At 46.6% G+C, this 142,335-nt stretch overlaps 6 protein-coding genes across 6 annotated transcripts in view; 3 read left to right on the forward strand and 3 right to left on the reverse strand.

The window, feature by feature from the left end:
* LOC106556407 (OXA1L mitochondrial inner membrane insertase) overlaps nt 1-1,828 on the forward strand; it is a 12,984-nt gene extending 11,156 nt beyond the window's left edge. Inside the window, exon 10 of the mRNA XM_087714211.1 lies at nt 487-1,828. Within this exon, the coding sequence (XP_087570337.1) occupies nt 487-566 (80 nt within the window). The 3' untranslated portion in view covers nt 567-1,828. The remainder of the gene's footprint in view (nt 1-486) is intronic.
* Nucleotides 1,829-2,426: 598 nt separating this feature from the next.
* Nucleotides 2,427-4,241, reverse strand: LOC148046872 (general transcription factor II-I repeat domain-containing protein 2B-like). The gene has a single exon (XM_087715019.1). The coding sequence runs from the start codon at nt 4,239-4,241 to the stop codon at nt 2,427-2,429; it is 1,815 nt and encodes a 604-aa protein (XP_087571145.1).
* Nucleotides 4,242-7,178: 2,937 nt separating this feature from the next.
* On the forward strand, nt 7,179-32,942 carry OXA1L (OXA1L mitochondrial inner membrane insertase). Its single transcript, XM_087714213.1, has 10 exons — nt 7,179-7,301; nt 13,829-13,969; nt 16,546-16,735; nt 18,409-18,552; nt 20,534-20,619; nt 20,724-20,888; nt 23,240-23,344; nt 28,065-28,227; nt 29,999-30,079; nt 32,752-32,942. Exons 1-10 carry the CDS (start codon nt 7,242-7,244, stop codon nt 32,853-32,855), a joined length of 1,239 nt encoding a protein of 412 aa, XP_087570339.1. The 5' UTR covers nt 7,179-7,241; the 3' UTR covers nt 32,856-32,942.
* A 1,223-nt stretch (nt 32,943-34,165) lies between these two features.
* On the reverse strand, nt 34,166-72,987 carry SLC7A7 (solute carrier family 7 member 7). The gene is made up of 10 exons (XM_087714212.1): nt 72,920-72,987; nt 68,928-69,446; nt 54,223-54,348; nt 51,919-52,063; nt 44,152-44,275; nt 42,780-42,883; nt 39,306-39,402; nt 36,262-36,411; nt 35,499-35,682; nt 34,166-34,386 (listed from the first exon to the last, which is right to left on the reverse strand). Exons 2-10 carry the CDS (start codon nt 69,442-69,444, stop codon nt 34,310-34,312), a joined length of 1,524 nt encoding a protein of 507 aa, XP_087570338.1. The 5' UTR covers nt 69,445-69,446; nt 72,920-72,987; the 3' UTR covers nt 34,166-34,309.
* A 7,495-nt stretch (nt 72,988-80,482) lies between these two features.
* Nucleotides 80,483-91,994, forward strand: MRPL52 (mitochondrial ribosomal protein L52). Its single transcript, XM_087712109.1, has 5 exons — nt 80,483-80,691; nt 83,940-84,015; nt 85,425-85,492; nt 88,411-88,475; nt 91,809-91,994. The coding sequence occupies exons 1-5, from the start codon at nt 80,664-80,666 to the stop codon at nt 91,953-91,955; spliced, it is 384 nt and encodes a 127-aa protein (XP_087568235.1). The 5' UTR covers nt 80,483-80,663; the 3' UTR covers nt 91,956-91,994.
* Nucleotides 91,995-109,323: 17,329 nt separating this feature from the next.
* Nucleotides 109,324-142,335, reverse strand: part of MMP14 (matrix metallopeptidase 14) — a 51,478-nt gene continuing 18,466 nt past the window's right edge. The window contains exons 2-10 of the mRNA XM_087714214.1: nt 137,988-138,136; nt 128,389-128,511; nt 124,532-124,839; nt 123,240-123,401; nt 120,574-120,737; nt 118,405-118,543; nt 116,671-116,821; nt 114,900-115,015; nt 109,324-110,664 (exon numbers count right to left, since the gene is read on the reverse strand). Of these exons, the coding sequence (XP_087570340.1) occupies nt 110,348-110,664; nt 114,900-115,015; nt 116,671-116,821; nt 118,405-118,543; nt 120,574-120,737; nt 123,240-123,401; nt 124,532-124,839; nt 128,389-128,511; nt 137,988-138,136 (1,629 nt within the window). The 3' untranslated portion in view covers nt 109,324-110,347. The remainder of the gene's footprint in view (nt 110,665-114,899; nt 115,016-116,670; nt 116,822-118,404; nt 118,544-120,573; nt 120,738-123,239; nt 123,402-124,531; nt 124,840-128,388; nt 128,512-137,987; nt 138,137-142,335) is intronic.

Consider the following 142,335-nt stretch of genomic DNA (forward strand, 5'->3'; position numbering starts at 1 on the left):
AGTGCCGCGTAACAGTGAGCTCCCGTTACTTGTCCCAGCTTCTGCCCACCTAGCAGTTCGAAAGCATGTAAAAATGCAAGTAGAAAAATAGGGGCCATATTTGGTAGGAAGGTAACAGCATTCCTTGCTCCTCCGGTGTTTAGTCATGCTGGCCACATGACCACGAAGACGTCTTTGGACAGCGCTGGCTCTTCGGCTTTGAAATGGAGATGAGCATCGCCCCCTAGAATCAGGAACAACTAGCACATATGTGCGAGGGGAACCTTTACCTTTAAAACAAGTGTCCATCAACCTGAATTGCTCCAGCCTAGTCTGGAGGTAGCATGTCCCTAAATCCCAGATGCAAAAATACATTAAGAAAAGTCTACCTACAGATATCTTTTAAAATATCTGGTTTTGTAAATGTGAGTTTCAGAATGTACAAAGTGGTTTTCGCTTTGGGGGAAAAAAACCCAGTTTTATTCTTGTGCTTTCTTTTATTCACAGGGTCACTCCAGCAAACCTTTTCCCAGAGAACCACACAGCATCCAAGCAAGCCATCACCACAAAAAAGAGAATTAGGGTGAATGCCGCCGAGCTGTATTCAAGGCAAAAAATGTTCTCCCATCTCCCTTATCCCCTACTTTAAACTATTAATTTGGTTCTCCATTTGCTCTGAGAGCATATGTGTAAATGTGTCTGTAAATTTATTACATAAAATTATGCTTTCAATTAACAAATGCTTCCAAATCCAATCCGTTAATACTTTGCAAAAAGAAAAGGTTGGTGTAACAGGAGCATGAGATTAGAAAATAGCAATAGCACTTTTACACCACTTTGTAGTGCTTTTACAGCCCTCTCTAAGCAGTTTATAGAGTCAGCCCATTTCCCTTAACAATCTGGGTCATTTTACCCACCTCGGAAGGCTGGAAGGCTGAGTCAACCTTGAGCCGGTGAGATTTGAACTGCTGATCTTCAGCTAGTAGTCTGCTGCAGTACTGCACTCTAACCACTGCAACACCTCAGTTCTATAGCATGTATCATATAAGTCACCATCAACGCACCCTTAAAAGATGTTCACATAATTGCATCCAGTTGATATTATCCACTCTGTGATTGATCAGATGGTTGGTCTGCCATAACAAGAAATCCCACATTGGCATCATTAGTGGATTGTAGGGCTATTTGTTTATTTTGTAAGTGCATATGGCTGCCAATTTGAGCAAAGCAAGAAACAAAAAATAACATAAAACAGTAAAACAAAGATGGCATGCAAATATAATCAATTTCTCAAGTAATGCAATAAATAACAGAGACCACGCTCTAATTACTATTCTGTCCTTATGTCTAATGGAAGAGTTGAGTTTTAAAGGGCTTACAAAAGGAAAAGCCATCCTGACAAACTATTTCACAGGACAGAAAAGACACATGTTCTAGATTCTCTAAATAAGTTTCGCAAAAGGGATCTGCAGCATGTCCACTTTATCAGACAGGAGTCTCCAACGGCACACACTGCCATCTTCTGGAGCAGCTACAATTTCCAAATGCGCATCTTCAACAACTTTCATCTCATCCTGGGCACCCATTTTTTTTAATTATTACCATTGGGCAGACGGTACAAGATAATAAAAACACGGACAAATAGGCTAAAAAACAGCTTCTATCCCAGGGCTGTAATCATATTGAATTCTACCTCATAGCACAATATGAATGCCCATATCAGGGGTTTTCAATTCAATTGTATAGAATGTGAAGGATGTGTTTTGTTTTATGTATGATGTACACTGAAGATGGTATTTAATTTTGTTGTACAAGGTGCAATGACAATAAAGTAAACTTACTAACTTTCCAGGTCAGCCCCCTATAGAATACATTCAAGCCTATCCAGAAAATAATGAAGTCATCAATGGCCATAAACAGAGTCTTTTGAATTGGGAACAACACATCTGGCATATGAGGTAAGTTAATACAAAGGTCTTCCTGGCTGTGAGGACCCCCCAGATTGTGAACTAACTTGACTTGGGGAAATGGTACTCCATCAAGAAGTTAGGTCTCCATATCTGGGGGAGAGAACGGTATTAAAAACCCTAGTCACTGAGTTGCTAGGTTTGACATGGAGTCAATTTCCTCTTCATCAAGACTCTGACAATCTCAACACCAGCACCATATCACACACCATACACACAATATACATACACATTGATACAAATATTCTCTAGTCCAGTGATGGCAAACCTTTGAGACCGTGCCCCCAAACTGCAACCAAAACCCATTTATTTGTTGCAATGTGCCAACATAGCAACTTAACCTGAATACTGAGGTTTTAGTTTAGAAAAAACAACTCGTACATTAACATCTTTTGTCTTAAAAGAAAACCACAACGGGGCTTTCAATGCTAAAAAAAAACCTTTTTATTGAAAGGCAAACAGTTAAGGTGATTTTTGTTGTTATATGCATGCTGATAATTTGTCTAACCTTGGCTCATACTTCGTAAGTTTGAGAGCAACACATGCAGCACTCAGCTCATCTGTTAGTCTGTTTCTGGTGTTAGATTTGATATTGTTCAAAGCTGAAAACAGCTGCTCACAAGCATAAGATGATCCAAACAAAGTAAGGAAAGCAATCCCAAGTGCTTTCATTGACTTAAAAGTAACTGGCAGAGAATTCCACGCTTTAAGGATTTCATTTTCAGAACCAACTCTGCCCTCTGTCATCCCTTCCATCTTCTCAAGTGTTTCACGCAGATTACAGAATTTGTTTTTCCAGATAGAGCTTTCTTGAAATTCCAATATCTCCATTTCCAGATTTTCTAAATCCAACCAGTATAAGCAGGAAAGATCAAGTTCTTCAAATTTGACTTTATCTGGAGAAGTAAGAAAACACAGGGTTGTCTCCATCTTGCGGAACTGTAAAAATCTGTTACTAAAATTCACCTTTGCAGCTGCTACAATGCTGGAAAATTCCCTGCAGATTTCCTGATGGCTTGTAGGATCGTCTGCAAATGTAGAATTTTCTAAATGCATTTTTAGATTTGGAAAATATTTCAGCTGCCCACTTTCAAGGTCACTTTCAAACACCTGCAGTTTTTCCTCAAATGTTTTGATATCACAAAACATCCTTATTGCTGTTTTCCCTACATCTTGTAGTTGTTTGTACAGTACATTGAAGTGTAGTGTAAAATCCGTAAAAAACATGAGGTTGGTAAGCCAGGCCATATCAGTGAGCTGTGGATATTCCTGCCCTTTTTCATTCATAAACAGCTTAATTTCATTCAAGCAAGCTACAAATATCTCCAGGACTCGTCCTCTGCTCAGCCACCGGACATTATCGTACATAAGTAAACCATTATACTGTGCCTGAACCTCCTCATGAAGTGCTTGAAACTGTGGAAAATTCAGAGCATGAGCCATGATGTAATTCACCATTTTTGTGACATCTTTGAGGACATCGTCAAATTTTTTGCTGCTTTCCCTGGCACAAAGATGATCTTGATGTATAACACAATGGAACTGAATGACTTGATGTTTTATTTCTTTAACAAAGAACTGTATGAAACCAGATGTTGCCTCCACCATAGAAGGTGCTCCATCACTAGTAACTGAAACCACTTTTTCTGGTCGTATGTCTTGTGCCAAAAAAGCCTCCATCACAGCATTGTAGATATCTATCCCTTGTGTTATTTCAGGCAACGACACCAGTTTCACCAGCTCTTCTCTCATGACATCACCAACAGCATAACGCAAAATTACTGCTAGCCTTGCAAAATTATTTATATCTCTGCTTTCATCCAAGCACATGGAGTAACAAACTGCCTTTTGTAAGTCAGTGGTGAGCTGCTGACTAACATCACTTGCCATGCACTGGACTCGATCTTCAACAGTATTCCTGCTTAGTGGCATCTCAGAGATGCGTTGAATAATTTTATCCTTGTTTGGGAAATCATGAAAAAGGAAATTACTCCCAGACAACATGGCTGTTTTGATAATATCCCCATCGGAAAGGGGCTTACTGTGTTTTGCTAAGCACAGTGAAATTTGAAAACTGCCTTTAAGAAACTCTCTCCTTTCATTTTCACTAAGTTTAACAACACTTTTGTGGTTGGTTTCAAAGTGCCGCCTGACACTTGATGTGCAACACGCAACACTTTCGTAACACAGAATACATAAGGCGTTCCCATTGCGTTCAATGACTCCATATAACTCTGTCCAGGCCTCTTGGAATGATGTTCCACTATCTGTTTTTGCTTTTTTTGCTGTATTCATTTTTGGCTGTTCAAGACTTGGAGTCTACAAAAAAACATTTAAAAAAAAAAAAAATGAAGCACCCAATACAAATCTATCCCTATACAAAAAATAGCTAACACAATGGCCAACATCTATAAGGAAGTAGTTTTGTGTCACATTCTTACAGATAAGTCTCCAGCAGGCAACATATGTAGGGTTACACCACAAAGCCCACGCTGTGGGCCAGGCACTCTACTTCAGCACTGCTCCCCTCCAGGTATGCCACGCTGTGAGGTATGCTCCCCTCTAACCCCATCACAGGAATCACCTGACCAGAGACTCATTTTTTTAAAATAAATGAATGTGGTGAAAAATTTATTTTCTCTTTTGCTGGGTGGAGGAGGGTGGTCAAAACACCAGCATAATCAAATTAGGCATTTTCTGAATACAGGTAGTCCTTGACTTAATTGAGCCCCAAATTTCTGTTGCTAAGCAAAACAGTTTTGCCCCATTTTATGACCTTTCTTGCTAGTTGTTAAGCAAATCACTGCAATTAAGTCAGTAATACAGTTGTTAAGTGAATCTGGCTTCCCCACTGACCAAGTAGGAACTAAGGACCTTGTGACCTCTAGGCTGGAATACTGCAATGTGCTCTACATGGGGCTGCCCTTGAAGAGTATTCGGCGACTTCAGCTAGTCCAGAATGCGGCCGCACGAGCGATTGTGGGTGCACCTCGTTTCACCCACATAACACCTATCCTCCGCGAGCTGCACTGGCTACCTGTCGATCTCCGGGTGCGCTTCAAGGTGCTACTTGCCACCCATAAAGCCCTCCATGGTAGTGGATCTGGATACTTGAGAGACCGCCTACTGCCAATTACCTCCACACGACCTATTAGATCTCACCGGTTAGGCCTCCTCCGAGTCCCATCTGCCGGTCAATGTCGACTGGCAACTACGCGGAGGAGAGCCTTCTCGGTGGCAGCTCCGACCCTGTGGAACGATCTCCCCGTGGAAATTCGTACCCTCACCACCCTCCAGACCTTCCGCACAGCCCTCAGAACCTGGCTATCCTGTCAGGCCTGGGGTTAAGACTACAACCCGCCCGAATAGTATGAATGTTGTGTTTTAATTATGTATTTGTCTTACATGTTAAAGTTTGTCTCCCCCCCCCCTTTTTTTAAGTTGTAAGCCGCCCTGAGTCCCCCCAGGGAAAAGGGCGGCATATAAATAAACTTTAAATCTAAATCTAAAAAAGGAGCCAACTTTTAGAAATGCAGATTTGGTCATCCATTCAAGACAGGATGGAAAACCCCCAAGAAAGCCAGCATCTAGCATTAATTACATTTGATAAACAAGATTAATAAAACCCCAACTCATTTGCTCATCAAACCAAGAGCTCAGCTACCCAGAATCACTGCTTGGTAGTTCTGCTTCATTATTCAACCATCCTTCCAAGCAGCCTCCATGTTTCCAGTGTCTTTCTCCCCCACTTGAAACTTTTAGAAGAAATATCCACCTGGATTCAGTTCCAAGTAGGGAAAAAGACACTGGAAACATGGAAGCTGTTTGGAAAGATGGTTTAATGGTAGGCAGGATCACATGGCTTGAGCTCCTGGGCAGAAAAAGGGCCAAGATGCTGAGAAAGTCTGAGTTTTATATCCTCTCCTGGGCTTTGAACTTCCTGGGGCACAGGAAGCGTATCCTGATTGGTTGCTCTCAAAGGTCATAGCTAGTAGGTTGTCTGTGTGCTAAGTTTGATTGAAACTTAGCGGGTGGGGTAATGAAGGGCAATGAAATGGGATAGACCTTTGTTATGTAGAATAGACTGGCTCAGGCCTTAATGGCTCCTTGACAAAAGGGGGCGGGGGCTGCGTTTTTGCCTGTTTCTACTTCTCTTTTTAGGGGAAATATTCTGCCCTTTTAATATTTCCTAAAATATTTTCATTTTTCTAGGAGAGGGGTGGGTGCTAACTTCCTACAGAACTGAACCCAGAGGGAAGTTTCTTCCAACAGGACTTCAACTCCCAGAATTCATTTTGTATTTTTATCTGATATATATATTGTTCCCAATCTCTCACCATCTGCTCTTTTCAAAAGGCGGACTCCCTCCCATTACCTCCTTTCTCCTCACAATCACTTTTCCGCAGGCAAAAATAAATAAAATAAAATTCAGGAAAAGTGTGGCGGCAACTGTTCCGCTTGACCAGCTGTGCCAAAAGGCAATTAACTTTCCTCAGCTCCGTTCCTCGAACCCGCCAAAAAAACTAACCCGCCTCCATAACAAACCTCCTCAGACAGCAAGCCCGCCAAAATGCTCCGTCTGCCTTGTTGCTACGTGGGAAGGTCCTTCTGATTGGTGGAGGCCCGCCAGCCAATCGGGAGGAGGAGTGTGGGCAGCCGGCCGGCAAGCCAGCCAATCAGAATGAGGAAGCTCTAACCGTGGTGATAGTCACGTGTCTTAAAGCGGTCCGGATTGAAAAGTACATCTATAGCAGTGGTTCCCAAACTTGGCAACTTTAAGACTTGTGGACTTCAACTCCCAGAATTCTCCAGCCAGCAGAGCTTAGCCAGCCAGCAGAGCTTAGCTTAGCTCTGCTGGCTGGAGAATTCTGGGAGTTGAAGTCCACAAGTCTTAAAGTTGCCAAGTTTGGGAACCACTAATCTATAGGAAGGCTGGGAGGAGTTGCCCGAACCTTATCACGCCGCCATCATTGCCCGAGAGAAATATGGCCGCGCTTCACCTCAAAAGGAACGGAGATGGATGGCAAAGAAAGGGACGAAGTGCCCTTTCCTTAACCTCAGAGTAACCTTCTGTGCAAAGGGGACGTTCGATTCTCCGGGTGATATTTACTTTTTCTTTCCGCTCATCAACTCAACGGATCCTTAAGGGGGAACTCGCGAGAAAAAGGCCATGAGATCGCCTCTACACGTGCCCGTAACCGAGATGGCCGCGGCGGCCTCGGGAAGAGCCTCGCGTCCCTTTCCGGTCACGTGACGAGGCAGCCGGTCCTCCGCCGCGGCCGAGCCAGCGAGACCATGGCGGCTTTCGGGGCGCTGCGGCGAGCGTGGATGACGGCGGGGGGGCTCCACGCACAGGTGGGTATGACGTCCTGTGACGTCACGCGCCCCCTGGCGTTGACGGGAGATGTAGTCCGCCTGGCCCGCCTCAGGCCTGCGCTGCTCGTCCTTGTAAGGCGAAGCGCCCGGTTGACCCAGGACGGAGTGAACCGTCGGTCTCCTCGGGTGTCGGGCGGGGAGTCCCAAGGACGGGAGCCTCCTCCTCCTCCCTTCAGAGCCTGGACTTAGGCCCAAACCGGGCCTGGGGGTGTCATCTTAGCCTGTTTCCCCTCAGTTTCTTGCGCTTCCTCGCGATGACCCGCAAGGGAAGGTTGGAAAACAGGGAATAATGGCCTGCTTGAGGTTCATCATTCCCTGTTTTTTGCAAATGAGGTCCTTGGGGGCTCCCTGAGCAGGGTTGCTTCCTTGCAGACGTTTCCTGACCAGACTAGGGAACATCATCAGTGCTAGAAGTGTGTGGAGTTTGCAGAGAAGAGGAAGGAAGGCTGTGGGGTCCTGGATGCTCTCTCAGCTTGGTGGTTTCCTTGCAGACGTTTCATGACCCAACTAGGTGACATCATCAGTGTTGGAAGAGATGGGGGTTTGTGTAGTTGAGAAGAAGCAGAAGAGAATAGAAGGAAAAGGGAAAAGGAGGATTATGGTTTCTTGCAGGCGTTTCATGACCCGACTAGGTGACATCATCAGTGCTGGAAGTGTGTGGAGTTTGCAGAAAAGAGGAAGGAGGACTGTGGGGTCCTTGGGGTTTTTTTGATCTGGGTTGTTTGCTTGCAGAGTTTTCCCAAATGGTATAGGATCTCCTGCTTGAGTAGGGGGGGGGCTGGACTAGAAGACCTCCAAGGTCCCTTTCATTCATTCATTCATTCATTCTAAACCTTCAAGACCTCCACCTCTGTTCTAATGATTCTGACTAGGTAACATCAACAGTGTTAGAAGGGAGGGAGTTGAGGAGGAGGAGGTTCCATAACCAGACTAGATAACATCATCAGTGCTAGAAGGGAATATGTGTTTGCAGAGAAGCGGAGGAGGATTGTGGGATCCTTAGTGTTCTCTGTCCTGGGTTTCTTCTTCTTTTTATATATATATAAAATATATATATATTATGACCTTCCTCCCATACTTGGGCATACCAGGGGTTGTGACTTTAAGTATATACCTCCCACCCTGGCTGGCTGATAAGGAGTCGTTCTCTGTAGCTCAAAAGGTTAACTCCCTGCCTGGGAGGCAATGGAGCACAGGTTCGATTCCCAAAAAAACTTGGGTATGGCTAGCTGATGAGAGCTAAATAGCTTGAAATAGATCTATACTAGTCTCCCTTTATTTATTTATCAGCATAAATAAATATATATATATATACACACACACACACATACATATATATATATATACATATATATACATACATATACATACATACACACACACACACATACACATATATATATATATATATATATATATATATATATATATATATATATATATATATATATATATATATATATATATATATATATTTAGGGTCACAACCCCTGGTATGCCCCAATTATGGGAGGAAGCTAACTGCTTCCATCATCTGTCAATCGGCTCGTCACAAGAGACCATCACGACAGAAACCCAATATTTTTACTGTTGCCTTTGTTACATTTGTGTTGTATTTGTGCTGATAAATAAATAAAGGGAGACTAGTATAGATCTATTTCAAGCTATTTAGCTCTCATCAGCTAGCCATACCCTTACTGGGATTCAAACCTGTGCTGTATTACATCTTAGGCAGATGTCTTAACCATTAAGCCATATTGGGTTTCTGTCGTGATGCTCTCTTGTCGTGTGTATGTATGTATGTATGTATGTATGTATGTATGTATGTATGTATGTATTTGTGTTGCATTTGTGCTGATAAATAAATAGAGACTAGTATAGATCTATTTCAAGCTATTTAGCTCTCATCAGCTAGCCATACTCTTACTGAGATTAGATTTATATATAGTTTTTTTTTTCATTTTCATAACATATAAACCACATGTATACTATTACATAGCCAACATTGTGTTGTATTATTAAATGTTTACATCAATTCATCATACCATCAACTCCAAAAAATGATTATTGGCTCTTCTGATCTCATATACCATATTTGTACCTTATCCATCACTTTCTTCCCCCTCTCTTCTCCCCCTCCCTACCTCCTTTCTTCCTTCTCTACTTCCACTTCCTCTCCTCCTCTCTCCCCTTTCCACTCCTTTCTCTCCTCCTCTCCCCCCCCCCACCTGCCCTCTCTCCTATCCCTCTTCTTCTTCTTCCCTTACCTCTCTCCTCTGTTTCACACTCTCCATCTCATTTACTTGGTGTATTTCAGCTTCTGAGCAAGCTCCATTTTAGGTTGTTGGTATTTATAATTCCTTAATTTAATTTTAACATCTATCTTCCTCCTTTTTTTAAAAGAGAGAACAAAAAAGTATACATACACTATATTGGCCAAAAGTATTCGCTCACCCATCCAAATAATCAAATTCAGTTGTGAGCGAATACTTTTGGCAATAGAGTGTATATATAGTCATTATGCTTTAAAAAAAAAACCTGCCTAATTTTGGCCGAGATGTAGACCTGGTTACAATTCCCAGCTATTCTCATCATTATGTTTATATAATTATACATCCTTATACGCCCCCACTTTGTAATTCTGTCTTTAAATCTCAATAGTTTCCCATTGTCAGTATATTTCCTGTTCCCTCTCCATTTTTCTATATCGTCCTTTAGGTTACCCTTAATTGTCCATAAATGGCAATCCTTATTGTTCAATATTCATTACAATTCTCTTAATCTGCTATATAGAATAACAAGCGCTACTCTTTGGGAGCTCAGTGCGCTGGGTTGATTCTTTGCAGATGTTTTCCAAATTGTGTATAGGACCTCCTGTTTGAGTAGGGGGCTGGACTAGAAGACCTCCAAGATCCCTTCCATTCATTCATTCATTCATTCATTCATTCATTCATTCATTCATTCATTCTAAACCTTAAAGGTCCCCTCCAGCTCTATTCTGATTCTGACTAGGTAACATCAACAGTGTTAGAAGGGAGGGAGTTGAAAAGCAGGACGTTTCATGACCATGCTAGGGAACATCATCAGTGCTGGAAAGAAATGGAGTTTGCTCAGAAGAGCATCGTAGGCTCTCTTAAGTAGGACTGGTTTATTGCAGGCCTTTTCCAAATGGTGTATAGGACCTCCTGCTTGAACAGGGGGCTGGACTAGAAGACCTCTAAGGTCCCTTCCAGCTCTATTCTGATGATTCTGACTAGGCAGCATCATCAGGGCTAGAAGGGTTTGCAGAGAAGAGGAAGGAGGAGGATTGTGGGGGTCCTTTGGGGAGGGGAGTGCCTCCGAGCTGGGTCTTTCCTTGCAGACGTTTCATTGCCAAACTAGATAACATCATCAAGGCTAGAAGGGAGTGGGGTTTGCAGAGAGGAGGAGGAGGATTGTGGGAAGTCCTTCGGACTCTCTGAGCTGGCTTGTTTTGATGAAAGAAATGTCCTTCTGGGTTTGGCTCCAAGTGTGGAAAAAGACACTGGAGACATGGAGGCTGCTTGGAAAGATGGTTTATTGTTGGACAGGGCCACATGGCTTGAGCCCTGAACAGAAAAGGTGATCACATGCTTCAATGTTGGTGGAGAAGAAGAGAAGGGCTGAGGGAGGGGCTTTTATAACCTGTTCAGTCCCACCTCTCTGTTTCCTGTTCCTGTGTAAGAAATGTATTCTGATTGGTTGTCAGACTCCCATAGGGCCATGCAGGGGCAACTCTCTAGGCTGTTTTTTTGAATCCAGGTTTGGTTGAGTTCTCAGATGCCATGTGGTGAGTTGGGCCAATATTATCATGATGCTTTCCTGTAGTTGAAGTGGAGAAGTCTTTATTAGGTAAAGCGGACTAGCTTGGCCTTTTTAATGGCCCATTAACAAAGTGGGGATGGGCAGGAAGCTACAGGCAGCTATTCTGTCTTTTCAAACATGTTTCTTTCTTTTCACATCCAGAGAAGTATTCTGCCTTTTCAATATTTCCTAGGATATTTCATTTTTCTGGGAGAGGGCTGGGTGATAACTTCCTACAGTTTCCTTGCAGGCATTTCATGAGCAGACTAGGTAACATCATCAGGGCTAGAAGGGAGTGGGGTTTGCAGAGAAGAGGAAGGAGGAGGATTGGGGGATCTTTGGGGCTCTCTGAGTTTGGCTGCTTCCCTTACAGGCGTTTCGTGACCAGACTAGCTAACACCACCAGTACTAGATGTGAGGAGTTGCCGCTTGGGAAAATAAGTTTTACACCACCCCCCCCCTCCTCTCTGGGGCAGTCCCTCAAATATAGGTAGTCCTTGCATTTAATAATGGCAGCTATACTGCTGGTGGCGCAATACTGGAAGAAGGAAGACTTGCCTACTATTCAAGAATGGACATTGAAAGTAACAAACCTAGCTGAGATGGCTAAAATATCAGCATATTTCAAGGACCATTCAAACGAGAGATATAAACTGGAGTGGAGAAGATGGATTGACTATACTCAAAATAAATAGGGGACTAAGAAATTCCAGATAACTTACGATTAAAGAAACAAGGATTGATATAATCTGTTTAGAGCTAGCCTAGCGAGGAGGAGTTAAAGCTCAAATGAAAGATGATATTAACTTTTTTTTTTAAAGTTTATTTTAGAATGTTTTTGTTAAAGATTTATACCCTGTATTGGTTCTGGGAAGTAAGGGGTGGGGGTGGGGAGGTTGCGGGGAGGGAAGTAAATATTTGTAAAAGTTTTTTTTTCCAAAATTCTCAATGAAAAAAAAGTTCTTTTTAAATTCCAAAAACCAGCTGTGAAATGTGTGATCGTCAGAACTTTTTTTTTTTACTTTTTCTAGTATTTTTTACTACCGATTCTGCAAACCAGTAGCATTTTTTACTAGCATTTCACCCCTGATGTGATGGACATGTGGGTGATGGGCAGGGACTTGGAGTTTCTTTTGGGTGGGGAAAGTTTTCCCAGGTGTGACAATAGGACATCTCTAATAAAGTGGAACTTTGAAGAAAAAAAAAATATAGGCAGTCCTCGACTTACAACAGTTCATTTTGTGACCGTTCGAAAAGTGACAACAGCCCTGGAAAAAAGTGAATAATAGCTGTTTTTTTCACACTTAACGGCCATTTTTCAAACTGATGACCGTTGCGTCATCCCCATGGTCACCTGATCAACATTTAGACGCTAGGCAAGTGACTCGTATTTATGACCCTATCCCAGGGTCACATGATTCCCTTCTGCAACCTTCTGGCAAGCTAAGCAGACGAGGAAGCCCGATTCACTTAACAGCCGTGTTTACTAAACAACTGCAGTGATTCACTTAACAACGCGGGGTGGTTTTGGCGGATTAGATAGTTTTCTTGCTATAGAAATGGCTACCACGTGCAGCTGTGTAAAAGTGAAAGTTGGGCAGTTGTGATGTTATCATTCAGAGTGCTAAAGGATGTGGCCCGCCAGCGAACGTGAGCCAGTCCTGGAGTCCCGGGAAGGCTCGGATGAGGGCTCTGCATCGGAGGCAGAGAGGGAGCCAGAGCCGGATGCCAATTATCAGCTACCCTCAGAGTCAGACATCCGTGAGGCAGATGAACAGCAGGAGCCTGTTCCCAGTGTGCGCATACGCAGAGTTGCTAGACAAAGGGAACAGCTAAAAAACGGGTTGACTTGGGAGTAAGGCCACATGTGGACGATGAATGGCCCCTCCCAGAGGAAATAAAAGAGGAGCGAAAGGGGAGTGGAGTTTGCAGGAGACAATTAGTTCGCTTCATTGGTTGGTGACTCTCCAAGACTCCTTGCCAAGTTTTGCAGATATCGGCCTGGCAGCTCTCCAAGCCAGATAAGGTCTGTGACTGTAAATCCTCCCTTGAAGGACTTTGCTGGATGTGAATGAGCAGAATTCACAGTCAATTAATAAAAGGGGTTTTTGTCAGGACTTCATGCTCTTAGGAAGCCTCAGTCAGAACACTAAAAAGAGGTGGAAATCAATGCCTTTCTCTTTCCTTTTCTCTCTTTCTACCTTTTTCTTCCCACCTCTCCCCCAGTTTTCTATTACACTTGAAAATTTGTTGTATTTTGATTAATAAAATGTTTATTAAAATCATTTGTATTTTTTGTACCGTATTATATTAACACGATCTAATGCAAATGAGTTGGACATTCTACTCCCCCTCCCCACCATAAAAGAACTCTGTTCCAACTGCCAGTTGCCTTATATTAACACGCTCTGATGCTTTCAATGCCTTTCTCTTTCCTTTTCTCTCTTTCTACCTTTTTCTTCCCACCTCTCCCCCAGTTTTCTATTACACTTGAAAATTTGTTGTATTTTGATTAATAAAATGCATTATGACCCAAAAAAGAAGCAAGGAAGGTCATGAAACGGAGAGAAAACTCGCATCAACCACCGTCTCCTTTAGCGACGTAAATTTTGGGCTCGGTTGTGGTTGTAAGCCAAGTCCCTCCTGCTATAAGTCCTGAAGGTCTATTTGCTATTTCTGTCCAGGTTCACAGGATGTCCACCCCTCCGGGATGGTGCCAAGCCAAAGCCCGCTTAGCTACTCCGCAGCATTCTCGGAACGGTTACGTCGTGCTTTTCAGACCCGCAGTCCGACATCAGAGCACCGCAGCGGCCGCAGGGACGCAGGTAACACACCTGTAAAGCTTGGGAGCTATGAAAGATCAAAGAGACTTGTGCATTTGGCATCCCGCAACCATCTACCCTGTTTCCCCGAAAAATAAGACCTCCCCAGGTAATAAGCCCAATCGGGCTTTTGAGCCCATGCGCTAAAATAAGCTCTCCCCCCAAAAAAAATATTGCAACACAGCAGCAGCCATGAGGTGACCACACTCCCCGCCTCCTGCACCTCAAAAATAACAAGACCTCCCCGAAAATAAGGCCAAGTAATTATTTCGGGGGTCAAAAGAAAATAAGACCCTGTCTTATTTTTGGGGAAAACATGGTATATCCGGGGTGTCAAACTCAATTTGATTAAGGGCCCCATCGGGGCTGTGGTTGAGTTGGAGGGCGTGGCCAGCTTGACGCCACTCCCCAAACTGCTGGCATGTTTCCTCTTCGCATTGGGTGGGTAGACAGACAGACAGATTGATAGATAGATGGTAAGTAGATAGATGATTGAGAGAGAGTTTTCCAGGACGGCCCCGTGGGCCGGATCCGACCACATCGCGTCCAGATCCATCTCGCAGGGCCTTGAGTTTGATACCCCTGATCTATATCCAAAGATTGCCTGGGTTCGGGCAAACCTCTAGCGAAGATTCTATGCGGTTTGGCGAACCCCTAAATCCCACTCCTGGCTGGCCACGCCCCCCCTTCCAGGAATCTCCATGCTGCCCGTTTTCGATGCCAGTTAAGTGCAGGGCCCTAACAGAGACTTGGGGAGGGCGAAAAATGGGCCTCCCGGAGGTTCCAAAACACCAGAAATGACCCCCGTTTCCAGCCTCCATAGCCAGGGGATGCCGTTTTCACCCTCACGGAGGCCTGAAGGAAACCTCCGGAGCCCGAGGAGGGCAAAAAAATGGGCCTCCCAGAAGTCCCATAAGGCCCATTTTCAGCCTCCAAAGACAGGGGAGGCCTATTTTCACTCTCCCGAAGGCCTGAGGAAGACCTCCAGAGCCCGAGGAGGATGAAAAATGGGCCTCCCGGAAGTTCCATAAGGCCCGTTTCCGGCCTCCAGAGACAGGGGAAGCCTATTTTCACCCTCCCGGAGGCCTGAGGAAAACCTCCAGAACCTGAGGAGGATGAAAAATGGGCCTCCCGGAAGTTCATAAGGCCCATTTCCAGCCTCCAAAGACAGGGGAGGCCTATTTTCACTCTCCCGAAGGCCTGAGGAAGACCTCCAGAGCCCGAGGAGGATGAAAAATGGGCCTCCCGGAAGTTCCATAAGGCCCGTTTCCGGCCTCCAGAGACAGGGGAAGCCTATTTTCACCCTCCCGGAGGCCTGAGAAAAACCTCCAGAGCCCGAGGACAATGAAAAATGGGCCTCCCGGAAGTTCCATAAGGCCTGTTTCCGGCCTCCAGAGACAGGGGAGGCCTATTTTCACCCTCCCGGAGGCCTGAGGAAAACCTCCAGAACCTGAGGAGGATGAAAAATGGGCCTCCCGGAAGTTCATAAGGCCCATTTCCAGCCTCCAGAGACAGGGGAGACCTATTTTCACTCTCCCGAAGGCCTGAGGAAGACCTCCAGAGCCCGAGGAGGATGAAAAATGGGCCTCCCGGAAGTTCCATAAGGCCCGTTTCCGGCCTCCAGAGACAGGGGAAGCCTATTTTCACCCTCCCGGAGGCCTGAGGAAAACCTCCAGAACCTGAGGAGGATGAAAAATGGGCCTCCCGGAAGTTCATAAGGCCCATTTCCAGCCTCCAAAGACAGGGGAGGCCTATTTTCACTCTCCCGAAGGCCTGAGGAAGACCTCCAGAGCCCGAGGAGGATGAAAAATGGGCCTCCCGGAAGTTCCATAAGGCCCGTTTCCGGCCTCCAGAGACAGGGGAAGCCTATTTTCACCCTCCCGGAGGCCTGAGAAAAACCTCCAGAGCCCGAGGACAATGAAAAATGGGCCTCCCGGAAGTTCCATAAGGCCTGTTTCCGGCCTCCAGAGACAGGGGAGGCCTATTTTCACCCTCCCGGAGGCCTGAGGAAAACCTCCAGAACCTGAGGAGGATGAAAAATGGGCCTCCCGGAAGTTCATAAGGCCCATTTCCAGCCTCCAGAGACAGGGGAGACCTATTTTCACTCTCCCGAAGGCCTGAGGAAGACCTCCAGAGCCCGAGGAGGATGAAAAATGGGCCTCCCGGAAGTTCCATAAGGCCCGTTTCCGGCCTCCAGAGACAGGGGAGGCCTATTTTCACCCTCCCGGAGGCCTGAGGAAAACCTCCAGAGCCCGAGGAGGATGAAAAATGGGCCTCCCGGAAGTTCCATAAGGCCCGTTTCCGGCCTCCAAAGACAGGGGAGGCCTATTTTCACCCTCCCGGAGGCCTGAAAAAAACCTCCAGAGACAGGGGAGGCCTATTTTCACCCTCGCGGAGGCCTGAAAAAAACCTCCAGAGTCCAGGGGGGGGGGAGCGGAAACGTCCCGCCTCTGCCTGGTGCAGGAGGCTGACTAGGCCACGCCCACCATGGCGACGCCCACCCAGCAACCGGGCCAAGAACCCGTGGCTAAAATTTTTGAAGCCCACCCCTGTTCTCTATCCTCTTTTGCCTCTTTCAGGTTGCTCAAGCCGCAGCAACTGCGCCAGTAGAGACAACCCTCCCCTTAGAGGAAATTAGCCAAATTGTGGAAGAATCGACTTTGGCTGAATTGGGTCTGGGAAGCTTCACTCCAGTGGGTCTGATCATGAAGATCTTGGAGGCTTTGCACTTGGACGTGGGGCTGCCTTGGTGGGGAGCCATTGTAGGAGGTAAAGAAAGGGGACCGCCGGGGTCGTTAAGCAGATCGGGACACGAAAGACGTTTTTCGCTTGGTAGACAAAAATAAATCCAAGATTTGTTCACTGGAGAATAGCAATAGTACTTAGACTTATATACTGCTTTACAGCCCTTTCTGAATCGTTTACAGAGTCAGCCACTTGCTCTCAACAATCGGGTCCTCGTCTCAGGGTTCCAAATAGCATCCAAAATTAAATCAGAGTCCAAGGCAAAGTATTGCTCAAAGTTCCAATTTATGAAGAGAGCCATGTTGGCACATCTGGGAAAGCCCAAATCTGAAAGCTACCTGGTTTTCCCCACCCAGTTGAAAGTTCAAGATCTTGCCCCCACACCCACAAGTCCATCACCTGGTCCAATCTTCCACTGCCATGCTGGCAGTTCCACCCATCCAGTTCCAGTCAGGTGCAGAGGCAAAGGATGATCTTGGCTTTCTAGAAGGAATTTTGTTTTGGCTACATAGCATCTAACTCCATACAATCCCCCCTCCCATTTTCCCACAATAGAAAAGGCATAATAGAAAAATAGAAGTGTAGCTTCATGAGTTGAGAATCTCCATAGACACTTGTCCAAAAGTTCCTATAAAATGGTGGTTTTTGTCAGCAGGCTCAGAGGTCTCCAAATTGGAGACAGATTTGATTGTGACTGATTTAATTGTGTTCCCTGCCATGGAGGGGTGGAGGGGTTTGTTTGTTTCATTTTTAAATGGAATTTTATTATATGGCGGATTTTTATTTATTTATTTGGATTTTGTAAAACCTCGGTGTGTGTTGAACAGCTGTATACATTTGTTTGATAAATAATAAGTAAGTAAGTAAGTAAATTTTTATATATATATATATATATATATATATAAAAGCCAAGTACCATTCTCTCATCACAAAATCTCCAGAACTATAAAGCCTACAAACTTGAAATTTGGCACGTATTTTCCTCTCGGCTTCTAGGTGCTCGCTAAGAAAGGATTTGTCGAAATGATCATCGGATCATTTGTGTTTTTTGTACCGTATTATATTAACACGATCTAATGCAAAGGAGTTGGACATTCTACTCCCCCTCCCCACCATAAAAGAACTCTCTTCCATCTGCCAATTGCCTTATATTAACACGCTCTGATGCTACCCCTTCTCTAAACCAGGAGTGGGTGTGGCCAGTGCGTGACTCATCCAGCCTGCGGGCTGGAAGTTTAGACATTCTACTCCCCCTCCCCATCAGAAAAGAACTCTTTTCCAACTGCCAGTTGCCTTATAATATTAACACCCTCTGATGTTAAGGAGTTAGACATTCTACTCCCCCTCCCCACCAGAAAAGAACTCTGTTCCAACTGCCAGTTGCCTTATATTAACACGCTCTGATGCTAAGGATTTGCATGTTCTACATTAATTTTCAAGATTTAAGCCTGATCGTAGCTACTCGTTGATTTTCAAGCTTTGAGTGTCCATTTATCAAACCCAATCACATAGTTCCGTAGCGAAGCATGGATATCCAGCTACTAGTAAATGAATAAATAATCAAGGAAGCACTAACCAGGGAATTTTTGATCAGCTCGGTCAGGAATTGCATTCTTGGGAAATTTCAGCCTGCTGATTCTCCTGGGAGTAACTCCCCGGAGTAACGCCTAATCTCTCCATCTCAATTTTTTTTTTAGGAACGATCCTGGCCCGCACTTTGGTCTTCCCCATCATTGTAAAATGCCAGCGACAGGCCGTGATCCTGAACAACCACTATCCCCAGATGAGTGAGATGAATTCTAGAATCAGCGACGCCAGGAAGTCGGGGAATCAGAAAGAATGTAAGTTTAGAAGGTGGTTACACACACAAACAGGCACACACACACACTAAGGATGCAAGAGATGTCTAGATGGAATGGAAAAGTGGTCACCAACTGGTGGTCCGTGAGAAAATTTTGGCGGGCCACAGAAAAATTATTTGCATCTTTTTTTTAATATTGCACTAAATTAGGGTTCCTCGTACTACGGCCCCTGGGCGGGAAACGTGCAATGAACGTTTGTGTTGCTGCAGAGAGTCTCCCCCTTTGGGGTCTTTTTGTGCAGGTCAGAGGGGGAGCAGAAATTCCAACTTGGGGTCTGCTTCAGCCTCCTGGTAGGGGGCTTTGGGCGAAGGCTGGAGGGAAGAGCCGCTGGTGGCGAAGAGCCGGAGGGTCTCGTTCCAGTGGGACTGCATCATGGGCTGGAACTGGCTGACCATCTCAGCCCACTGAGCCTCCAGGCTCCAGTACCTGGCCTTGTACTCCCGCAGGTGTTCCCTCTGCTTGGAAGGCCTATGCTCGTAGTCCTCAGTGAGGTGCTTCTGCTGAGCCTCCTCGGTTAGATCCAATTTGAACTGAGCCAGCTGTTTTGCCAACTCTTTCTCCGGGTGGCTGCTTAGCTCCGGCAACTCCTTCCTGTTGGGGCCCTAAGGAGCCCAGGCAGGCAAGGAGTGGCTGGGAGGGGAGGGGAGGGGCGAATAGAGGACAGCGAGGTGCCCCTCGATGTGAGTGACATCGAGTTGTCCACGCCCAGCCAGTCACATGACCACCTGGCCATGCCCATCCAGCTGGCCATTAGGCAGATCCTATTAGTGGTCAGTGGAATTTAAAATTATGAATTTAGTGGTCCCTGGGGTCTGAAAGGTTGAGGATCCCTGGAATGGAAGGATTTGATGAAACTGGGGAGACCAAAAGGGGCTTTGGGGGGGAGGGGGCTGCCAGAGAGGAGCCAAGACTTTGAAGGATGTTTTGCAGAAATGCTTAGCAGAAGAGAATCAGGGAGATTTGAAGGAGATGGGCAGTTAAGAAGGGTGGAAAAGGGAGGGAGGGAGGGAGGAGGAGTGGAATGAAGAAAGGGGAGGGAGGGAGAATGGGATGAAAGGAGAGTGGGAGGGAGAATAGGAGGAAGGAAGGGAGGGAGAATGGGAGGAAGGAAGGAAGAGAGGGAGAATGGGATGAAGGAAGGAGAAGTGGGAGGGAGAAAAAGAAAGAAAAAGGAAGGAAGGGAAGGGGGGAATGGGATGAAGAAAGGCAGGAAAGGAAAAAAAGAAAAAGAAAGGAAGAGGGAGGGGGAGAATGGGATGAAGAAAATGAGTGAGAAAAGGAAGGAAGAGGAAGGGAAGGAGGGGGGAATGGCATGAAAGAAAGGAGGGAAGAAAAAGAAGAAGGAAGAAATGAGGGAGGGAAGGGGAGAATGGGGTGAAGAAAGGCAGGAAGGAAAGAAAAGAAAAAGGAAGGTAGGGGGAGAATGGGATGAAGAAAGAAAAGGAAGGAAAGGAAAGAAAAAAGGAAGGAAGGAAGAGGGGGAGAATGGCATGAAAGGAAGGAGGGAAGAAAAAAGAAGGAACAGGGAGGGAAGGAAGGGGAGAATGGGATGAAGAAAGGCAGGCAGGCAGGAAGGAAGGAAAGAAAGAAAGAAAAGAAAAAGGAAGGGAAGGGGAGAATGGGATGAAGAAAGAAAAGGAAGGACAGGAAGGAAAGAAGGAAGAGGGGGGAATGGCATGATGAAAGGAAGGAGGGAAGAAAAAGAAGGAAGAAATGAAGAGGGAAGGAAAGGGAGAATGGGATGAAAAAAGGCAAGCAGGAAAGAAGGAAAGAAAAGAAAAAAGGGAAGAAGAGGGGGAGAATGGGATAAAGAAAGGAAGGAGGGAAGAAAGAAAAGGGAAGGAAGAGCAAAGAAAGGAAAGATAGAAGAAAGAAAAGAAAGAAAGAAAGAAAAAGGTAAAATTAGGGATGTTTACTCAATCTTGCTCATCCTGAAGCTATTTCTCCTTTCCTTTCCCAGTTATGAAGGCTTACACAGAATTGAACCAGTATCAGAAAGCCCATAATCTGAATCCTAAAGTAGGATTCCTCGCACCTTTGGTCCAGGTCAGTTGCCACAAAGGGCCCACCTGACCCTTAACCGGCTTGCAATTTGTATCATTAGCTCCACGGCTTCCCAGCTTGACCTCTTCTTCCCTCCTCGGTCTCAGGCGCCCATTTTCATCTCCTTCTTCTTCGCCCTGCGCAAAATGGCGGAGTGTCCCGTGCCCAGCATGCAGACGGGGGGCCTGTTGTGGTTCACGGATCTCACCGTCGCGGATCCTTACTACGCTCTACCACTGATAACAACCACCACAATGTGGGCTGTTCTAGAGGTAAGACTCGGTTAGGGTGCTGGGCCAGAAAACCAGGATGCTGGGAATTCTAGTTCCATCGTAAGCTTGAAAACTGGCTGGGTGACTTTGGGCCAATCGCCAGGCAACAAGGAATTCTAGTCTCAACTTAGACAGGAAAAATGACTGGGTGACTTTGGGCCAATTGCCAGGTGCCTAGGAATTCTAGTCCAGCCTTAAGCAGGAAAACTGACTGGGTGACTTTGGACCAATCGCCAGGCAACAGGGAATTCTAGTCTCACCTTAGACAGGAAAAATGACTGGGTGACTTTGGGCCAATTGCCAGGTAACTAGGAATTGTAGTCCAGCCTTAAGCAGGAAAACTGACTGGGTGACTTTGGGCCAATCACCAGGCAACAGGGAATTCTAGTCTCAACTTAGACAGGAAAAATGACTGGGTGACTTTGGACCAATTGCCAGGTGACTAGGAATTCTAGTCCAGCCTTAAGCAGGAAAACTGACTGGGTGACTTTGGGCCAATCGCCAGGCAACAGGGAATTCTAGTCTCACTTTAGACAAGAAAAATGACTGGGTGACTTTGGGCCAATTGCCAGGTGACTAGGAATTCTAGTCCAGCCTTAAGCAGGAAAAATGACTGGGTGACTTTGGGCAAATCACCAGACAACAGGGAATTCTAGTCTCACCTTAGACAGGAAAAATGACTGGGTGACTTTGGGCCAATTGCCAGGTGACTAGGAATTGTAGTCCAGCCTTAAGCAGGAAAACTGACTGGGTGACTTTGGGCCAATTGCCAGGCAACAGGGAATTCTAGTCTCAACTTAGACAGGAAAACTGACTGGGTGACTTTGGGCCAATTGTCAGGCGACTAGGAGTTCTAGTCCCACCTTAGGCATGAAAACTGATTGGGTGACTTTGGGCCAATTGCCAGGCGACTAGGAGTTCTAGTCCCACCTTAGGCATGAAAAGTAGACTGATTTGACTTTGGACCAATCCTCACGAGGCCGTGAGTTCTAGTCCTGCCTTAGTCATGGAAGCTGGTTCAGTGACTTTGGGCTACTCCTTCCCTCTTGCCTCAACCCACCTCACAGGGGTGGTGTTGTTGTAGAAAAAAGAAGAAGAAGAAGGAATTGTTGTCATGTTCACTACCTCGTTTAGAAAAATAATAGAAATGGAATAAAACCTTTTTTTTTTTAAGTGAGTGGGAGTTCAAGGCAGTCCTTGATTTTCGCTACCCATTAAAGTTGCCACAAGTTCCTTCTCTCCGATGCCTGGATCCGAGATCGAAATCAGCAGGTGTTCTGAACTAGGCTTCCCCAAGAAGCACAAAGCAGATTCCTGGTCCCAACAAAACCCCTTTAATTAAATGAATGTGAATTCCTCTCGTTCACCTTCAGCAAAGGCCTGGCAAACAGTCTTCCAAAGGAATATTTATGACCACAGACCTTATCTAGCTTGGAAAGCTGCCATGTCAATATTTTCCAAATGCCGTGCAGGGCAAGGAAAGACTTGGCACAGTGTCTCTGAGATTCACGGACAGATCTTCACACTCCTGAAACGACCGAAACAGCGGATTGTTTCCTGCTCATTCACCTCCAGCAAAGTCTTTCGAGGGAGGATTTACAGTCACAGACCTTATCTGGCTTGGGGAGCTGCCAGGGCGATAGCTACAGAACTTGGCAAGGAGTCTCTGAGAGTCCCGAACCAATGAAGCAAACTAATTGCCTCCCGCAAACTCCACTCCCCTTTCGCTCCTCTTTTATTTCCTCTGGGAGGGGCCAATCACCATCCACCTGTGGCTTTACTCCCAAGTCGACCCTGATTTCTGAGCTGTTCTTTACTTCTGGCAACTCCACGCATGGGCACCCTGGGAACAGGTTCCAGCTGTTCCTCTGCCTCACTGCTGTCTGATTCTGAAGGCAGCTGAGAACTGCCAGACGGCCCTGGCCCCCTCTCTGCCTCCGACGCAGAGCCCTCGTCCGAGCCTTCCCCAGACTCCAGGACTGGCCCATGTTCCTCCCCAACCTCCTCACTGTCCGAACCTGCTCCGGCCACTGGTGGGCTACGACAGTAGGAAGCTACTGAAACATCAAACACTTTTTTTGTAACAGCTAGTCCAAATTTCAGAATGATCCCCTTAAGGGAGAATTCAGGGTGCGGTGGGGTGATGCAAAAAGGGTAATTGGTAGACCAGCCTTCCCCAAGCTTCACAAATTAAAACCTGCAGACTTCAACTCCCAGAATTCCCCAGCCAGCACATGTGCACAAGTCTTAAAGTCACCCAGCTTGGGGAACCTCTATTATAAAAATAAATAAAAATATCAACTACTATATTACTACCCGAATGAATGACGGCCTCTCTCTCTCCTTTGCAGTTTGGGGCAGAAACGGGCGTCTCGAACCCGAGTTACCATGTGATGAAAACAGCGTTCCGGGTGATGCCTCTCCTGCTGTTGCCGATCACGATCAACTTCCCAACGGTGAGAAAAGGCCATGGATCGCTCGCTGGCGCTTGTTGTAACCTAGGCTTCCCGAGAAAGCATAAATCACACTCTTAGTCCCCGAAACCCTCTTTTATTTAGATAGCTGTAAATTATGGCCATTTACAACCCGTAAGTCTGCGAAGAGTCGGACAGATGCCTACTCGAGTTGCCACAGTCTTTCGGGGGGAATGTTGATAAACATCCACCTTTATCTCCCTTGAAATGCAGCCCGAGACCGAATGGCCAAACGCAGAGCAAGGCCAAAGTTAGCACAGAGTCAAACAGAACTTTTCAACACTTGAACCGACCAGATGAACTCATTGCTCCCCGCAAAAGCTCACGTCCCACTTGCTCCTCTTTAATGCCTTACGGAAGGGGCCAATCATCTCCAAGCCTTACTCCCGAGTCGACCCTTTTTGTTCTTGATTGTTCTTGCCTTCTGGCAGCTCTGCGCAGGCGCGCCCTGGGAACAGGCTCCCGCTGTTCTTCTGCCTCGCTGATGTCAGACTCTGGAGGTTACGGAGGCAGCAAATAACTTCCCCTGTCGCTCCTCTTTTATTTCCTCTGGGAGGGGCCATTCATTGTCCACCTGTGGCCTTACTCCAAAGTCAACCCCTGTTCTTTAGCTGTTCCCTTCGTCTGGCAACTCTGCACACACTGGGAATAGGCTCCAGCTGTTCTTCTGTCCCACTGATGTCTGACTCTGAAGGCAGCTGATAACTGGCAGACGGCTCTGGCCCCCTCTCTGCCTCCGACACAGAGCCCTCCTCAGAGCCTTCCCCAGACTCCAGGACTGGCCCATCTTCCTCCCCAACCTCCTCACAATCCGATTCTGCTGCCAGCTGTGCTGGATGCCGGCGGGCCACAACAGCTCCACAAACCGTTCAACCTTGGCACAATTTGAAACCTGCGTATTTCCTGGACATTTTTTTATTTGGGTTTTTTTTTATGGGGAAACGCTTGGCTGGCGCTGTATGAGGCAGGTCGGTGGTTTTTTTGCAGGCGTTTCACGACCCAACTAGGGAACGTCATTGTTGCTTGAAGGGAGTGGGGTTTGCAGAGAGGAGGAGGAGGAGAAGAAGGAAGACTGTGGGGTCCTTGGTGGTCTCTGAGCTTGGTTGTTTTCTTGCTACCAAACTAGGTAACACGATCAGTGTTAGGTGGTGTGCGGAGTTAGCAGACAGGAGAAGGAGGAGGACTGGGATTTTCAGGACGCTCTGGATTTGGCTGTTTCCTTGCGGATGTTTCATTACCAAACTGGGTAACATCATCAGTGCTTAGAAGCCTGTGGGGTTTGCAGAGACGAGGAAGAGGGCTGTGGGGTCCTTGGTGCTCTCTGAGCTCGGTTGTTTTCTTGCAGGCGTTTCATGGCCCAACTAGGTAACATCATCAGTGCTACGTAACAAATTAAGTGACGGGAACATTGGTTTGTGGAGGGGAGGAGAAGAAAGAGGGGGAGGAGGAGAACTGGGGAATCCTTCTGAGCGTATTATTTTGTAGGCGTTTCATGACCCAGCTAGGCAACATCATCAGTCCTAGAAGGGGGAGGGAGGGGGAAGGGAAGGAGTGGGACTGTGGAATCCTTGGTGCTCTCTGAGCTTGGTTGTTTTCTAGCGGACGTTTCACTACCAAACTAGGTAACCTAATAAGTGCTAGAAGTATGTGGGGTTTGCAGAGAGGAGGAGGGGTTTGTGGAGAGGAGGAAGAGGAGGAGCAAAATAGGAGAGGGAGGAGGAGGGGGAGGAGGAAGACAACTTGTTGTGTCCCAGCAGTTGCCGTGGAGCTACCACCAGACTCCAACAGCGAGGGGCCCTATGAGTCGGCTCTGGAGGATGTGGAGGACCTTGGACAGGGTTCCAACTCCGAGCAGGGCGCAGAGAGGCTGGTTGGCCACCAGGTGGCGCCTGAGCCTTGGACCAGTGGGGAGGAGACAAGGGAGAGTGAGCCGGAGCCAGCAGTGAGTTGTTCCTGGATGCACGCCATCGAAGAGCTACTAGGCATCAGGAACAATTACACAATTACAGGAGGTGATTGTACTCAGCTGGTGGTCATTAGGCTCCTCTCCAGACTATAAAAAGCTACTTGTGCACACGACCCTCTTTGCAGAAGTCAACGCAGGATTGAATATCGGAGGACAGTTCTGTGAGCTTGGCAGGCTGGATTGCTGCCAAGCCTTATCTGTGTTTATTGCTGCCTGAGTTTGTCTGAGTTGCTGCCAAGGTCCTTATCTGTTTGTTATGCTTGGCTTTCAGCCACCAAGGTTTTGGTGTCTTGTTATTAAAGGACATTCCATTTAAGCTTGTCTCGGCATTCTTTACTGGATGGAAGAGGGGGTCAGAACACAACTGTCAGGTCCTTGGTCTTCTCTGGGCTTGGTGGGTTTTCTTCCAGACGTTTCATGACCCAACTAGGTAATATCATCAGTGCTAGGTCACAAACTAAGTGACTTAGTTTGTGCAGGGGAGGAGAAAAAGGCGAGGAGGAGAAGGACTACTGGGAAGTCCTCCGAGTGCCAGGTCAAAGATCCAAAAGAAAAGATGACAGTGAGCTTATTTTTTATTTTTTTGGTAGACGTTTCACGACCCAACTAGGGAACATCCTCAGTGCTAGAAGGGAGTGGGGTTTGTGGAACGGAGAAGAAGGGAAAGGAGGAGGACTGTGGGGTCCTTGATGCTCTCTGAGCTTGCTTGTTTTCTGGTAGGCGTTTCACGACTCAACTAGGGAACATCCTCAGTACTAGGGGAAAAAAGGGGCATTTGTGATGTAGAGGAGAAGAAAAGGGGGATGGACGAAGAGAGGAAAAGAAAGAGGAGGACTGAGAGAGTCCTTTGAGCTCGGTTGTTTTCTTACAGGCCTTTCGTGACCCAGCTAGGTAACATCATCCGTTGTTTCCTGTCGGACGCTTTGTCTTGAGCTGGTTGTTCCTCGATTGCGATGTTGTGCAACCTGTTGTACGGTGCAAACCCTTGTTGTGCTGGAAACGCTTCCTTTACCCCCCTCCTAGCTACTGAATGAGTTCCTCATTTGCAAAGGTCGTAACTGTGGAAGGGAAAAAATGCTCCTGTCACTTTTCCCAGTGCCGCGATTACTTCGAACGGTCACTAAATGGATGGTTGTAAGTCGAGGACCCCAAAAATGTATTTGACTTTATTATTGTTGTTGTTGTTGTTGTTGTTAGGGATGTAATCTTAATCTTGGGTATATATGCCATGATTGAAATAATATATCTGTCATTTTAAATGCTCAAGTGAGATGCGATTGGATGCTGTTGCTTCAATCAGCCATAAGAGGGAGTAGGAACTACTACTGGTTGTTCCTGTATGTTCTCCGTGCTTACTATTGGAGTTGAATACTGTATATTGCAGAGGTGGGTTCCTACCAGTTCGCACCAGTTCGGTAGAACCGGTTCGTCAAATCTACTGAACCGGTTAGAAGAGGTTCCACTCAATTATTGCAGTGGACCCGGAAAGCAGGCCACACCTACAGAAGAGGTTCCAAAATTTTTTGAAACCCACCACTGACACACACACACAAACACACACACACACAAACACACACACACACAAACACACACACACAGACAGAAAGAGAAAGAGAAAGAAAGGAAGAAAGAAAGAAAGAAAAAAGAAAGAAAAAGTGAGAGAGAGATGAAAGAAAAAAGGAAAAAGGGACAGAGAGACAAAAGGAAGGAAAGAGAGAGGGAGGGAGAGGGAGAGAGAGAGAAAAAACGCATGGCCGGCAAGCCACTCCCCCCAGGTTACATGGCTGGCAAGCCACTCCCACAAAGGAGGCCACACCCACAGAGTAGGTTCGAAAACTTTTTGAAACCCACCACTGGTATATTGGATGGTGGCTACTCTGTATGTTAGTTACCTGTTGTGGCCCAGCAGGAGCTGTTGGAGCTGCCACCAGACTCCGACAGCGACGGGCCCTATGAGTCGGCTCTGGAGGATGTGGAGGACCCTGGACAGGGTTCCGACTCCGAGCAGGGCGCAGAGAGGCTGGTTGGCCACCAGGAGGCGCCTGAGCCTTGGACCAGTGGGGAGGAGACAAGGGAGAGTGAGCCAGATACCAGCAGTGAGTTGTTCTTGGATGCCCGGCACTGAAGAGCTAATAGGCGTCAGGAACAGTTGCGCAGTTACAGGAGGTAATTGCACTCAGCTGGTGGTCTTTCGGCTCCTCTCCAGACTATAAAAAGACTGCTTGTGCACACGCCCCTCTTGCAGAAGGCAACACAGGAACGAATGTTGGAGAACATTTTTGTGAGCTTGGTAGGCTGGATTGCTGCCAGGGCTTATCTGTGCTGGATTGCTGCCCAAGCTTGTCTGTGCCAATTTGCTGCCAAGCACCTGTCTTTCTGTTAACAAATTGCGTAAAGTATCTTTGTCTCGGAGTGTACTTTGGTGTGGAACGAGGGGGGTCAGTACAGTTACCTGTCTACATGGTGAATCGTGAGTTGAGCATCTGTAAACCAACGTGTTGTATCATAGACTGTGTATATAATTCAAGACTACTTATCACTTGTTTTGGAGAATGTTTATCCGACTTTATTTTTGTTAACGCAAGTAAAGTTATCCTTGTTTTAACTTCGGCAGCTGTGATTGATAGTGTGGCTATCCAGCGGCACATTCCTTGCTACCTTTTGCTACTCAACTCTAGTCTCCAAAAGGAGATATACTTAACAATTATTATTATTATTATTTTGCCTTTCCTGCAGGCCGTCTTCACCTACTGGCTGACGTCCAACCTGTACTCGCTGGGACAAGTTTTGTTGTTACGCGTGCCGTCCGTACGCACTTTTTTACGCATGCCGAAACAGGACGTTCACAAGCCTGCAGCAGGACAGACGCAGAAAGGATTAATTGATAGCTGCAAAGAGGGTGAGAGCGAGAGAAAGGAGAAAAAGGGGTTTGAAGGCTAAGATGGGTCATGTCCTTCTTTAAGTTTCCGGCTCGAAATTATGATTTATTTCATTAATTAGGTTTTCTTTTCACTATGAGGGGAATATTTCAGCTGGATCATGGAATGGAATGGAATAGGGGATAGAATAGAATAGAATAGAATAGAATAGAATAGAATAGAATAGAATAGAATAGAATAGAATAGAATAGGAGGGACAGAACAGAAAAGAATAGAATAATGGAGTGGGGTGGAATAGGGTTACAGTTAGAATAGAATAGGAATAGGATAGGGAATAGAATTGGAATGGAATTGAATAGAATAATGGGATGGAATGGAATAGAATAATGGAATAGAATAGAATAATGGGATGGAATGGAATAGAACAGAATAATGGGATGGAATGGAATAGAATAGAATAGAATAATTGGACGGAACAGAAAAGAATAGAATAATGGAGTGGGGTGGAATAGGGTTACGGTTAGAATAGAATAGGAATGGAATAGGAATAGGATAGGGAATAGAATTGGAATGGAATAGAATAAAATAGAATAATGGGATGGAATGGAATAGAATAATGGAATAGAATAGAATAATAGGATGGAATGGAATAGAATAATGGGATGGAATAGAATAGAATAATGGGATGGGATAGAATAGAATAATGGGATGGAATAGAATAGCATAGAATAGATTAGTATAGAATAGAATGATGGGATAGAACAGAAAATAATAGAATAATGGAGTGGGGTGGAATAGAGTTACGGTTAGAATAGAATAGGAATGGAATAGGATACAGAATAGAATTGGAATGGAATAGAATAGAATGGAATAGAATAATGGAATGGAATAGAATAATGGGCTGGAATGGAATAGAATAGAATAATGGGGTGGGATAGAATAGAATAAAATAGCATAGAATAATGGGACGGAACAGAAAAGAATAGAATAATGGAGTGGGGTGGAATAGTGTTACTGTTAGAATAGAATACGAATGGAATAGGAAAGGGAATAGAATTGGAATAGAATAGAATAGAATAATGGGATGGAATAGAATAGAATAGACTAATGGGATGGAATGGAATAGAATAGAATAATGGGATGGGATAGAATCGTATAGAATAGTATAGAATAGAATGATGGGATGGAATAGAATAGAATAGAATAGGAATAATGGAATGGAATAGAATAATGGGATGGGATGGAAAGGAATGCTTTCCTTTTTGCTGCTTTCAATTCATATCAAGCAAAAGTACTTTATTCAAATGGAGTTGAGGTTTGTCTTTCTTGGATATTGAAGGAGGCGTGTCGGACAATAACTATAAATGCCTCTAGAATGTTCAAATGATTAGACTTGCTTTTTAAAGGCTGCTTTATTGTTCTAGACAGCTGAACAAAATGAGGAAGCTCTTTAAAAGAAATGCTTGATCTGAAGAGGCCCAGTGCTATGGTGTCTTCTTTTAAATAGCGGAGAACTACTATACTTCCAAAAAGCCACCTCCATTTTAACAGCACCTGTATGAGTATAATCTGAAATGTAACACTACAAACAGTGTATATTGTTTGTTTGTTGCAAGGAGGCAAATTGCTGGGAGGCAGAAGCCAATTTTTCCCCCTTGTTTTCCTCCCCAAAAGCTTACACTTCGGAGCGTCTTATACTCCGGAAGATATGGTAATCCTGTGTAGGCAAAACACACATTCTCACTGCAGGATGTACTCCCTCAGCCTTCCTTCTCCTCTGCTCTCTTCCAGGGTGGGAGACCTTCCAGTCCAAAAGACGACTACAAGAACGACAGGACCGCATCAAAAACCACTTGATATTAGCAGCATCGGGTAAGTTGCTTGAATGGGTGGTCCTCAGTTTTCCGACCTGTTTAGCAACCGTACGGCATTAATCACGGCCCTGGAGGGAGGGGGGGAGAGTGACTTGCCAACTGGGGCTCCCCCATAGGACCATTGCAGCATCTCTACTGTTTGTCATGGAAGCAAAATTGGGGGGGGGGGGGCATGTCGCTTGGCAACCCACATGTACAGATAGTCCTCGACTTAGCGCCGGTTTGTTTACTGACTGTTGAAAGTTGCAGCGGCACTGAAAAGTGGAGTCTTGGCCGTTGTTCACAATAGCAATAGCAATAGCAGTTAGACTTATATACCGCTTCATAGGGCTTTCAGCCCTCTCTAAGCGGTTTACAGAGTCAGCATATCGCCCCCAACAACAATCCGGGTCCTCATTTTACCCACCTTGGAAGGATGGAAGCCTGAGTCGACCTTGAGCTAGTGAGATCAGAACCGCTGAACTGCAGATAACAGTCAGCTGAAGTGGCCTGCAGTACTGCACCGTAACCACTGCGCCACCTCGGCTCACAGCGACCATCGTTGCAGCATCCCAATGACGATCGTGTTGTCAAAATTCAGATGTTTGTCAACTGGTTCGTGCTTACGACCGATTTAACGACCGTGGCCCAAAGTCCTGTGATCCAGCAAAGTCAGCGCGGGATCCGGATTCACTTAACAACCGGGTGACTAACTTATCAAGTGCGGCGATTCCCTTAACAACTCTGGCAAGAAAGGTTGTAAAACGGGGCGGTGAACAGATGTCTCACTTTGCGACCGAAATTTTGGGCTCGGTTGTGGTCGTAAGCCGAGGACTTACAACAGTTCATTCAGGGACTGTTCGAACTTAGAAACGGCACTGAAAAAATGGACTTATGACCATTTTCAAACACTTGCAGTCACGTGATTTACATTCAGATGCTGCTTGGCAGTTGACTCACATTTATGACGGTTGCAGTGTCTCAGGGTCATGTGATGATCCCCCTTTTGCGACCTTCCAACAAGCAAAGTCCTTGGGGAAACCAGATTCACTTAACAAGTGTGGCCAGAAAAGTAGTAACAAGGCTCCTTTAACCCATTTTTCATTTAGCGACAAAAACTTTGGGGTAATAAGTCGAGGACTACCTGCATTTAATGCGTCAAGGTTTGAAGTTGGGGAAGAAAAGGGAATGGCTTGCCTTGCGGAGGAATTTCACGAATAAAGGCAAATATACATCACCCCCTTTTAATGACCCCATCATCCCTTGTGGGGTGAAATCTGAGCAACTGAATGGAGCTAAGTGTTTACTGGCTGGATGCCTTTCCTGTTGCCAATGCAGAGTTATATTTGGCAGATATATTCTCATTGTGCCTGGAGAGAGAAATGTCTGCCTCTACCTAGGATCAAACTCATAGCCTCCTGATTGTGAGCCGAGAGCTCTACCTCTAAGCCACCGCACCACTCCAAATATATATGTCAAATATACATGTCCTGGGATAACATTACATAGATCCAATCTGGGTTGATCACAGGGACCAGTGTTTTTGTCCTCCAACATCCTGGAGCCCATCTTGATTGGTTTGCCTTTAATTGCCATTGTGATTCTCAATACTAACAATTTTCTATACAAGTAACCAGGTTACCTACCCAACTCACAAACGAAAGGCGCACACACAGATCCCAGCATAACGTTGCAGAATCCAATTTGGGTCAGTCACCGGGCCAGAAGTTTTGAACATTCAATTTACTTTACATTCAGTTTTGCAGCTACTAAGATTGTTGGTCGAGCAGGGACAAAAAACAGCCAGGGAAATGACCGAAGCCTGGGAAACGTTTCCCTTATCGGTCAACAGGAGAGTTGATCTTCCTCCACTTTATCAGCAAGTACTTAAGAGCCTTAACAGCCAATGACTTAATAGCTGGCCAGCAAGACCCCCAATCAACAACTAAAAAGCCACACACAACCAGGCACCATGTAAATACGACACATAGAATAGCCCACACTGGAAAGAGGTTCCCTGAGGATGTTGTGGCCCGCCAGTGGCCAGCAGAGCTGGCAGCAGAGTCGGACAGTGAGGAGGTTGGGGAGGAACATGAGCCAGTCCTGGAGTCTGGAGAAGGCTCTGAGAAGGGCTCTGCATCGGAGGCAGAGAGCGGGCCAGGACCGTATGCCGGTTATCAGCTGAGCAGTGAGGCAGATAAACAGCTGGAGCCTGTTCCCAATGTGCGCATGCGCAGAGTTGCCCGATGAAGGGAACAGCTAAGGAACAAGGGTCGACTTGGGAGTAAGGCCACAGGTGGACGGTGAATGGCCCCTCCCATAGGGAATAAAAGAGGAGCGAAAGGGGAGTGGAGTTTGCAGGAGACAATTAGTTCATTCCTGCATTCTTGCCAAGTATTGGGGCGTCTGAAAGATATCGGCCTGGCCACTCTCCAAGCCTGATAAAGATCGGTAATTGTGAACTATCTTGAAAGACTGTGGGCCGGGACTTTACTGGGGAGGAATTCACTGTATATTAAATAAAAGGGGTTTATCAGGACGAGGACTTGGCTTCATGCCACTTGGGAAGCCTAGATCAGAATAAAGTATAGGCTCCAGCACTAGTCCGAAAGCTTGGAAGATGTAACTTGTGGTCCCTGTGACCGACCCAGATTGAATCCTGCAAATTTTTTTGTTGTTGTTTGCTCGCAGGGCCGTTGCGTCAGACCTTTGCCGAGAACCCTTTGAAGGAGGTGCAGCTCGAGGACAGCAAGCCACCGCCAAAAGAGCGACCCTGGGAAGATACGTTAATCTGAAGGACACAAGACACTACTCCAGTTTCGCTCTAGTTCCTTGTCCCTTCGTTCCTCCGTTCATCCCTAATAAAGATACTGGTTTTTTTTTCCCGCTTCTGCCTGTTGTTGCAAGCTAAGAATCTGAAAGAAGTACCTCGACTTACAACCATCCGTTCACTTGACCATTTGAAATGACTCGGGATACAAGCTTCCTTTCTCCAGCCCAGCATGATGGTTCCTTTCCCCTGCCTTGCACTGGGAGTCAGGGAGTCAACTTAACGACAGTTAATTTAGTGTCCCTTCGAAGCGACGATGGCCCTGGATAAAGGGGAGTTGTGCCCGTTGTTCACACTTAGGACCATTGCAGTGTCCCCAAGATTAACGTGATTGACGCTCGGATGCTTGGCAAGTGGTTCGTATTTACGATGGTCACAGTGTCCCGGGGGTCACGCCATCCTCTCGTTGCGGCCTTCTGACGAGAAAAGTCAACGGAAAAGCCCGATTCACTTCACAAGCAGATTTCTAATTGAACAACTGCGGCGACACACTTAACAAACGCGGCAAGAAAAGTCAAGTGGACCGAAACTCGACCAATGTCTCACTTAGCCACATAAGTTTTGGGTTCAGTTGTGGTCGTAAGTTGAGGGCCACGTGTACTAGAAAATCTAGACCTCTCGGAGGGAATGTGCCAAGGCCTGGGATGGAAGAGCCTGCCAGAGGGAACAAATAGGAAGGAGGCTGCTTAGGACGTCAGGGATTTGCTCTGCGGATATGGGACGCGATTAATAGACTCGGGGGGAGGGAGCGGATGAGGGGGAGGGGTTAGTCTTGAGGGAGCTGGGTGGGGCCAGGGGAATGGCTCAAAAGGTTGTGGGACGGAGCATCAGCTCCAACAATTATTCTGTTCTTCCAGAAAGCGGTAGTCAGTTAGTACCAATGTGATATACAAGTATTGAAACCCAACATTGATGTCCTTTGTTGTTCTATCGGAACCTGACAGTTTCCAGGTTTTCCCCACCCAAATGAAAATTCAAGTCCCCTGCCCAGCACCCACAGGTCCAACAGATGATCCAATCAGGCACCGTCCAAAACTGAAGATGCCTCCCAGTCACCTCATCGCAGCTGCAGGGCAAGGTGTCCTTGACTCTCTGGGAAAGGAATGTTGTTTTGACTACCTCTCACCCATGCTCCATATAATCCCTCCTCCCATTTTCCCACAGTAGAAATTGTGGCAGGCCTAAAGGCCCAAATGTAAAAGATGGCTTCCAGGTCAGACAAAAATTGCACAAAGGAACCATTAGAGAACTGTGGTAAAAATGACCGAGAGGGTGTATCCCGCAGATCATTTTTTTAAATAATTAAAAGAAATTTAATATGGAGCGCTGAACAACAAAATCTCAAATAATAAATTAACAGTCCTTGGCAAGGGATTGACGGGAGAAGCCGGCCTCTCTTTCGGATGGTCATCTCTTGCATCACTGAGATTTGATTTCGGGATCCATCTCCGTCAGGACAGACAGGGACACTAACTGGATAATCCGGGTTGCGCGGGCTGGGAAAGGAAAAGAAGATTGGTTATCATCCAGGCACCGATGGTGGTGAAGAATGATTCAATTCAGAAAAAAATAGAGATGGAAATGTAAAGATTATTTACGGTCAGGGGTGTCAAACTCAAGGCTCAGGGGCCGGATCCAGCCCACGGGGTGCTTAGATCTGGCCCACAGGGCCGCCCTGAAAACTGTTCTGACCTAGGCCTCACCAAATCACGAAAACAGACTCCTTATCCCAACCTCAAACCCCTTTTTATTTGGCTAATGTGAATTCCTAGCATTCACATCCAGCAAAGTCCCACCAAACAGTCTTTCAAAGGTGTATTGCAAACACCGACCTTATCAGTCCTTGGATAGTTGCCAGGCAGAGAGCTTCCAGGCGCAACGCTGTACAAGGAAATACTTGGCAAGGAGCCTCTCAGATAAGCAAATCTTCACACTAATAAGCAAACTAATTGTCTCCTGCAAACTCCACTCCCCTTTCTCTCCTATTTATTTCCTATGGGAGGGGCCATTCAGCGTCCCCTTGTGCCTTTACTCCCGAGTCAACTCCTGTTTCTTAATTGTTCCTTTCTCCTGACAGCTCCGCGCATGCGGACATCGGAAACAGACTCCAACTGTTCTTCTGCCCCACTCCTAAGGTAGCTGAAAACTGTCAGACAGCCCTGGCCCCATCTCTGTCTCCGACACGGAGCACCCATCAGAGGTTTCCCCAGACTCCAGGACTGGCCCATGTTCCTCCCCAAACTCTTCACTATCTGAGTCTGCCGCCAGCTCTGCTGCCCACTAGTGGGCCACAACAGAAACAGCAAAGGACTGGCCCACAGTGCCTCTGCCAGTGAAAATGGTTTTCGCTGGCAGAGGGCTGCAGGAGGCGTCACAGTTTTGGTCACTGCAATATATATATATATAAAGATGTTAAGATCTTTGCATGGTATTGCTTCATTTGTGGAATTGTGTTGTGTTCCTCCATCCCCTGCAATAGGAGATGTGGTTTTGAACATTTGCAAGCCTGGGAAAAGGGACAGCTTCTTCCCCCTGGTAGTCTTCTGGGGGTTGTACCACTGAAGGGAGACATCAGAAATCCCAGCGGTAGAAGCTCCGATTCACTCACCCGTCACTCGCCGTAAGCAGTTTGGTCTCTTCTCGTCTGGGACTCGTACCACCAGGAAGTAGACCGGAAGTCCAGATGCCGCGATGGCAATGCCGATGGCCGAATTGATAGGGTCGGTGTAGAGCGGTACAGCCACCAGGAAGACGGTGCAGAGGCAGAAAATGATGGGGAAAATGATGGTCAACTATAGGAAACAAGCGGGAATTGGTTGAAGTCTCCCATTGCCACAGAACTCACAGAAGTCCACCCATCACACTTAAGGACTCACACCAAATTTCGGGCTCGCTCTTGTGATTGGAGCGCCAAGAACTTCTGTAGGGAAGACGTTCCACCATGAATTGTTCTCATTGTCAGGAAATTATCCCTTGGTCTAATTTCGGAATGAGACAATTCGCCATGGCCAACTGGTCATGGTCAACTCACTGTGGCCCACTAACTCGTATTTACGGCGATTGCAGCCTCCCAGGATCAGGTGACCACCCTTTGTACTTTCCCAGCCAGCTTCTGACAAGCAAAGTCAATGGGGGGGGGGATGAATTTGCCTAATGACTGTGTGATTCGCTTAGCAACTGCAGTGACTCGCTTAACAACCATGGCAAAAAAATGTCATAAAATGGGAAATTCACTTGGATTGCTAATGGAAATTTGGGCCTCCATTGGGGGTCACAAGTCGAGGATGGCCTGTATAGTTAGCATTGCCAGTTTAACGCTGGGCTGTGGAAAATGGAAGTTTTATACATTACGCAGCTAACAGCTCCTCTACCTTGAGTGGACGTTCTCTAGAAGGTTCCTTCCAGCGAAGATACAGTTGTCCTGCGATGGACAGGCCCACGAAGAACCAGTAGCTGAAGCTGTAGTAGTTGATGAGTTGAAAGATGTCTTCCACGCAAAGATAAATCAGAGCCATGGCTCCCTGCAATGGACAGACACCAAAAGGAAAGCCAAATCCTCTTAATAACATTCTCTTTCTTTAATTAAGAAAGTAACTAGAACATTAATGCTACAAATGGCAAGAGATATAAGACCGTACTATTACTGGAAAGATACAGGTTGATGCAATGAAAATGTGTAATAAAAAAATCAAGCTAAATTTAGTTTAGCAATAGCAATAGCAGTTAGACTTATATACCGCTTCATAGGGCTTTCAGCCCTCCTCTAAGCGGTTTACAGAGTCAGCATATTGCCCCCAACAATCCGGGTCCTCATTTCACCCACCTCGGAAGGATGGAAGGCTGAGTCAACCTTGAGCCGGTGAGATTAGAACCGCCGAACTGCAGATAACAGTCAGCTGAAGTGGCCTGCAGTACTGCACCCTAACCACTGCGCCACCTCGGCTCTAGTTTACTAGTAGTATGTATAAAATGAAGCGACAATAAGCTATAGTTAAATAATAATGATTAATAATGATAACAATACATATAGATATATTAGTTTGATAATATGACATTTTATATAAACAACACATGGAGATTATGAGAGGAGATTTAAAAACTTTATCTAGAATACGTTATAAAGATGTATTGGGATCTGATGATCTTAGGATGATTTAATGGAATATCATATAATCCTATTCTAGATTTTGAATATTATATATAAAAGGACGTAAAAACAGTTTATAATCAAATTAAGGTTGAGGTATAATAATTGTGATATACATGAATATAGGTGAATTTAAAATATGCGATTTGATATGAAAAGCAGGTGGTGACTATGGAAGAGATGCATGGAAATATTGTAACCAACTGACACACTTTCTGTTACAATTTGTAATGGAAGATGGTGGTTTTTTTAATGTTTGTCCTTGTTCAAAAACAAATAAAATTGTTGGAGGAGGAGGAGGAGGAGGGTTCAAAATTTTTTAGAACCTCTTCTGTAGGTGTGGCCTGCTTTGTGAGAGTGGCTTACTGGCATGTGACTGGGTGGCAGTGGCTTTCCGGCCATGTGACCGAATGGGAGAGGCTTGCCGGCCATGTGACCGAGTGGGAGAGGCTTGCCGGCCATTTGACTGGGTGGGTGTGGCCAATTTGTAAAATGTGGTGAAACTCACTTAACAACGCTCTTGCTTAGCAACCCAAATGTTGGCTCAGAAACTCTGGCATTTGAAGCACGCAAGTCTTAAAGCTGTCAAGTTACAAGACCCTCGCACCTCTAACCCTTTAGGAAAAAAAAACCCAGGGGTGTTCAAACTTGACAGCTTTAAGACTTGTGGACTTCAACTCCCAGAATTCCTCCTCTCGCTCTTCATCTTGATGATGTGCGGACAGGCGGGAGGAGGGAGCTGGAACCGGTTCTAAACGGCACTGTAGATTTGTGGAACCTCTTCTATAGAAGAGGTGAGAACCGGCAGGAACCCACCCCTGGTGGTACCCCTCTGCTTGCTTCCCTCCACTTAAACCTAGTACCATTAAATAGCAGTAGACTTATATACCGCTTCATAGGGCTTTCAGCCCTCTCTAAGCGGTTTACAGAGAGTCAGCATATTGCCCCCAACAATCTGGGTCCTCATTTTACCCACCTCGGAAGGATGGAAGGCTGAGTCAACCCTGAGCCGGTGAGATTTGAACCGCTGAACTGCTGATCTAGCAGTAGCCTGCAGTGCTGCATTTAACCACTGCGCCACCTTGGCTCTTAAAGACTACTCGTGGAGTACGGTTTGTCCGCCAGTTACAAATCCATCCGACGGTGATGTTATCTATCCCACGTTTTTTCTAGCCTACCAAGAAGTCGGTTGTGGTCTACTTTGCCGAATGCCTTGCTGAAATCTAACTATTCTATATCGCATGTATACCGTTCAACACTTAGAGAAGATAATTGCTTCTTCCACTGGGCAAATCACTCAAGATAACGAGGAAAAGGGACAGTGGAGATTTAAGGCTTGGGCGGGAGATTGGACTAGATCTGTGATGGCAAACCTGTGGCAGACGGAGTCATATCTGCTGGTCCACGAGCCATCAGCCCCAGCGCCGTCCGGCTGATTTTTCGGCCTTCCAGAGAGCCGGGGGAAGCTGTTTTTGCCCTCCCCAGGCTCCAGAGAAGCCTCCAAAGCCTGGGGAGGGTGAAAAATGGGCCCAATGGGTCAACGGGAAGTTCAGAAACTTTCCTGAAGCCTGGGGAGGGCGAAAACAGCCTCCTCCATCCCCCAGAAGCCGGAAACAGATGATTTCCGAACTTCTGGTTGGCCCATCAGGCCTGGTTTTTGCCTTCCCCAGACTTTGGAAGCTTTCCTAAAGCCTGGGGAGGGTGAAAACTCCCCCCCCCCATGTGCGGGGAGTTGTGCATGCATGCGGGTGTGCGTAGAGCGCATTGCATTTGTTGTGGCTCGGTAAGAGCCTTTGGAGCTGCTATCCGACTCTGACACAGAAACCTCCTGTGAGTGGTTTCAGGATGCTCACAGGAGAGGAGAACAAGCAGCTGTGGCTCGTTAAGGATCTCCTCCTGCAGATAAAAGACTGATGGTGCCACGCCCTAGTTGCAGAAGTCAACGTTCATTCATTCGTTCGTTCTATTGCGTTCCATTCTGTTCCTGTTTTAGTCAAAACAGAAACCAACTTGGAGAAGTGGTTTGCTGTAAGAGTTTGTTTTTGCATTTGCTGTTTAACTTTTTGCCAGAGAATTTATCTATGTTCCTTTTGGGCCAGCAAAAGCCGGGACTGATAAAAACATTTCCTTTGAAGTTCTGTCTGGCTGTCGTTTCTGAACGAACAAGGTGGGGGTTAGAACAGCATTGTGTGTTAAGGCCGATTCCTTTCTCCCCACCGAGCCAAGTGGATCCGTACACACTCTCTCACGCGTTAGCCTAGGACTCACATTAAAAAGCAGGGCTGGCACAGGGGTGAACCGTCCCACGTGGATCATGCAGATGGCATCTGGCAGGTGTCCTTCCCGGGAGCCAACAAAAAACAATCTGTTGGGAAAAAATGAATGAGGGTCTTGAGTTGCCTTTCTGGTCCTGGAGGCCAATTTCAGAAAGCAGAAATGTACAACTCCTAAAACATACGGATAACAGTTGCAAGAACTGGGTATGTCTAGTTTAATGAAAAGAAGGACCAGGGGAGACATGATAGCAGTCTTCCAATATCTCAGGGGTTGCCCCAAAGAAGAGGGAGTCAAGCTATTCTCCAAAGCACCTGAGGACAGGACAAGAAGCAATGGGTGGAAACTCATCAAGGAGAGAAGCAATTTAGAACTGAGGAAAAATTTCCTAACAGAACAATTAATCAGTGGGGGTGCAGTGGTTAGAATGCAATACTGCAGGCTACTACGTCTGCTGACTGCCAGCAGTTCGATCCTCACCAGCTCAAGGTTGACTCAGCCTTCCATCCCTCCAAGGTCAGTAAAACGAGGACCCAGATTTTGGGGGGGGGGGCAATAGGCTGACTCTGAAAAACTGCTTAGAGAGGGCTGTAAAGCCCCATGAAGTGGTATATAAGTCTAAGTGCTAGTGGGAAGGAGGGAAGGAAGGAAGGAAGGAAAGAAGAAAGGAAGGAAGGAAGGAAGGAAGGAAGGAGATGGGAATGGAGGGAGGGAAGGAAGGAAGGAAGGAAGGGATAGGAATGAGGAGAAGGAAGGAAGGGGATGGGAATGAGGAGAAGGGAGGGAGGGAGGAAGGAAGGTGATGGGAAGGAGGATTAGGAAGAAAGGGAGGAAGGAAGGGAGGAAGGAAGGAAGGGATAGGAATGAGGAGAAGGAAGGAAGGGGATGGGAATGAGGAGAAGGAAGGAAGGAAGGAAGGAAGGAAGGAAGGAAGGAAGGAAGGACGGACGGAAGGAAGGAAGGAAGGAAGGAAGGAAGGAAGGAAGGAAGGAAGGAGATGGGAACGTGGAGAAGGAAGGAAGGGATAGGAATGAGGAGAAGGAAGGGGATGGGAATGAGGAGAAGGAAGGGAGGGAGGGAGGAAGGAAGGAAGGTGATGGGAATGAGGGGAAGGAAGGAAGGGGATGGGAATGAGAAGGAAGGAAGGAGTTGGGAACGAAGAAAAAAGGAGGGAAGGAAGGAAAGAAGCAAATGGGAATGAGGGGAAGGAAGGAGGGAGAGAAGGAGATGGGAATGAGGGGAAGGAAGGAAGAAGATGGGAATGAGAAGGAAGGAAGGAAGGAGGGAGGGAGGGAAGGAAGGAAGGAAGGAAGGAAGGAAGGAAGGAAGGAAGGAAGGAAGGAGATGGGAATGAGGAGACAGAAGGAAGGAGATGGGAATGAGGAGAAGGAAGGAAGGAGATGGGAACGAGGAAAAAGAAGGAGGGAAGGAAGGAAGGAGATGGGAAGGAGGAGAAGGGAGGATCTATAGAATGCATGGGCATTGTATACCTGCATTATACTTTATATTACTGCATATAAGGAAACTTCTTTTATACAGTACAGGAAACCTGCTGAAGTATTGATTTGTGTGCTGGTTGGATCTACATTTCTCCCACAGGTAGAGGAAGTTCAAGGGCAAGGCCCAAGAGCAGGTGTCAATACTCCTCTCTCTCTCTCCACTCTATGTGTTGAGTTCCCCAGAAGCACACTGTGCTTGGTGCTTCGGCTTCGCCATTCAACCATCCTTCCAAGCCGCCTCCGTGTTTCAGGGTCTTTCCCCCCACTTGGAACTGAACCCAGGTGGACATGCCTTCCAACAGGAGGTATAAAAACCCACCCACTCTCAACTCCATTTTGTTCAGCTTGACCCAGAATCACATGTGGCTGGTTGGTGGTTCGGCTTCGTCAATAAAGAGAACCTTCCTTCTCAGTCAGACTTCAGCCTCAAATTTTGTCTCCAGGGCAGAAGTGTGTTCCTAACGGTTCGGTACGGTTCGGACGAGTACGTTGTAACTCGGCCTGCTATGCCTCCGAACCGGTTTTCTTGGCGGTGATGTAAGCACTGCCATCTTGTTGTTGTTTTTATTCTGCGCATGTGCGCCCCCACGCAGGACGCATCCCTCAGCAAACCAGCAGTAGCAGCAGCCGAAATCCACCCCTGCTCCAGTGCCTTTCTCCCGGCTAGGAACAGGACCTGGATTTTCCTTCCAACACACATGTGCCCTCCGCTCACACAAAGGGAGCTTCACGTACCGTATTTTTGGAGTATAAGACGCACCAAGGTTTTGAAGAGGCAATTTAAAATAAAAAAAAAGGTTTTGCACACTGCAAACCTCCCAAAAATGGCTCGTTTTTTGTAAAAACGGCTCGTTTTTTGTAAAAACGGCTCGTTTTTTGTAAAAACGGCTCGTTTTTTGTAAAAACGGCTCGTTTTTTGTAAAAACGGCTCGTTTTTTGTAAAAACGGCTCGTTTTTTGTAAAAACGGCTCATTTTTTGTAAAAAACGGCTCGTTTTTTGTAAAAACGGCCCCGTTGTTTTTTTTTTAAGGACATGGATAGCCTTTAGGAGGCTTATAGAGTGTTGGATTGGATTAGATTGGATTGGATTTATTCGATTTGTAAGCCGCCCTATTCCCCGAAGGGACTCAGGGCAGCTGAACAAAAACCAAGGGAAGGGGAACAAATACAGAAAAGTAAGACAAAAACAGGACAACGATACAAACGATTAAAAAAACACAGCAAGCACAGCAAATTCGAGTAGGGGGGGAACTCAACCCCAGGCTTGCTGGGACAGCCAGGTCTTAATGGCTGTCCGGAAGACCTGAAGGGTGGCGAGGGTCTGAATCTCCATGGGGAGCTCGTTCCAAAGGGCCGGAGCAGCCACAGAGAAGGCCCTCCTCCGGGTGGTCGACAGCCAGCATTGGCCGGCAGATGGAATTCGGAGGAGGCCTAATCTGTGGGATCTGATCGGTCTATTGGAGGTAATTGGCAGGAGGCGGTCTCTCAAGTACCCAGGTCCAATACCATGTAGGGCTTTATAAGTGACGACTAGCACCTTGAAGCGTATCCGGAGACCAATAGGGAGCCAGTGCAGCTCGCAGAGGATAGGTGTAACGTGGGTGTACCGAGGCACACCCACAATCGCTCGCGCGGCTGCGCGGCTGCGCAAGTGTTCCTGGGGAGTTGGAGGGGAGGCAAAATTGAGCAGAAAAGGCCCCGTTTTTCGCTCATTTCTGCCTTCCTCAGCCCCCAGCTCTCTGAAAGCCTCCTAAAGGCTATGCATGGCCATTTTGGTGAAGGGGGGACGGGGTTTCAGGAGGCAAAAAATGCTTTATTCAGTGTATAAGACGCACCCAGATTTTCAGCCCCTTTTTTGAGGGGGAAAAAGGTGTGTCTTATACTCCGAAAAATACGATATGTGTGTGTGCTTGCCCATTTCTCCCGCAGCCCGGTTTCAAACAGGCCACACGGCTCAGTGGTGGTTTACCTGGAAGCGGCAAGAATGGAAGCATTAAGGCCTCCAAAGCAGGACAGGGCCACCGCGAGGGGAATGGTCCAACTCATCACTCCGAAAACCTGATCGCCAAAAGTCTAGAATAAAAAGAAGAGGTTTCTTCGATCAGCTGCTGGCCCTCACCTTATGCCAGAGCAGGAATGGAGCTCCGTTTTCACTGGCAGAGAGTTGCAATCGGGGGTGAAATCCAGCAGGTTCTGACAGATTCTGGAGAACCGGTAGCGGAAAATTTGGGTAGTTCGGAGAACCAGCAAATGCCACCTCTGGCAGGCCCCCGAGTGGGGTGGGAATGGAGATTTTGCAGTATCCTTCCCCTGCCACGCCCATGCCCACCAAGCCACGCCCATGCCCACCAAGCCACACCCACAGAACCGGTAGTGAAAAAAATTGAATTTCACCACTGATTGCAAGAGGCCGTCCCAGCCTAAAACAGAGCTCGGGAGCCCGTTTTCACTGGCATAGCACTCGGGTCATCACAGGAACCCGCAACGTCGAACTGGCCACGCCCACCTCGGGCCCCATCAAACTGATGCAGCCATCAATGAAATCAAATTTGACACCCTTGCCCTATGCCAAGACTAAGCATGTCATTTAGTCAGCATCTTCATTTAACGACCCCATAATCTGGAGTCTAAGCAACTGAAGGGAGCTGAGTGTTTGAATGGCCAGATGCTGTTCCTGTTGCCAGGGTGGAGTTTTGTTCAGCAGATATATTCTCAGTGGGCCCAGAGAAAGAAATTTCTGCCTCTACTACCTAGGATTGAACTCACAGCTCCCTGATTCCTCACTCCAAGCACGTCACTTAATGGCATTGTACAATCTGCGATCCCCTAGTTAAATGACTGTTTAAAGCAGGCCTGTCCAACCTCGGCCACTTTAAAACCTTGGACTTCAACTCCCAGAATTCCCCATCCAGCCAAGCTCTACAAGACTAAGCGCTTCATTTAACGGCATCGTACAATATGTGGTTTTTTGGGTGTCTTTTAATGACCCCATAATCCTTTGTATCAGGGTGCAGTCTGGGCAACTGAATGGAGCTGAGTGTTTCCTGGCCGGATGCCTTCCGGTCGCCAGTGCGGAGTTATCTTTGGCAGATATATTCTCATTGTGCCCAGAGAAAGAGAGAAATATCTGCCTCTACCTAGGATCGAACTCACGGCCTCCTGATTGTGAGGCGAGGGCTCCGCTTCTAGGCCACCATACAATATTTGATCCCCTAGGGCTGGCTGGGGAATTCTGGGAGTTGAAGTCCACGAGTCTTAAAAGTGGCCAAGGTTGAACAATCCTGCTTTAAGGACAATTCCGCCGATCCGTCCCAGGAACGGGACGAGAGGCGCTTACTAACCACAGCCACGGCATCGCTCGACAGGATCTCCATCTTGCTCAGGACCGTGTAGTAGGCCACGTTGGTCATGATGTAGATCACCGTGACGATCGGCATGGATATCCCAATGGAGAGGGGGAGGTTCCTACGGTGCAGCAGGAGAAAGAATATGGTTGCGTCTGGTGTCTATTCATACGGGCTGTGATTTAGCAGCCAGTCGCTTCAGAGACATCCGGCCTAGGGGAGACAGCTTGCAAAACTAAATGTATTTATTTATTTGGTTTTTGTAAACCCCGTCTTTTTTTTTTTAATGAACAATTCGAGGTGGTGAAGAGATCTATTGCTCCTTCCTCCTCCATTTTCCCTACGACAACAACAACCTTGCACGGTGGGTGGAGCTGAGAGAGAATTATTGGCCAAGTTGACTTTTATGTATTTTTTTTAAGGCAGGACTAGAACTCACACCCTCCTGATGATTGGTTGAAAGTCGGCCAGCCGGCTTTCGTGCCCAACTGAGACTAGAACTCCCAGTCATCTGGTGATTGGCCCAAAGTCACCCAGCTGGCTTTCGTGCCCAAGGTGGGACTAGAACTCACAGTCTCCTGGTGATTGGCCCAAAGTCACCCATTTAGCTTCCATGTCCCAGGTGGGACTAGAACTCACTGTCTCCTGGTCTAAGCACTGAAGTCACCCGTTCAGCTTTCATACTGAATCTGCTGAATGATTGGCCTAAAGTCACCCAGCTGACTTTCATGCTCAAGATGAAACTAGAACTCACGTTCCCCTGCTGATTGGCCCAAAGTTACCCAGCTGGCTTTCATGCCCAAAGTGGAACTAGAACTCACAGTCTCCTGCTGATTGGCCCAAAGTCACCCAGCTGGCTTTCACACCCAAAGTGGAACTAGAACTCACAGTCTCTTGCTGATTGGCCCAAAGTCACCCAGCTGGCTTTCACACCCAAAGTGGAACTAGAATTCACAGTCTCCTGCTGATTGGCCCAAAGTCACTCAGTTGGGTTTCATGCCCAAGGTGGGACTAGAACTCACAGTCTCCTGGTAATTGGCCCAAAGTCATCCAGTTGGCTTTCATGCCCAAGATGGAAGTAGAATTCATGGTCTCCTACTGATTGGTCCAAAGTCACCCATCTATCATGCCCGAGGTGGGACTAGAACTCACAGGCTCCTGGTGATTGGCCCAAAGTCACCCATCTATCATGCCCAAGGTGGGACTAGAACTCACAGGTTCCTGGTGATTGGCCCAAAGTCACCCATCTATCTTTCATGCCCAGGATGGAACTAGAATTCACAGTCTCCTGCTGATTGGCCCAAAGTCACTCAGTTGGGTTTCATGCCCAAGGTGGGACTAGAACTCACAGGCTCCTGGTAATTGGCCCAAAGTCATCCAGTTGGCTTTCATGCCCAAGATGGAAGTAGAATTCATGGTCTCCTACTGATTGGTCCAAAGTCACCCATCTATCATGCCCGAGGTGGGACTAGAACTCACAGGCTGCTGGTGATTGGCCCAAAGTCACCCATCTATCATGCCCAAGGTGGGACTAGAACTCACAGGCTCCTGGTGATTGGCCCAAAGTCACCCATCTATCTTTCATGCCCAGGATGGAACTAGAATTCACAGTCTCCTGCTGATTGGCCCAAAGTCACTCAGTTGGGTTTCATGCCCAAGGTGGGACTAGAACTCACAGGCTCCTGGTAATTGGCCCAAAGTCATCCAGTTGGCTTTCATGCCCAAGATGGAAGTAGAATTCATGGTCTCCTACTGATTGGTCCAAAGTCACCCATCTATCATGCCCGAGGTGGGACTAGAACTCACAGGCTGCTGGTGATTGGCCCAAAGTCACCCATCTATCATGCCCAAGGTGGGACTAGAACTCCTGCTGATTGGCCCAAAGTCACTCAGTTGGGTTTCATGCCCAAGGTGAGACTAGAACTCACAGGCTCCTGGTTTTCAGGCTAGCTACCTACACCCCACCATCATGCCCAAAGTGGGACTAGAACTCACAGGTTCCTGGTGATTGGCCCAAAGTCACCCATCTATCTTTCATGCCCAAGATGGAACTAGAATTCACAGTCTCCTGCTGATTGGCCCAAAGTCACCCAGCTGGCTTTCATGCCCAAGGTGAGACTAGAACTCACAGGCTCCTGGTTTTCAGGCTAGCTACCTACACCCCACCAGCTTTGGCTAAATTCCTTTGCTAAGCTCTCATATTTCTTTCCCCCCTAGTGGCAATCAGTTCTCCTGGCTTTCCTTTGATTTCATAAAAGGACGGGGAGAAACTCCTCATGCCGGGTTGGGAATTCCTTTCTTCCTTCAGTTATTCGTTCCTTCCAGAATTCCTTCCTTCTAGAGCTCACTGTAAGAGCATTGCCAAAAAAAAAAAGACATTAAGAGTGGTTAACCTAATTTTGTGAAGCTTCTTCTCCGGTAACATTGAACTGCAAACTAGGGCATATACAAAACCTTTGCCAGACCAATCTTCGAATACAGTTCATCTGCCTGGAATCTACATGGTTTATCGGACATTAATACAATTAATGGTATTTCACAAGAAGAGTCCTCCACTCCTTTGCTCACAAGAGAATCCCTTCTGCCATCAGGCTCGAGATTTTGGGCTTGGACAACCTGGAACTGCGCCGGCTACGGACTGACCTAAGCGTAGTACACAAAATTGTCTGCTACTAAAAGAGAATTTGACAACTAGACAGATTATTTGGGTATTAAAAGTTTCTTGACCATGTGGAATGGGACAAAGGATGAATTACCCTTAAGATTAGTTGCTCTGTTTGCTTCACCTAACTAAAACAAATGAAGCAGGATATTGGTACCAATGCCCCCTGTGGGGAGGTAATTGAGTAACGAATGTCCTGTCTCTGTTTTGGGAGATTGTGTACGAGGGCCTACGTGACACAGGAAGGGGGTCTACATGACACAGGAAGGCCAGGTACTTTGGGATGATTGATATGTTGGCTAAGAGTATAAAAGACTGTAAACAACTGCCCTTCGGGGTTCAGATTTTGGGTTCCACCACAAAACCGCGTTCGACGAAACTGCGCTCGACGAAACCGCGTAGCTGATGTCATCAACAGGGCGACAACAGCATGGAGACAGAAGCACGCTGTAAACGCTAAACCTAAAATTAACACCTAAACCTAACCCCCCTAAACCTAATCCTAAACCTAACCCTTAACCTAACCCTAAACCTAACCCTAACCCTAACCCTTAACCTAACCCTAAACCTAACCCTAACCCTAACCCTAACCCTAACCCTTAACCTAACCCTAAACCTAACCCTAACCCTAACCCTAACCCTAACCCTAACCCTAACCCTTAACCTAACCCTAAAGCTAACCCTAAAGCTAACCCTAACCCTTAACCTAACCCTAAAGCTAACCCTAAAGCTAACCCTAAAGCTAACCCTAAAGCTAACCCTTAACCTAACCCTAACCCTAAACCTAAACCTAAACCTAAACCTAAACCTAACCCTTAACCTAACCCTAACCCTAACCCTTAACCTAACCCTCAACCTAACCCTTACCTTAAGTTGAATCGGCTTGCTTTCAAAGCGCTATTTAAAGCGCCCTTCTTTCTCCGCGCTAGCTGTTGTCGCCCTGTTGATGACGTCAGCGACGCGGTTTAATCGGGCGCGGCTTAGTCGAGCGCGGTTTTGACGGGTCACGCAGATTTTGCTTGACCAATCGCTAAAGAACCTTTGCGCAATAAACCTTTCCCTCTGACAAAGAGCTGGCCTTGTCTCATTTTCTGCTACACTGCAATCTCTTACCTGTCAACGACTACTTCGGCTTCAACCACAATAACACACGGGCTAACAATAGATACAAACTCAAGGTTAACTGCTCCAAACTCGATTGCAGACAATACGACTTCGGCCACAGAGTGGTCAACGCCTGGAACGCTCTTCCCGACTCCGTTGTTACATCTGCAAACCCTCCACAGCTTCAAACTTAAACTGTCTACCGTGGACCTCACCCCATTCCTAAGAGGTCCGTAAAGGGAGGCGTGCGTAAGCGCATCAGCGTGACTACCGTCCCTGTCCTACTGTCCCCCATTCACTTGTACTAATTTCTTTTGTTTATGCCCGTGTTCATACTTCTACCTGCAATCTTGCGCATGTTTGCTCTCTGCAGATTGCAAGATTTATCTTTTTGGCCTCTCAGAAAATCCATACCACAAACCTTTGATCAGAGCAGTGCTGCAATGCCTAGCTTTTCCCAACAGGTGGCACTTGCTCTCCACCTGAATTTCCTCCTAAATAAAACCCCAGGAATCTGAATTAAGGAAAAGAATCATAGAATCATAGGATTTGGGAGGGACCCGAGAGGTCTTCTAGTCCAACCCCCCCACCCAAGGGGACTTTAGAGAGTCTGGCACTCCCCTGGCACACTGGCACCCGTGTGCATCGAACAAAATAAATAAGTAGCAATGCCCCCAATCACAGTTCAATAGACAACCCTCGACTGGAGACCCAAACTTCCGTTGCTAAGTGAGACAGTTAAGCGAGTTTTGCCCCATTTTATACGACCTTTCTTGCCACCATCGTTAAGGGAATCACCGCAGTAACACAGTCATTAAGTGAATCTGTCTTTCCCCATCGACTTTGCCTGTCGGAAGGTCGCAAATAGGGGAACACGGGGACAACACCACCGTCGTAAGTACGAGCCAGGGGCCAAGCATCCAAATTTCGATCCTGGGACCAGGGGGATTCTGCAACGGTCGTTAAGTGTGGAAAACAGTTGCTACATCGCTTTTTCCCCGTACCTGTCGTAAGTTTGAGTGGTCACTAAGCGAACTGTTATAAGTTGAGGACTGCCTGTCATTTGAAGAGGCCGGTGTTCCTAAACCTGACTTTGAGACAGTTGGACTTCAACTCCCATCTTCCATTTCAACTTCAACTCAAATTCAAATTCAATTCTCAGGCTAGCTGGGGAATTCTGGGAGTTGAAGTCCGCCGACCTCAAAGACTTCGCATTCACTTTATTGCCACTTTAAATGTTCATTAATTGGCATACATTAAAATGAAATTTGGTTGCAGGCAGATCTCAAAGGGTCACCACCACCTCCTAGATACACTACATAAACAATCATCCCCATTTAATGACCCCATAATCCCTTGCGGGGTGGAGTCTGGCCATCTGAATGGAACTGAGGGTTTACTGGCCGGACGCTCTCTTCGTTGCCATTGCGGAGTTATATTCAACAGATATTAACAGATTAACAGAGTTGGAAGGGACCTTGGAGGTCATCTAGTCCAACCCCTCGCCCAAGCAGAAGACCCTACACCATTTCTGACAGATGGCAGTCCAATCTCTTCTTGAAAGTCTCAAGTGATGAAGCCCCCACTTCCGAAGGGAACTTCTGTTCCATGGGTTGATTGTTCTCACTGTCAGGAAATTTCTCCTTACTTCCAGGTTGAATCTCTCCTTGGTCAGTTTCCATCCATTATTCCTTATCTGGCCTTCAGGTGCTTTGGATAACAGCTTGACCCCTCTCCTCTCTGTAGCAGCCCCCCTCCCCCAAATAAAGAATGCTAGTAAATCAAATCAATGGCTGGAAACTCATCAATGAGAGAAGCAACTTGGAATTAAGGAGAAACTTTCCAACAGTGAGGATAATTAACCAGTGGAACAGCTTGCCACCAAAAATCGTGGGTGCTCCATCACTGAAGGTTTTTAAGAAGAGACTAGACAGTCACTTATCTGAAATGGTCAAGGTTCTCCTGCTTGAGAAGGGGGCTGGACTAGAAGACCTCCAAGGCCCCTTCCAGTTCCATTCTGTTCCGTTCCATTAAATTCTATTTCCATTCTATTTTCTATTCTATTCTATTCTATTCTATTCTATTCTATTCTATTCTATTCTATTCTATATTTTATGGTATTCTATATTCTATTCCATTCCATATCTTCTATTCTATTCTATTTTATCTGTATTCTATGTTTTATGGTATGCTACATTCCATTCCATTCCATGCATTCTATTCTATCCTATCCTATCCTATCTTATATTTTATGGTATTCTATATTCTATTCTATTCTATTCTATTCTATTCTATTCCATTCCATTCATTCCATATTCTGTACTCTATTCTTCTCCATTCTATATTATATGGCATTCTATATTCCATTCCATTCCATATCTTCTATTCTATTCTGTTTTATCTGTATTCTATGTGTTATGGTATGCTATATTCCATTCCATTCCATGCATTCTATCCTATCCTATCCTATATTTTATGGTATTCTATATTCTATTCTATTCTATTCTATTCCATTCCATATCTTCTATTCTATTCTGTTTTTATCTGTATTCTATGTTTTATGGTATGCTATATTCCATTCCATTCCATTCCATGCATTCTATCCTATCCTATATTTTATGGTATTCTATATTCTATTCTATTCTATTCCATTCCATTCCATATCTTCTATTCTATTCTGTTTTTATCTGTATTCTATGTGTTATGGTATGCTATATTCCATTCCATTCCATGCATTCTATCCTATCCTATCCTATATTTTATGGTATTCTATATTCTATTCTATTCTATTCCATTCCATATCTTCTATTCTATTCTGTTTTTATCTGTATTCTATGTTTTATGGTATGCTATATTCCATTCCATTCCATGCATTCTATCCTATCCTATATTTTATGGTATTCTATATTCTATTCTATTCTATTCCATTCCATTCCATATCTTCTATTCTATTCTGTTTTTATCTGTATTCTATGTTTTATGGTATGCTATATTCCATTCCATTCCATGCATTCTATCCTATCCTATCCTATATTTTATGGTATTCTATATTCTATTCTATTCTATTCTATTCCATTCATTCCATGTTCTGTACTCTATTCTTCTCTATTCTATATTTTATGGTATTCTATATTCTATTCCATTCCATTCCATATCTTCTATTCTATTCTATTTTATCTGTATTCTATGTTTTATGGTATGCTATATATTCCATTCCATTCCATGCATTCTATCCTATCCTATCCTATATTCTATATTCTATTCTATTCTATTCCATTCCATTCCATTCCATATCTTCTATTCTATTCTATTTTATCTGTACTATATATTTTATGGTATGTTATATTCCATTCCATTCCACATTCTATCCTATCCTATCCTATCCTATATTTTATAGTATTCTATATTCTATTCTATTGTATTCCATTCCACATTCTCTACTCTATTCTATTCTACTTTACTTTATTAAGCCTGCCAACGTGATTTATTTCCACATAGTTTTCAACTCCTGGCTTGGGTATGGGGTTGGATCAGAAGAAGACCTCCAAGGTCCCTTCCAGCCCTAAGATTCCATGAACATTTTTCTAAAAAAAAATTCTATATATTCTATGCCCCAGAGAAACAACACAGTCCAGCTGGGATGTATCCATGTAGGCCCATGGGGAGAAACACGGGGCTGGGCCACGTGAAATTCCGGCACCCAAGGAAGAGAAGGATCCTTCAGCCAATCCGGGACTCCTGCCAGCTTTAATCTCCCGCAAGGAATTTATTGACGAGAGAGACAAAGTCTGAAGAACAAGGAAGGGCCAGTTGATCGGGTTCAATTTCCCCCTGTGGGGAGGGGGGGCATAACAATCCTAAGGCTATTCCAGGGAAACAGGGGTGGGGAAGCCTTCTGGACGTGGGGATGGGAGCTTGCCAACTCCAGTGATCTCACAGGCCTGGACTGAGTGAAAACCTGTCCGGCTGTTCGGGGAGGGCAGGGGAAGGCGACTGACCTTTCGGGGTTCTTGATCTCTTCCGTGACAAAATTGAGGGTGTCCCATCCGGAGTAGGAGAAGAGGGCGGAGTAGAGAGCCAGGGCGATGCTGCCCACGTCCCACGCAGAGCCCTCGAAGGCATCGGTTAAGTTCTCCGAGTGTCCTGCGGGAAAAGAGCGGGGAGAGGGAGTTAGCCCAAAATAACATAGAACAGCCGGTAGTCCTTGGCTTACGACCCACAATCGAGCCTTCCCTCCTCCAAGTTTCTGTTGCCACCATGTTTCCCCAAAAATAAGACAGGGTCTTATTTTTTTAGCCTCCCTTCCCCTTGGAAATAAACGCTCGGGCTTATTTTCGGGGAGGTCTTATTATTTGTGAGGTGCAGGAGGCGGCAAACATGGTCACCTCATGGTTGTTGCTGTGTTGCAATATTTTCACAAAGGCCTTATTTTCAGGGGAGGGCTTGTTTTAGTGCATGTGCTCAAAAGTCTGATTGGGCTTATTATCTGGGGAGGTCTTATTTTCAGGGAAACGGGGTATCTATCTATCTATCTATCTATCTATCTATCTATCTATCTATCTATCTATCTACCTACCTACCTACCTACCTACCTACCTACCTACCTACCAGGGCTGGGTTTCAACCGGTTCGCGGCGGTCCCCGCGATCCGGTTGGTCGCCGAACCCGGAAGTAAGTAACTTCCGGGAACGGTGAAGCCCTCCCCCCCGCGCCCGCGCGCCCGCCCGCTCCTTACCCGGTTTTGCCGAATTCTGCGCTTCCACGCATGCGCAGGACGCATACAGCGCCTGCGCGATCCTCCAGGAGCAGCTGGAGCATCGCGCAGGTGCTAGTACTCATGCGCGCGGGGCGCGCGTGCACGCGCACGCCACGCGCATGCGCGAGGATGCCGCCGGCCTCGTTCCAACCGAACCGGTTGGAACGGGGCGAGAAACCCACCCCTGCTACCTACCTACCTACCTACCTACCTACCTAGCATCTATCATTCTATATATATATACCTACCTACCTACCTACCTACCCACCTACCTATTATCTATCTATCTAAATCTATCTACCTACCTACCTATTATCTTTCTATCTTTCTATCTTTCTATCTTTCTATCTTTCTATCTTTCTATCTTTCTATCTTTCTATCTTTCTATCTTTCTATCTTTCTATCTTTCTATCTTTCTATCTTTCTATCTTTCTATCTTTCTATCTTTCTATCTTTCTTTCTATCTTTCTATCTAGCTATCTAGCTATCTAGCTATCTAGCTATCTACCTATTATCTATCTATCTATCTATCTATCTATCTATCTATCTATTTGTCTACCTCTATCTATCTATCTATCTATCTATCTATCTATCTATCTATCCATCCATCCATCCATCTACCTACCTACCTACCTACCTACCTACCTACCTACCTACCTATTATCTATCTACCTACCTACCTACCTATTATCTATCTATCATTCTATCTATCTATCTATCTATCTATCTATCTGCCTGCCTGCCTGCCTGCCTGCCTGCCTGCCTGCCTGCCTGCCTGCCTACCTACCTACCTACCTACCTATCCATCCTGTGTCATCTGTTTATTAACCTACCTACCTATTATCTATCTATCTATCTATCTATCTATCTATCTATCTATCTATCTATCTATCTATCTGCCTACCTAACCTACCTACCTACCTACCTACCTACCTACCTACCTACCAGAGGTGGGTTCCTACCAGTTCGCACCTATTCGGTAGAGCCGGTTCGTCAAATCTACCGAACCGGTTAGAAGAGGTTCCACCACTGGACCCGGAAAGCAGGCCACACCTACAGAAGAGGTTCCAAATTTTTTTGAAACCCACCACTGCTACCTACCCATCCTCTGTCATCTGTTTATCAACCTAACTACCCACCTAGCTACCTATTATCTCTATCTATCTATCTATCTATCTATCTATCTATCTATCTATCTATCTATCATCTATCTATCATCTATCTATCTATCTATCTATCTATCTATCTATCTATCTATCTATCTATCTATCTATCTATCTATCATCTATCTATTTATCTATCTATCTCCAGAGGCTTTCTAGGAGCCTGGGGAGGGTGATAAACGGCCCCACATGCAAACTGGAAGTTCGGGGACTTCCAAGTTGCCCGTTGGGCCGTTTTTCTCCCTCCAGAGGCTTTAGGAGACTTCTGACCCCTGGCCCTGACCACCCTCTTATCACCTGGGGTGGAGGTACCCCCAACTTCCCTCCCACCCCTAGAGTTTAGAGAAAATATAGACACCCCACAGCCAGAGTGTTACTAGTACCTTGTCCAATGCGGACGATGCCTGCAATGATCACGACAATGAGGGCTAGCACCTTGGCGTAGGTAGACAGGTCCTGGACTCGGGTTCCCCACTTCACGTAGGCACAGTTCACAAAAGTCAGGAAGCCTGAAATCAAGAGAAGGAGGAAACCATGATACCCATTCCCAAGTACAAATGGTCCTCAAGTTATGACCAAGGCCGAGCCCAACATTTATGTCCCTAGGTAAATGTTGCCCCATCTCGTGACTGTTCTTTGCCACAGTGGTTAAGGGAATCTTTGCAGTGCTTCAATTAGTCACGCGGTCATTAAGTGAATCCGGTCTCCCCGTTGACTTCGCTCGTCAGAAAGTCGCGAAAAAGGATCACGTGACAATCCCCGCCCCCTCCGGGCACATCATAAATAAGAGTCAGGCCTCTGAATTTTGTTTCTGTGACCAAAATAACTTTTTTAAATATTTTATTTTGGTATTTTCTATTTTATTTTTATTTTATTTATTATTTATCTATTTTATATTTTATTAGTTCATTTCATTTTATTATTTTATTTTATTATTTTATATTTATTTTATTATTTTATTTTATTATTATTATTTTATTTTATTATTATTATTTTACTTTATTATTTTATTTCATTTATTTTATTTTATTATTTAATATTTGTTATGTTATGATATGTTATGATTATTTTATATTATATTATATTATATGATAGTTTATTTTATTATATGATAGTTTATTTTATTATAATTTGTTTTATTTGATTTTATTATTTAACATTTATTATCTTATGTTGTAATGATTATTATATTATATTATATTATATTATATTATATTATATTATATTATATTATATTATATTATATTATATAATTATAATTATATTGCATTGCATTGTATTGTATTATTATATTATATTAAAATATTATATTAAAATTTACTTTATTTTATTATTATGTATATTATTATATTAATTATATTTATTATATTATATTATATTAATTATATTAATTATATTATATTAATTATATTATATTATATTATATTATATTATATTATATTATATTATATATTATATTATATTATATTATATTATATTATATTATATTATATTATATTATATTATATTATATTATATTATATTATATTATATTATATTATATTATATTATATATTATATTATATTATATTATATTATATTATATTATATTATATTATATTATATTATATTATATTATATTATATTATATTATATTATATTATATTATATTATATTATATTATATTATATTATATTATATTATTATATTATATTATATTATATTATATTATATTATATTATATTATATTATATTATATTATATTATATTATTATTATATTATATTATATTATATTATATTATATTATATTATATTATATTATATTATATTATATTATATTATATTATATTATATTATATTATATTATATTATATTATATTATATTATATTATATTATATTATATTATATTATATTATATTATATTAATTATATTAATTATATTAATTATATTATATTAAAACTTATTTTATTTTATTGCATTGTATTTTATTTTATGTTATTTATGCTATGCTATGTTGTTATGATTATTATATTATTATTTATTTTATTATATTAAAATTTATTTTATTTTATTGCATTGTATTTTATTTATTTTATATTATTATTTTATATTTGTTATGCTATGCTATGCTATGCTATGTTACGTGTTATAATTTTATTTATTTTATTTTATTAAGTCTTTTCCTCCCAAAGCAGCTCTTCAATCAGAGCCCGCGATGTGTTGGCTTCGGTCCCACTGAAGCTTGACGGAGGCTACTGTGGATTTCAACTCCTGCCCCGCAGCCCGTCCTGGGCTTTTTTTTTTTTTTTTTTTTTTTCTCTCCGTCCTGGGCTTTTGATCTTGCATTTCTTCCTGTTTCTGAGTCATTCTGAATTCTGAAGCAATCCCTCAGCAAAGACAGGGAGCTCCATCAGTTAACCGGCCTGCTGGGAAGAGGAGTGGGTTGGACTCGGGTTGATAAGACCCAAAGTCCCAGATAACAGATTTTTTTTTCTTTTCTGAAGCACAGCAGTTACTTATCCAGCCTTGGGGCTTTCTCAATGGCGTGGACTACAAGTCCCATCGTTTAGCCGGTTGTCCACTAAGATCCCTCTTACAGTGACTGCTAGGAAGTCTGTTTTTGCCCAGTCTAGATGGTCCTTTTGGTTGTTCTTGTTTCAAAAGTTTTATTTCTTTTAAGGCAAACATTTCATCATTCCTCAATCAGTAAGACATCGAAGTACAATTTTTTGTATGTCAAAATAATTCTAGTTTACCACCAAATTCTTGTCTAGCCTAATATATACCCCTCCCTCCCTCCACCCTCTCCCCCAACCCCCTCCACCTTCCCCCCCCCGACTTCCCAGAACCCGTACACGGTATGGATTTCTAACAAACACAGTCTAAAATCTATTGAGAAAAAAAAAGAAATAAAAAAAATTAATAACATTCTACATTGACCTTAGCTTCTTCTTGCTGAACCAACTTTAAACAGTTTAAATCATTCCTGATCTTAAGCATAGGCTAACTGGAATTTCTTGGTCCTGTATTTATTTTGTATATAGTCAATCCATTTTTTCCAGTCTCGTTTATATCTCTCATTTGAGTGATCTTTAAGATATGCCGATATTTTAGCCATCTCGGCTAAGTTTGTAACTTTCAATGTCCATTCTTGAGTTGTAGGCAAGTCTTCCTTCTTCCAGTATTGCGCCACCAACAGTCTTGCTGCCGTTATTAGATGCAGAATCAAGTTAGTCTCTATCACTGTAAAGTCAGTACATATACCTAGTAAGAATAGCTGAGGAGTAAACTTTATCCTTCTTTTATCCTTTTGGTTTTTCTTGCCTAAATGTAGACTTGACTTTTCTCTACATTGAACTTCGTTTTCTTAGAGAGGGCCCCGGGTTCGAGTCGGTCGAGATCCATCTGGATCTTGAACCTGTTATCTAGGGCGCGTCTCACACATACACACACACACTCACACACACCATGCACCCTTGCTCATGCGTGCGTGACACACACACCCCACGCCCCATTTTGGGCCTAGCAGGCCTCCCTGCAGCCTCCTGGGAGCAAAAAACAGGCCAGGGGGAGGGGGGGCGCTGCAACTCCTCACACCTATCCTCCGCGAGCTGCACTGGCTCCCTATCGGTCTCCGAACGCGCTTCAAGGTGCTGGTTATCACCTTTAAAGCCCTACATGGCCTAGGACCCGGATATCTGCGAGACCGCCTCCTGCCGCATACCTCCCAACGGCCGATAAGATCTCACAGGATGGGCCTTCTCTCCGGGTGCCGTCGACCGGACAATGCCGGCTGGCGACTCCTCGGGGGAGGGCCTTCTCTGTAGCTGCCCCGGCCCTGTGGAACGATCTACCCCCAGAGATCCGGACCCTTCCCACTCTCTCGGCCTTCCGTAAGGCCACAAAAACCTGGCTATTCCGGCAGGCCTGGGGCTGTTCACTTCATGAATGAGGTCCAGCCCCACCTAGATTGAGTGTATGATGTGTTGCTTTTTAATCTGTTTTCTCTTTCCTTCTTTTAACTTTCTATCTTTTTAGCCCTGTATTTTGTAAGCCGCCCGGAGTCCTTCGGGATTGGTCGGCATATAAATTCATTAAATTTACAATTTATCCCGTTTTGGGCCTAGTAGGCCTTCCTGCAGTCTCCTAGGATTAAAAACAGGCTGAGGGGGGCAGCAACGCCTCTCACCCCGTTTTGGGCCTAGTAGGCCTCCCTGCAGCCTCCTCGGAGCAAAAACAGGTCGTGTGGGGGGGCTGCAACTCCTCACGCCCCATTTTGGGCCTAGTAGGCCTTCCTGCAGCCTCCTGGGAGCAAAAACAGGCCGTGGGGAGGGAGTGGGCTCCAACTCCTCACGCCCCATTTTGGGCCTAGTAGGCCTCCCTGCAGCCTCCTCGGAGCAAAAACAGGTTGTGTGGGGGGGCTGCAACTCCTCACACCCCGTTTTGGGCCTAGTAGGCCTCCCTGCAGCCTCCTGGGAGCAAAAACAGGCCGTGGGGAGGGGGGGGTGCTGCAACTCTTCATGCCCCGTTTTGGGCCTAGTAGGCCTTCCTGCCGCCTCCAGGGACCAAAAACAGGGCAGGGGTGCTGTTCTGTCCCTATGCATGCTCGTGTGACCCACTTGACACCCCCCCCCCCCCCCGCATACCGGCAGTGACCCGAAAATCAGATGGATTTGGATTTGGATTTTGGATTTTATTCCATTTGTAGGCCGCCCTATTCCCCGAAGGGACTCAGGGCGGCTGAACAAAGCCAAGGGAGGGGAAATTACAAAAAGTAAGACAAAGACAATCAGACAATACAAACAGTTTAAAAGCACAACAGACACAGCAGATTCCAGTAAGGGAAGGAACTCAACCCCAGGCTTGCTGGGACAGCCAGGTCTTCCCGGCCATCCGGAAGGCCTGAAGGGTGGAGAGGGTCTGAATCTCCATGGGGAGCTCGTTCCAAAGGGCCGGGGCAGCCACAGAGAAGGCCCTCCTCCGAGTAGTCGCCAGCCGACATTGACTGGCAGATGGAATACGGAGGTGTAACATTAAGTGAAGAGGAGGCCTAATCTGTGGGATCGAATGGGTCTGTGGGAGGTAATCGGCAGAAGGCGGTCTCTCAAGTACCCAGGTCCAATACCATGTAGGGCTTTATAAGTAATAACTAGCACCCTGAAGCGTATCCGGAGACCAATAGGTAGCCAGTGCAGCTCGCGGAGGATAGGTGTAACGTGGGTGTACCGGGGTGCACCCACAATCCCTCGCGCGGCTGCATTCTGGACCAGCTGGACGGGAGGTGCATGTGCATACACGGTGGAGCTGAACTGGGGCAATGGCTCACGTGCCCGCAGAGAGGTTGCCATCGATGTCTAGATCCATCATGGATCTAGAACCAAAAAGCCCAAAGTGGCACGCAAAGCCATGCGTGGGCTTGCTCGTTTGCCTTCCGGGTTTCTGGCGGGCATGCACGCACGACGATCAGTTGTCCTTTGTACACAAGACGGTGCCGAAAACCGGTGTGCCCATGCACGCCAGCTAGTTGATTGTCGGGCGCACATGAACGCTAGAACCCGGAAGTTTGGCTTTTCTGTAGCGCGATCCCTTTGCCCGCACGGCAGTGCCGAAAACCAGCCTGCACATGCCCGCGAGCCAGCTGATCGTCAGGCAGGCATGCAGACCGGAACCCGAACGTTCGGCTATTCCGGAGTGCACCAATGAGCGCACACGGACATTTCAACATGACCTTTTCAGCACCATCACTGATCTCGGCTGTTGGCTGTTCCTGCAAGTTTAATATCATCCGCAAATTTGGTAAGTTCCCCTTCTATTCCTTCGTCAAAAGTCATTGTTTTTCCCAACCCCCAATCCGAGGTGCCAGCTACCAAACAACCGTTGCCAGCGAGCGCCGCGAAGTTAAATCCAGGCGGGAGACGCCCTAATCTTCCTGGGTATCACAAGTTCAAAGACGCAGAACTGAAATTAACTTGTTTATCCAGATCTTATTGCTTTTTTGCTTTTTTGCTTTTTTTTTTTTAATGTTCTTCTCTTCTAACCTTGATCTTTATCCCAAGAACGGGTTGTTGTGTCTCGGGAGATTCTGGAAGATTTGGCTCGGAGCCAGATGGCCAAACCCCACCCATTCCCATCCACTCCCCAGGACGAGAAGAAAGCGTGTTGAGCCAAGGAACAGCCTCCAAGGTATAAATTCCAAGTTCAAGCCACCACTTTCTTTTTTTCTTTCTTTTTTAAATTAATTAGACATCTTTACCTTTAAAAACAAGGGGAAAATGCAACAAAAAAAGAAAAAAACAAGACAAATATAACAGTATAAAAACGTTCTGTATCGGCATACATGTTTAGCCTTTGTAGTTCTCATTCTCCATTGCCTTCCTATCTGTTTTAACCTCTCTAAGAGTGTAATAACAGTTGTACTAACAATCGTTAATAATATTAATTGTTCATATCACCATTATATTTACATTGGGGTCCATACTTTAAATTTGATAGTAATTAGATTTTATTCAGTACTAGTTTAGAGAAAAAACACGAACAAAAACTTCTATTTCCTGTTTTGGCTTCTGTTTTCCAGCCGCTTATAAATTCTAGTCCCATATTTGATAGAAATCCGATTCGTCTCTTTCTTTTAATTCCATTCATTCTTTTAATTTCAAGACACCCCTTTCTAACTCCTTGCAGGCGTCTCACGAACCAAACTAGGTAACATCATCAGTGCTGTAGTAGAAGAGGTCTGTGGAGAGGACAGAACAGGGAGGAGGAGAAGGACTGTGGGGTCCTTGGTGCTCTCTGAGCTTGGTGGTTCCTTGCAGGCGTTTCACGATCCAACTAGGTAACATCATCAGGTGTGAATGGGGTTTGTGGAGAGGAGGACTGTGGGGTCCTTGGTGCTCTCTGAGCTTGGTGGTTTCCTTGCAGGCATTTTATGATCTAACTAGGTAACATCATCAGTGCTAGACGTGAATGGGGTTTGTGGAGAGGAGGAAGAGGACAACGACAACTATGGAGTCTTGCATAGGTGGCAACTATGGAGTCCTTTTCTTGTAGACATTTCATGATCCAACTAGGTAACATCAGTACAGGAGGAGGACGAGGAGGGGGTGGGAGAAGGAGGAGGAGGAGGAGGAGGAGGAGGAGGAGGAGGAGGAGGAGGAGGAGGAGGAGGAGGAGGAGGAGGAGAACTGTGGAGACCTTAGTACTCTCTGAGCTTGATGTTTTCTTGCAGACATTTCATTACCCAACTAGATAACATCATCAGCGCTAGAAGGGAGTGGGGCTTGGGAGGAACAGGAGGAGAAGGAAGAAGGGGAGGAAGAGGAGGAAGGGGGAGGAGGAAGAGGAGGAGGAAAGGGGGAGGAAGAGGAAGAAGAGGAAGAAGGGGAGGTAAAAGAGGAGGAGGAAGAGAGGAGGAGGACTGTGGGGTCCTTGGTGCTCTCTGAGCTTGGTGGTTTTCTTGGAGACATTTCATGACCCAACTAGGTAACATCATCAGTGTTAGAAGGGGGTGAGGCTTGGGAGGAAGAGGAGGAGGAGGAAGAGGAGGAGGAGGAGGAGGAGGAGGAGGAGGGATGGAGGAGGACTGTGGGGTCCTTGGTGCTCTCTGAGCTTGGTGGTTTTCTTGGAGACATTTCATGACCCAACTAGGTAACATCATCAGTGTTAGAAAGGAGGGAGGTTTGGGAGGAAGAGGAAGAGGAGGAGGAGGAGGAGGAGGAGGAGGGATGGAGGAGGACTGTGGGGTACTTGGTGCTCTCTGAGCTTGGTGGTTTTCTTGGAGACATTTCATGACCCAACTAGGTAACATCATCAGTGTTAGAAAGGAGGGAGGTTTGGGAGGAAGAGGAGGAGGAGGAGGAGGAGGAGGAGGAGGAGGAGGAGGAGGAGGAGGAGGAGGAGGAGGATGGGGATGGGGATGGGGATGGGGATGGAGGAGGACTGTGGGGTCCTTGGTGCTCTCTGAGCTTGGTGGTTTTCTTGGAGACATTTCATGACCCAATTAGGTAACATCATCAGTGTTAGAAAGGAGGGAGGTTTGGGAGGAAGAGGAGGAGGAGGAGGAGGAGGAGGAGGAGGAGGAGGAGGAGGAGGAGGAGGAGGAGGAGGAGGAGGAGGAGGAGGAGGAGGAGGATGGGGATGGAGGAGGACTGTGGGGTCCTTGGTGCTTTCTGAGCTTGGTGGTTTTCTTGGAGACATTTCATGACCCAACTAGGTAACATTATCAGTGTTAGAAAGGAGGGAGGTTTGTGGAGAGGAGGAGGAGGAGGAGGAGGAGAATGGAGGAGGACTGTAGGGTCCTTGGTGCTCTTTGAGCTTGGTGGTTTTCTTGCAGACATTTCATTACCCAACTAGGTAACATCATCAGTGCTAGAAGGGAGTGGGGTTTGCTCTCTGTTTATATATTAGGTATATCAGGTTTTCTCATCAAGGGACCATCAAGAAACACCCACCAACACTTACAAGACAAGCCCTGTGTCTATAAACAGAGAGCAAACCCTCGCTCCCTGCTAGCAAATGCTGACGTTCCCTAGTTGGGTCACGCATCATCTGCAAGGAAACCAACCCAGCTCAGAGAGCACCCGGGGTCTTACCCCCAGCCCCACCCTCCCCTCCATTGCATGTGGTGCGGGCGGCAGCTCAGACCCAAGAGATCTCTCTGACCACCAATAGGGGGCCTCCGGCTCCGAAGAAAGCCAGCCTCCGTCTCCAACTCGGGCCAAAGACCTAAGCAGTGGAGGGGGGGAGCGGGGAGGGGAGGAACAGCCCCGAGTCAAGAGGTTAGTTCTGCGGTGAATTCCTAGACGAGTTTTATCAAGTGACACAGCTCCGGAGGTCAGGATGGAGGACAGCATTCAAAACATCAGCCCGGGGTTGTCTCAGGTGACGAGAAAAGGACCTTTCGTTCCATCTTTTGCGGCTTGCCTGCACTCAGCCTCCAGTTTCAGCTTTTGGTTGGATTTGGGGCGCTAAAGTCAGGGATGTGGGCGGCTCCGGAAGAGGCAGAGAGAGAGGTTTCGGCTGTGGTTGGCCTCCGCTCTGGCCTTCACCCCACGCAAACTCGGCGACCATACCCCAGCCCCGGCTCCGAGCATCTGTCCTTTTCAATTGATCGATCCGAATAGAACTGGGAGGGACCCTTGGAGGTCTTCTAGTCCAGGCCTCACCAAGCTTACAGACCTCAGGGACCGCTTAAATTCGTAATTTTAAATCCCGCGGACCGCTAATATGATCTGCCTAATGACCCGCTAGGTGGGCATGCGACTGGATGAGCGTGGCCAGCTTGATGTCATTCACGTCGACGGGTATCTCACAAGCCTCTACTCGCCCTCCCAGCCACTCCTCGCCTGCCCACCCGGGCCTCTTAGGGCCCCAACAGGAGTTAAGTAGCCACCATGAGAAAGAGTTGGCAAAACAGCTAGCTCAGTTCAAATTGGATCTGGCCGAGAAGGAGGCTCAACAGAAGCACCTCACTGAGGACTAGGAACATGGGCTTTCCAAGCAGAAGGAAGACCTGCAGGAGTGCAAGACCAGGTACCGGCACCTGGAGGCTCAGCGGGCTGAGATGGTCGGCCAGTTCCAGGCCATGATGCAGTCCCACTGGAATGAGGCCCTCCGGCTCTTCGCCACCAGCGGTGTTTCCCTCCAGCCTTCGCCCAAAGCCCCCTACCAGGAGGATGAAGCAGACCCCAAGTCGGAATTTCTGCCCCCCCCTCCAACCCGCACAAAAAGACCCTGAAGGGGGAAACTCTCTGCAGCAACACAAGCGTTCATTGCACATATCCAGCCCAGGGGCTGTCCCTTTGAGGACCCCTGATTTAGTGCACTATCAAAAAATGCAAATGATTTTTCTGCAGACCAGCAAAATCTTCTCACAGACTGGGGTGGGCGCGGCCAGCTTGACGTCACTTATAAGGAGGTCACTAGTGGCCCGAGCACTCTGCCAGGAAAAACAGAGTTCCGAGCTCCGTTTTCGGCTGTGATGGCCTCCTGCAGCCCTCTGCCAGTGAAAGTGGAGCTCAGGAGGGCCGTTTTGCCATTTCCAGGGTGGCCCCGTGGGCCAGATCCAAGAACTCAAGGTCCGGGGGGGCCGAATCCGGGCCCCATGGACCTTGAGTTTCACACTCCTGCTCTACCATTCCATCCAGTCTCTTCAAAACTTCCAATGATGGAGCACCCACAATTTCTGGTGGCAAGCTGTTCCACTGGTTAATTGTCCTCACTGTTAAATAGTTTCTCCTTAATTACAGGTGGCTTCTCTCCTTGATGAGTTTTCATTCCATTGTTTTCTATCCTGTCCTCAGGTGCTTTGGAAAATAAATTGACCCCCTTCTCTTTGTGGCAGCCTTTCAAATACTGGAATATTGCCATCATGCGCCCCCCCCCCTTCCTTCTTTTCTCTAGGCCAGCCACACCCAATTTCTGCAACCGTTCTTTGTATATCGTTTAGTCCAGCGTTTCTCAACCTTGTCAACTTGAAGATGTCTGGACTTCAACTCCCAGAATTCCCCAGTCAGCGAATTCGCTGACTGGGGAATTCTGGGAGTTGAAGTCCAGACATCTTCAAGTTGACAAGGTTGAGAAACACTGGTTTAGTCTCTGGGCTTTTAATCATCTTCATTGCTCTTCTCTGCACTTTTTCTAAACTCTCAAGATCTCTTTTTGTAATGTTGGTGACCAAAATTGGATGCAGTGCTCCAGGTGTGGCCTTACTAAGGATTTACAAAGCTGTTGGAAGAAACCTGCACACAGTTGCAATTGCCACAGCTTGCTGCAGTCACATCATTACCACTTGTGATCTTCCCTGCCGGCTTCCAATAAAGCCGAGTCAATGAGGAAAGCAGACGCTACTTGATGGTGTGCTTAATACAATAATACAATACAATAGCAGAGTTGGAAGGGACCTTGGAGGTCTTCTAGTCCAACCCTCTGCCTAAGCAGGAAACCCTACAACGTTTCAGACAATGGCTATCCAACCTCTTCTTAAAGACTTGCAGTGTTGGGGCATTCACAACTTCTGGAGGCAAATTCTGTTCCACTGATGAATTGTTCTAACTGTCAGGAAATTTCTCCTCAGTTCTAAGTTGCTTCTCTCCTTGATTAGTTTCCACCCATTGCTTCTTGTTCTACCCTCAGGTGCTTTGGAGAATAGTTTGACTCCCTCTTCTTTGTGGCAACCCCTGAGATATTGGAAGACTGCTATCATGTCTCCCCTAGTCCTGCTTTCTATTAAACTAGACATACCCAGTTCCTGCAACTGTTCTTCCTATGTTTTAGCCTCCAGTCCCCTAATCCTCTTTGTTGCTCTTCTCTGCACTCTTTCTAGAGTCTCCACATCTTTTCTACATCGTGGCGACCAAAACTGGATGCCGTATTCCAAGTGTGGCCTTACCAAGGCCTTATAAAGTGGTATTAACCCTTCACGTGATCTTGATTCTATCCCTCTGTTGATGCAGCCTAGAACTGTGTTGGCTTTTTTGGCAGCTGCTGCACACAGCTGGCTCTTATTTAAATGCTTGTCCACTAGGACTCCAAGATCCCTCTCACAGTTACTACTATCGAGCAAGGTGCCACCTATACTGTCCCTGTGCATTTCGTTTTTCTTGCCTAAATGTAGAACCTGACTCTTTTCACCCTTGAATTTCATTTTGTTAGATAGTGCCCAATGTCCAAGTTTGTCAAGATCCTTCTGTATCTTAAGCCTGTCTTCTGGAGTGTTGGCTATTCCTGCCAGCTTGGTGTCATCTGCAAATTTGATGAGTTCCCCATTTATCCCCTCATCCAAGTCATTGATGAGGATGTTGAAGAGTCCTTCTGGGCCTAAAACAGAGCCTTGGGATACTCCACTGCATACTTCCCTCCATGTAAATGCAGTTCCATTGAGGACTACACATTGGGTGCTGTTGGTGATGGCACAGGATTCCTGAACTTCATTGTACACTGACGATCGCATTGGATTTCGTGGTAGAAGATGCAATGACAATAAAGCAAAGGGAAAAAGTGTTCCAGCTCCCACCATCCACCCTTCCCCTTCCTCTCAACCCGAGCAACTCCGTTTTGCTGCCTAAGCCCTCAACCCACACGCTGCCAGTCACATTCCTGTGTTGCAACCCGCGTGTCTTTCGGAGGGGAGCCTGACGCTGCACTTCTCGCCGTCTGCTTCCAGACAGCGCTTGCCAATTCAGCAGGCTCTGCCTGGCCCTCGGCTGAAGAAGCCGGCTTCCCGAAAACAACCCGCTGAGTAAAAGAGGGAAGAGGAGCGCGAGCTGCAGAAAAGACCTGGGAGGTCACCAGACTTTGAGTCACGATGGAAAGAGATTCTCAAGTCACCCAAGTCACAGTTTTTCAGGAAGCAACTGGACTTTCTTGTTTTTTTCTTTTTGAAGCTGTTTTGCTTCTCATCCAAGAAGCTTCTTCAGTTCCGACTGGATGGATGTGGGGAGAAACAGATATCCTTGCAGACAGCTGGTCCTTTGCATCCTTTTTAGAGGGTCGTTGAAGCACTTGGAGGTTGATCTGTGTCCTCAGGGCCACCAGAGTAATTCTCCAGGTTCATGTAGTCTGCAATTTTCCCTCTGGAAATTCATTCTGCGTTCACCCCAAATTGCATAGCTAAAATGCAGTGGAGTACCCCAAGGCTCTGTTTTAGGCCCGGTACCCTTCAACATCTTCATCAATGATTTGGATGAGGGAATAAATGGGGAACTCATCAAATTTGCAGATGACACCAAGCTGGCAGGAATAGCCAACACTCCAGAAGACAGGCTTAAGATACAGAAGGATCTTGACAAACTTGAACATTGGGTACTATCTAATAAAACGAAATTCAAGGGTGAGAAGAGTCAGGTTCTACATTTAGAAAAACGAAATGCACAGGGACAGTATAGGTGGTACCTTGCTCAATAGTAGTAACTGGGAGAGGGATCTTGGAGTCCTAGTGGACAACCATTTAAATAGGAGCCAGCCGTGTGCAGCAGCTGCCAAAAAAGCCAACACAGTTCTAGGCTGCATCAACAGAGGGATAGAATCAAGATCACGTGAAATGTTAATACCACTTTATAAGGTCTTGGTAAGGCCATACTTGGAATACGGCATGCAGTTTTGGTCACCACGATGTAGAAAAGATGTGGAGACTCTAGAAAGAGTGCAGAGAAGAGCAACCAAAAGGATTAGGGGACTGGAGGGTAAAACATGAGGAACGGTTGCAGGAACTGGGAATGTCTAGTTTAATGAATATAGAACTAGGGGAGACATTATATATAGTGTTCCAATATCTCAGGGGTTGCCACAAAGAAGAGGGTGTCAAACTATTCTCCAAGGCACCTGAGGGTAGAACAAGAAGCAATGGGTGGAAACTAATCAAGGAGAGAAGCAACTTAGAAATAAGGATAAATTTCTTGGCAGTTAGAACAATGAATCAGTGGAACAGAAGTTGCCTCCAGAATGAAAAATCTATTTTTGAAAGAAGAGATTAAATAACCATTTGTCCGAAGTGGTGTAGGCTTTCCTGCCTGAGCAGGGGGTTGGACTAGAAGGCCTCCAAGGTCCCTTCCAACTCTGTTATTCAGAAATCACGTCTCTGGAGCTTGGAATTTTCAAAGGAGGAGTTGCGTCGCCCTGAACTACCCCCAAATCCAGGACTGATCAAAGAAAAGAGCAAAAAAAAAAAAAAAGCCTTATCACAGATGCCTGACTCATAGGCCCACCAGGAGAATGGGATCAGGATAAGGGGGGAAAATAAGCAGGTCCTGTCTGGGAAAAACTTCCTATGGTAAAGAAGCAAGGTAACTACGATTCTATTCCCTGCCACACGGAAGGCAAGTGAAAAAAAAAACTGGTTGAAGATGCAACTGTGGGAGTCTCACGGTTCAAACAGAAGCCCTCGTGGGGCTTTGGGACAAAGCTGGCATCTTAATCCTTTCAGGATTCAACATCTCAACTAAAGGCGTTGCAGGAGAAAAGGGAAGGAAGGTCAGGGCAAGATAAGAGGAGAGAGAGAGATTAGATACCAGAGCAACAAGCTGCCCTTCGCCCTGCCTGAAATCAAGCTTTGGCAGAGCCAAGAATCTCTCCGAATCGCTCCCTAAACAAGATGCCCAGCCTCCGGGATTGGTGTTCAGAGCGTGAAACAAACTCCTGGTCCCGACAAAAACCCCTTTTATTAATCCAGCAAAGTCTTTCGAGGGAGGATTTGCGGTCACAGACGTCATCTGGCTTGGGGAGCTGCCAGGCCGATATCTGCAAAACTCGGCAAAGACTCCGGAACCAATGAAGTGAACTAATTGTCTCCTGCAAACTCCACTCCCCTTTCGCTCCTCTTTTATTTCCTCTGGGAGGGCCCATTCATCGTCCACCTGTGGCCTTACTCCCAAGTCGACCCTTGTTCTTTAGCTGTTCCCTTCGTCTGGCAACTCTACACATGCGCACATTGGGAACAGGCTCCAGCTGTTCTTCTGCCTCACTGATGTCTGATTCTGAAGGTAGCTGATAACTGACATACGGCTCTGGCCCCCTCTCTGCCTCCGACACAGAGCCCTCATCAGAGCCTTCCCCAGACCCCAGGACTGGTCCATGTTCCTCCCCAATCTCCTCACTGTCCGACTGTGCCTCCCAGCTGGCTGCTGGCAGGCCACAACACAGATGTCTCGTGACCCAACTAGGGAATAGCATCAGTGCTAGAAGAGAGCGGGATTTGCGAAGTGGAGGAGGAGGAAGAGGAGGAGAAGGACTGATGCATCCTTGGTGTTCTTTGAGCTTGGTGGTTTTATCACAGACATTTCATGGCCCCACTATGTAACATCATCAATGCTAAGGCACAAACTAAGTAACGTCGTCAGGAGCACTGATAATGTTACCTAGCCCTCATCTGAGCCTTCCCCAGACTCCGGGACTGGCCCATGGTCCTCCCCAACCTCCTCACTGTCCGACTCTGCTGCCAGCTCTCCTGGCTGCTGGAGGGCCACAACACTTGGGAAGCTCAGAGACCTTCTCAAGAAGGTCCCCCAGGGCTCCAGAAATCCAAACCATCGCTAGAGGTGAGCAGGAAGTCATCCTCCTCCCCGTGACCTCAACTCACCCACCCACCCCACCCCCTCCGCGATGAGACACTCACAGATGCAGACAGCAGCCAGGAGACGTCCAGCCAGGTACGGCGCCTCACAGGACGGGAAAAACGGCTGGACCAAGTAGTTGGCGAAAGTGATGGCGATGACCGCTTGGCTGGTGGGCTCGATGATGAGCAGGGAGGTCCAAAGGCGGATGAAGGCTGGCAGCTGGCCAAAGGCCTCCAAGATGTAAGCGTAGCTGGCCCCCGACTTTTTGATGGTGGTGCCCAGCTCGGCATAGCAAAGGGCCCCGAAGACGGAGAAGAGACCCCCGATGGCCCAGATGACGAGGGAGAGTCCGTAAGAGGCGCTGTAGGACAAGACCCCCTTGGGCGAGACGAAGATGCCCGAGCCGATCATGTTGCCCACGATCAGACAGACGCCGTTGAGTAGCGAGATCTCCTTCTTCAACTGCATGGCCTCCTCGGAGGATGAGCTGGAAGACGGCAAATTCCCAGTAGACGCTGTCTTGGCTGGGGGGTCCTCTTGTGTGCCCGCCACCACATACTGGCCGGACCTGGTCATGGCTGGTCAAAGGAGAGAAGAGAGCTCGGTTAATTGCCATGGCTGGAAGGAACACCTCCCTGTGTCCCCAAAAGTGGGGGGGGTTGTCCCTTTTTTTTCAGAGTCAGACAATATCTTGTTACAGGTAGTCCTGCAATCCCACAATCCGTAATTGACAAGCAAAAACTGCAATCCCTCAATCCGTAATTGACAAGCAAAGACTGTGATCCCTCAATCCGTAATTCGCAAGCAAAGACTGCGATCCCTTAATCCATAATTGACAAGCAAAGATTGCGATCCCTCAATCTGTAATTGACAAGCAAAAACTGTGGTCCCTTATTCTGTAATTGACAAGCAAAGACTATGATCCCTCAATCCGTAGTTGACAAGCAATGACTGCGATCCCTCAATCCGTAATTCACAAGCAAAGACTGTGATCCCTTAATCCATAATTGACAAGCAAAGACTGCGATCCCTCAATCTGTAATTGACAAGCAAAAACTGTGGTCCCTCATTCTGTAATTGACAAGCAAAGACTATGATCCCTCAATCCGTAGTTGACAAGCAATGACTGTGATCCCTCAATCTGTAATTGACAAGCAAAGACTGTGATCCCTCAATCCGTAATTGACAAGCAAAGACTGCAATCCCTCAATCTGTAATTGACAGACCAAGACTGTAGTCGTTAAGGGAACCCCCTCGCCGCAATAGATTTTGTTTCCTGCAGGAAAGCGGACCTTAAATGCATGTTTCCGGCAAAAAAAAAAAAAAAAGTGTTGTCAATCGTGGCCGCTGCCAATACAGGTAAATCCCTCAACGTACAACCACATGTGAGCCCGACATTGTGGTTGCTGAGTGAGGCATTTGTTAAGTGAGTTTTGCCTCAATTTTTACGACCGTCCTTGCCCCCATTGTTTAAGCTTCTGTCCCAGAGCAGTAACTACCGTATTTTTCAGCGTATGACGCACTTTTTTCCCTCAAAAAAGAGGGTGAAAATCTGGGTGCATCTTATACACTGAATACAGTATTTTTGGCCTACCAAAATCTTGTCCCCTTTGCAAAAATGGACGCACAGAGGGTTTGGGAGGCTTGCAAAGTGCTCCTGAGGGCTGGGGAGAGCAAAAAGAGCAAAAAATGGGTTGTTTTTCGCCCCCCCCCCAGCCCCCAGGAGCACTCTACAACCCTCCCAAAGCCTTTGCATGCCCTTTTTTTTGTGAAAAACCAGCTATTTTTTGCTCGTTTTTGCCCCCCCCCAGCCCCCACTCTAAGAGCCTCCGAAAGCTTTGCATGCCCCCCCCCCTTTTTGCAAAAAATGAGGCGTGCAGATGGTTTGGGAGTCCTGCAGATTGCAAAAATCCCTTTTTTTAAAAATTTACCGCTTCAAAATCTGGGTGCGCCTTATACTCCGGTGCGTCTTACAGTCTGAAAAATACGGTATATTGAATTTGACGGTACATGGAGCAATACGAATGCAATAGCAAGGGTTTTCAATTCAATTGTATAAAAGGGGAAGGCTGGGTGTTGTTTTTTTTTTATTTGTGTAGTTATAAGGCACGGCGAAGGTGGCATTGAATTTCATTGTACGAGATACCATGGCAATAAACGAAACGAAACAAAACTAACTAAATCGCTGCAGAGGTTAAATTAGTCACTCGGCTATTAAGTGAATCTGATTTCCCCACCCCTCTTGATATTGCTTGTCAGAAGGAGACACCAAAGGGGGGGGGGGTGTCACATGATCGCGGGGACTGCCACCATCTTAAATATGAGTCGGTTTGGCCGAGCGTTTGATTTTGGAATTGTGTGACCATACAGACGCTGCTGCGATGGTCCTCAGCGTGAGAAAGGGTTTTTTTTAATTGCTTTTCCGCCCCCAGTGCAGTTGTAACTTGGAACCGTCACTAAATGAACTCTGGTCAATCCAAGGCCACCTGTGCTTTCCCCAACCCGGAGGCCTTCCCTTCCACTATGAGCCCTAGTTAAACCCAGCGAGAATCCATCACGTACCGATTTGACGAACGTGGTGTTAAAAGCCACGCTGCTTTTGGCGAAAGGGAAGGCTGCAGATTACGAACTCGGTTTGGCTTGGTGTGAAATTCACCATTGGATTGGATGCAGACAGAGTTGGGGAACGCCGCAGCCTTCCCAAACCTGGTTTGCTAAATAAATCACAATTGACCGGTTCATGCTGTCAGGGGAAAGGAAAGGAAAGGAAAGGAAAGGGAAAAAAAGAAAGAAAAGGGGAAGGGGAGGAAATGAAAGATAGAAAAAGGAGAGGAGAGGAAAGGAAGGAAAGGAAAGGAGAAAAACAGAAAGAAAAGGGGAAGGGAGGAAATGAAAGATAGAAAAAGGAGAGGAGAGGAAAGGAAGGAAAGGAAAGAAAGGAAAGGAAAGGAGAAAAAAAGAAAGAAAAGGGGAAGGGAGGAAATGAAAGATAGAAAAAGGAGAGGAGAGGAAAGGAAGGAAAGGAAAGAAAGGAAAGGAAAGGAGAAAAAAAGAAAGAAAAGGGGAAGGGGAGAAAATGAAAGATAGAAAAAGGAGAGGAGAGGAAAGGAAGGAAAGGAAAGGAAAGGAAAGGGGAAAAAATAAAAGGGGAAGGGGAGGAAATGAAAGATAGAAAAAGGAGAGGAGAGGAAAGAAAGGAAAGGAAAGAAAGGAAAGGAAAGAAAGAAAAGGGGAAGGCGGGAAATGAAAGATAGAAAGAGGAGAGGAGAGGAAAGGAAGGAAAGGAAAGAAAGGAAAGGAAAGGAAGAAAGAAAAGGGGAAGGGGAGAAAGGAAAGATAGAAAAAGGAGAGGAGAGGAAAGAAAGGAAAGGAAAGGAAGAAAGGAAAGGGGAAGGAGAGGAAATGAAAGAGAAAAAGGAGAGGAGAGGAAAGAAAGGAAAGGAAAGGAAGAAAGGAAAGGGGAAGGAGAGGAAATGAAAGATAGAAAAAGGAGAGGAAAGAAAGGAAAGGAAAGGAAGAAAGAAAAGGGGAAGGGGAGAAATGAAAGATAGAAAAAGGAGAGGAGAGGAAAGAAAGGAAAGGAAAGGAAGAAAGGAAAGGGGAAGGAGAGGAAATGAAAAATAGAAAAAGGAGAGGAAAGAAAGGAAAGGAAAGGAAGAAAGAAAAGGGGAAGGAGAGGAAATGAAAGATAGAAAAAGGAGAGGAGAGGAAAGGAAGGAAAGGAAAGGAAAGGAAGAAAGAAAAGGGGAAGGGGGAAATGAAAGAGAAAAAGAGAGGAGGAGGGGAGAGGAGAGGAAAGAAAGGAAAGGACAGGACAAGACAGGAAAGGAAAGGAAGAAAGAAGGGGAAGGGGAGGAAATGAAAGATGGAAAAAGTAGAGAGGAAAGGAAAGGTAAAGGAAAGGATGCTAAGCCCAGATCCAAACCTATCAAAAGGAAGAAGAAGAGGAGGAGGAAGAGGAGGAGGAGGAGGAGAAAAAGAAGAAGAAAAAGAAGAGGAGGAGGAAGAGGAGGAGGAGAACTGTCTAAGAGATGAACTGAGTAGGACTCACCAGTTCTGGGCTTGGCTTTCCCCCTGTTGAACTGCCCGCCTGCCCTCACGCCAGCTTAAGAATAAAGGATCAGCAAGTTGTCAGGACAGCACTTTTAAGTTGAGGAACTCAGCAGGGTGGCTGGGGGAGGAGTAAGGAGCGAGGGGGGGTGAACCATCGAGTCCAAGGTCCGTCTGGTGCCAGGTGGGGGCGGGGGGGGGAAGCCTACCTCATCTTTTGGATGATAAAAGGCTGCCAGTGCCTGCAGATTTCCTCTCAGCCGTGCCCACGGAGAGCAGCGAAGGAGAGCGTCGTGCATTTCCACCCTCCCAAGTCTTATTTCCTGCATCTGCTTTCGGCATCCTCGCTCCGCTCCAGATTGAACCCTGCTCCAAAAGGAAGCAGGCTTTCTCTGCGAATCCTGCTAGATTTGTGGGCTCCCCATTGGTTCAACCTTAACAGGGTTCACCTTAGAGCCACATAACGGAGGGAGCTCCCGTGACTTGTCCCAGCTTCTGCCAACCTAGCAGGCGAAATTGGTTCTTGAGTGGAATAATCCCACGTATTAAAATCAATCTACCCCACCTTCAAAAGGGACGCAGTGGCTCAGTGGCTAAGATGCTGAACTTGTCGATCAGAAAGCAGTTCGAATCCCTAGTACTGCGTAACGGAGTGAGCTCCCGTGACTTGTCCCAGCTTCTGCCAACCTAGCAGGCGAAATTGGTTCTTGAGTGGAATAATCCCACGTATTAAAATCAATCTACCCCACCTTCAAAAGGGACGCAGTAGCTCAGTGGCTAAGATGCTGAACTTGTCGATCAGAAAGCAGTTCGAATCCCTAGTCCTGCGTAACGGAGTGAGCTCCCGTGACTTGTCCCAGCTTCTGCCAACCTAGCAGGCGAAATTGGTTCTTCAGTGGAATAATCCCACGTATTAAAACCAATCTACCCTACCCTTAAAAGGGACGCGGTGGCTCAGCGGCTAAGACGCTGAGCTTGTCGATCAAAAAGGTCAGCAGTTCGGCAGTTCGAATCCCGAGCGCCACGTAACGGAGTGAGTTTCTGTGACTTGTCCCAGCTTCTGCCAACCTAGCAGTTCGAAAGCACGTAAAAAAAGGCAAGTAGAAAAATAGGAACCACCTTTGGTGGGAAGGTAACAGTGTTTCGTGCGCCTTCGGCGTTGAGTCACGCCGGCTACATGACCACGGAGAACATCTTCAGACAGCACCGGCTCTCCGGCTTTGAAATGGGGATGAGCACCGCCTCCTAGAGTCGGGAACGACTAGCACAGATGCGTGAGGGGAACCTTTACTTTTAAGAGCAGCTGAGCAAAGGCCCGGAGGCAAAATCGTAGGAAGAACGGCTGCAGGATTTGGGTTCGGCTAATATAAAGAAAAGAAGGACATGATTTGTTGTTGGGATGGCACGCTTTCTTATGATACAAGGGAATTAAAACACAGAGGTATTTCAGAAGACATTATATACGCGAGGCTTTGTTATGAAACTGGGAGAAGATTAAAAGACATCATTATTTAAAAATTCCACTCTGGTTATCAACTATTGAAGCATTTTCATATCCAATAACATAAAAAGGAACAAAGAGTTAGATATGGTGAAATATTAAATGCAAAGGGTGAACTTAAATCTATGCAAGAACTGGAAGAACAAAGTATAAGGATGAATTGGTTTTCATATGTGCAAATACATTCTAGATATGAAAAAGATTTTAAAATAGAAGGCTCTTATGATAAATTGACTGATTTAGGTAAAATCTTGAGATGCACTGATGAAAATGAGATTAAAAAATTGGCTGGAGGCAATAACAGGGGTTAAAACAGAATGGAAACTGAAGTTTTTTTTATTAGGAATTATGTGGGTGAAATACAAAAAAGAAATCCAGTATTTAATACTACATATACTTACAGCGGCAAGGATTGCCTTTGCCCAGAAATGGAAAAACAAATTAATTCCAAGCGAAGATGAAATAATAAGAAAGATTATGGACTGTGCCGAAATGGATAAACTAACTAAAGAAATCCAGGGAAAGGAAGAATCAGAATTCTACCAGATATGGGATAAATGGTATAGGTGGATGGAGGAAAGAAACAAAAATCAATGAAAGAATATAACAATACTCAAAAATAATAGTTATGTGTAAAATAAGAGGGTTAAGAATGGTGAAATCTAAATGAAATACAATAGAAGGGGAAATAATATAAGGTGAGCAGTATCGATTGATGATTGCTATTATAAAAAACAGGAAGATCCTGTTCATACTGTATTGTATAAATGTGGTATACTTCTAATTTGTGTGTGTGTGTATTTTACATGTTTGTTAATAAAAATCTTTCAAAAAAAACCCTATATGGATATTTATTAGAGGTTAAACTAGAAGAAGAACAAGTTAAAGAAACCATGATTGCTTTGGGGGGGGGGATTTTGGATATGGGCTTGGTTTAGAGAAATGGCAGAAATTGTGGTCTCAAAATTACAAAATGACAATGTCAACAGCATATAAAGAAAATTTGTAGAAGATGTTTTACAGGTAGCACTTACCCCCAACGAGAATTGCAAGAATGTTTAAGAATAAATCCGAAAAGTGTTGGAAATGTCATCGGACACCAGGTTCACATTACCATGTGTGGTGGACGTACACAGAAACTAAAAAATACTGGACTGAAATCCACCCATAGTTGGAAAAAAATGATAGAAAAACATATTGACTTTATACCAGAGATATTTTTATTGGGGATTTTACCAGAAACATAGAGTAGAGAATTGAAACCAATTGACACGCTGGATGTAATTTGGAAGATGTTTTTAATGTTTTATGTTTTGTTTGTGTAAGTTTGTTTTTAAAAAATAAAAATTCTTTTTATGAAAGAAAGAAAGAAAGAAAGAAAGAAAGAAAGAAAGAAAGAAAGAAAGAAAGAAAGAAAGAAAAAGAGAGAGAGAGAGAGAGAGAAGCAACCTGAAATGAAGGAGAAACTTCCTAACAGGGAGAACAATTAACCAGTGGAACAACTTGCCTCCAGAAATCCTGGAGGTTTTTAAGAAGACACCTGACCACCATTTGCCAATAGGTTCCCCTGCTTGAGTAGGGGGCTGGACTGGAAGACCTCCAAGGCCCCTTCCAGCTCTATTCTATATTCCTGTAATGGCAACCTAAGGCATGCCCTCTTGGCAGGAACGCAAGCTGTCGCCCCAGCTCAGCTCCACCATGCGTGTGCGCGTGCCTCCTCCCTGCTAGCTGATTTTCATGTTTCTGCCGCACATGTGTGGGGAGTGGGGCGCATGCGGGAGACCTGCGTGCGTGCGTGCATGCGCGAGGGGTGGTAGGTCGTGCTCACAATCGGGGGTTGGTATATGTATGTGTGAGGTTGGGAGAAGCGTGGGGGATGTGGTGCCCCCCCATGGCCCATTTTTGGTCCCAGGAGGCTGCAGGGAGGCCTACTAGGCCCAAACCGGGGTGCCTGGGTCATGTGCGCATGTGCGGGAAGGTCAGGGAACGCAGGGAATTGCACGCAACGAGAAAAAGGTTAGCCATCACTGGTATAGCTGGACTGGAAGTCTTCCATGGTCCCTTCCAGCTCTATCCTATTCTATTGTCAGGTTTCCGAAAGATGCCCTAATTGATTCAGGAGCCTCGAGCCAAGTTTCAAAAGAAAACCCGTCATTTATTAGGAGCACCATTTCGGCAATACTCTATATTCTACTCTCCAAAGCTCCTGAAAGCAGGGCAAAAAGCAACGGATGGAAACGAATCAAGGAGAGAAGCAACTTGGAATTTCCTGACGAGGAGAACTCTTCACCAGTGGAACAGAACTTGTGGGTCAATGGTGGTTTCCGGATCCCACTGCAACTGGTACGGTCCACCACATAAATGCTCACAGCATGCACGCACACACAGGCAGTGTGCACATACGTATTTACCGCCCGCGACATTCCAGCTGCTCGGCGGAGCGTCGCGCAGGCGCCATACGCTCCATACAGCTCAAATACAGGTAAGGGGCGGGCCTTCCGGAGCACCGTACCGGAACAGTACCTGATGCTCCCAGCAGGCACCGGTACACTCGTACCGGGGCATACCAGTCGTATCCCACCACTGTTGTGGGTGTTGCAACCTTGAAGTTTTTTTTTAAAGAAGAGATTGGACAACCGTTGGTCTGAAATGATATAGGGTTGTGTTTGACCTCAGGGGAGCGTCTCTCGTGTCGGGGACATCTGTGGGGACCTGAGCACTCTGCCAAGCAAAAACGGGTTCCCGAGCTCCGTTTTCGCCCGCGACAGCCTCCTGCAACCCTCTGTCAGCACAAACAGAGTTCGGGATGATAGCCCTCCTGAGCTCTGTTTTCGCTGGCAGAGGCTGGTTCGCTGTTTCCAGGGTGGCCCCGCGGACCAGATCTAAGCACCCTTAGGCCTTGAGTTTGACACCCCCAGGATAGGGTTTCAGAAGGTTGGACTAGAAGACCTCCAAGGTCCCTTCCAAAACTCTGTTATTCTGCTCATAACTTCCAAGTTTGAAATTTTGATACCGAAAGACGAGAGCCTCCGTAGCTCTGGGTTGAACCGTGGGGTCCTTGATGCGCGGCGAGCTCGGCGGTTTGCTTGCAGGCGTTTCATGATCCTACTAGTTGATCCACAAGTTGATCCACTGGGTTAGGGCGAGCGTGTAGTACGATTAAGTAAACATGTTTTGAGCAGAAAATCCTCCTCATTTCCTCTTTGTGGCAGCGAGGGCTCTCGGCATGAGTCAACCTTAAAAAAAGAAGAAGAAGTGGGGGGAGAGAGATAAATGTAAGACAAGGAGGAATCGAAAATAGTTCTGAAAGTTTGATTTTTTTTCGCCAGCTAAACGCAAATCATTGTGTGGCATTAGCCGGCTGCTCAGTCATAACACACCTTTCGTTTTCATTATTCCGTTATTTGGTTGTTTAATTTTGAGAATATCTTTGTGCAATAAAGAATTCTGGAACTTAAATTTCTCTTTATATTATTTATACTTCTGTTGATTATAGTGGCATATTTATAACTATGAATCATATATATATATTGGTGCTGGGAGCTCCAGATTGCTCCTGGAAGCACGAAGCCTGAAGATGACGAATGATACTTCGTCGAAACGTCGCCAAGACATTTCCAATTTTACGCGGGAGAAAACCCGAATAACCAAAGACCTACATGTGTGTGTGTGTGTGTGTGTGTGTGTATGTTTGTGTATCTCTCCATATCTATCTATCTATCTATCTATCTATCTATCTATCTATCTATCTATCTATCTATCTATCTCCATTCACCCACCCATCCATCCTGTTTCCCCGAAAATAAGACCTCCCCTTGCTTCTGTAAATGATATACTCTGACAATGCACTGTATTCAAAATATTTATGAAACAAAATAATAAAATAAATTTAAACCCACCCACCCCAAAGAATTCTGGAAAATTCCCACAGCTTACATACTTTTGAGAGAGAGAGAGAGAGAGAGAGGGAGAGAGGGAGAGAGGGAGAGAGGGAGAGAATTGAAAGTGACTGGCTGAAAGTGACATGCAATCAGTCACTTTCTCTCAGCTTTGGAAAAACCTTGCCAATAAAATTATAGTATCTTCTCCAGGCAGTCTCTGACCATCAGACATAACTGAATGGGAAAAAATATGTCATCTATATTTATATATACATGCCACCTATATCTCTTTGTCTCCCTCTTTCTGTCTGCCTATGCCACATGCAGTTGTACAATATATAAGCCATAGTTATACATATGCCACATGTAGTTATGTATAGGCCACATATCATAATGATACATATGCCACAAAGTATTATATAGATGAAGTTTTATATATATTTATACATATGTCATGAAGATTATATATATATATATATATATATATATATATGCTACATGTTGCTATATATGTGCCATACAAATTATACACACGCCACATGTAGTTATGCATATGCTAGTTATGTTTGTACCACGTGTGTATATGTATATAAGTATATGTATGTGTGCATATGTGTGTATGTATGTATGTTTGTATCAGTGGTGGGTTTTAATTTATTTTACTACCAACAGTAAAAATATTGGGTTTCTGTCGTGATGGACTCTTGTGATGAGCTGATTGACAGATAATGAAAGCAGTTAGCTTCCTCCCATAATTGGGGCATACCAGGGGTTGTGACACTAAATATATATGTGTGTGTGTGTGTGTGTGTGTGTGTGTGTGTGTGTGTGTTATATTTGTGCTGATAAATAAAGAATGGAAGTAGTGATCTTCCTCCCATATTTGGGCATACCGGGGGTTGTAAAATATATGTGTGTGTGTGTGTGTGTTTGCGCATTTGTAGATAGATAGATAGATGATTGATAAATTGATAGATGATAGATTGATAGATAGATAGATAGATAGATAGATAGATAGATAGATAGATAGATATAGGGATCTATCTATCATCTATCTATCTATCTATCTATCTATCTATCTATCTATCTATCTATCTATCTATCTATCTATCTATCTGTCTCTATCTACTGTATATCTATCTATCTATCTATCTATCTATCTATCTATCTATCTATCTATCTATCTATCTATCTATCTATCTACCTACCTACCTACCTACCTACCTACCTACCTACCTATTTAATCCATTCATATACTATACATATATCATTTTATATGGTGCTTTAATATTATCATAAGCCAGTCACTTGACAGTGAGATGGGCACTATATGAATTTAATAAATAAAATATAGCACGCACACGCACACATACACACGCACACAGACAGAGGAAAAAACCCTTTTTTCTTGAAATAAAGGAAGAAGAAAATGAAGCAGATGAGGAATTCCCCTAGCTGATGCTCTGTCTGGGCAAAGGATCAGCCTCGCATCCCATCATTCCCAGCGGGCGCTGCCTAGACCCGATTGTGGGGGGGGGGGGGAGGGAGGAATGGAGAGCGCCTGATTGGGGAAGGCGGATTAAAAGAAATGCGGTCATTTTATTCCTCGCTCACTTGCATCAATCCGGGCCTCTCTCCGCCATCCGAAGATAACTGTTTACATGGTCGCCAAGGGCAACGGCTTCCTTAGCAACCAGCATCCAAGATGGCGCCGGGGCCCTAGCGACCGTTTGGAAAATGACCGAAACGCCCTTTCCGCCCCTAGAAAACATGGCCGCCAAGGTTGCCCTGCCACGTCACGAATAAGGCATTTGAATCTAGGCGAGGCCTTTCTTAAAAGTGTGATATTTTCCTTTAAAGAAACAAGACGGCGATTTAATGATTATTATTATAGGGTAGGCGAAGGAGGTTGCCTCTTCCACGATGGAAGCGGATCTCCCGTTTCCGTTTGCAAAATGGTGTCCCGTTTAGCTTCCGGGTCACGCCCAACCAAGGCCTCTACGCTACCTAGGCCGAAAATGGTGGCTCGCACAGACGAAGGGACCTTTTTTCAACAGCCGGACAATATATATAACCCGCGTTGTTTTCTGAAAATTCCGGCGTGCGGTGGTCCCCGGAGAGTAGTTTCAGCTGATGCCACGACGCTTCGCCCCTATCCACTGGTCTTTTTTGCCTACGAGATCCCTGCGAGATGTTCTACAACTCTGCATCCGATCCGTACAAGATGGCGGCTCCCAGTCAAACCGGGGGGAGCGGATGAGGCGGGACTTCCGTTTGGACGTTCCAAGATGGCGGCCCCCAGGGCTGGTTTGTTTGCTTTTTTAAACCCGTGAACGAGCGCCGCATAACTCGAGGTCTTCTGAATGGCGCTACCTGTGACTCCGAGGCTGGGTAGGGACCGCTTGGACGCGGGGACGAGCGTCTGTGTGTGTGTACGTGCGCGCATGGCCAGAAACACGTGCCGGAGAGAATGAATGAGGGAATGAATCTGCTTTTCCTGGGGTCGGTTTCAATGGGGCTGCCTTGGGAGTGGATGGGCGGAGACCTGCCTGGCAAGGGGAGACCAAGGGCGGTTAAGTGGCTCAATGGCTAAGACGCTGAGCTTGTCGATCAGAAAGGTCGGCAGTTCGGCGGTTCGAATCCCTAGTATAGGTCTCCTCTGTGAGCAGGGAGTTGGACTAGATGACCTCCAAGGACCCTTCCAACTCCGTTACTGTTACTATTACCCTCCCCAATTAAGTATCCAGCACCACCCCCTCAAAATTTCCGCACATTGGAAGGACACCCTTTAGCAAAGGTTTGAATTCCTAATTCAAAAAGGTTCAGAATCCTCTATATATTCCATGATGGCCATATTGAGCAGCGTAAGAGGTGGGGTGGGGTGGGGTAGGGGGTCTTGGCTAATGAAGACATTGATATCCAGCCCCTTTTGTGAAACTGTATTTCGTAACCTAGGTAACTTTGAAGATGGATGGACTTCAACTCCCAGAATTCCCCTTAATCCCAGGAGAACAATAATTCCCCAGCCAGCAAATTGCCAACTTTAAAATGGGTGAACTTCAACTCCCAGAATTCCCCTTAATTCCAGGAGAATAATAAATCAGCCAGCAAATTGCTAACTTTAAAATGGATGGACTTCAATTCCCGGAATTCCCCTTAATCCCAAGAGAACAATAAATCCCCAGACAGCAAATTGCTAACTTTAAAATGGGTGGACTTCAATTCCCAGAATTCAATTCCAGGAAGCAAATTTCTAAACCATGGCAACTTGTAAAATGGGTGGACTTCAATTCCCAGAATTCCCCTTAATTCCAGGAGAACAATAATTCCCCACCCAGCAAATTGCCAACTTTAAGATAGGTGAACTTCAACTCCTAGAATTCCCCTTAATCCCAGGAGAACAATAATTCCCCAGCCAGCAAATTGCCAACTTTAAAATGGGTGGACTTCAATTCCCAGAATTCCCCTTAATTCCAGGAGAACAATAATTCCCCAGTCAGCAAATTGCCAACTTTAAGATGGGTGGATTTCAATTCCCAGAATTCCCCTTAATCCTAGGAGAACAATAATTCCCCAGCCAGCAAATTGCCAACTTTAAAATGGGTGGACTTCAATTCCCAGAATTCCCCTTAATCCTAGGAGAACAATAATTCCCCAGCCAGCAAATTGCCAATTTAAAGATGGGTGGCCTTCAACTCCCAGAATTCCCCTTAATCCTAGGAGAACAATCATTCCCCAGCCAGCAAATTGCCAACTTTAAAATGGATGGACTTCAATTCCCAGAATTCCCCTTAATCCTAGGAGAACAATAATTCCCCAGCCAGCAAATTGCCAATTTAAAGATGGGTGGCCTTCAACTCCCAGAATTCTCCTTAATCCTAGGAGAACAATAATTCCCCAGCCAGCAAATTGCCAATTTAAAGATGGGTGGCCTTCGACTCCCAGAATTCCCCTTAATCCTAGGAGAACAATCATTTCCCAGCCATAGCAAATTGCTGAATCCTGCAGAGTACTCCTGGGGGCTGAGGGAAGGCAAAAACGCCTCAGTTTTTGCGAAATATGGTCCTTTTTTTTGCAAAACTGGGGGAATTTTTGCCCGGATGATGTAATCTTTCCAGGTGCCATGTGAGATGGGTAGAGGGCTAATCCTACCTTTCTTGGATCTCCGGTGAGGGCATTTGCTTATGAATAGACCTAGCTATCTCTTTATCTCTTAAGTCTTAAGTGCGGACATCTGCTATGGGCTATTGAGAGTGAATCTGTTTCCTGCCTAAAAAACGTGTTTCTCCATTTCTCATCCAAGGAAATATAATATTCTGCCTTTTTAATATTTCCTAGTGCTAACTTCCTACCGTTTTGTTTCCCTACTATTCACTCAATCGGGAGACCATCTCAGCTAATGCTTTTATGAACCACCAGGAGGCACTGCTTTCATACTGCTTGAAACATATCAAAAATATGTAGCCACAGAATTGTAGCTACATACACCCGATGAGGTCCAAACCGAATAAAAGTCAATATCCATTTTTTTAAAAATCCACCCAGGCGGTACACTGTCCAAAAATCAAGAAAGGTGAAAGATACTTAAAACCTTGTTAAATGAAACTTAATGTAATGTATAAGATCTCTCTCTTTCCCTCCCTCCCTGTCTATCTTTCTGCGTGTCTATCAGTTGTATCTGTCTATCATATCATATCTATATCACTATCAATCTCTATTTCTGTATCTATATCTCAGTCTATATCTATCTATCTAATCTATATCTAATCTATGTGAATGCTTCAACACTGGACGTTTTTAAGAAGAGGTTGAATAACCATTTGTCTGAAGGTGGTATAAGGTTTCCTGCCTAAGCAGGGGGTTAGACTAGAAGACCTCCAAGGTCCCTTCCAACCCTGTTACTCTATTCTATTCGATATATCTTAATTTCTTACATGGAAAAATGAATGTTTCAAAGAGTTAAAATATAATAAGAATAATAACACTGTGAATGTATACCTGCAAATGTATGTATGAAATTAAAAATAAAAATAAACTTTTTAAAAAAAGAGATGGGATCGGGGCGGTCTGCTGTATAATCCATAACATTATCGTTAGAATAATTTCTTAAGGTCCAATCATTCAGACTGTGCCTCTCGAAAAGCATATGAAAAGGAAGGCAGGCTTTCTAGATCATTTTTAAAGTTCGCCTTAGCTCAGGGTTGGGCAACCTAAGCTCCGGAGCTGCATGTGGCTCTTTCATCCCTCTGTTGCAGCTCCCTGTTGCCAGTCACTTCCACAATTAATAAGGCTTTTGTTTAGGACAGGTAGAGAAAAAAGGATGCTGTGCTAGGAGGAGACTCTATGGTGGGAGAACTGGACTTCTGGTTGGCTCCAGAATTGAGCGGGGTGGGGGGAGGGCTTCCAATTAGGACCTTTGTGGCTCTGAGTGTTTAAGGTTGCCGACCCCTGCCTTAGCTAGCAGGAGTTTTTTGAAGTCTGACCATGACAACCTGTGTAAATCTTGGGCTTGTAAATCCAAAGAACGTGCCTCAATTAGGCAAACCATGATTGTTAAAAGGTTTGAGGAGGTGGCTAGGCCAACGACACGACACTTCGGGTTCAGCCACGCATTTCCTGTCTGATTTTTCATCCTGCAGGACCCCAGCTTGTGAAATTGGCTCGGAGTTTCCATAGCGGTACCGTGAAGCACGGCGGAAGTAGATGGAGAATGAAGTAAGTGCCTCCTATCTAATCTCGTCTAGCTATCATCGAGCTACCTAACTACCATGTAGCTATCATCTGTCTATCATCTGTCCTTCTCTCTGTATCATCTTTCTACCATCGTATCTACTGTATGTCTACATATCTATCATCTATCTCAGGGGTGTCAAACTAAAGGCTTGGGGGGGGAGAGGCGAGTTGCTGCCGGCATTACTTCTGGTTTGGTGCGCACAAAATTTTTTGTTCGTTTGTGCGCATGCTGGATGTGCGCTATGCGCGCATGTGCATTTGCACCTAAATAGATCTGCGTATGCGCAAAACCTTGAAAAGGGGAAACAGTGTAAATTTGTGCAGTGAAAATTGTTCTGCGCATGCGCTGAAGCGAAGATCAAGATGGCGCCGCCGTAGGAGAACCAATTCAGGGGCGTGGCTGGCCTGAGTCGATGCCGGTTCCAGCGACCTAGGCTGCCAAACCACTACCGGATCCGGCCCGTGGGGTGCTTAGATCTGGCCTGTGAGGCCGCCCTGGAAACAGCGAAGGAGCAGCCCGCAGTGTCTCTGCCAGCGAAAATGGAGCTTGGGAAGGCCCCGTGCAGCCCTCCTGAATTCCCTTTTCGCTGGCAGAGGGTTGTAGGATGCTGTCACAGCCTAAAACGGAGCTCGGGAGCTCGTTTTCACTGGCAAAGCACTCGGGCCACCACAAGTGTCCCAACCCGTGTGACGTCGAGCTGGCCACCCCCCCCCCCCGAGGTAAAACAAAACCGTCAATGAAATTGAGTTTGACACCCCTGATTTACACTGGTGCCCCAACAGAGGTGAAGTCGAGCTGGCCATGCCCCCCTCCCCCCATCCCCGAGATAAAACACAACCCTCAATGAAATTGAATTTGACACCCCTGATTTACACTGGTGCCCCAACACAGGTGACGTCAAGCTGGCCATGTCCCCTGGCCACGCCCGCCACGCCCCCCTGGCCCACCATCCGAGGTAAAACACAATCTCAATAAAATTGAGTCTGAAACCTCTGATTTACACTGGTGCCCCAACACAGGTGAAGTCGAGCTGGCCATGCCCCCCCCCAAAGGTCAAACACAATCCACAATGAAATCAAGTTTGACACGCCTGATTTACACACAGGTGAAGTCAAGCTGGCCACGCCCCCTGCCCCCCTCCCCGAAGTAAAACAAAACCCTTAATGAAATTGAGTTTGACACGCCTGATTTACACTGGTGCCCCAACACAGGTCACGTCGAGCTGGCCACGCCCCCCCCCCCCCAAGGTCAAACACAACCCTCAATGAAATCGAGTTTGACACCCCGGATTTACACTGTTGATAGAGGAGGTCTCACATCTCTTTTGATCTGTTGGTGATCTATTTAATTTCTGAGAGCGGCACAAACTATTTTTGTCTTCTTTTTCCAGGCATGGTCTCCCTCCAAACCCCTCCGATTATGGCCCGACTACCAATTTACCGGATTGGTCTTTTGCTGGTAAACAAAACAAAGGGCGGGGAGAAGGTTATCTGTTGATGTTTATAGTCTTGCTTTTATGAGTGGCGCAGCGGCCTAGGAGCAGAGCTCTCGCCTCACAATCTGTGAGTTCGATCCTAGGTAGAGGCAAATATTTCTCTCTCTCTCTCTCTCTCTCTCTCTCTCTCTCTCTCTCTCTCTCTCTCTCTCTCTCTCTCTCTCTCCCTCCCCTCTCTCTCTTCCTCCCTCCCTCCCCCTCCCTCCCTCCCTCTCTCTCTCTCTCTCTCTCTCTCTCAGCACAAATAAAACTCCGCATTGACAACAGGAAAGGCATCTGGCCAGCAAACACAGTTCCATTCAGCTTCTCTGACTCCACCCACAAGGAGTTACAGCAGTGATGGGCAACCTTTTTGGCGTGGTGTGTCAAAAATCGGCAAAAAATCGAGCATAACTCGCGTTGTGTGTCACTTCGACAAAAACATAATTTTGCGCAATTTATAGTTTAAACTACAAAAATGTATAATGGCTCTCACAGTTCCCGTTGGCACTCCGCTGTTCCCTGCTGTGGTGCGGTCGTAACCGACAGTCCCAGGAGTAGACTCTCTGTGCCGGCCTGACTGGAGAGAGGCGCGCACTGTTCCCGCGCTCCTCTCCTGCGGGTCCTCCCTCGCTGCGCTGATGACGTGTGTGCGCACGGCACGCATGCCTTACCAGCAGCCCCTGTGCTCAGAAAGGGGCGGTGGCGATACAGTAAGTGAGTGTGGGCGGGGGAGATCACACGTCGTCCCCCCCGTTCCTCCAGCAGAGATTCTTTCATCCTCGGCGGCCGTGCAGGAGCCGAGGATGAATCGCATGAAATCCTGTGCGTGTCACCCCAAATGGCTACGCGTGTCAGCACTGACACGCGTGTCATAGGTTCGCCATCACTGAGTTACAGGGTCATTGAAAGAAAAAAAAATAGACTGCTTTAAAGCAGAATCAAACCAAACCTCCCTTTTTTGTTAAAAATAATGTTTTAGGAAACAAGATTATTATCCTCAAAGGAGAATCGGGTGGAATTCAGCAGCCAGATTATTGACAAGAGGCTTCTGGACGATGGAGAATTCCAAGCTGTATTTATACGGTTGCCTAGCTCAATTTGAACTCGTCACTTTTGATAGATCGGCAGAGTGGGGCGGTGGCCTAGAGGTGGCGCTCTCGCCTCACGACCGGGAGGCTGTGAGTTTGATCCTGTGTAGAGGGAGATATTTCTCTCTCTGGAGCACACTGAGAATATATCTGCTAAATAAAACTCCGCTTTGGCAACAGGAAAGGCATCCGGCCAGTAAACCCCCTGCTCCATTTAGTTGCCCAGACTCCACCCCACAAGGCATGATGGGGTAATGAAAAGGTGATGATGATAAAACTCTTCCCACTGCAATCTTTCCTGGAAAACTGTTTAGGAATCATTTCCTCTGAATTCAGGACTTAGTTAATCACAGACCAAGTATAGGAGTTAGTCCTGTACTCCCAGGAGGCTTCAGGGAGGCCCGCTAGGCCCAAAATAGGAGTGGGGGGGGAGCATGCATGTGTGGGGATAGGGGTTGAGGTCCATCAGAACGCTGCTTTATACAGGAAGTCCTCGATTTACAACTGCCACATTTGAGCCCAACATTTTCTGTTGCTAAGCGAGATGGACGTTAAGTGAATTTTGCCCCCTTGTGTGACCTTCCTGGCCACGATGAATCATTGCCGTTGTTAAGTTAGGAACACGGTTGTTAAGTGAAACCAGCTTCCCCATTTGGGCGAGGAATTATGGGGTCATTAAAAAGAAGATGATGATGAAAACGGCCTCCCACGCCCCCCCCACCCCCCCCGAAAGGCCGAAAATCAGCTGGCGCGTCCCGAAGCTGAGAGCTTGCCGTTGCCGGAAAATATGGCTCCGCATGGCCAGGACTTTGGACCATTTAAAGGCTCAGGGACCCTTTGCAAGTGTTGTGGTTTAATTAGCTGATTAGAGTGAGACACTTTGAGCCTAGAATACTGCACCTTTTCACGATATTCTAATTTTCTGAGATTGTGGATTTGGGGATTTCATGAACCGTAAGCCATAATAATCACAATGATGACAAATCAGGGCTGGAACTACCTTGCTTTCCATGCAATGAGTCGATCTCATATATTAGTTTCCCCTTTTAAGTTGCCTTGCTGAAATAAATGGAATTTTGCACGATATTCTAATTTTTCGAATTTCACCTGTGTGGGGGAAATTCAATCACGTCACCGCAAAGGGACAGGGAGCGAATGTGAGAACTCCTAACCCTGGGTTATTATCGTGACCCGTCAAAACCGCGCTCGATTAAACTGCGCCCGATTAAACCGCGTCGCTGACGTCATCAACAGGGCGACCACAGCCAGCGCGGAGAAAGAAGGGCGCTTTAAATAGCGCTTTGAAAGCAAGCCGATTCAACTTAAGGTAAGGGTTAGGTTTAGGGTTAGGTTTAGGGTTAGGTTTAGGGTTAGGTTAAGGGTTAGGTTTAGGGTTAGGTTAAGGGTTAGGATTAGGTTTAGGGTTAGGTTAAGGGTTAGGTTGAGGGTTAGGTTAAGGGGGGTTAGGTTTAGGTTTAGGGGTTAATTTTAGGTTTAGGGTTTACAGCGTGCTTCTATCTCCGCGCTGTTGTCGCCCTGTTGATGATGTCAGCTACGCGGTTTAGTCGGGCGCGGTTTAGTCGGGCGCGGTTTTGTGGTGGAACCGGTTATTATCACTCTAGTTTTTGGGTTGCGTTTTAACTCTGAACAATCGCTAAGCAACCGGTCGTAATTAGAGGACTCCCTGTCCTTGGGGAATCGTTATGGTGCTTAATGCTGCATTAAGCAAGCTTCACATCTGCCCTCCGAGAACGGCAACTTGTACCTTCAATAACCATTGTGCCTTTCTTCCCTCCGTCCCTCCCCGGCAGATGGCAGGCCCGCTCCTCCCATGGTAGGCCAACTCCGACGGCAGGAAAAACACCAGGAGATAGTGGTAAGTACCCTTTCTAGCCACGTGGCAAAAAAAGATTGGGTTTAACCTACTTAACAGTAATAATTTGGGGGGTTGCGTGTTTTGAGATTCTGACCCAGGCCTCCCGAGAGCAGGAAGCAAACCCCTTGTCCCAACCAAAACCCCTTTTATTCATTGACTGTGAATTCTGCTCATTCACATCCAGCAAAGTCTTTCGAGGGAGGATTTACAGTCACCGACCTTATCTGGCTTAGAGAGCTGCCAGGCCGATACCTGGAGAACTTGGCAAGGAGTCTCGGAGGGTCACGAGCCAATGAAGCGAACTGATTGTCTCCTGCAAACTCCACTCCCCTTTTGCTCCTCTTTTATTTCCTCTGGGAGGGGCCATTCATTGTCCATTTGTAGCCTTACTCCCAAGTCAACCCCTCTTCTTTAGCTCTTCCCTTCGCCTGGCAACTCTGCGCATGCGCACACTGGGAACAGGCTCCAGCTGTTCGTCTGCCTCACTGATGTCTGACTCTGAAGGCAGCTGATAACTTGCATACGGCCATGGCCCCCTCTCTGCCTCCGACGCAGAGCCCTCATCAGAGCCTTCCCCAGACTCCAGGACTGGCCCAGATTCCTCCCCAACCTCCTCACTGTCTGAATCCGCTGGCACACCACAACAATTCCCTGTGGGAAGTCCCAAAGGTGTTTTTTTTTTCCCCAAGAGGCAACTGGACTTTCTGATTTTTTTCTTTCGAAGACGTTTCGCTTCTCCTCTGAGAAGCTTCTTCGGCTCTCCCGGGAGGGCGGAGAACGGAAGGATTTAGCAATAGCAATAGCAATAGCAGTTAGACTTATATACCGCCTCATAGGGCTTTCAGCCCTCTCTAAGCGGTTTACAGAGTCAGCATATCGCCCCCACAGTCTGGGTCCTCATTTCACCCACCTCGGAAGGATGGAAAGCTGAGTCAACCTTGAGCCGGTGAGATTAGAACCGCCGAACTGCAGATAACAGTCAGCTGAAGTGGCCTGCAGTACTGCACCCTAACCACTGCGCCACCTCGGCTCCTTACAGACGGCTGGTCATTTGCATCCTTTTTAGAGAGCCGTTGAGGCCGCTTGGAGGTTTATCTGTGTCGTTGGAGGGGAGGGATCACCCGAGTGGTGCTCCTGCTTCCTGAAAGCTCCTTGGATGAGGAGGGAAACCTCTTCAAAAGAGAGAAAAAGAAAGGAAGTCCAGTCTCTTCCTGAAAAAAAAAAAGCACGTTTGGTGGGACCACCGTGTCAGTCCCGACAAGCTTTTAACTATGCAATTTGGGATGAACGGTGTGGGAAGAGGAATGGAATTCCAGAGGAATAATGGCAGAATCCAGGAACCATTTGCAACGCTCAGGTGACCCTGAGGACAGAGATAAACTTCCAAGCGCTTCAACAACCCTCTTAAGACGGGGAAGGGTGGGATTCAAACTCAATTTCATTGAGGGCCGCATCAGGACTGTGGTTGATGTGGGGGACTGGATGGGCGTGGCCAGCTTAACGCCACTCCCCAAACTGCCGGCATGTTTCCTCTTTTCATGTTGGGTAGACCAGGCCGAAGCCACACTGGCCCGATGTTTCCTCTTCTCATTCGATAGACCAGGCCGAAGCCATGTGGGCCGGATCCAGCCAATGTTCCCTCTAATTTTTTTTCAGTGTGTGCCGAAAAGTATAGTGTTTGAGCGGCACATTTTCATGCCTGAGCACCTGAATTTTTTTCACAGATGTCACCTAAGACAACAACGAAATCAGTATTATTTGAAACTCAAAGTTATGTTTATTCAAGGGGCCCGCTTAATTAAAAATAATATCAGTATCACTTAACAACGCTCCTGCTTAGCAACCAAAATGTTGGCTTAGAAAGTCTGGCATTTGAAACAAAAAATAGCCTTTAAAGTTGTGGTGTGTTAGGAGCATTTTTATTCCTGCATTTTAAACACACACACACACACACACACACACGGAGAGAGGGAAACATAGGAACTTCGAAGGGTGAATAATTTGAAATGGTAGTTGGAGAAAATAGTGTAAGTAAAATAGTGCTTTATATAATTAATGAACAGGTTTTTTTTTTAATAGTTTCTTTTTACATTCATTTCTGTGTTCATTTTCTTGGGAATGAAATTCCTTGAGGCTAACTTAATTTTCGGAAGAAAAAAAATAACGCCTGTAAACCAGCAAGAAATTTAAGACAATCTTTAAAATTTGTATTCGAAGAATTTAACAAGAAGGCATTTCTGTTTGCATTGCTTTCAGCAAACATTTCCTATTTTTACTGCCTTTCATTCACCCACTTTTCACTGATATGTTTATACATATTCATTAAGTGACAGCGTTTTGGCAGACAGCATTGCTTTTTCTACATTACTGTATGAAAATATCCTGCATCTAAAAAGGACTGATTTGTGGTCTTATCACTGCTGTGACGAGCCCCCACCACCACTGGCGCCCCCGCCCATGGCAGCAGCGGCGGTGCCTGCCTCCCCCTCCGCTCGGAACACCTCACCTAAGCAGGGGTGCTGGCGGGAGCTTTGGCGGCTTCACCTCAGCCGCAGCGTTGGGCGGCAAATCCGGCAGTGCTGTTGGGGGAGGAGGAGGCAGCAGCAGATTCTGTTTCGAGCAGAAAGCAGGGCAAGGGATGGGAGGAAAGAAAAGAGCCTGAAGCGCCGGAAGCGATGGGCTTCCGGAAGGCGGAAAGCGGGGGGGGGGAGATACCGGCGTCCAGGAGAGCCATCTCGGTGCCGCCGAGGGTGGGGGACGCCAGGTGCTGGGCTGCCTCTGACTCGCCCTCTCCATGGCTCCCCAGGGCTGCAGCAAACCAAGCAACAAAGCGAGCTAGAAGGACCGCCGTTTTTTTTTAAATATCTCTCCCAGTCTGGGGAAGTCCTTTGCGGGCAGTCAGTTCTAGCCGCCTGCAAAGGACTTCCCCGCGTTTGCTTTGATAGAAATCTCTGCGCGGCAGTTAGAAACTGCTGCGCGGGGGTTTCTTGCCACGTGCGCGGCCGCGCAGCCGCGCACCTTAGAGGGAACAGTGGATCCAGCCACATTGCGGGCTGCATTTGGCCCGCGGGCCTTGTGTTTGACGTCCCTGCTCTAAAAGGCTGCAAATGACCAGCTGCCTGCAAGGAGTATAAATTCTTCCATTCCTCCGTCATCCAGTCAGAGCTGAAGAAGCTTTCTTGGGTGAGGAGCGAAAACGGATTGAAAAGAAAAACCAGACAGACCCGGGTGATGGGGAATCTCCCGCGGGAAGGTTAAAAAGGGGGGCATGTGGAGAACATCTTCCTGGTCCCTTTTTTAACCTTCCCTTCTCTGATTTTTTTGGTCCTGCAGAGGCACATAGCCCAGCTCTCTTCCGAGCTGGACCACGGGATGCAAAAGTGGGAAGCGAAGCGGAAAAAACTGGAAGAAGACCAAGAGGAGAAACGACGCAAGAGACTTCAGCCCAAAGGGGACTCCCTCCAGCAGCTCCAGAAATGATTGTGCTTTGTGCCTCTGCATTCTCGAGCTTCCCCGTGAAAAAAAATTTCAATAAATGTATGTATAATAAATCTTATCTATGTATAAATCTACGTAAGAAGACTGGTTGCAGCAGAGGTGGTATATTTAACCGGTTCTGGAGAACCGGTAGCGGAAATTTTGAGAAGTTTGGAGAACCGGCAAACACCACCTCTGGCTGGCCCTGCCCCCATCTATTCACTGCCTCCCAAGTCCCAGTTGAATGGCATCCCAACTGATTAGCTGGGTCTTCTTCTGTTGCCCTGCACAGGAGAACGGAGCTGGAAAGCAGGTTAGTGCAGTGGAGAGGAAATAGAGATTTTGCAGTATCCTTCCCCTGGAGTGGAGAGGAAATAAAAGATTTTACAGTATCCTTGCCCTGGAGTGGAGAAGGAATGGGGATTTTGCAGTATCCTTCTCCTGGAGTGGGGTGGAAATGGAGATTTTACAGTATCCTTCCCCTGGAATGGGGTGGAAACGGAGATTTTGCAGCATCCTTCCCCTGGAATGGGGAGAGAATGGGAATTTTGCAGTATCCTTCCCCTGGAATGGGGAGGGAATGGAGATTTTACAGTATCCTTCCCCTGGAATGGGGAGGGAATGGGGATTTTACAGTATCCTTCTGGAGTGGGGTGGAAATGAAGATTTTACAGTATCCTTACCCTGGAATGGGGAGGAATAGGGATTTTACAGTATCCTTCCCCTGGAGTGGGGAGAGAATGGGGATTTTGCAGCATCCTTCCCCTGGAGTGGGGAGAGAATGGGGATTTTGTAGTATCCTTCCCCTGGAGTGGGGAGGGAATGGAGATTTTACAGTATCCTTCTCCTGGAGTGGGGTGGAAATGAAGATTTTGCAGCATCCTTCCCCTGGAATGGGGTGGGAATGGGGATTTTGTAGTATCCTTCCCCTGGAATGGGGAGGGAATGGAGATTTTGCAGTTTCCTTCCCCTGGAATGGGGAGGGAATGGGTGTTTTGCAGTATCCTTCCCCTGGACTTTTTTCTTCTTCTTTGAAGACGTTTCGCTTGTCCTTCAGGAAGCTTCTTCAGCTCTCCCCACAATCTGGTCGGAGCTGAAGAAGCTTCTTGGAGGAGAAGCAAAACATCTTCAAAAGAAAAAAAAAACAAAGTCCAGTCGTCTCCTGAAAAAAAATCATCGCTGGAGGTTTTTAAGAAGAGAGAGAGACACACACACCCATGTGCCCCGCCCCTTGTGCATAACCATGTGACAATCTGCTGCGTTTCACTGCAACCCCGGACATGTATACGCGACCCCCCTCACTCCCCCTGACTTCCGTGCATGTGCGAGAGACAACACCCACCCACCCACCCACCCCCGTTTTTGGCCTAGTAGGCCTTCCTGCAGCCTCCTGGGAGCAAAACCGGGGCCACGGGAGGGAGTGACTCCTCCCCCACCACCCCATGCATGTGCCCGCGATCCCCTCGCGTGTGCGCGCATGTCTCCTGCATCTGCCCCACCCCCATGCATGCGTGGCAGAGATCCGAAAATCAGCTGGCCAGTGGGAGCGCAGCGAAGCTGAGCTGGAGGGACAGCTCGCGTGCCTGCAGAGAGCTACAGGTTCGGCAACATGAGTATACGCCCATAATGGCAAACCTCCGGCATGCGTTCTACAGGTGGCACATGGAGCCATCTTTGGTGGCATGCCAGCTAATTTTTCACATTTCCAGAGGGCCAGGGGAGGTCATTTTCACCCTCCCCATGCTCCAGGAAAGCCTCTGGACACTGGGGAAGGGTGGGGCGCCCACGTGCAGAGGACGATGATGGGAGGGTGAAAAGCGGTCATTCCTGAACTCCCATTTGGGCCATTGGGACCGTTTTTCGCCATCCCCTGGCTTCAGGAAAGTCTCCGGAGACTGGGGAGGGGTGGGGCGCGCATGCGCAGGAGATGAGACTGGGAAGGGCGAAAAGCGGTCGTTCCTGAAGTTCTGGTTGGGCTGTTGGGACTGTTTTTCGCCCTCCTCTGGCTTCAGGAAAGTCTCCGGAGACTGGGGAGGGGTGGGGGGCGCATGCGCGGCGGACAACGACTGGGGAGAGCGAAACTCGGTCATTCCTGAACTTCCGGTTGGGCTGTTGGGACCGTTTTTCGCCCTCTCCAGGCTTCAGGAAAGTCTCCGGAGACTGAGGAGGGGTGGGGCGTGCATGCGCGGGGGATGAGACTGGGGAGGGTGAAAATCAGTCATTCCTGAAGTTCTGGTTGGGCTGTTGGGACCGTTTTTCACCCTCCCCAGCCTTCAGGAAAGCCTCCGGAGAATGTGGAAGGCTGGGGCGCCCATGTGTAGGGGACGATGACGGGAGGGCAAAAAGCGGTCGTTCCTGAACTCCCATTTGGGCCATTGGGACCGTTTTTCGCCCTCCCCAAGCTTCAGGAAAGCCTCCGGAGACTGGGGAGGGGTGGGAAATGCCTGCGCGGGGGGTGACGACTGGGGGAGGGCGAAAAGCAGTTGTTCCTGAACTTCCAGTTCGGTCATTGGGACCGTTTTTTGCCCTCTCCAGGCTTCAGGAAAGCCTCTGGAGCCTAGGGAGGGTATAAAACTCTCCAACTGGAAGTTCAGAAACGATCTGTTTCCAGCTTCTGGGGGCCGGGATAGGCCATTTTCCCCCTCCCCAGGCTTCAGGAAAGCCTCCAGAGACTGGGGAGGGCTCTGCGTGTGCCACCTGTGGCACGCGTGCCATAGCTTCGCCCTCACGGATATAGGGGGGTCTCCTGCTTGAGCAGGGGGTTGAACTAGAAGACCTCCCAGGTCCTCTCCAACTCTGTGATTCTGTAATTCTCTTTTTACATAAAAACGGAGATTGACAAAACCTCTCTCGGGAAAGGAGATACAAGGCCGTATTCGTGGAACGAGTCTTGCTTTCGGCCAGGACGAAAGTGCAGAGAATTAGTTATATTATTATATACTTTATTCATTAAACATGAAACTCAGTCAACTGAACATTCAAAAATGAATTACAAATACCAGTGACTGGTGCTAATGGTTGATAGGGTTTGTTGATACGGTTTACGGTTACGCTCTATGGTTTATGAGTCGACTGCCAGCAGAGTGTACTCCCAGAGTGTACAACCATAGAGCGTACGCCCAGAGTGGCCACTGCCGGAAGACTCCGTTTGGAAGCTGCCGAAAAAGCCATGTTGGGATGGCAGCGGCAGCGGAGGTGCCCTGGCTCTGCGGGGAGAGCTGGGCCATGGCATCATGAGGCTGGGAGGCGCACGAGTGGGAGTGGAACAGCCGCTCGCGCAACCCCCTTCTCCAGCCATGCAGAGCGCCATTCACTGGCATTTTGAAAGCGCCAAGACACAAGAGCCGGGCAGCGGAGAACAGGCGCTCACGCGGCTTGGCGATACCCCTAGATCAGTGAATGGCGCTGTGCCCGGCTGAAAAGGGGGTTTGCCGAGTGGCTGCTGTGCCCGGCTCTTTGGGAGCCCACTCGCAAAAGAGCAGCCGCCTGACAACCCCCCCTCTTCAGCTGGGCACAGCGCTGCTCACCAATCTAGCGGTATCCAGAAGGCACCAAGCAACGCGATCACCTTCGCCTCTCCCCCGCCGGTTCCCGTGGCTTGTCATCTTTGTGATACCGCTAGGTTGGTGAATGGCGCTCTGCCTGGCCGGAGATGGGGGGTTATCCAGGGGGCTTATTTACGGGAGAGGGCTTATATTTTTGCCCACCAGAAAAATGTGGCATGGGCTTATTATCAGGACATGTCGTATTTTCGGGGAAACATGGTAGGTATCAACCAAGTATCTTCTTAAAATATAAGATGTTCCGAGTAGCGCAGTTTTTTGCAGTTCCGCTGGTGTTATTGCAGGAAGCTGCAATTTTATTTTCTTTCTTTATCATTATTATTATTTTGAATGCCTGCCCTGGAATGTGGTCCTCGCCTTCCGACCTGGATCCCGGCTGCAAGATAAGTTGTGCGCCAGGACGCGATTAAAAAAAAATAGATAAATAAAAAGTCAGCCAATTTCTCCCCCACCACCACCTTGCTTCGTGCGGGGAGCCCAGGATATTGGGGGTATTTCTCCGATTCTTAGTGGTTCGGGCGAGCCGGTAGCGGTGGCTGCTGGAGGCTCCACTCACCACCACCTCCCGATGTAATGCGTGACCTTCTGTGAGCACGCTCACATTTGCAAACCACTAGCAAAGGTAAGGGAATCCCATCCCTGGCCCAGGAGCAGAGAGGTTTTCCACCGAAGTTTTTAAAAAGTTTAAAAACTCCTTGGCCCCTGTGCAGATGAAAACCAGGGGAGAGGCCGAAAAATCGGCAGGGTTTGCCAGGAAAGAAAAGCATCCAGCTGGCCAAAGGACAGATAGATTTTTTGGAAGCGGTGAAGAGAAACCCATCTTGGCTGAAAAATCAAAATGCAGCCTCAGCCAAATTTGTAGGAATGTTGGATACTTTTCTGCTTGTTCTCCCTCTCTCTCTCTCTCAATCCATGAAGGTCCCTGTAAGGCACACAAACACACACACAAACACACACACACACCCCGCTCTGGCCCTCTGGGGAACCTTACCCGGCCAAAAACTCAAGTCACAAGACCTTATGAAGGAAAATCGGGGCTGGGGAAGATGCACGCATTGTTCCCAAATCCGAAAGGATCATCTTCGGTTTCCTTTCCTCTCCCTTCGTTGGAAAATGACATTTTCCATCCTGGTTTTCTTCTCGCTGGAAAATTATGCTTTTCACGGGGGAGGAAAAAAAAAAAGATCATTTTCTTTTATTTTCTGCAGAGGCGACGGAGACGGGGGCATGTTCGGTTTAAATGAATTAAACCCAGAGCGGCTCCAAAAATTTTCTGACAGCGAGAGCAATCCACTTAGGGAACAGAGGTTGCCTTCGGAAGTTGTGGGAGCTTCATCCCTGGAGGCTTTCAAGAAGAGATTGGAATTGCCATTTGTCAGAAATGGTGTAGGGTCTCCTGCTTGGGCGGGGGTGGGGGTTGGACTAGATGACCTACGAGGTCCCTTCCAATTCTGTTCATCTGTTAAGGTGAATATGTCTAACCCTTGATCATCATCGTCATCTTTTTTGACCCCCTAATGGAATCTGGGCAACTGAATGGAGAGCTCAGTGTTTACTGGCCGGATGCCTTTCATGGTCGCCAATGCGGAGTTCTGTTCAGCAGATATATTCTCAATATGCCCAGAGAGAGAAATATCTGCCTGTACCTTCGGATCAAACTCACAGCCCTCTGATGATGAGGCGAGAGCTCCACCTCTAGGCCACCGCACCACTCATGCCTAACCTTGATACATGTGGGAGCTTCATCCCTGAAGGCTTTCAAGAAGAGATTGGAATCGCCGTTTGTCAGAAATGGTGCAGGGTCTCCTGCTTGGGCGGGGGTTGGACTAGATGACCTACAAGATCCCGTCCAACTCTGTTCATCTGAATCTAGGGTAAAAAGGTAACAGTTCCTCTCGCACATATGTGCTAGTCGTTCCCGACTCTAGGGGGCGGTGCTCATCTCCGTTTCAAAGCCGAAGAGCCAGCGCTGTCCGAAGACGTCTCCATGGTCATGTGGCCAGCATGACTTAACACCAAAGGCTCACAGAACGCTGTTCCCTTCCCACCAAAGGCGGTCCCTATTTTTTTCTACTTGCATTTTTCACGTGCTTTCAAACCGCTAGGTTGGCAGAAGCTGGGACAAGGAACGGGAGCTCGCTCCGTTACGTGGCGCTCGGGATTCAAACAGCCGAACCGCCGACCTTTCGGATCGTCTTAGCCGCCGAGCTAAATGCCCTTTCTACCTTAAGCGTCGGCCTCAACTCGGAGGTCCCGAACAGGAGGCCTTGCCAGGCTGCTCCCGTTGAATCCATCCTCGCCGCGGCGCAGCACGATGGGCTTTGTTGCTCCCTCCCTGCCCGCGTCTTTCTCACCCGTCCCTTCTATCTCTGCAATTCCCTTCCTCGTCTCTGCCGCTTGACATCTGGAGCCGAAATGGGCGTTGTTGAGCTTATTGAATGCTAGGCCCGCGGGATGCCAAATTTAAAAGTCAGCTTGGCGTCCGAAAGGGAATTTTGCTTCGCTTTCCTCCCCCCCCCCCAATCCTGCAATTTTGGGGAGGTGGAAGAGAGGAAGATCTGCATGGCTGCCCAGCCCTATAGGAACTTGGGGAGAGGGATGGTGGGGGAAAATAATATCTTTGCCCCTTCGCACCCCTCTTCGGGTCCCTCTCGGGTCGTTCCCTGCCTTGATAATTCCATCGGTGTTTTGAACACTATTTTTTTCTCCCTCCTACAGAAGGAGGCGGGGGGGGGGGTGAAACTTCTGTAATGGATTCCAGATGTGACCGCCGCAAGCGCAGGGATGAGATCAGCCCTGGAGCCTTGGGCCAAGCGCACGAGACCCGCCCGGGATGGCCAAGCCGGGGGGAGCGCCCAATTTCTACCTCTTGGTGGGAGAGGGCCTCCACGCGCCCAAGGGCCAGCTCAGCTCTTCTATGGATGATTCTCTCCTCCCCCCTTCCTTCTTCTCTCCCCCCCCCTCACCCAAATTTCACCCCGGTTGAGCTCCTGGCTGATCTTGACGCAGCTGTTGAGCTGATGACATCCCCCCCCCCTCGCTCCCCTCCGCCGGATTATCCCTGAGTCAGTCGAATTGAGCTCGAAATTGCGGTTGCATCAGCAGAGACAGGATTCAGCTGTGCTGTGTATCGTGCGTCCCTCTCTGCAAATCTGCTTATTAAAAAATTAGATGATGATGAGAGGGAGAGGGGGGGGGAGATATAGATTAGATAGATAGATAGATAGATAGATAGATAGATAGATAGATAGATAGATAGATAGATAGATAGATATGGATGGATGATAAATAGATAGAAGATGATAGATAGATAGATAGATAGATAGATAGATAGATAGATAGATAGATAGATAGATAGATAGATAGGGATGGATGGATAGATGATAGGGATAGATAGATGATGGATGGATGGATGGGAGGGAGGGAGGGAGGGAGATGATAGATGAGAGAGAGTTGAATGGATGGCTGGATAGATAGATAGATAGATAATAGACAGACAGATGGATAGATGATAGAGATGATATATTGATCTGATATATATGTATGCATGCATACATACATACAGAGAGAGAGAGAGAGAGAGAGAGAGAGAGAGAGAGAGAGAGAGAGAGAGAGAGAGAGAGAGATTAATAATTGAGAGATAGATGGTAGATACAGACAGACAGACGTATAGATGAAAGATAAGATTGAGGTGATATATATACATATACATCCACACACACAAACACATATATATATGGAGAGAGAATAATAGATTGATAGCATAGATGGATGGATGGATAATGCACAGATGGATAAATGATAGAGATAATTATACACACACACATACATATATAGAGAGAGACAGAGATTAATAGATTGATAGCATAGATAGATAGATGATGGATGGATGGATGGATGGAGATAGATAGATAGATAGATAGATAGATAGATAGATAGATAGATAGGGATGGATGGATAGATGATAGGGATAGATAGATGATGGATGGATGGGAGGGAGGGAGGGAGGGAGATGATAGATGAGAGAGAGTTGAATGGCTGGCTGGATAGATAGATAGATAGATAATAGATAGACAGATGGATAGATGATAGAGATGATATATTGATCTGATATATATGTATGCATGCATGCATACATACATACATACATACATACATACATACATACATACATACATACATACATATATATATATATATATATATATATAGAGAGAGAGAGAGATTAATAATAGTTGAGAGATAGATGGTAGATACAGACAGACGTATAGATGAAAGATAAGATTGAGATGATATATATACATATACATCCACACACACAAACACATATATATATGGAGAGAGAATAATAGATTGATAGCATAGATGGATGGATGGATGGATAATACACAGATGGATAAATGATAGAGATAATTATACACACACACATATACATATATAGAGAGAGACAGAGATTAATAGATTGATAGCATAGATAGATAGATGATGGATGGATGGATGGAGATAGATAGATAGATAGATAGATAGATAGATAGATAGATAGATAGATAGATAGATAGATAGATAGATAGATAGATAAAGGATATAGATAGAGGGAGACGGATCGATAATAGACAGAGATAATGATAGCAGATAGATAGACAAATGATAGACAGACAGACGATTAGATAAGATAGAAAGAAAAAAAGAAAGAGAAAGAAAGAAAGAATTCACTTCTAGTTGTTTCCTGGGGGGGGGGAATTCCCATCGGGTATAATGGGTGCATTTATGGGTCATGGAATCAGGCAGGGTCATATGGTAGGTAGGCAGATAACAACCGCCATGACTTACAAGCGTAATTCCAAGACAAATTATAGCCATAAGTTAAGGACTGTTTATACCACGCACAACAAAATACTTTTTCAAACTTCAGCTCTTTCCCAAAATGCAGGTTTAAAGATGGTCTGTAATTTCAGTTCCTTGAACCCGTGGAGAAAGTCAAGACTGCAGCATACTGGGCATGTGTAGAGTGCCACGGCAATACAGCTCTCTCTCTTTTTCTCTCTTTCTCTCTCTCTTTCCCTCTCTCTGTCTCTCTCTCTGTCTCTCTTTCCCTCTCTTTGCCTCTCTCTTTCTGTCTCTCTTTCTCTGCCTCTCTGTCTCTCTTTCTCTCTCTGTCTCTTTCCCTCTCTCTGCCACTCTCTCTTTCTTTCTCTCTCTGTCTTTCTCTGTCTCTCTTTCTCTCTTTCTGTTTCTCTTTCCCTCTCTCGCCTCTCTCTTTCTGTCTCTCTCTCTGTCTCTTTCCCTCTCTGTCTCTGTCTCTTTCTCTCTCTGTCTCTCTTTCCCTCTCTCTGCCTCTCTTTCTCTCTCTTTCCCTCTCTCTGCCTCTCTCTCTCTCTCTTTCCCTCTCTCTGCCTCTCTCTTTCCCTCTCTCTGTCTCTCTTTCTCTCTCTCTATGTGTGTGTGTGTCTCTCTCTGTGTCTCCATCTATCTATAATCTATCAATAAGCCTCCATTTCTCTATTGCGCATGAGATGGGGGGGGGGAGAAACATGCAAATAAACACAGAACTTCCCAGAATTGTCATGTCACGTTTTGCAAAGCAAAATACCAGGAAAGTGTTATTCTTTCAAAATAAACATTACACAATAGGATGGAGGAGGGTGGCAATTAACCCACGGGACTGCCATCTCATTCTTACGGAAAAAATAATAACAGACTAGCTGTTTGCCAGACTGGGATCCAGAGTGTTTCAGTTCTAAAGAGCAAGAGAAAGGGGAAGGAGGAAGGCAGGATGCAATGGGGGAGAAGTGAAGGGAAAGGAAGAGGAAAGAGGCAGGGAGGAAAAAAGGAAAGAAAGGAAGAGAAGGGAAAAGAAGGAAAGGAAAGGAAGAGAACGTGAAAGGGGGGAAGGAAGGAAAGGGGAAGGAGGAAAAAGAAAGGAAGAAAGAAGGAAAGGGAAGAAAGAAAAAAAAGGGAAAGAAGAAGGGGAGGGCGGGAGGAAAAAGAAAGAATGGGAAAGGGGAAAGGAAGGAAAGGGGGAGGGAGGAAAGGAAAGGAAGGGGAAAGAAGGGAAGAAAGAAAAAAAAGGGGAAAGGGGGAGGAAGGAGAGAAAGAATGGGAAGGAAAAGGGATGAGAAAGACGGAGGAAAGGAAGGGGAAAGAAGGGAAGGAAAGAAAGAAAAAGGAATAGAAGGAGAAGAAAGGGAAGGGTGGAAAAGGAAAGAATGGGAAAGAGGAGGAAAGGAAGAAGGGGAAAGAAGGGAAGAGAAGAGGGAGGAAAAGGAAAGAAAGGAAGGAAGGAAAGAGAAAGAAAAAGGACGAGAAGGGGAAGAAAGGGAAGGGAGGAAAAGGAAAGAATGGGAAAGAGGAGGAAAGGAAGAAGGGGAAAGAAGGGAAGAGGGAGGAAAAGGAAAGAAAGGGAAAGAAGGAAGGAAAGGAAAATGGAGAGCGGAAAGGAAAGGAAGAAGGGGAAAGAAGAAAGGGAAGGAAGGAAGGAAGAGAAAGGGGAAGGAGGAGGAGGAGGGAGGAAAGGGAAAAAAGAAAGAAGGGAAAGGGAAAGAAAGGGGAAGAAGGGAGGAAAAAAGGAAGGAAGAGAAGGGAAAAGGAGAAGAAAGGAACGAGAAGAAGGGAATGTGCAACCTTTCTGTCCCCTCCATAATTTTGCTTTTTAAGGCCTCCATCTCAACTTTCGATCCAAGCTGTGCCAAGAATATGAGTACGCAACATATTTTGGCCAGGGTAAGCGATCATCTCATTGGTTGTTTTCGGTTGTGGTTTTGTGGAATTTGTGCAGATCCATAAACACCTTCCCTCTACCACTCACCCCGATTAAACTCAAAAACCCCTCTCACACCTGAGGTCCTCTAAATGTCGGACTACAACACCCATCACTCTGACCGCGGCCACCACTAACAAGGCACCTTTGATGGCCGTCTGATCGATTTTGGATGATGGAGGGCAGTCGGAGGCGATGCTGAAGTATTTTGAGTCCTCTGAGCGGTGTGGGGGCCTAGGGGTGGAGCTCTCTCACCTCACAATATGGGGGCTGTGCATTCGAACCTAGGTAGAGGCAGATATTTCTCTCTCTCTGGGCACAATGAGAATAGATCAGCTGAACAAAACTCCTCATTGGCAACAGGAAAGGCATTGGGCCAGTAAATACTAAGCTTCATTCAGTTGACTCCACCCCACAAGGAATTAAAAGGTTATGATAAAACTCTTCCCTCTGCAATCTTTCCCTGGAAAACTGTTTCCTCTGACTTCAGAAGGACGTAGTTAATCACGGACCGACTACCGGCGTTAGTCCTCGGCTTACGACTGCAACCGAGGCCAAATTTTACCTTGCCGTGTGAGAGATTTGTTACATGAGCCTTGCCCCGCTTTACGACTCTTCTTGCCACGGTTTTTCAGCAGTTGTGAAGCAAATCAGGTTCCCCCATTGACTTTGCTTGTCAAAAGGGGATCGCGCCACCCCAGGACACCGCGACCGTCGCAAGTGTGAGTCAGTTGTCAAGCACCCGAATGTAAATCACGTGACCCTGGGGATGCTGAAATGGTCATTCAGTGTGAAAAGTGGTCACGTCAGTCCCTTTTTTCAGTGCCGTCGTAACTTCAAGCGGTCACTAAGCGAACTGTCGTAAGCCGGGGACTGCCTGTAAGTTGAATCCATTTCAGTCCTCACATTTTCAATGTTATAGAGCCGGGATGGTGAATCTGTGCCACAGGTAGCACGACGCAGAGTCCTCTCTGCGGCGACGCGAGCCATCAGCACAAGATAACCCCACCACACATATGCGCACCTACTGCCGGCCAGGTAATTTTTGGGACTCTGCTACACATGCGCAGGTGGGGCGCATGCAGGAGAAGCGCGTGTATGCGCAGGGGGCGAGGGGTAGCACGGGGTGAGGTGGCGGCATGCTCCCCCCCCCCCGTTATCCTGTTTTTTGATCCCTGGAGGCTTCAGGGAGGCCTGCTAGGCCCAAAACGCAGTAGGGGGAGCACGCATATGTGGAGGGGCGGGGGGAGCGCAGGGGGTCCCACGCACATGCGCAAGGGGGCAGATGTGCAGGAACACACGCGCATTGCATTAAGGACAAAAAATGTAGCCATCCCTGTTATAGACCAATAAGAAGGAGCCACATTCTGGACAGGACTTGAGGTCCATCAGAACACTGCTTTATATAGGAAGTCCTCTACTTACGGCCGCAACATTTGAGCGCAACATTTCTGTCGCTAAGCGAGACGGGTGTTTAATGAATCTTGCCCCTTTTTACGACCTTTCTGGCCACGGTGAATCACGGCCCTTGCTGGTTGTTAAGTGAATCGCTGGCGTGGTTAAGTTAGGAACACCGTTGTTAAGTGAATCCAGCTTGTCAGAAGGTCGCCAACGAGACCCCGTGACCATCATGAATGTGAATCAGATGCCAAGCGTCCGAATTTCGATCACATGACCGACGGTCATAAGTGTGAAAAAAAATGGTCCCTTTTTCCTCAGTGCCGTTATAACTTTGAACTCGTGTAAGTCGAGGACTTTAATTCTGCTATATTTTTTTTGCCTTCCGAAGGAAAAAAAATAATAAATCACACTTTATACTACTTTTAAAAAAGAGGGGGAAATCCAGCATTTATTATTTTTCTTTTTTTTTTAAAAAAAAATGTAAAAGGGGGAAAATTATTTTTGGCGTTTTTTTTTTATAACAAAAAAAAAGTTTTTGTTTGTTGTTTTTTTAACGTAACAAAACAAGTTTCTAAACAACTTAGGCAAGGGCCAAAGCAAAATAAATCTTTTAAAACTTCCAGCGTTTTCAAGTCCATTTCTCCACCCAGAAATGGTTTTGGTGTGTGGTGGAATGTTTTTTTTTTTTTTAATGATTTATTATTGCTAACGTTAAAAAGGAATAACAGAATGGAAACAGCCTACATTACCGGCTGTTGCCATTTGACATATATTTTTATATATATATATATTTATATATATTTATATCCCTTTGAAAGAACGGGTGTTTATTATTAATAACAAAATAATAATAACAATAATAAAAAGTAGAACAATAAACAATATTAAACCCACCCCACCCCCAGAAACAATTCGTTCGTTAAACACAGTTTAATTCCGTTTCGAGACCCCTTGGAAAATATTTATATAAATCACCCACCCCCTGCCCTTATTTTAAAAAAAAATGTTCTGAGCAGGAATTAAGAGTGGGGAGGGGGGTTATAAGGCACCCAATTCCCGGCCTGCAGGATTTCAACCTCCTATGCCTATTCTAATATCCCAGCATCCCATGAATGTGCTATTTTTAATCCCTTGCATTTTTGTTTCTTTTTCTTAAAAAAAATGCATTTTCTATATAATAATTAAAATTACATACTTAAAAAAAATATCAAGACACAGGATCATAAGGCAGTTTGGGGCAGTCCTCTGGTGCAATTTATCTCTCCTGCCCCCCCATTTTGCAAAAAAAAAAAAAAATGCTACGTATGGTTCATTTTCGCATGGATTTTAAATCAGGGTCCCCCAATCGTGGCCACTTTAAGATGGGAGGACTTCAACTCCCAGAATTCCTCAGGCCGTCTGGGAGTTGGGAATCCGTAAGTCTTAAAATAGCTAAGGTTGGGGGCCATTTTAAATGACAAAGCCAGTGGACTTCAACTCCCAGAATTCTTCAGGCCGTCGTGCTGGCTGGGCAATGCTGGGAGTTGGGAATCCGTAAGTCTTAAAATAGGTAAGGTTGGGGGCCATTTTAAATGACAAAGCCAGTGGACTTCAACTCCCAGAATTCCTCAGGCAGCCATGGTGGCTGGGGGAATTCTGGGAGTTGGAGTCCATAAGTCTTAAAAGAGCTAAGGTTGGGGGCCATTTTAAATGACAAAGCCAGTGGACTTCAACTCCCAGAATTCCTCAGGCCATCGTGCCGGCTGGGCAACGCTAGGAGTTGGGAATCCGTAAGTCTTAAAATAGCTAAGGTTGGGGGCCATTTTAAATGACAAAGCCAGTGGACTTCAACTCCCAGAATTCCTCAGGCAGCCATAGTGGCTGGGGGAATTCTGGGAGTTGGAGTCCATAAATCTTAAAATAGCGGGGACCCCATTGAATGACAATGTCAGTAGGCCTAACTCACTTGAATCGTCTGGGACTCTGCCGAGTTCAAGCGTTGGTTGGGGCTTTTATCAGCTGAGCTTTTATCTATTGCAAAAGAGTTTCTGGTTAAAGAAAGTACTGAATCCAGAGCAACATTAGATTCTATGTCTCATTCTCAGAAGGTTGATGAAAATCTCAACAAATCCCTCTCTCTCCGCCAAGAAAAAAGACTCGCATCTCCTCCATGTCCTGCCAGCAAGGTTGCGCGTCCTTTGAAAACGTTCTCGCGCACAGGGCAGAAGAACATCAGATGCCGATGACTTCTACCTCTGTAAATCAAAAGAGCCCAATAAAATTATTTCTCCGGCACAACATTCCCCTCCGCTTCACTCCCGAGGAAGAAGAGAGCCACCGGCTAAAGAATAGAAAAAACGACTTGAACAAAAGATGGCTCAACTTGAAGAGAACAATTAGAAGGTTCAAGAGGAAAAAAATGACGGAAGGCAAAATTAAGAAAACGGCGGTGGTTAAGAAGCAGGAAGAACTCGAACGGCCCGGCGGAAGCAAGACGAAGATGCCCGCGAACAGAGAGGACTGCAACTGGAGGAGGAAGAACGTCGGCGTAAGGAATGGATCAGTGGTGGGTTTCAAAGTTTTGGAACCGACTCTGTGGGCGTGGCCTGCTTTGTGGGAGTGGTTTGCTGGCCATGTGACTGGGTGGGAGTGGCTTGGCAGTCGTGTGACTGGGTGGGAGTGGCCAAGACGACGCCACTGAATTCTTCACGCCAATGGATGAACTACAATCGGATTAAAATAAGTACAAAAATAAATAATACTAACTGCAAAAGAAATAAAACAATATTGGACGCAATTGTAGTTGTAAGCTGAGGACTGCGGGTAACAGAAAGGCGTGGCACGACAAAACCGCGCTCGACTAAAGCGCGCTCGAAGAAACCGCGTCGCTGACGTCATCAACAGGGCGACAAAAGCCAGCGCAGAGAAAGAAGGGCGCTTTAAATAGCGCTTTGAAAGCAAGCCGATTCAACTTAAGGTAAGGGTTAGGTTTAGGGTTAGGTTTAGGGTTAGGTTTAGGATTAGGTTTAGGGGGGTTAGGTTTAGGTTTAGGGGTTAATTTTAGGTTTAGCGTTTACAGCGTGCTTTTTTCTCCGCGCTGTTGTCGCGCTGTGATGACGTCAGCTACGCGGTTTCGTCGAGCGCCCTTTAGTCAAACGCGGTTTTGTGGTGGAACCACAGAAAGGACCTCTGCTTTCAACCAACAATGTATAGTCTCTTCAGGAAGGATGAGAAACAGGAAAGATGTAAACGAACAGGAAAGATGTAGTCTTTCATCCAAGAACTTAGTTCAAGAATGAATGTCATAGGTAGAGTGCCAGAGCAATACAGCTTTCCTTTTTCTGAAATTTAGTTCTCGGTTCCAAAAAACAGGAATATATGGATTAGGTTCAGTACTTAAGTAGGTCCAAGTAGCTATTCAGAAGTTAGTGGTTAGAAGCAATAGTAAAGCAAGATATGGAATTAAAACCAGAAATATTTTGTTGGCTATTTGAAAGGGAGTAGACAAAATTTTTAAACCAAAATTTGGGGCTCAATTGTGATCGTAAGTTCTCTGCCTCTTTCCCTCTCTCTCCCTCCCTTCCTCCTTGTGTCTCTCTCCCCCACTTATTTTCTTTCTTTCTTTCCCTTCCTTCCTTCCTTCCTTCTTGTCTCTCTCTCTCTAACTTTCTTTCTCTCTCTCATTCATACACACACCATTTCCCTCATGTCTGTCACTGACAGCTCTCAAAAGAAAAGAAAGGACTCCTGCCTTGGGAAGGGGTTGGACTAGATTACATCCATGTTCCCTTGCATTCCTTTATGTCCTCTGTCCCATTTGGTCACAGGAACAGCCCCATTCACTTTAAAGTTGGTCGCAAACTCCACTCACCCTGCGCGCGCCCTGGTCCCACCCAAGGAGGCGAGCTGTGGGGCGGGGAAAAGGAGGGAGTCTGTGGCTCCACGTCTTTCGATCTTCTTCCCCGCCTCAGTTCTGCAGGCAGGAGGTGCTGCTGCTGAGGCGGCGCGGAGGTGGTGGCGGTGGGGGAGTTGGGGCGCTGCCTGCAATGCACAGTGAGCCCAGGAGCCACAGCCTGGGGTGCGCTCCCGATCCGGCCTGCCTGAGGAACAGGAGGGGAGTTTGGCTGTTGAAAAAGCCTCGTGTGGAACTCCTCTCCTATTTCTTCTTTGGCTGTCTGAACAGCCACGCAGAGTGCAAACCCTTGTCTTTCACAGCTGCCTCGTTTCCAATGGGGGGGATCCATGGATATGGATGGAAAAGATGGATTTCTCCTTCCCCTCCCCAAATTGGAAACGAGGTGGCTGTCAAAGCAAGGGAGCGCACCCCGTGTGGTTTGTTCAAACAGAAGAAGAAGAAACAGGAGGGGAGGATTCATTGGACAAGCTAATGGGCGTGCACGGGGAAAACGGACGGTCTTTTGTCCCTTCTGTCTCCCAGTTGCTCAGAAAAGCAACTGCGGGAAGGTCCTTTGGTGGCGGCAGGCGTCCTAGAACCTGCCTGCTAGCAAAGGACCTTCCCGAAGTTGCTTTTCTGAGCAACGGGGCGACCGAAGGGACAAAATACCGGCCGGCCGGGACGTGTATACAGGGCCGGCTTACTTCCGAGTCCGGTGACCAACCGGTTCACAAGAGCCGTCGGGGACCGGCAGCAACCCACCCCTGGAATTGATGCAGAAGAAAAGAGAGGACGATCAGGAAAGAGCAGGAAAAATCACAGAACAACTCAAGGCTGAACTGGAAAGAGAAAAAGAACTGTCTGCTAAGAGAGAACTGGAGAAGAAGAAAGAGCAGGAAAAGATCCAGGCCCAGGGGAAGCATGAACAGCAAGAAAAAAGAAAAGGCTGCACGCTTCCAGAGAGAGGTTTTGCAAGCAGCTAAAGAAAAAGAGAGGCTCAAGAAAGAAACGGAAGAAAAAGAGCGGAAGTTGGTCAAGAAGAGACCCAAGTTGGAAGAAATCTTTGATAAGAGCAAGCCACGTTATTTCAAGCTTTATAGTGTGAAATTCCCTTCCTTTCCAAGGGGGCAAAACTGTGTCTTCTGCCTTCAAGAGGTTCTGATGCTTGTTCAGTCTAATGTGTGTCTGGTTATGTTTGTCAAAAATGAGTTGCTTTCTAACAGTGTTGTACGCTCTTTTATCTATATTAATAAATATACACCTATAATGGGGGGGGATGACAATGCCAGTGGACTTCAACTCCCAGAATCCCTCAAGACAGCCGTGCTGGCTGGGGAATTCTGGGAGTTGAAGTCTGTAAGTCTTAAGGTTGGGGAGTCCCTGTTTTAAGGGACAACTGTAAACACCCGGTTAATATCGTCAGATGGAGAGGTTAACACTTCCAGAAGCGGCCCTGCCAACATCTGGATTTGGTGGGTCAACCTCATCCCCAGACAGGTGCCCTCCAGGGAAACGGAGGACTCCATCCCCAAATTCTTGGCCAAAAGGTCCAACAAGCCTTGAAAATTGAGTCCTAATCTGTGGTGCCCACGGGAGCGGTTCCAAACCAAAAATAATAATCAAGATGGCGGTCAAGGATGGTGGCCATCTTGAATTTTTGAACGACCCTGGATCTTAACCAATGGAAGGCACCCAGATGGGACAACTGGTCTCGGCAAACATCTCCTGCATAGCCCACATAATCTTGGTCCCTCCCTCCGTCCCTCCCTTTCTCTCTCAAACATGCCCCATTTTCCAATATGAACAAGATACCAATGGTCCACTTCATTACGTCATGAGGAAAGCTCGGCTTAACCCCCACCACCCCCTTTCCCACCTGACCAGTTAGGCCCTTTATGATTCTTCGCTACCCCACCCTCCCCAAGGAAAGTTGACGTTTCCAATCCTAGCGGCCCACCCATTTTCTTCCCTGCTATGTTGGATTGGTAGACACCATCGCCGGTCAGCAGCCATGGTTCTTCCTTTCCTCTCGCCCAATTGGAAGGAGAAGATCCCCTGTGATTCCCTTCTAGATCCATGGGTCTCTAGATATGAGCTCTTATCACCTCTTCACCCACCAACGAGCCACCACTTGCAACTTCCCCACCCATTGCGGTTTACTGGTTCGGCGAGATGGTTCTCCACCGTTTGCCCTCGGAAAGAAGGACCAGCAAGGTGGCCAGAGAGAGACCTAGAGACCAATTTTTAGATTTGAAATTCCACGGGACGGTCAGGAGGATGAACAGTGTTTGCGGTATGGATTTTGGCCCGCCGGTTTTGCAAGCGGGAAGGTCAGGAGATGTGTCCTTTCTCTAACGAGGTCAACAAATGGGTAGCCATGAGGTTGGCCTGGCCATAACCCCCGTAGAGTGGGCTCCCTCAACTTTCTGCCTCATCGGATTAATTAAGGGGTGCGCTCAGCACACCCGCTTGGCCAGTGAGGTGAGAACGGATAACAGAAACGCCATTGGAAGGAAAGAGAGGACTGTGGGGAAGACAGGAAGGAAAGAAGGAGGACCATTATCGTCAAGAAAAGCTCTTGGAGAGAGAGAGAGAGAACGTGGCTGATGGCTGGCAAGCAGGCGAGCTGGACAAGATGTCCGACAGAAAATGGAACGGAGAAGCAGGGAGGAATGGAGTGCCAGGAGAACGACGACTCGAAAGGTGGCGACAAAGAGACCGGACCCGAATTGTGACAGGCAGGTAGACAGGGTGGAAAAGCAGGTGAGACCTGTCCTCCTGAAACATCCCCAAAGGACGGTCACACCTTGTCCAGCAGAGACCGCTGGCAATAGAGTAACCGTTTGGGCGTGCCGTAACGCTTGAAGATCAGAATGGCGACTCCCACGGCGCAGATGGTGAGGAGTAGCAGGACGGGGATCACCACCGCGGCGGCGTTCAGCCCGCCTTCCTCAGCATTGTCCACCTCAATGATGATGACTTCTTCTCCCTCGCGACGGTCATCGGTGGCGCATCCCATCCAGTCTCGCAATACCGACTTGGGGTAGCCCGGTTCGACCTTGAGGTTCTCATTGTTAAACTTCCAGTAACGGTCTCCCTTGTAAAAGTAGGTGAAGGCTAGGGAGGGGGAAACAAAGAAGAACAGACACGGGAATGTAAGAACGTGGTAGTACATTAAATGAGAAATTGTTCTGACTCAGCTCCCCAAACACGACCAACCCTCCCCAAACACGACCAACCCTGCGCTGGCAGCCCCGGCAAAAAGCTTCTCCCTCACCGCACGTTAACAAGTCCGTTCTGCAGGGAGATGAATACTGTATTTTTCAGAGCACCTTTTTCCCTCAAAAAAAGAGGCTGAAAATCTGGGCGTGTCATACACTGAATACAGCACTTTTTGCCTCCTGAAACTCCGCCCCCTTCACCAAAACAGCTGTGCAGAGCCTTTAGGAGGCTTCCAGAGAGCTCCTGCGGGCTGGGGAGGGCAGAAATGAGTGAAAAACAGCCTGTTTTTTGCCCTCCCAGCCCCCAGCAGCATTCTATAAGCTTCCTAAAGGCTATCCATGCCCTTTTTTTTGACAAAAACGAGCCAGTTTTCATGAAAATGGGCCGTTTTTTGCTCGTTTTTGCTCGTGAAAAACAGGCTATGTTTGGGAGGTTTGCAGAGTGCAAAAACTTTTTTTTTTAATTTTCCTTTTCAAAACCTTGCTGTGTCTTATACTCCAGTGCGTCTTATACTCTGAAAAATACGGTGGTTGTCTGCCACATCTATTCAGCTCCGCCCCCTGCCTTTTATCTCCAGACCTAGGGTGGGGCTTCGCTAGCAGCGGTGGCTTTTACGTTCCGAGGATCAGCCCATAGATTTCCACTGCTCTCCTCTCCTCCTCCTCTCCTCTGCCTTCTGTGCGTCAGGCACTGGACCCAGCTGTTCCTCCTCTTCCTCATCAGCCACCTCCAGACCTGAGGGCTGTTGACTCTCCATCTGAGGGATGACGGACGGCCCAGGCTCCGCCTCTGTCTCTCTCTCTCTACCAGCTCCACTCCCTCTTCCCCCTCAAGAGATCTCAGGTTGCCTTGATGCTGGCCCTGACTCCCACAGGCCACAACAGAAATGCTAACGACCATTTTGAACATGGCATGGTGTGGCCCTTTTATAACTTGTGGGCTTTACAAGTCGAAGTTCACGAGTCATAAAGGGACCATAGTTCCCCATCCCTGCTTTAAATTTCAGATTTGTGATAAGAATTGTGGGAATCAAACACAGGTAGTCCTCAACTTACAACCTCTCATCTAATGACTGTTTGAAGTAAAGACAACACTGAAAAAAAGTGATTTAGGCATGTGTGCGCTGGCCAGCTGACTTCAGCCTTTTTTTGAGGCCATTTTTTGCTCTCCCCAGACTCCAGGGGCTTTGTAGGAGCCTGGGGAAGGCGAAAACATCCTCCCCCCCACCGGAGGCCCTCGGGAGGCTTCAGGAGCTTCTCTGAAGCCTTCGGAGCACTAAAAAACAGCCGGGAATAGGGCGGCATATAAATAAAATGAACCTTGAAACTTGAACCTTCCCTGAAGCCTCCGGAGCGCAAAAACCCGGCCATATGGGCAAACCGGAAGTTCAGGAACGGTGACTTCCAGTTTGCTCATAGGATCGTTTGCTCGTAGGGTGGTTTTTCATCCTCCGGAGCCTTCAGGGAAGCCTCCTCAAGGTCCCTGAAGGCTCCGGAGGACTAAAAGCGGCCCTACGAGCAAACCGGAAGTCCATTCCTGAACTTTCGGTTTGCCCATATGGCCAGGTTTTTGCGCTCCGGAGGCTTCAGGGAAGGTTCAAGGTTCATTTTATTTATATGCCGCCCTATTCCCGGCGGGACTCAGGGCGGCGCACAAACCCAAGGGAGGGGAAGGGAAACACAAAGAACTACAACAAAAAATACAAGGGAATTTTTAGCCACACAATTCGAGAGGGGAAGGGAACTCATCGACCCCAGGCCTGCCGACACAGCCAGGTTTTAACGGCTTTTCGGAAGGCCTGGAGAGAGGTGAGGGTCCGAATCTCTGCGGGGAGCTCGTTCCAAAGGGCCGGAGCTGCCACAGAGAAGGCCCTCCCCCGGGTAGTAGCCAGATGACATTGGCCAGTAGATGGAACCCGGAGGAGGCCTAATCTGTGGGATCTAATGGGTCTCCTGAAGCTTCCGGTGGGCCTCCGGGGGGGGCAGGGGGGCTGTTTTTGCCCTCCCCAGGCTCCTATAAAGTCTCTGGAGCCTGGGGAGGGCGAAAAAATCATGCAAAAAATGGGAGGGAGCACTGGTCATGCACACATGCATGTATGTGTGCTGGGGGTCGCGCATTGCATTATGGGTGTGGCACACCCACGCGTGACCCCCGCTGCGCTCCCCACCCTTTTGGCATGCGAGCCAAAAAAGGTTCGCCGTCAATGGATTAGGGGGTTGTTAAAAGATTATGATGAATTCAATTAAACTTAAAAAATCACCCTGCTTCATTCCTATCAGTTATTCTGAGCGCTCGAAATAAATCTGGACACCTCATTTGCATCTCATGGATGAAATCGGCCCGGGATATATTTTGGCTGGACAAAAAAGGAAGAATGCATCGTTTGAATGCATATGTTAAGCAATTCTGATCCTACTTAAGCAGGACTTCCAAATTTGGATGAGAAAGAAGGACCCCTTCTTCCCAATAAGGAAAATGATTAAGATAAACCTCAATCCGTCCATTGTATGAATAATCATTACTAACAAGAGATCGGTGAATCATTTTAGGAAGACGCATTAACAGACGCTAGACATTTTTCGTCAGGGTGGAAATGATTGTTAGCTACTCATCTGCGTCTCCTGATCGGTAAATATGAACCGTAGAGGAATAAAATATGAGTTTGAGGCTCTTAAAAGCATCTTTGGCGAACGCCCGTTTGATCTCCGCAGAAAAAAGCAAATTTACAGGAAGCCATTCGATGCCGTTGCTTTGATTTACCACCATTCAAAGGCAAAACGGAATCCAATTGAATTGTATTTTAAATCCATTTCGATTTTCCTCTGGGTTCTGCTCATTTCTGAAGGGGGCCTTCTTCCCCTGACCCATTACACCAGTTAGAAACCATGGCTTGAAAGCCGAAATGAACTGGAAGCGGTGAATTCAAACTATGAAGCGGGAAGCCGAGGCTAAAGGTTAGAGTTTCCCAATAATACGAGCTGTTAAGACAGTGGAACAACTTGCCACATTTATTGTCAACTTGCAAAGCATCCCTGACCTGCTCCTGAGTTGCCATAGGCTTCTTCGTTTCTGACTGAATGGCCGCTAGCACTTTTTTCTGAGAGTCGTTGAGGCTGCTTGGAGGTGTATCGCTGCTGTTCTGACAGGCTTCCCAAGAGCATGAAACAAACTCTTCATCCCGGTAAAAAACCCTTTTATTAATTTACAGTGAATTCCGCTCATTCACAGCCGTTAAAGTCTTTCAAAGGAGGATTTACGGTCGCAGACCTTATCTGGCTTGGAGAGCTGACAGGCCGATATCGGCAGAACTTGGCAAGCAGTCTCCGAGAGTCACTAACCAATTAAGCGAACTGTCTCCAGCAAACTCCACTCCCCTTTCGCTCCTCTTTTATTTCCTCTGGGTGGAGCCATTCATCATTTGGCCTTACTCCCAAGTCGACCCCTGTTCTTTAGCTGTTCCCTCCGTCTGGCAACTCTGCGCATGCGCATACTGGGAACAGGCTCCAGCTGTTCCTCTGCCTCACTGATGTCTGACTCTGAAGGCAGATGATAACTGTTGGACGGCCCTGGCCCCCTCTCTTCCTCCGACATAGAGCCCTCATCAGAGCCTTCCCCTGACTCCAGGACCAGCCCATGTCCCCCCCAACGTCCCCATTGTCCAAATCTGCTGCCAGCTCCGCTAGTGGGCCACAATAAGTGCCCTCAGGGTCACCTGAATAGTTCTATACCTGTTTGCACTATTCAGGTAACCCTGAGGGCACGGATACACCTCCAAGTGGCTTCAGCGACTCTCAGAGAGAGTACTAATGATCAGATGATTTCAAGGAATATAAATCCTTCTACCCTCCACCATTCAGTCAGAAGTATCTTGGATGAGAAGCGAAACATTTTCAAGGAGAAAGAAAGTCCAGTTGCCTTTGGAAAAAGCAGCTTTGTGACATGTTCTTATCATCCTCCCAACATGGCGGATGGGAGTTTTTTTGCTTTCAACAGTAGGGGGCCACTTTGCAAAAAAAAAAAAAAAAGTAGATAGTGGGAACGCTTTCGATGGTAGAAAAACAAGTTTCTTTTTGAGCGCTCTTGCGAAGGGATCTTAATTTTCTCCACATTCTTTCTTTTCTCCATCTTACCTTCGTCACTGCCCATAAATGCGCCTCGGGGTGAGTCGGGAATTCCCCCCCAAACATCAATGTTCTTAGGGTAATCCGCGTCGACGGATCGGGTCTCCTCATTGAAGCGATAATACCTGCGTTGCGAAAAGAGAGCGTGTAAAGTTTCCTAACGATCGAGCCAATGTTTTGATACAAAAACCAGTGATTTATTAACAGCTTCATGAGGCATTATTCACTAGGCAAGATTTATCCGCAGCCATTTCTTTGCTTCGTTTATCTGGTTCTGAACGTTGCCCCTATTCCTTTCCTCCCCTCAGTCTGTGTCATAAATCACGTTAACCAATAGATATACCTCAAACCAGCTACTTAATTCACATTTTAGGCTTGGTTTGCAAAAACCGTGTAGGACAGGACTCACCAACCTTTCGGACAATCTCAAACCAGCTACTGTAATCTGAGATCCGGCTCCGCTGACGGTCAACATGGAGAGTTGACAGAATGTTGAGATCATAAGTGGTATTCAGCCGGTTCGGATCGGTTCACCCGAACTGGTTGCGGCGACCTGCGGGTGGGCCTGCCCACCCACCTTGGCTCCAAAACATCCTATCTAGCCCCATTTTCGACGCTACACATATGCGTGCACACCACGCATGTGAGCAAAGCGCCTGCGTGGAAGGCCACACGTATGCGTGGAAGGGGAACACGCTCACATTTGCGAAACGGTGGTAAACCTATGTGAATCCCACCACTGGTTGAGATCCATTCACCGAAAAAGAGGCCGATTTAAGGAGTGGGTTGGACTAAAAGATCTCGAGGGTCCCATCCAACTCTTACAAGTCTATGATGGGAACTAGGTACTGCTTCATCAAAACTTTCAGGAAGGCTGCAATGTCAATTGCTAAATCTGTTGCGACCTTCTGACACACAAAGTGTTCTGACCTAGGCTCCCCCAGTAACACGAAGCCAAGTCCTCGTCCCAATAAATCCCTTTTATTTAATTTACAGTGAATTCCTCTCCAGCAAGGTCTTTCCTCTCCCACAGTCTTTCAAGATAGTTCACAATTACTGACCTTTATCAGGCTTGGAGAGTGGCCAGGCCGATATCTTTCAGACGCCCCAATACTTGGCAAGAATGCAGAAATGAACTAAATTGTCTCCTGCAAACTCCACTCCCCTTTCCTTTCTTTTTTATTCCCTATGGGAGGGGCCATTCACCGTCCACCTGCGGCGTTACTCCCAAGTCAACCCTTGTTCCTTAGCTGTTCCCTTCTCCTGGCAACTCTGTCCATATGCACAGCGGGAACAGGCTCCAATTGTTCATCTGCCTCACTGATGTCTGACTCCGAAGGCAGCTGATAACTGGCATACCACTCTAGCCCCATCTCTCCTTTCAATGCAGAGCCCTCATCAGAGCCTTTCCCAGACTCCAGGAGTGGCCATGTTCCTCCCCAACCTCCTCTCCTCACTGTCCAAATCTGCTGCCAGCTTCTCTGGCAAGCCACAACACAAAGTCAAATGAGGAAGGTAGATTCATTTATCCCAAAGATGTTTTTTTTAAGATTCTAGCTTCATTCAACAGCTAACAATGGCAATGATTCCCTTTAACAACGGTGGCAAGAAAGGTCGTAAAATGGAGCAAACTGTCTCGCTGTACAACCATCTCGCTGAGTCACAGAAATTCTAAGTCTAAAGTCCGTTTCTAAATCAAGGACAACCCGCATTAACACACTGGGACAATCCCTGATCCAGCTAAACAGAAGCAAAGATGAGGAATATTTGAGCAACTCACTTGTTTCCTCGGAAAAAGTACGTTTTCCCACTCGGCATCCAGAAAAGGGCAGCGTCGATCCGATCTGTGGGGAGCCTCCTTCCTAACTCCTTGATATGTTTCGGGTATCCCGGCTCCAAGTTGGCTTCGTTGAAAACCCAATGTTTGTCTCCTGCAAGGAGAAGACGGTCAACCAGCCACGCTAAGTACCGTATCTTTCGGAGTATAAGACGCACCTTTTTCCCCTCAAAAAAGAGGCTATAAATCTGGGTGCGTCTTATACACTGAATACAGCATTTTTCACCTCTTGAAATCCTGCCCCCTTCACCAAAATGACCGCGCATAGCCTTTAGGAGAGAGCTCCTGGGGGCTGGGGAGGGCAGAAATGAGCAAAAAATGGGCTGCTTTTTGCTCAATTTTGGCCCCCCAGCCCCGAGGAGCACTCTAAAAGCCTCCTAAAGGCTATAAATGCCCGTTTCTTGCTCGTTTTTGATCCCCCCCCAAGGAACACTCTATAACAGTGTTTCTCGACCTTAGCGACTTTAAGTCCTGTGGACTTCAACTCCCAGAATTCCCCAGCCAGCTCTGCTGGCTGGGGGGTTCTGGGAGTTGAAGTCCACAGGACTTAAAGTCGCCAAGGTTGAGAAACACTGCTCTATAAGCCTCCTAAAGGCTATTCATGCCCTTTTTTGGGGGAAAAGGGCCCATTTTCGCGGAAAATTTGCCTCTTCAAAACCTTGGTGCGTCTTATACTCCGGTGCGTCTTATACTCTGAAAAATATGGTATCTCTGGTCTTTTTTTGAGAAGCATTCGAAGATGTTGGGCTTCCCTAGTGAAAAGAAGGTATAGGGTTGACACGATAGCAGCATTCTGGTATTTGAGGGGCTGCCCCGAGGAGGAGGGGGGGGGTGTCAACCTGTTCACCAAAGCACCGGAAGGCAAGACAAGAAGCAACGGATGGAAACGAATCAAAGAGAGAAGCAATCTTGAATTAAGGAGAAACTTCTTGGCAATGAGGACAATTAACCAGTGGGACAGCTTGCCTTTAGAAAATGTGGGTGTTCCATCACTGGAGGTTTTTTAAAAAGCAGATGGGCAGTTACACTAAAATTCACATTTTAGGCTTGGTTTGCAAAAACCGTGTAGGACAGGACTCACCAACCTTTCGGACACTCAATTTGTAATTTAAAATCCGGTGGATCACTAATATGAATTAGTGACGGGATGGGGGTCCTTCAGGCACTTAGCTTGGCTGCCTATTAGCGTAGGGAAACGCCCAGGATCAATCTTAGGTTTGCTGGGAAGCTCAAAACACAGCCAAGAATGACTGTCTTGTAACCAGCTTGGCCACTAGATCGGCCTCCTACAAACTCTGTCTTTTGAGGAGCCCAACCGAAGTTTCGCACACCGCTCACTGAAGCACCTGGACTCCCAGGGAGGGAGGGAGGGAAGCTCTTCAGCTACTAAACAGGCAGCCGAGCTAAATGCCTGAAGGACCCCATCCCATCAGCGAGCGGGAAGTAATTGTTTCGGCAGGCCATATCCGGTTTAGGAGCCGTAGTTCGAGGATCCCAGATTTAGCGCATTATAAAAAATGCCAAGATTTTTTCTGCAGGCCACCAACATTTTCTCATGGACCACACCTTGCTACCCGCTGATGTAGAGAAAGCAATTTAAATTTGTGCTTTAACGCTCTGTAATCCTCCTGGCTCCTCTTGGTCAAAAGTCGAACCCTTTAGACCCAAAACACTAACCTTTGAAAAAGACAAATTTCCCATCTTTCCTCTCGTAGGCCGTGTTGATTGAGGCAGGAAGACCGACCCAGAACTGACCGATGGGGAGGGGATATCCGTCGATCACACGGTTGTTACGTACTCGCCAAAACCATTTATCCTGGGAAAATGTGAAATTTTCATTTCCATCAGTCAAGTGACGCGAAAGAAAAGAGACATCCGCAGGGATCATTTCCGTGGGAAATTCAAATCTAGGCATCTTCATGTATAAAAACCAGAGGTGGTTCGAACCGGTACATTCCGGTATGTACTGGTACGCTCCGGAATGTACCGGTACGGTCTGTTACGTACCGGAGTACGTCTCTTTTCGAGTAGATAGTAACTTGGCCACCAATGCCTTCAAACTGATTCTATCTTACCGGTATGTACCGGTACGCTCCGGAATGTACCGGTACGGTCTGGTACGTACCGGAGTACGTCTCTTTTCGAGTAGGTAGTAACTTGGCCACCAATGCCTTCAAACTGATTCTATCTTGCTTTGTTTTACTTGCACAGAAGCAATTTTTCCACTACTGCGCATGCACGCAGAGCGCGCATCAAGGGCGCGCGTGAAGAACCCGCGCACCCAAAGTGCGTCTCAAAGCAAAGCAGCAATAAAAGAATCCGGAACGCACCCCTGATAAAAACCATTAAATAGAGACAGCATAAATTAGGGATTAGGTGCTTGGTGGTAACACGTAACAAAGGACCATCATTCCAGGTTCAATTATGATCATTAATCTACCTGAAATCCAGATGAAGTTGAAAGCAATCTTTTCTAATGGGGTATTTGTTCTGACTTAGGCTTCCCAAGATCATGAAGCAGACTCCTCGTCCTGATAAAACCTCTCTTAATTAGGTTAAAGGGAATTCCTCTCCAGCAAAGTCCCGGCCAACTGTCTTTCATGAGATTTCACAACTAAAGACCATTATCAGGCTCGGAGAGCTGCCGGGCCGATATCTTCCAAACGCCATGCTGTGGCAGCAATTCCTTGGCAAGAAGTCAGGAACAGATCTTCCCCTTAACTGTCTCCTGCAAACTCCTCTCCCCTTCTCTCCTCTTCATTCCCTATGGGAGGGGCCATTCACCGTCCACCTCTGCCTTTACTGCTGAGTCAACCCATGTTCCTTAGCTGTTCCCTTCTCCTGACAGCTCTGCGTATGCGCACACTGGGAACAGGCTCCAGTTGTTCTTCTGCCTCACTGATCTCCAACTCCAAAGGCAACTGATGGGGCCCTGGCTACCAGGCCGAGATCTGCAAAACGTGGCAAGGAGTCTTGGAGAGTCATGAGCCAATTAGCAAACTAATGGTCTCCTGCAAACTCCACTCCCCTTTTGCTCCTCTTTTATTTCCTCTGGGAGAGGCCATTCACTGTCCATCTATGGCCTTAATCCCAAGTCAACCCTAGTTCCTTAGCTGTTCCCTTCTCCTGGCAGCTCTGCGTATGCGCACACTGGGAACAGGCTCCAGTTGTTCTTCTGCCTCACTGATCTCCAACTCCAAAGGCAGCTGATAACTGTCAGACAGCCCTGGCCCCATTTCTGCCTCCAATGCAGAGCCCTCCCCAGAGTCTTCCCCAGACTCCAGGACTGGTCCATGTTCCACCCCACCTCCTCACTGTCTGTGAGGACCACAACTGTACTCAGAAACTCATCAGTGGTTAATTTCATGGAAATGTGGCAGGGATGGGTTTCAACCGGTTCTCGGCGGTCCCTGCGAACCGGTTGGTCGGCGAACCCGGAAGTAAGTAACTTCCGGGCACGGCGAAGGGCATGCCCGCCCGCCCACGCTCCTTACCCGGTTTTGATGAGTTCTGCGCTTCCACGCATGCGCAAGACGCATACAGCGCCTGTGCGATCCTCCAGGAGCAGCTGGAGCATCGCGCAGACGCTAGTACACATGCGTGCAGCGCGCGCGTGCACGAGGACGCTGCCGGCCCTGTTCCAACCGAACCGGTTGGAACGGGGAGAGAAACCCACCCCTGAAATGTGGGTTGGGTTTCTGGCAATATATATATATTTCAAACTCGGGATTCAGGTTGTAGAATTCTGCCCCATGCAGAATGATGGAATTGGTTCCAAATCCAAAACATGCACCTCCCAACCACCCGGCAGCCTTCCTCTCTGTTCTACGATGCCAAATCTCTCACCTTGAAAACAAACATCTCGCCCCGGAGTACCGCAATGGTGTCAAACCGTCCGTCGCAGATGTTGGGGCCATATGTCGGGTTCTTGGGGGGCCTGTGAGGATTTCTGGGTTTGGGAGTCGTCCGAGGGATGGGGGGAGGTTTGGTGGGATGGCCACCTTCCGATCCTGAAGAGAATGTAAGGAAAAGAGTTGGTCTGAAGCGTCACCTGAATTCCAAAATCTAAGATGGCTGATGGGGGGGGAAAGAAGCTTCTCTAACTGGTTTTCCTCCCCAGGGACAATCTCCTATCTCCACAACCACCAGCTGAGGACAATGGGAGTTGAACCCAACTCAGGATGGGTTCTGGACAGAGGTGGTATTCAGCCAGTTCGTACCGGTTCATACTGGTTCACTCGAACCGGTAGTGGAAATCGCCCATCCGTTCCGGTTCTATGCCATCCTATGTAGGCACGTTTTCAAGTCGCGCACATGTGTGCAAGCCACACGCGCGAGCAAAGCACATGCATGGAAGGTGGTGTGAATGTGAGGCCGCGCACGCGCACATTTGCAAACCGGTAGGGAAAGTAAGTGAATACCACCCCTGGTTCTGGAGTGACACCCACGTTACACCTATCCTCCGCGAGCTGCACTGGTTACCGATCAGTCTCCGGATACGCTTCAAGGTGCTAGTCGTAACTTATAAAGCCCTTCATGGTATTGGATCTGGGTACTTGAGAGACCGCCTGCTGCCAATTACCTCCCACAGACCCATTAGATCTCACAGGGTTGGACTCCTCCGGGTGCCATCTACCAGCCAATGCCACCTGGCTATTACCCGGGGGAGGGCCTTCTCTGTGGCAGCTCCAGCCCTCTGGAATGAGCTCCCCGCAGGGATTCGGACCCTCACCTCTCTCCAGGCCTTCCGAAAAGCCGTCAAAACCTGACTTTGCCGGCAGGCCTGGGGGTGATGAGTTCCCTCCCCTCTCGACATGTATGGTTATGCGACTGTTGTCTACTTTTATTATTTGTATTTTGTCTTTTTATGTTCCCCCTTTTTTCCCCCTTGAATTGTTCGCCGCCCTGAGTCCTCCCGGAGAAGGGCGGCATACAAATAATAAAATAAAAAAAAAAAAAAGAACACTTCTCTAGAAGTTGAGGAACCACAACTAAGAATGGTCAAAGCGACCTCTATTAAGGAGTAATAGAGGTCGCTTCTGGACGTTCTTGAATTGACCAAGAACAAAAAGCTATGTTTGAAATGTTGTTTGAAGAAGAAGAGAGAAAAATTCACAGAGGATCTACCATGTTTCTTATTTTATTTTGACCCCCGAAGTAAGTGCTTGGCCTTATTTTCTGGGGAGGGAAGTCTTATTATTTTTGAGGTGTGCAAGAGGTCCCTTAACCTCAGCCCTTGACCCGTGGATCAGCTGATCAAGAGAGAACCAGAAGTTCTGTCTCTGTTTCTGGCACACTCTTGCCAGCCCTAGCATCTCTGGGCCTGCCGTTCTTTTTACTAAGAGTTAGGTAGCTAGGGTTTGCGAGAGCGGCCTTCGCGAGGCCATTCCGCGTGGATGGCAGGTGCATGCGGGGCGGGCATGTTTCCCCCCAGGAAATGGGAGGGACTGACTGCGCATGCTTTTAAATACTTTACGGGAGGGCTTATTTTAGCGTATGCGCTCAAAACCTTGATCGGGCTTATTATCCGGGGAGGTCTTATTTTCGGGGAAACAGAATAGTGAAGGTTCGGTGGCAAGCAAATTTCAGGGTTATTTCCTTTTTCTTTTTTCTGATTTCATACCCCTGGTTTCTTTTTCTTTTTTTTAAATCCTAAACTCTATAGAGCACTGCTTCTCTCCAAAAGAATATCACGATGGTTACCTGCGTATGAATCTATTCCCCACCAACTGGGTGATCTTTTTAGTAGCAATAGCAATAGCAGTTAGACTTATATACCGCTTCACAGGGCTTTCAGCCCTCTCTCAGCGGTTTACAGAGTCAGCATATCGCCCCTAACAACAATCCGGGTCCTCATTTCACCCACCTCGGAAGGATGGAAGGCTGAGTCAACCTTGAGCCGGTGAGATTTGAACAGCTGAACTGCAGAACTGCAGTCAGCTGAAGTAGCCTGCAGTGCTGCATTTAACCACTGCGCCACCTCGGCTCTTTTTTTTATTCACACCTGGTCAACGGATAACATATAGGGGTGGGCTGCTAGGAGTTCGCACCCGTAGCTAACCTCATGGCTGGTTCAGAGAACCTCCAAATCCCACCTCTGGCTGGCCCCGCCCACCCCTGGATGGCACACACCCATAATGCAATGCACGTGCGACATCCCTCCCCCAGCGCTCCCCCTGTGCATGCAGCCCGCTCCTTCTGTGCCATTTGGGGCCTAGCAGGCCTCCCAGAAGCCTCCTGGGAACAAACACGGGGTTGCATGGGGGCCCATCCCGTGCATGCCCTCGTGGCCCGCCCGCCCACCGCATGTTCAGCAGAGACCTGAAAATCAGCTAGCTGGCGGGAGGCACGTGCGCATGCATGGCGATGAGCTGGGGCGACAGTTTGCGTACCCGCATAGAGGGGCACACATGCCATAAGTTTGCCATCACGGGTTTAGGGTTTCCTGCCTGAGCAAAGGGCTAGAGTATAAGACCTCCAAGGTCCTTCCCTACTCAGTTATTCTGTTATACCATAGAGCTGTTGTATCCCCCGCCGGTCATCTTCTGGCAGCTCGAAGTTCTCCGTGTCCATCCACTGGTAGAAAGGAGCCATGATGGCGGAAGGGTCGTTCGAGTGCTCCAACCCTAGTGCGTGACCCAACTCATGGACGGCGACCAGGAAGATGTCATTTCCTGAAAGGCAGAGGGCAGGAAATGAATTGGGGGCCCCAAGGATGCTGTTGAAAATCCCTACCTCATCCTTCAGCTGTTGCAACTTCCCTTGACTGTGGAAAAGAGAGGAACCGCAGAAGAGAGAGATTGCTTCACAGCAAAAATAAGGATTACGTAGCTCAGGGACGTGGAGGTTGGTGTTGTGGTCCGCCAGCAGCCAGCAGAACTGGCAGCAGATTGATGGATTTTTGGATGGATTTTCCTTTCCAACAGGGGTTTTCAAAACATCCTGCCTTGAATGGACTTCTGCCGGCAGTATTTGCTTTGCTTATGAATAGAGCCATCTAAATGTTGTGGCCCACTAGCGGCAAATTCAGACAGTGAGGAGGTTGGGGAGGAACCTGGGCGAGTCCTGGAGTCTGGGGAAGGCTCTGATGAGGTCTCTGCATCAGAGGCAGAGATGGGGCCAGGGCCATCCGACAGTTATCAGCTGCCTTCGGAGTTGGAGATAAGGGGGCAGAACAGCTAGAGCCTGTTCCCAGTGTGCGCATGCACAGAGCTGCCAGGAGAAGGGAACAGCTAAGGAACTAGGGTTGATTTGGGATTAAGGCCATAGATGGACAGTGAATGGCCCCTCCCAGAGGAAATAAAAGAGGAGCGAAAGGGGAGTGGAGTTTGCAGGAGACCATTAGTTTGCTAATTGGTTCATGACTCTCCAAGACTCCTTGCCAAGTTTTGCAGATATCGGCCTGGCAGCTCTCCAAGCCAGATAAGGTCTTCCTTTGAAAGACTTTAACGGGTATAAATGAGCAGAATTTACAGTAAATTAATAAAAGGGGTTTTTGCCGGGACAGGAAGAACAGAGGGTGCCTCTTCTACGGGCATCCCCATTTCTGCCCCCAAAGAGTTTTCACAACAGGGGAGGCCGAAGGGGAACTAAGAATGCAATCGAGGAAGTCTAGAGAAGTGGAAAAGAGAAGTCACGTTCTGCCGGGTCCCGAGCGAGTGAGTAGCGCAGATGGGATTAACCACGGATGGATCACCATCTGTGAGTCACTTGGACAATCTGTCTGGCTTCCCGGTTCCTCCCAGGATCACTGTCTCCATCCCCCCCCTCCATCAAAAGTTGTCCCATAATCCCAGCCTCTCACCGCTGAGGTCATCGTTGCGAGAGGTCCAGGGCTCGGCCGCGTCAAAGTGAGTGTCGCCACCGATGTGGGGCCCCGGGAAGTAGGCATGGGCCAAGAAGCCGCCTTCACCATCGAACGGGGTGCTATCCCCATGGAAGCCATCGGCGAAGAAGATCATGATGTCCGCCTGCGTTTCGCGGCCCTCCCGCACGGACGAGTAAGGCACCTCGCGGAAACGCAGCGGCGTCACCGATTGCCAGACGCGGAAGGCCCGTCGGATCGCAGCAAAGGTGGCCTGTTCGCCGACCTTGGGGGTATAGTTCTGGATGCTACAATAGAGGCGAAAAATATATGAGGTTCTAGAGTCTTACGGTCCTACATTTCTAACCAGGATCTACAAACTGGATTTGCTTCCCGCAACACCGTTTTGTTGTCCTTAACGGAAAGACCAGAGGTGGGTTTCACATAATTTTACCACCGGTTCTCCGTGCACCGAAACTGGTGAGCACATGTGCAGGCTCCATGAGTGTGTGCGGCTTCCGCGCGTGCGCTTTGCTTACACGCACTGCTTGCACGCATGAATACACGAATACCGGTTCATCCTGAATGTTATCTAGGTGTCTCACGAATTCAGCTGCCAGAGATGTCAACTAGCACCCCATAAATTCACAGAAAGAAAGGGGTTTTAGAGATCCTCTAGTCTAACCCCCTGCTCAAGGCAGAAATCCATGCTTCTAAGGTTGTGGCTGCACCACAGCCGAAGGACTTCAGGTTAGCAAACTGCTGTGATGTGTTGGCTAGATTAACCCGCTCACTTTTTTCTCTCGACTCCACAATTTTTTACTTCTCTCCATGTTAAATCAAGGCCTCCCTCTACTCTCGGCTTTATTAATCAATACTCCATCTTATTTAGATACTTTTGACTGTCGCTTTTAACATCATCAGAAGTTAATGAGGAAGATACAGGAAATCTTTCAGGGAATCTGAGAATCTGGACTTTTAACAGTAAGATCTAGCGCGTTGTTTTACTTTAAGATGGGTGGACTTCAACTCCCAGAATTCCCCAGCCAGGAAGTCCAAACTAGGCAACTTTAAGATGGGTGGACTTCCATTCCCAGAACTCCCCAGCCTGGAAGTCCAATCTAGGCAGCTTTAAGATGGGTGGACTTCCACTCCCAGAATTCCCCAGCCAGGAAGTCCAACCTAGGCAACTTTAAGTGGGTGGACTTCCACTCCCAGAATTCCCCAGCCTGGAAGTCCAATCTAAGCAACCTTAAGATGGATGGACTTCAATTCCCAGAATTCCCCAGCCTGGAAGTCCAAACTAGGCAACTTTAAGATGGGTGGACTTCAACTCCCAGAATTCCCCAGCCATGAAGTCCAATCTAGGCAACCTTAAGATGGGTGGACTTCAACTCCCAGAATTCCCCAGCCAGGAAGTCCAATCTAGGCAACTTTAAGATGGGTGGACTTCAATTCCCAGAATTCCCCAGACAGGAAGTCCAATCTAAGCAATCTTAAGATGGGTGGACTTCAATTCCCACAATTCCCCAGCCTGGAAGTCCAATCTAGGCAACTTTAAGATGGGTGGACTTCAACTCCCAGAATTCCCCAGCCATGAAGTCCAATCTAGGCAACCTTAAGATGGTTGGACTTCAACTCCCAGAATTCCCCAGCCAGGAAGTCCAATCTAGGCAACTTTAAGATGGGTGGACTTCAATTCCCAGAATTCCCCAGACAGGAAGTCAACCTAGGCAACTTTAAGATGGGTGGACTTCAACTCCCAGAATTCCTCAGCCAGGAAGTCCAAACTAGGCAACTTTAAGATGGGTGGACTTCCACTCCCAGAATTCTCCAGCCAGGAAGTCCAACCTAGGCAACTTTAAGATGGGTGGACTTCCACTCCCAGAATTCTCCAGCCAGGAAGTCCAACCTAGGCAACTTTAAGATGGGTCGACTTTCACTCCCAGAATTCCCCAGCCAGGAAGTCCAACCTCGGCAACTTTAAGATGGGTGGACTTCAACTCCCAGAATTCCTCAGCCTGGAAGTCCAACCTCGGCAACTTTAAGATGGGTGGACTTCCACTCCCAGAATTCCCCAGCCAGGAAGTCCAATCTAGGCAGCTTTAAGATGGGTGGACTTCAACTCCCAGAATTCCCCAGCCTGGAAGTCCAATCTAGGCAACTTTAAGATGGGTGGACTTCAATTCCCAGAATTCCCCAGCCTGGAAGTCCAATCTAAGCAACCTTAAGATGGGTGGACTTCAATTCCCACAATTCCCCAGCCTGGAAGTCCAATCTAGGCAACTTTAAGATGGGTGGACTTCAATTCCCAGAATTCCCCAGCCAGGAAGTCCAACCTAGGCAACTTTAAGTGGGTGGACTTCCACTCCCAGAATTCCTCAGCCTGGAAGTCAACCTAGGCAACTTTAAGATGGGTGGACTTCAATTCCCAGAATTCCCCAGCCTGGAAGTCCAACCTCGGCAACTTTAAGATGGATGGACTTCAACTCCCAGAATTCCTCAGCCTGGAAGTCCAACCTCGGCAACTTTAAGATGGGTGGACTTCCACTCCCAGAATTCCCCAGCCAGGAAGTCCAACCTAGGCAACTTTAAGATGGGTGGACTTCAACTCCCAGAATTCCTCAGCCTGGAAGTCCAATCTAGGCAACTTTAAGATGGGTCGACTTCCACTCCCAGAATTCCCCTGCTAGGAAGTCCAATCTAGGCAACTTTAAGTGGGTGGAATTCAACTCCCAGAATTCTCCCAGAAGTCCAATCTAAGCAACTTTAAGATGGGTGGACTTCAACTCCCACAATTCCCCAGCCTGGAAGTCCAATCTAGGCAACTTTAAGATGGGTGGACTTCAACTCCCAGAATTCCCCAGCCAGGAAGTCCAATCTAAGCAACTTTAAGATGGGTGGACTTCAATTCCCACAATTCCCCAGCCTGGAAGTCCAATCTAGGCAACTTTAAGATGGGTGGACTTCAACTCCCAGAATTCCCCTGCTAGGAAGTCCAATCTAGGCAACTTTAAGTGGGTGGAATTCAACTCCCAGAATTCTCCCAGAAGTCCAATCTAAGCAATTTTAAGATGGGTGGACTTCAATTCCCAGAATTCCCCAGCCTGGAAGTCCAATCTAGGCAACTTTAAGATGGGTGGACTTCAACTCCCAGAATTCCTCAGCCAGGAAGTCCAACCTCGGCAACTTTAAGATGGGTGGACTTCAACTCCCAGAATTCTCCAGCCAGGAAGTCCAACCTCGGCAACTTTAAGATGGGTGGACTTCAACTCCCAGAATTCCCCTGCTAGGAAGTCCAATCTAGGCAACTTTAAGTGGGTGGAATTCAACTCCCAGAATTCTCCCAGAAGTCCAATCTAAGCAATTTTAAGATGGGTGGACTTCAATTCCCAGAATTCCCCAGCCTGGAAGTCCAATCTAGGCAACTTTAAGATGGGTGGACTTCAACTCCCAGAATTCCTCAGCCAGGAAGTCCAACCTCGGCAACTTTAAGATGGGTGGACTTCAACTCCCAGAATTCTCCAGCCAGGAAGTCCAACCTCGGCAACTTTAAGATGGGTGGACTTCAACTCCCAGAATTCCCCAGCTAGCCTTGCTGGCTGGGGAATTTTGGGAGTGGAAGTCCACCCATCTTAAAGTCACCAAGATTGAGAAACACTGATTGTTTTCTTTCGTAAGGCTTCTAGTCCTCATGTTGTGCCAAAAGGTCACTGGTATTTAAAACAGGAAGGATCTAAAGTTTGCAGAGCGATGAGATTTCAATTAACTCGCGTTCTCCACCCTGTTTCCTAATTTCTTTCTTTCCTGGCCCTTTACAAAGAATTTAACAAACATGACAACAGCTTGCATCTTACCAGAAACTAAGATCCATTTGCTGCCACTTGAAACCTTGGATCGCGTAGCGCCTGCGCCGCACGTTGGCTTTAATTTCCGCTCCAAATTTATCCGGGACGCCACAACGAGGCCTCTTCATAGCCCTAGAAGGAGAGATGCCCCGAAAATTAGAAATTTGCAGGGAGTGGATTCTTGGTTCCCAAAAGGTTCCTTTGCCCCCTTCTAGTCTCATCTTAGGCACTAAAACCAGCTGGCTGATTTGGGGCCAATCGCCAGGAGACAGTGAGTTCTAGTCCCATCTTAACCATGAATACTGTCTGGGTGACTTTGGGCCAATCACCAGGAGGCAGTGAGTTCTAGTCTCATCTTAGCCATGAATACTGTCTGGGTGACTTTGGGCCAATCACCAGGAGACAGTGAGTTCTAGTCTCAACTGAGAGACAAACACTGTCTGGGTGACTTTGGGCCAATCACCAGGAGACAGTGAGTTCTAGTCCCATCTTAGCCATGAATATTGTCTGGGTGACTTTGGGCCAATCACCAGGAGACAGTGAGTTCTAGTCTCATCTTAGCCATGAATACTGTCTGGGTGACTTTAGGCCAATCACCAGGAGACAGTGAGTTCTAGTCCCATCTTAGCCATGAATACTGTCTGGGTGACTTTGGGCCAATCACCAGGAGACAGTGAGTTCTAGTCTCCATTGAGGGACAAACACTGTCTGGGTGACTTTGGGCCAATCACCAGGAGACAGTGAGTTCTAGTCTCATCTTAGCCATGAATACTGTCTGGGTGACTTTAGGCCAATCACCAGGAGACAGTGAGTTCTAGTCCCATCTTACCCATGAATATTGTCTGGGTGACTTTGGGCCAATCACCCGGAGACAGTGAGTTCTAGTCTCCATTGAGGGACAAACACTGTCTGGGTGACTTTGGGCCAATCACCAGGAGACAGTGAGTTCTAGTCTCATCTTAGCCATGAATAATGTCTGGGTGACTTTGGGCCAATCACCAGGAGACAGCGAGTTCTAGTCCCATCTTAGCCATGAATACTGTCTGGGTGACTTTGGGCCAATCACCAGGAGACAGTGAGTTCTAGTCTCATCTTAACCATGAATATTGTCTGGGTGACTTTGGGCCAATCACCAGGAGACAGTGAGTTCTAGTCTCATCTTAGCCATGAATACTGTCTGGGTGACTTTAGGCCAGTCACCAGGAGACAGTGAGTTCTAGTCCCATCTTAGCCATGAATACTGTCTGGGTGACTTTGGGCCAATCACCAGGAGACAGTGAGTTCTAGTCCCATCTTAGCCATGAATACTGTCTGGGTGACTTTAGGCCAATCACCAGGAGACAGTGAGTTCTAGTCCCATCTTAGCCATGAATACTGTCTGGGTGACTTTGGGCCAATCACCAGGAGACAGTGAATTCTAGTCCCATCTTAGCCATGAATACTGTCTGGGTATTCCCAGGAGGCAGTGAGTTCCATATTACATTTAATAAACATATCCTGCTGGAATTCGAATGGGAAACCATCCAGGCAGATCTCCAAGACTGAAGACCACCTGGGCAAGTAGGACAAAAGACATCTTGGAATATCCTTCCCGTTATCGGGAGTCAAGGGACACCATCACTCTAGAGCAAGCGTGTCCAAACCTGGGAACTTTAAGACGCGTGGACTTCAACTCCCAGAATTCCCCAGCCGGCCGGCTGGGGAATTCTGGGAGTTGAAGTCCACGCGTCTTAAAGTTCCCAGGTTTGGACATCTCTGCTCTACAGTCATCGATGACTCTGGAACCCACAAGCGGATTAATTCCCAGCTCACCAGAAGGCTTTAAGTAGTGGGGCTTAATGGCCTAAATTAAGAAATGGGAAGTACTCTGTATTCCCAGGGCTACAACAAAACCTGTGGTTTAGCTGCACGAATGTGACTCTCCTTCCTACCCCTAAGGCAATGGGGGTCTAATTGAAGTGGCGGGCTGTGGAAATAGATTGGGGGGTGGGGGGTGTTTAGGTCTACAGCAATAGCAATAGCAGTAGACTTATATACCGCTTCATAGGGCTTTCAGCCCTCTCTAAGCGGTTTACAGAGAGTCAGCATATTGCCCCCAACAATCTGGGTCCTCATTTTACCCACCTCGGAAGGATGGAAGGCTGAGTCAACCCTGAGCCGGTGAGATTTGAACCGCTGAACTGCTGATCTAGCAGTAGCCTGCAGTGCTGCATTTAACCACTGCGCCACCTTGGAGAACCACGATAGAGATATGAGCATAAGGTGGTTGATGGACAGACAGGCCTACAGAGTAAGATTTCTCAAGCTTAGCAAGTTTAAGAAGGGGGGAGGAGAGGGGGAGGGGGAGGATAGGGAAGGGAGGAAGGCAGAAAGAAAAGAAAGAAAGAAAGAAAGAAAGAAAGAAAGAAAGAGAAAAAAAGAAGGAGGGGAGAAGAAAGAAAGAAAGAAAAAGAAAGAAAGAAAAGGGAGGAAGGGAGAGAAGAAAGAAAGAAAGAAAGAAGGAAAGAGGGAGGGAAGAAATAAAGAGAAAGAAAAAAGGGAGGGAGGAAAGAAAGAAGAGGGGGAGAGAAGAGAAAGAGAAAAAAAGAAAAAGAAAGGGAAGAAAGAAAGAAAGAAAGAAAGAAGGAAAGGGAGGAAGGTAAGGAAGAAAAAAAAGATAGAAGGAAGGAGAGAAGAAAGAAAGAGAAAGAAAGAGAAAGAAAGAAGGAAGGTGGGAAGAGAAAGAAAAAGAAAGAAAGAAAAAGAAAAGAGAGGGAGAGAAGAAAGAAAGAAAGATAGAAAGAGAAGGAAAGGAAGGAAGGGAAGAAGGAAGGAAAGAAATAGGGAGGGAGAAGAAAGAAAGAAAGAAAGGGAAGGAGGGAGAGAGAGAGGAAAGAAAGAAGAGGGAGAGAAGAGAGAAAGATAAAAAAGAAAAAGAAAGGGAAGAAAGAACAGAAAGAAAGGGAGGGAAGGAAGAAAGAAAAGATAAAGGGAAGGAGAGAAGAAAAAAAGGGAAGGTGGGAAGAGAAAAAGAAAGAAAGAAAAAGAAAAGAGGGAGAGAAGAAAGAAAGAGAAAAAAGGAAGGAAAGAAAGAAATAGGGAGGGAGAAGAAAGAAAGGGAGGAAAGAAAGAAAGAAGAGGGGGGAGAGAGAGAAAAATAAAAAAGAAAGGGAAGAAAGAAAGAAAGGAGAGGGAGGGAGAGAAGAAAGAAAGAGGGAAGGTGGGAAGAGAAAGGAAAAGAAAGAAAAAGAAAAGAGAGGGAGATAAGAAAGAAAGGAAGAGGGAGGGAAGAAAAAGAAGGAAGGAAAGAAAGAGGGAGGGAGAAGAAAGAAAGAAGGAAAGAATCGCTCCCAAGAAAATTGCATAGCTTTTCTTCAGGAACTCAGAGCAATGGAAAAAAATGCCTAATTTATCCTGGATAAATTCCATTGATCATATACCACCCTCTCCAAATTTTCTTGGTCTTGTTTCGGCATCTCTTAATTCCAATGTCAGGTTTGGCCATTCTCTGACCCCGGAATATTTTCTCGCCTGAAACGCCAGAAACTGTCAACGTAGCGAAGTCTCTCTTCCCCTCTGCACTCTTTTTTCTGCGTCTATTTCTAAATTACGAAACCTGCAAGGGATCGACAGGGTTCCTTCCTCCTAAAAGTGCCATGGACGCAAATAGAACCACAAATAAATAATGACCTAACTGATTTCTAAACAGACACACATAACCACAGAGTAAAGTCCCGAAGGAAGCTTTCCCAAACTACTAGGTATAAACCTACATATAAACCTGCAGTTTGATCCTGACCGGCTCAAGGTTGACTCAGCCTTCCATCCTTCCTCCCGAGTTCGGTAAAATGAGGACCCAGATTGTTGGGGGCAAGAGGCTGACGGTAAACCGCTTAGAGTGGGCTGTAAAGCAGTATATAACTCTTAACTGCTATTGTTGTCCTTTCCACTCATTGCCGACTGTCAGCAGTTCTTGACCGGCTCAAGGATGACTCAACCTTCCATCCTTCCAGGTGGTTAAAATGAGACCCAGATTGTTGGGGGCAAGAGGCTGACTGTAAACCGCTTAGAGTGGGCTGTAAAGCAGTATATAACTCTTAACTGCTATTGTTATCCTATCCACTCATTGCCGACTGTCAGCAGTTCGATTCTGACTGGCTCAAGGATGACTCAACCTTCCATCCTTCCAGGTGGTTAAAATGAGACCCAGATTGTTGGGGGCAAGAGGCTGACTGTAAACCGCTTATAGTGGGCTGTAAAGCAGTATATAACTCTTAACTGCTATTGTTATCCTATCCACTCATTGCCGACTGTCAGCAGTTCGATCCTGACCGGCTCAAGGATGACTCAGCCTTCCATCCTTCCAGTTGGTTAAAATGAGACCCAGATTGTTGGGGGCAAGAGGCTGACTGTAAACAGAGTGGGCTGTAAAGCAGTATATAACTCTTAACTGCTATTGTTATCCTATCCACTCATTGCCGACTGTCAGCAGTTCGATCCTGACCAGCTCAAGGATGAACTCAACCTTCCATCCTTCCAAAATAGACAGATAAGCAAACTGGAAAGAGAGAGAGAAAGAAACAAAGAACGAAAGAAGATAGACAGACAGAGATAAACAAATGGACACAGACAGACAGCAAAATGGAGGGAGAGAGAAAGAGAGAGGGAGAGAGAGAGAGGGAGAGGGAGAGAGGGAGAAAGAAAGAGAGAGGAGACAGAGAGAGAGAGAAAGAAAAAGGAAGAAAGATACAAAAATAGCAAAATAGACAGATAAGCAAACTAGAAAGAGAGAGAGAAAGAAACAAAGAACGAAAGAAGATAGACAGAGATAGACAAATGGAGACAGACAGCAAAATGGGGGGAGAGGGAGAGAGAGGGAGAGAACAAAATGGAGATACAGATTAGACAGACAGACAAACAGCCATACGGTATAAAAACTAACCCATAATTTCTTCACATTGGCAAGTTAACTTGTCTGGGAGTTAGAGCCCAGGCCTCTCTAAATTGCTAACACGGAGAAACATCAGCAAAATTCCGTGCGATCCAAAACTTTGCATCCAACAGTTTAAAAATAAATAAAATAAACCACTTTCATCCTCATCCCGAATATTTCTTCTGCAGGCCGAATGAAACAAAATGGCCACCGCTCCGACAGCCTACATCACAACGAAGCCTTTTCCCCCCCCTCCTCCTCCTGGCCAAAAGGCACTGAATAATTTTTTGCGAGGTTCAGCGACGGTCACCCCTTCGGCCCGTTCACACACACCGCAACGCCGTTGACTAATCCCAAACCGTCGTCCCCTGTCTGAAGCTGCTCCCAAGTTTCTTTCCAATCCCCCCTCTCCTTTGCCAGGTTCTTGTGGTGGGGCGTCCCACTGGTTAACTCCAACCACACCAGATGCTTGGCGCTTTGTAGGCTGGCCAAGGGCCACCCCAACACAGGATGCCCTGTAGCCACGCTGCCCACTCGCCAAAGCTGGGACTTCACATCTGGTTCCCCTCCCTCGACACACACAACCACAGGCCTGTCCTTCCTCCCCCCCCCCCAAGTGACATCATCCGAGGCGGTTTCGTAAGGTCTTCTCCTGACTGCCAAGCCTTGTGGGAAGCCTTGGAGAACGTCTTGGGGGGGGGGGGGAATAAAAGATGAGTTCTGGGTTTAGCAATAGCAATAGCAGTTAGACTTATATACCGCTTCATAGGGCTTCCAGCCCTCTCTAAGCGGTTTACAGAGTCAGCATATCGCCCCCAACAACAATCCGGGTCCTCATTTTACCCACCTCGGAAGGATGGAAGGCTGAGTCAACCTGGAGCCGGTGAGATTTGAACAGCCGAACTGCAGAACTGCAGCCAGCTGAAGTAGCCTGCAGTGCTGCATTTAACCACTGCGCCACCTCGTTTCATGCCCCCTTTTTCCACCAAGGGTGTTTCTCTCGATTGGATCGAAGCAGGGAGTGGGTTGCTCCCGGCATGACGGCCGGTGCGGTGGGGGCAAAAATTTTGCCCGCGCACTCGCTTCCCTCGCGCAAAATGATACAAAAAAGGGGGGGAAAGGGTGTAAGTGGGATTGTGATGGTCGGCCCCGTAGGGGAACCGGTTCCGGGGCGTGGCAGGCCTGGGTCTCTGCCTATTCCAGTGACTTGGGCCGCCAAACAACGACCGGTTCAGTTGAACCGGTGCGAACCGGTAGGAACCCACCTCTGGATCGAAGCCACGATGGATAAGCTTGCGTTCCGATTCACACTTCTTTCCAAACCAGCATCTTCCTTTTACAAGAGTTTCCCTATCTTAACTCATGCTTGAGGAGCAGTTGGTGCTCTCTCTGAAGCTTGGTTGTTTTCTTGAAGATGTCTCATGACCCAACTAGGGAATAGCATCAGTGTTAGAAGAGAGTGGAGTTTGGGGACTGGAAGAGGAAGAGGAAGACTGATGGATCCTTGTATTCAGACCGAGGCTTCCCGAAAGCATGAAGCAAACTCCTGGTCCCGACAAAAAACCCTTTTATTAATTGACTGTGAATTCTGCTCCTTCACATCCAGCAAAGTCTTTCGAGGGAGGATTTACAGTCACCGACCTTATCTAGCTTGGAGAGCTGCCAGGCCGAGATCTGCAAAACCTGGCAAGGAGTCTCGGAGAGTCACGAGCCAATGAAGCGAACTCCTGCAAACTCCACTCCCCTTTCGCTCCTCTTTTATTTCCTCTGGGAGGGGCCATTCATTGTCCATTTGTGGCCTTACCCCCAAGTCGACCCCTCTTCTTTAGCTCTTCCCTTTGGCTGGCAACTCTGCGCATGCGCACACTGGGAACAGGCTCCAGCTGTTCGTCTGCCTCACTGACGTCGGTGCTAGAAGAGATCGGGGTTTGCGAAGTGGAGGAGGAGGAGGAGGAGGAGGAGGAGACGGACTGATGCATCCTTGGTGTTCTCTGAGCTTGGTGGTTTTATCACAGACATTTCATGACCCCACTATGTAACATCATCAATGCTAGGGAACAAAATAAATGACGTCATCAAGAGCACTCATGATGTTACCTAGTTTGGGTCATTGCAATTGCAGGCTACCTCTGCCTGCTGCCAGCAATTCGATTCTGACCGGCTCAAGGTTGACTAAGCCTTCCACCCTTTTGAGGTTGGTAAAAGGAGGACCCAGATCACTGGGGCAAGATGCTGACTCTATAAACTGCTTAGAGAGGCCTGTAAATCCTGTAAAGTGGTATGTAAGTCTAAGTGCTATTACAATTGCAGGCTAACTCTGCCTACTGCCAGCAGTTCGATCCTGGCCAGCTCAAGTTTTGACTCAACCTTCCGAGGTTAGTAAAACGGGGACTCAGGATTGTTGGGGGCAAGATGCTGACTATAAACCACTTAAGAAAGGGCTGTAAAGCACAATATAAGTCTAAGGGCTATTGCAATTGCAGGCTAACTCTGCCTACTGCCAGCAGTTCGATCCTGGCCAGCTCAAGTTTTGACTCAACCTTCCGAGGTTAGTAAAACGGGGACTCAGGATTGTTGGGGGCAAGATGCTGAGTATAAACCACTTAAGAAAGGGCTGTAAAGCACTGTAAAGCGGCATATAAGTCTAACGGCTATTGCAACTGCAGGCTAACTCTGCCTACTGCCAGCAGTTCAATCCTGGCCAGCTCAAGTTTGACTCAACCTTCTGAGGTTAGTAAAACGAGGACTCAGGATTGTTGGGGACAAGATGCTGACTATAAACCACTTAAGAAAGGGCTGTAAAGCACCGTAAAGCGGCATATAAGTCTAAGGGCTATTGCAATTTCAGGCTAACTCTGCCTACTGCCAGCAGTTCAATCCTGGCCAGCTCAAGTTTGATTCAACCTTCCGAGGTTAGTAAAACGGGGACTCAGGACTGTTGGGGACAAGATGCTGACTATAAACCACTTAAGAAAGGGTTGTAAAGCACTGTAAAGCAGCATATAAGTCTAAGGGCTATTGCAACTGCAGGCTAACTCTGCCTACTGCCAGCAGTTCGATCCTGGCCAGTTCAAGTTTTGACTCAACCTTCCGAGGTTAGTAAAACGAGGACTCAGGATTGTTGGGGGCAAGATGCTGACTATAAACCACTTAAGAAAGGGCTGTAAAGCACAATATAAGTCTAAGGGCTATTGCAACTGCAGGCTAACTCTGCCTACTGCCAGCAGTTCGATCCTGGCCAGCTCAAGTTTGACTCAACCTTCCGAGGTTAGTAAAACGAGGACTCAGGATTGTTGGGGGCAAGATGCTGAGTATAAACCACTTAAGAAAGGGCTGTAAAGCACAATATAAGTCTAAGGGCTATTGCAATTGCAGGCTAACTCTGCCTACTGCCAGCAGTTCGATCCTGGCCAGCTCAAGTTTGAATTAACCTTCTGAGGTTAGTAAAACGAGGACTCAGGATTGTTGGGGACAAGATGCTGACTATAAACCACTTAAGAAAGGGCCGTAAAGCACTGTAAAGCAGCATATAAGTCTAAGGGCTATTGCAATTGCAGGCTAACTCTGCCTACTGCCAGCAGTTCGATCCTGGCCAGCTCAAGTTTTGACTCAACCTTCCGAGGTTAGTAAAACGAGGACTCAGGATTGTTGGGGACAAGATGCTGAGTATAAACCACTTAAGAAAGGGCTGTAAAGCACAATATAAGTCTAAGGGCTACTGCAACTGCAGGCTAACTCTGCCTACTGCCAGCAGTTCGATCCTGGCCAGCTCAAGTTTGACTCAACCTTCCGAGGTTAGTAAAACGAGGACTCAGGATTGTTGGGGACAAGATGCTGAGTATAAACCACTTAAGAAAGGGCTGTAAAGCACAATATAAGTCTAAGGGCTATTGCAACTGCAGGCTAACTCTGCCTACTGCCAGCAGTTCGATCCTGGCCAGCTCAAGTTTTGACTCAACCTTCCAGGGTTAGTAAAACGAGGACTCAGGATTGTTGGGGGCAAGATGCTGAGTATAAACCACTTAAGAAAGGGCTGTAAAGCACAATATAAGTCTAACGGCTATTGCAACTGCAGGCTAACTCTGCCTACTGCCAGCAGTTCGATCCCGGCCAGCTCAAGTTTGACTCAACCTTCCGAGGTTAGTAAAACGAGGACTCAGGATTGTTGGGGACAAGATGCTGACTATAAACCACTTAAGAAAGGGCTGTAAAGCACAATATAAGTCTAAGGGCTATTGCAACTGCAGGCTAACTCTGCCTACTGCCAGCAGTTCGATCCTGGCCAGCTCAAGTTTGACTCAACCTTCCGAGGTTAGTAAAACGGGGACTCAGGATTGTTGGGGGCAAGATGCTGACTCTATAAACCGCTTAAGAGAGAGCTGTAAAGCACTGTAAAGTGGTATATAAGTCTAAGTGCTAGTCAGGAAAGAGAAGGAGCAATGATCCTGATTTTGGGTCAAGGCCTACAGTTGCGTCTTACAAAAATCCTGCAATTTTTTTTTTTTGATCTTTCCAGCACCGCTTGGCAAGCAATCCATTAACAATATCCCAATTCATCGTGGGTTCAAACACACACACACACACACACACACACACACACACACCGGAGTTCAAAAAGTACATGTTTGTAAGAAGAGAATCCGGTGAAAGGTGAATTACTCCTGAGCGCAGAAGGAGAAAAAACAAGGCCACTCACGTCATAGTCTCGCTGTCGGCTGTGCCCGTCACTCGAAGTCCGTAGAAACGCTGCATGGCAGCGATGGCGGCCGACACCGACTGGGGAGAACGCTGGGTGTGGGTGCGAAGGTTGCCCGGGGGCAGGTACCCATATTGTTGCAGCCAGGCCTGGTGGGGAAAATCAAAAACGGGGAGCATGAAAACAAAAAATCGAAACTCAAAGCCATCCGAAGAGTAGATTCAAGGATATAAAAAATGCAATGTCAATTATACCATCTATTCCATGTATTAAATACTCTGTTTCTCCTCTGTCCCTTAATTCCATTATTAATTTATCCATTTCTGCGCATTCTATCACCTTCTTAATGATCTCTGCGTTTGAGGGGACATTTTGCTGGGTTCCAGTTTGGGTCGAATGAAATTCTGGCTGCGATAGTTATGTGGAGCATAATATATTGAATTTCTTTACATATTTCCTTTTATTATTCCCAGAAGTGACAGCGAATAAGGAATAGAATAGAGTAGAATAGAATAGAATAGAATAGAATAGAATAGAATAAGGAATAGAGTAGAGTAGAATAAAAATAGAGTAGAGTAGAATAGAATAGAATAAAATAGAATAGAATAGGGAATAGAATAGAGTAGAATAAGGAATAGAATAGAGAAGAGTAGAGTAGAGTAGAATAAGGAATAGAGTAGAATAGAATAGAATAGAATAAGGAATAGAATAGAGTAGAGTAGAATAAGGAATAGAATAGAGTTGAGTAGAATAAGGAATAGAATAGAGTTGAGTAAAGTAGAGTGGAATAGAATAAGGAATAGAATAGAGTAGAGTAGAATAAGGAATAGAATAGAGAAGAGTAGAGTAGAATAAGGAATAGAATAGAGTAGAGTAGAATAAGGAATAGAATAGAGTTGAGTAAAGTAGAGTGGAATAGAATAGAATAAGGAATAGAATAGAATAGAGTAGAATAAAGAATAGTAGAGTAGAATAGAATAGAATAAGGAATAGAATAGAGTAGAGTAGAATAAGGAATAGAATAGAATAGGGAATAGAATAGAGTAGAATAAGGAATAGAATAGAGAAGAGTAAAGTAGAATAGAATAAGGAATAGAGTAGAATAGAATAAGGAATAGAATAGAGTAGAGTAGAATAAGGAATAGAATAGAGTTGAGTAGAATAAGGAATAGAATAGAGTTAAGTAGAGTGGAATAGAATAGAATAAGGAATAGAATAGAGTAGAGTAGAATAAGGAATAGAATAGAGTTGAATAAAGTAGAATGGAATAGAATAGAATAAGGAATAGAATAGAGTAGAATAGAATAGAATAAGGAATAGTAGAGTAGAATAGAATAGAATAAGGAATAGAATAGAGTAGAGTAGAGTAGAATAAAGAATAGTAGAGTAGAATAGAATAGAATAAGGAATAGAATAGAGTTGAGTAGAATAAGGAATAGAATAGAGTTGAGTAAAGTAGAGTGGAATAGAATAGAATAAGGAATAGAATAGAGTAGAGTAGAATAGAATAGAATAAGGAATAGAATAGAGTAGAGTAGAATAAGGAATAGAATAGAATAGAATAGAATAGAGCCCATTTTTGGCTAGATATAATTATAATATAATTATATAATTGGCTAGAAAAGAGATGTAAAATTACTGCATAACGAATACATAGAAAGTATAACAAAAGGAAATGGCATGTATTTGAAAAGTAACAGAGATGTAAACGTTGCATCTATAATAAAAATAAGTAACTATGAAATAAGGGGGTATATGTTGAAAGCAATAGGCCTTAGAATGGAAGATTTGAAATGAGAAAGAAAGAAAAAATACTGATAACGGAGAGCTGTAAAAGTGTAACTGGGGTTTTAGTGTTTAAAAAATGTGGAATAAAAATAATTTTTTTAACAAAAAAAATGGAATGCCATGAAAGAAATTTAGAAAGTCCTTGATTTACGACCGGCTGCTGAGCGACCACTTAAAGTTACAACCGCCCCCCCCAAAAAAACAGATTTGAGGTTCTGAGTTCTATTGCTCCTCTTCTTCCAGCGATTGTGGGACGTATCATAAGTCCTCAGCAAATGTCTCACAGTGACGACCACGATTTAGGATATTTTGCCAAAAAAAACAAACCTCAACCAACCACTCTATAGCCAACAATCATTTCACTTAACGACCGTCACAAATAAAGGGTCGTAAAATGGATCACAGTCCTTCAAGGAAGGGGCGCGCTCGACGGCTTTCACGACGTACGACCCAAATTGCAGATTCGGTTACGGTCGTAAACTCGAGGACTGCTTGCCGAGAAACGAAAGCTATTTTGGTTTAGTAGCTAAAGGGCCGAATTGAAAAGCAGGACTCTTAAGGAGCTATTGAGCTATGAACTGTATCAGATCCTAATTCCTGTTTAATCTAATCAATGATCGACTGCAAATTAGTTTAATCCGACGAGGAACTTCTACAAAGAACTGAAATTATTTAAATCTTTCCCTCCTGCTCCAAACCTGGTTCATTTCTGCCAACAGTCACTTTGTTCTGTGGCCCTGTAGCTCCCAAACCAACCAGAGAATAGAACAGAGTAGAGTAGAGTAGAGTAGAGTAGAGTAGAGTAGAGTAGAGTAGAGTAGAGTAGAGTAGAGTAGAGTAGAGTAGAGTAGAATAGAATAGAATAGAATAGAATAGAATAAGAAGAACTTAACAGAACAGAAGAATGGAATGGAATGAAATGGAATAGAAAAATGATGGGATGGGATGGAATAGAATAGAATAGAATAAAATAGAATAGAATATGGAATTGAATTGAATTGAATAGAAAATGGAATGAAATAGAGAAGTATAGAATATAGAATAGAATAGAATAGAGGAGAGCAGAGGAGAGCACAGCAGAATAAATATATGGAATGGAAAGGAAAATTAGAATGGAATGAAATAGAATAGAATATAGGGAATATAGAATAGAATAAATATATGGAATGGAATGTAAAAGAAAATTAGAATCGAATGGAGTGGAGTGGAATGGAATAGAATAGAGGAGAGCAGAGCAGAGGAGAGCACAGCAGAATAAATATATGGAATGGAAAGGAAAGGAAAATTAGAATGGAATGGAATAGAATAGAATATAGGGAATATAGAATAGAACAGAACAGAATAGAATAGAATAAATATATGGAATAGAATGTAAAGGAAAATTAGAATCAAGTGGAGTGGAGTAGAATAGAATAGAATAGAATAGATATATGGAATGTAATGTAAAGGAAAATTAGAATCAAATGGAGTGGAGTGGAGTGGAGTGGAATGGAATAGAATAGAATAGAATAGAATATAGGGAAAATAGAATAGAGTAGAGTAGAATAGAATTCTTTATTGACCAAGGGTGATTGGCCACACAGCAAATTTGTCTCCGGTGCATAAACTCTCAGTGTACATACAAACAACAAGGTGATGGGCCATAGATCATAAATAATAAGTTACAATCATTATTCATAAGATACAAACAAGTGATAAGTCATTAGATACCAATAGGAGAAAGTAGTAGGAGTGTCTTACCCCCCACAGTATTTGTCTCCAGAGAGTAAGTCATCTGCCTACCAAGTTTGTTTGAAATTGCTTGAGGCGTTCCAGAGTTATGCTGGAACGTACGTACGTACGTACGTACATACATACATACATAGGTAGGTCTTTGGTTATTTGGGTTTTCTCCCGCGTAAAATTGGAGGTGTCTTGGCGACGTTTCAACGAAGTCTCATTCGTCATCTTCAGGCTTCGTGCTTCCGGGAGCTTGCTTCGTGGAAGCACGAAGCCTGAAGATGACGAATGAGACTTCGTCGAAACGTCGCCAAGACACCTCCAATTTTACGCAGGAGAAAACCCGAATAACCAAAGATCTACATATTAACAGCCGCGAAAACCTCAGAAAACATACATACATACATACATACATACATACATGCATACATACATAAAAAGCCATTTTTATATAGATAGAAGATGATAGAAGAAGAAGAAGATTCAAAGGCACTGAGAAAAAGTGACTTATAACCACTGCCAACATCCCCCATGGTCATTGCCATTGAAATTTGGATGCCTAGCAACTGGTTCATATTTACGACGGTCAGGTCACCAAGTCTCGGAATCAGGTGATTACTTTTCGCGGCCTTCCGACAAACAATGGGGGAAACAGCTTCCCTTAACAACCGTGTTCCTCACATAACAACCGCAGGGATTCGCTGAACCCCCCATGGCAAAGAAAGGCCGTGCTTTCGAACTGCTAGGTTGGCAGTAGCTGGGGCAAGTCATGGGAGCTCACTCTGTTACGCGGCACTAGGGATTCGAACCGCTGAACTGCCGGACCTTTCCGATTGACAGG

Source organism: Thamnophis sirtalis, unplaced genomic scaffold (genome assembly GCF_051295495.1).
Source record: "Thamnophis sirtalis isolate CommonGarterSnake01/CBP01778 unplaced genomic scaffold, rThaSir2_p1.2 scaffold_4, whole genome shotgun sequence".
Lineage (NCBI taxonomy): Eukaryota > Metazoa > Chordata > Lepidosauria > Squamata > Natricidae > Thamnophis > Thamnophis sirtalis.

Bases quoted from the DNA above. Each gene is read 5' to 3' on its own strand.
- SLC7A7 (XM_087714212.1), bottom strand. From the start codon at position 69,444: ATGACCAGGTCCGGCCAGTATGTGGTGGCGGGCACACAAGAGGACCCC. The intron at 52,064-54,222 runs GTACTAGTAACA...CTTTTCCCGCAG, and splicing joins CATCGTCCGCATTGGACAAG to GACACTCGGAGAACTTAACC. The intron at 34,387-35,498 runs GTGAGTGAATCG...TTCCTTTCCCAG, and splicing joins CTGCTTACGGCGAGTGACGG to CCCGCGCAACCCGGATTATC.
- OXA1L (XM_087714213.1), top strand. From the start codon at position 7,242: ATGGCGGCTTTCGGGGCGCTGCGGCGAGCGTGGATGACGGCGGGGGGG. The intron at 7,302-13,828 runs GTGGGTATGACG...ATTTCTGTCCAG, and splicing joins CGGGGGGGCTCCACGCACAG to GTTCACAGGATGTCCACCCC. The intron at 20,620-20,723 runs GTCAGTTGCCAC...CCTCGGTCTCAG, and splicing joins TCCTCGCACCTTTGGTCCAG to GCGCCCATTTTCATCTCCTT.
- LOC148046872 (XM_087715019.1), bottom strand. From the start codon at position 4,241: ATGAATACAGCAAAAAAAGCAAAAACAGATAGTGGAACATCATTCCAA.
- MRPL52 (XM_087712109.1), top strand. From the start codon at position 80,664: ATGGCGCTACCTGTGACTCCGAGGCTGG. The intron at 80,692-83,939 runs GTAGGGACCGCT...TTCATCCTGCAG, and splicing joins ACCTGTGACTCCGAGGCTGG to GACCCCAGCTTGTGAAATTG. The intron at 85,493-88,410 runs GTAAACAAAACA...CCTCCCCGGCAG, and splicing joins ACCGGATTGGTCTTTTGCTG to ATGGCAGGCCCGCTCCTCCC.